Source organism: Megalopta genalis, chromosome 9 (assembly GCF_051020955.1).
Source record: "Megalopta genalis isolate 19385.01 chromosome 9, iyMegGena1_principal, whole genome shotgun sequence".
NCBI lineage: Eukaryota > Metazoa > Arthropoda > Insecta > Hymenoptera > Halictidae > Megalopta > Megalopta genalis.
Window position 1 is genome coordinate 19,918,517 of NC_135021.1, and position 116,010 is coordinate 20,034,526.

Here is a 116,010-nt window from a genome sequence, read left to right on the forward strand (position 1 = left end):
GAGTGCATAAGAGAGTTGTATAATTATTAAGCGGATAACAACCATAATTTTTCAAGAGCCAATCGCGGAAATTACTATTACGTATTGTATATGATACGGTAATAAGTAGTATAGTACTATAATGATTAATATTTTCTTCGATGGAACGGTCAACCGATCTATACGAGACAGGCTTATTAATTTCGAAGTTCTCGAACTCTTATTCCGGCCGCCACTTGACCGCTGTATTATTAAAACGCCGAAGCTGATTAATCTTCTAGTGTAGCAGTGAAATATAGTATACAGCGTTCCATAATCGCAGAGCTCATTTCAGTGGTACACAGAGACCCCTCCTGGGAAATGGTGTGCCGTAAACTCCGCAGACCGTTCTTCTTAATACAAATTGATTTCTCCTTGCTTGAATAAACATGAGAGACGATATTCAGTCGCAGTTAATGAGAAGAAAGACAGCAAGATTCTTTACCAGAAAAAAAGAGGACGGAAAACGTTCAGATTGAAACCAGAAACTATACGAAATATAAACAGAGTGCGATGTAATCAGTCTGCAGGTCGTTAGGCAAAACAAAGATTTCCACTTTTAATTGTGAGAAGCAGGAAATTGTTATGAACAACCGTCGATATTACAGTCTTTTGTAATAGCATCCGTTTTATGTTTTATTTCATATTCTTCAATATGTTTTATATAATTATTTCGTGGCGTTAGTTGCAAGTGGCATTATATTGTAATCTCAAACGTGCCTTTATAGTGTTAACGAAATCTGTTTTATTAATACTAATGATACAATAAATAATTATCAACGCACACATTTCTTGCATTGATTCTAAAGAAATGAAGATTCAATTCCACCTTTAATAATCGTAAAATACAGAATATTTTAACAGAGTTTAGAGAACAGAATTTATGTAACAGAATATTTGATACATAAAATCCTGTGATAAACTTAAATTGCAAAGCTGTCCATTAGATTGGTCACATTGAATTAAAAGTTCAAGTCTTTTTATGATTTAAGTCCTTTTTTCGAGTTAAATATTGAGATAGCGCATCTTCGTTAATGCGAAATTACTGTCAATCAAAAATCTTTTCATACTAATCGTGCTCTTGTATAATCGTACAAGGTAGGTGAACATTGGCTAACGAAAATCCGTTATTCGACGTTGAAAAATGTTTCACCATCTAAAATAATAGCATAAAATAAATTTTCCCATTTCAATACATATTTGTCGAAAGCAAATACTTTTACCCCCAGATGTTTGTTCGTGTCGTTGAAAGAAATAAAATAGAAGCGACGTCACCCTATATGGATATTTGTTTCATTTGTTGAAAAACTAGAGCGCTAAATTCGACTCGCGCAGAGATGTTTTTCCGTCTTGTGTGCATGTATCAGCACTTGTCTACCGAAATGTTCATAAAAGTATTTTGAAATGTTGTCGGATCCCGTTCGCAGCTGGGCGCAGTGTTCCCTCGAGCGATTTACCCTGGCAAATTTACAACGACATAAAAATTGACTAATGCGATATAGGTCCACTGTTTTTCCAACCGTTTCATGCGAGTTTTTTCGTACATTCTCGCCATCGGTACATTGATCCTTCCGCGCCATTTCGCGATTACAAGCGTTCATTCACGCCGAATACACGGCAGGAACATTACTCGTCCGCGCCAAGAGCATATATTACACGGGAAATTCATTACAGGAACGGTTCATTGATCAGCGATGGATCGAATATTGAGAGGCAGTTTTCTCGCGTTCCCGTACACGCCGGCTCTAACGATTCGATGATTATGTCATAAATAATGCATCGAACTATGTGTGTTCGGCATTAGGCGAAACGAAACCTGTTCAATGTTTCAGCAGACAAACGCACCGCGCATCAACCGCACCGACTATTTGCGCGCGTTCCTTGAATAATTGCCGAGTACTCCTTTCTGCGATAACAGCGCAGATCGAAATCCTATACGTTCGAAGCACGCATCGGTGACTAAGCATTGGCAGATTAGGAACACGCGAACCAAAATTTAAAGCGGAAACAGTCAACATCAGGTGCCATTTATTATTTCATATTTTGTCTTAACACTATTTCTACCGAAGTTGTCAAAAGGTGTTCATAATTTTTTAAACGAAAGACCGTTTTATGTTGTACTTGTTTACTTTATTTAGATCCCACCTACGTTCTCAATTTGTCGCATCCGCATGTAAGAACATTTTATAATTCCGAAATGCGAATATTCTTTGTAAATTGTATATTAGTACGTATGATCGGAAATTTGTTTGCCAGGGGTTATATGCCTCCCATTGCAAATGTCAGCTTTAAAATTTTGATTTATGTCTTCGAACGAAGCAGGTTCTAAAAATGTTGTTTCAATCCGTTGCTTTTACGATTATACGTAGCAAAATCGAAACGACTGCATCGTAAACAATATTTTTCAATATACCTTGAACACTACGGTAGGTCTTAAAAGTTTGAAGTCTTAGAAGGGGAAATAGATCCACGTATATCTAGTTTTTAATAATAATTTTTAATTTACAGTATAAATTTTATTCGATTCTCGATAAGCGTACGATACCCTACGAGTATCAAATGCTTGGCAGCACAACTCTTGTTTAGGAGTGTACCATCTCCCAGCCAACTTAACGAACGACGAAGACAAGTCTCCGGGTAATAGAGTTTGTAAAACTGAATTGCTTGTTGTCGCAGCTGACACGTTTGAGATATTTAGTATTAAAGTTGTTAATAACAAAGCCAGAAAGATACGCTGGATTTCGGGGATTTTGTAGTCGAGGTTTAACATTAAAATTGTTTTCTCTTTCGATTTTCTACGTAATATTTCGTCGGAACACCTACCCTATTCGTGTCTCGTGACACAACAAATGTATTAGAATTAATGCGTTAGCTCTTCCGCTATTCCCATTTGAAATTTGAAATCCGCCAAATCGACGGGTACCGTAAATCAAGCTGACGCAAATATACGATCGCCATTTTAAATGGAAAATTCGAAAACACTGATACGCGATGACCTAAAAACAAATGATCTCTCGAATCGTCTAAAATCGTTAGCCCCGGACGGCGATAGCCCCTTAAATTCCAAACTGCTGTTCCCAACGAAACTAATTGGAGGATATGGAGCACGCAATAAAATGAAGAACGGTCTTCCGGGTCTCCTCGATTCCTGCAGCATCTCGGCGCAAGTGGATTCTGCGGTTGCGGAGGGTTTAGACGAAAAACATCGGTTTCCAGTTCGGTTGCAGCTCGCGTACACGCGAACGTCTTGCGCGTCGTTTCCATAGACGACGGAAACGCGCGTACCGCTCCGACCAGCTCTAATTCGCACGACCTTGGGCAAATACTACAGAGGTATCGGCTGCCGAATATTATTTGTAACTGGCGCGGCTGGCTGACGTCGGCGTTTTCGGTGCACGTGCGCTTCTGCACGGGCAATGCCCAGCTGGAGTGCCACTGCTGCGGATGATATAATACCGATGATTAATTACACCGTCCGGGAAGTACCGGCAAAAATGGCCGACCGCGGGCGGACACTGAAACGGGGGATTTGCATGGGCGAATACCGTGTTCGTGCGTTTTCGAGGCTTCCACTCGGTTCTATCAACGTCGCCTCCGGATTATTAATAGGAAGATAAGAAATTAATACCGCCTGTTGATGTTACATCGCATGTCGGAAAATTACGCGGGCTCTCGTGCCCGGATGCTCTGCGAGCCATCCGTACGCTTCTTGCAAATAGTAACACGAAAGATTTCAAGGTAATGCTTCACTTTGAATCAGCAATTTCAAGCGGAGAGCAAATTTGACAAAATAATTTTATCGATTCGAACTTTGCTCCACCCTGTATCATTCGTGTACAAATCAATCGAGTAGCGCGAAAGGAAGAAAATCCACTTATTTTGAAAACAAAGTAAACGCGCGCGTTGATCGGTAACTAAATCAACTGTGGATTCTAATTTATTTGCTGGTCATAAATCTGCAAGAAAGAAAAGAAATTTTAATTGTAAGTTTGCAAGAAATTTTAAATTATGTGCATTTAAAAATCTGTTCCGCCTACACGGAATGTATTAACAGTTTGACCGACACATGCATTATACATTGACGATAAAATGCTTTTAAAATGTAATTTTTATGATAATGTCTTGAGAAAATCTTTCGTTGAGATGAACGAGATACGGTAAGCTTAAAAGGGCAATTATTATGATTAATCTTGACCTTACGTGTACTTCGTTATTAGCGGTACAACTACAGTCTCGTTAGTATGTCGAGTTTCAGATTTTAAATTTACTTTAAAGAATACATTTCTGGAAAATTATTCACAAATTGATTTCTTCGGTCATTGTGTGAATAATTATGTTATAGAATAGTTACTTTTAGTTTTTTTTTGTAATTTGCAATCATTTTTCAAATATCGTTGCTTTAAGTTTCGTTCAGTAATTCTTCATATTATCGAGCTTATTTTCACGATTCATTTTCTTCTAAATGCATAAACTGAAATTTTTGGAAATTGCGACATGCGCCGTTTTTCCTTACAACCACGAATATATAATATTATCCCGAATATAGCAACCCCGTTTGATTCTTTAACGTTGACACGGTCCATGTATTCCAAGTAGTATCGGAAGAATGTCACCACTATATGGTACTTTTACGAGTCTATCGGAAAATCGAATCCATTAAAAAGGAATTGGAAGCTTGTGAAATATATTTGATTCTTTTATGAGCACTTTGAAGGCTCGGAGCAAGCCATCGAATTATCGATCAAATTTCGTTTAGTACGGTAGATGTACGGGTTGCGGCTAGTAAATAAATTGTCTCCAGTGAATACGCACAATTAATGACAAATCATTTTTGTCTACACCAGAAAGTAGTCTTAACAAACATACATATATTTTATATATTTTATTTTTATATATTTTTTATACTATATATATATATATATGTATTTATATATTTTATCCTATATTTTACCCTATATTCGAGCTCTTCTTTGTTAACCCTTTGCAGTCGAATGGTGACTCTAAGACAGCATTAAACATTGACATATCAAGTTTGAAAATAATATTTTTGCATAAAATGCGCCAGGTTATGTAAAATGAAAATATTACAGGTCAGAAAAATATTTTTCGATTTCGAGTTAAAATGGCTCCGGCTGCAAAGGGTTAATATCTTAGAAGACACGGTCGAAGCGATTTTTTAATCGTAACCAAACGTACTAGAATTTCTAGTTCAAAGCACACTCGACTAGCAGGTCGTAATTGTTGCTTCAGTTAGATGCAATCCCACCCGAGTTTCTGCGACGGGCAAGAACATTGTCCGCGGACAAATCTTCCTCCATGGTCTCAGTCGCGTCGCGTCGTCGTCTGGGAAACGAGACTTGTGTCTAGAATTAATACCGTGTGCGTTTAAACGCGCGACGTTTATTCAAACAAGATTCTCTCACCGAGCACCATGACACCACGGCGGACGAATTAACAGCGTAACATATTGTTGCGCTGAACTTTCAACTACGGAGAAATTTCCTTCTGCTGTACCAACATAAAATAAGGAGAGATAGACACCTCAAATGCATTTAAAATTCATTGATAATAACGAATGCAAAACTGAATCATAATATGCGAATTTACACCAAGTAATACGTATTAGTAGCGTATTTATTACATTTAAATAGAATCGGATTTTCCGAATAATTGAATTTGGTCGTTCGCAAACACGACCCGATAAATATCAGCTGCTCATTCGTTTTCATTATTTGATGATATGCTATTAGCGCGTGGTATAAAGATCTAATAATAATTTAACACTTCAATATTCATTAGTCCGATTAACTCTTGCTCGTTGTCAGAATTAATTTGATCCAAAACCAGATTTTAAGTTTAAATCGCGTGTCCGATTATATACGTTCATATTTAGAAGCTATTCGCACGTAATTCAACCTGATTATGATGAAATACATTCTCGTAAATTAATGTTAACGTTGGTGAAATGCAATTCACGGTCTACGAATGTTTCTGTATTCTATATCTATATCACGTCCCGTATAAACACTTTAGTACTGTACGACGATGTACATAAATGCACGTGAACTCGATAAAACATCTAGCACTGAAAATTAACTTTCTCTTCTTCTAATATACACTGCAGAGAAAAAAGCAAAAAATTAGCACCTATATTTTAGCAGTCCATTTACAAACGTCGAAAAGCAAATAGTTGTATGTCACAAATTAACGATAGAAAAAATGTAATTGTTGAGGATGCCCTTTAATCGAGGATGCTGTAAATATTATAACATTGTATTAATTTAGTTATTACTTATAAAAGTTCCAGGTGCGTCGTGTTATGAGAAATATTACTAGCTTGTCACGTATATTGCAAGTTACGTCGTTCCTTGTTACGTCATTATGTATATAATAATATTCGTCTTTTGTTCGAGCAATGTATTCATAATAACTTCTTCCTACGTTTTTCTTCCTGTTTCTAACACACAAATCTTCGTAACTTAACAAACGTATGCGCAGTCTAGAAGGTAATAATGTAATATGTCATTTTAATGAAATCATATTCGACTGTATTTTTAAACGTCGAATACAACGGCAGACAAGATTTAAGTGCATGGTAATGGTACTTTGAATAAAGAATGAAGCAAAAATAATTCCGAAAGTTTCACTTTAGAAAATTGAATCTTATCGATAACAGATATTCCTCCAGACATGTTTAGACTGATATTGATCAAATCTCCAGACTAATTGAAAACAATCCACATTCATGATATCAGAAGGTGTTCAAATAATAATAAGTCATTAGTTTCTAGCGGAGTCAATAATTTTGTTCCGAGTTCGATGTAATTTTAGAAAAGTTATTCCGTTTTTAAAGATGTCCACGTACATTTGTCCACGACCGTGTATTATAAAAATATATGTTATATTGTAATACTTTCATCGGTCAGAGTAGAAACCGTTATAAAAAGCGATCTTCCGTTTTAAGGTCGGACAGAGGTCCGTGATCGGATGCATCGCGTCATTCTAAATACAAGCTTGGCTCTCGTTTAAAGGTGCATTATGAGATAAAGTGTCGTAAAGCATGCGCCGATGACTTTCGTATAAAACGATGGTGCGACTATCGAACGGTCGCGGATTCGCGTCTTTTTAGAGTCTAAAGGATCCGGTTAGCTGATCCGAGCGGAAATTGGCCGCATCTGCGGCACACTCGTTACGGTTGCCATTGGATCGGTGTAGGGTCGGCGACTGCTATCGGCAACTTCGAACGTTGCCGCTCTCTAATTGAACCGTGGAAAACTGTATCGGATACCGGTCCCCATTGTTTCCGCGCGGCAGGCGCGAAAGATAATAATTACATCGGTGGAAGAAAAATGTATTTCAACGGCTGGACCCGACACTAAATTTCGAGGAGTACGTGTCCCAACGTGAGATACAAGCATCCCATTCCCTTTTTCGACGTGGTCCGCGTATTCGGACTCATTTTTCATTGGTCCCTTTCACCGCGAACGTGTCCTCCACGAAATCTGTAAGTGTGGGACCAGAACAATCGCACGTATACCTAGATAGTAGTGACATTGGACTGTAAGAAGTATAGTGGGTGTTCGGACATCTTTTAAAACGGTACAATTTGTTACAAATTTGTCCTAAAGAGGAACGTGTGATGAAATTTGTTAGGTTTGTAACTAAATTCCGAGGGTTGCTTGCATATGATAATAGAAACAAACGTTGTATTACAAAATTGTCTTTTCTTCTAATTTATTTGAAATGTATTCTTATATTATTTATATATAACTATTTCAAATCCTTACCAGTGTCAAGTAAAATACCTACATATATTATAGTTAGAATAGGAAGCATACTTCTTATTTTGATTATCACCTATTTTGTTAATTTGCGGCTCGTTTTTATAGCTGTTGACAATCGGTAACTATAAAAGCGAGCCGCAAGGCCGAGGATCGATTAGGGAGAATTTACTGTACAATAATTTGCCGCTTAATACGTGATAAATACGAAATAAAATAAATGCGTGAAATTCATATTTCATGACGATATAATTTTAGGGAAATGTTGCTTGTTCGAACAGTTCGCAATGCAAAAATGGAATAGACAATGCAGAACGTAATTTTAAAAGAGAAATCGGAACAATGAAAGACATGGTGCACGAAATTCGATGTATACCAGTGCGAGCAGGTCATATTAAATCGTATCGTCGATTCTATAGAGTAGACTCAGCTATAACAGGTTCAACGCAGGGAGAGCTAACTAAGGGCAGGCTGGATTCGTTGCAGTGCAACTGAACCTGGACTAATTGCATTGGTCAGTTTATGCAATAATTTGTCTCCGTCTACAATTGGCTCAATTGGACATGCGGCGCACCTGGGACCTGTAGGTCTGGTACAATTGAGAATATTGTTCTGGCATCGAATCGAAATCGATCTAAAATTCTTTGCATTTTTCAATACATTTCCTCGTCTAAAAGTAACCGACTGTAAACGGGATACACATTTAGATGAATTTAAATAAGCTAAAACAATTCTTTTCTAACTACGTATTTATATAAAATAAAAATTGAATAAAAATTGTTGGAAACAGTATCCAAATAAGAGTTTCTTACCGATGTTATCAAATTTCACTTACTTTCGTTTGTTGCAAATACATAAATGTCGCAGGCGATACATGTGATATTATTTAATAAAAAATCTATTGTAGAAATAGATCGTTGCAATTTTTGTGAATACGTTACAGAAATTAATGCGATGAAATAATGTTTATTATCGATTGCTCGCAAAACAATGTGGTTGTCAGTAATATTACACTCGATTCTATAATTATTTAAAAGTTAACAATAATTCTAATATTTTCAGTGGTGCTGATAGTTTTTGATGTTTCTCCTTCGATGACTGCATTGATATTTACTGAATATAAAATATAATATGTTGCAGCAATAACTTATATAATAATAACTTCTTCTTATTATCGCTGAACATTTCGTTTAATTGTCGGCAAGGTACAGTTTCCTAATAAAATGTAAAGTGATATACGCATTATAAATTTTGTACATTAATAATTTCATAAGTGTTTCGACGTAATTGCAATTAAATACAGTGTCCGCGAAACTATGAACGAAGAAAGAGCCGCGATTACTATTCAGAACTCTATTCGGAACACTTCGAAAAGCAAATACCATGATCGACCATTCATCTGTTCTCGCCCATGCGATCATAATCGCTTCATTGTTGCCTGAGGAAATCAATCGTGTCGCAATCTCAGATCGCAGCCCTTCGAACAGCAACGTCCAAGCGTGTCTCGAGATCTCGATCGATCGAGGCGTCGTCCTTCGCGCACCAATCTCAATTAAACTCGATCCGAATTAAGCGTCAACTATCGAGCACACCCGATTGGACCGATCTCATTAGAGCGTTGCTTCCGTTTTCTTGCGCGAAGCCAACCGTCACCCAGAATTATACTCGAATTTCAGGGGGCGCGCGCGACCGCTATTGGGTAATTGCACCGGTGTAAATAGTAAGCGAAGCCAATCAATGGACAATCGAACGAATGGTACCAACCGATGCATCGACACACGACGTCACCACCGCAGCTATCTGTCGTCCTACCAATTCCATCACGCTCAACCAACGACTCGCTGCCCCATACGCTGCGTGTATTTCATTCGGTGGTCAACTCGACTAGACGCCTCTGTGTCTCCTCCACCCTCCGAAAAGCCCAGATAATAGTACACACCTTGGTTACCGTGTGATCGGCCCGGTATAACTGCACAGCCGCGCGTGCCTGTGTTATCAATGCAGCATTACCAAGGCTTTCCGCGACACATCCACCTGCGCCCCGTTCGCGCCGCCGTGTGATCGATTCCTTCTAAAAATGGGGTAAAAGTCATTATGATTTGAAAACTTGCTTGTTCGCAGACAGCAAAATGAAACGTACCTTATTTGTTTTGTAAAGGCACGTTTCTATCAAGTAACGATACAACGTTGTTATTGATTTCTACTTTTTTTTTCTGTTACTAATCCACGAGCCTTGTTATTTAGAGGGTCCGATGTTACGCAAAGAATAACTCTGCTGTAATGTAATATTATACATGTAATATTCTTCTTGATAAACTGCTGTACAGATCCTTTATACATAATACATTTCGTCGAAACTTTTCGCGCCGAGACGCCTACAGTTCCCATAACGATTTTGCATTGTGCCATTCTACGGTTTTCGACCAATCTTTCGAGACTGCCATCCGCGTAATTTCACGTTACGAGTAGGGAGGGAGCGTAACGCGAGCCGCGTTCTGTCAGCTACGTGATCGACGACACAATTTCGAGACACGGGACCGGCCGCGACCGAGACGCTCCCGAGACGCTCCCGATCGCCTCCATTTGTCACCCTATTCCGCTTTGAACCTTTCCAAGTCGAACGCGGCCCCTGCCCTCTGTTTCTGTCGTCGTCCTCGACGCTGCCTCGTTACCTGAAATCGTGCGTAATGTAACTATTGACACGGCCGGAAATTTTTCTTAAATTTTTTCAACGCTTCACCCGCAGGTGGTTATTGGACAACTTTCAAAGGTATTTCCTGTTTTTGAACGTTGCTCCTGAAGGCATTCCTTTTATTTCGCGCAGGAAAGTGGAAACTGTTGTTTGCATTCTATTGCACGATGTCGAAAATTTCATTTACGCGGAACGTATAGACGTGTCCCGAGGTGGATGCTGTTAAAGTCGATTTCAAATGTTTCAGCGTATTTTCCTGTGCTATTCTTTTGATATGTTCATTATTTAATTTTGTATAACCTATTTAAAAAATACTTAAACACTTTTCTTAACAGCTGAACATGGCGTCCCCCTTATTTTGCAAAATTATGAAAAAAATACGATATTTATTTATTATTTATACGATATTTATTTCCGTTCTCGCATCCGCCCACCGCCTATTCTTACTTACGGCGCCAGGTTTCTTACGTCTACATTTCTTATTCCCCTTTTGCCCTCATTTTTATTCTCCATTTCCTCGGTAGAAATTCCCTCCCCCTCCCCGCCTACCCTTTCTTTCGCCTTTTATTTTCTCCCTCCTCTCCAATGTATTTCCTAGCCTTTTACCCCCATTTCTTCTTTCGTACCATCTGCTAGCCTGTATCTCTTACCACTTCTTCCCTTCGCCCTTTTCCCTATTTCAACCCCCCTCTTTCCCGGTCGGATTTAAGCATTCTTATCTCGTATTCTAACGCCGCTCCCCTAACCCCGGACTTCGCTTGACTTCAGGGGTTGCTGGCCAACCCCCGTCCAATCGTAAAGTCACGTCAGCGCAACGCAGGTCCACGCTTTATTTAAATACCCGGACGGATTGGTGGGATCGTAATCATGGCCAGACGTTTGATACCGTATCTTCCCGAGGAATGATGAAATGCGTTACTCCGCGACCCGACAGGAATTTTCTCCCCCGCGCTTGTTTATTCTATCATTTATACTTGTCCGATTATACCCACCTTCTTATACTTGACGCTTCAGTCGTCCTTTACACGATGGATCGCGTTACACCGTAACTTTCGTTGCTACGATCGATTAATGAACAGTCCCCGCAGCTTTATACGTTTTTGTAATCTTCGAATTTACATCGAATTCTATTTTCCACGCTGGCGCTTCAAACCGAAGGTAAGAATATTACTCGACTATCTTTTTCTCGTTATTTATACGCGTGGAACGGAACGGAATTCAAACGTGCGTCCTATTATTCAAGAAATATTTCATCATGCTTTATTAAATTTTATTTTCAGTTTCTGACGAAGTAAGATATTATGAATGAAAGTAGATAGAAGTTTTTATTATTTGCAGCGTCTTTTCTTCGGTTACTGGTTTAGGAAATAATTTAACACTCATTCGTCTCTTTCGCGTCCTTCATTTTTGTTTACAAGCTGAAGGAAAATTGAAGCTGACAGAAAGGATGAACTCTCTCGATTCGTCCCACACGATCTTTCACTCACGAATCGATCGTAATCGCCGTATTAATGAATTCAGAACGGTTGAAACCAGGAAAAAGTCGCCATGGGACACGGACTGTTTAATAATTCCGACTCATCATCGGGCGCACTTAAATGAAATATCATTATGCTCCCATCCAGGAGATTAAGCAACGATTTTCGGAGGGACAAAGCCATTAGGGACGCTCGAAAATTGCTATCATCGAAGTAACGAGGAGAAATTTCAGGGGGAAGCCAACGGAAGTCGAGAGCAATTTTAGAGAGGGTTGAGTCGCAGTTCGCGAAAGACAGGGCGAGATGGAGGGAATCTCGATTTAAATGAGATCTTATCCGCGATGCTATCGATCACGTGCCCCTGCAGAATACTTTGGAAATGTTCATGATTTCTTCCGCGCGAATCTGTGTTCGGCAAGGATGCGACGTCGCGGAGCCGGCAAGTTCGCCGCGCAACCGGAAGGCGAACTTTTCCTTCGGCCGATACAACTTTCCCCCGGCGCTTAACTACTTTCATAGTTTGTAAATATGTGGTGGGCGCGCAATTAAATTTCCCACGGCTTTTCTTGTTTCGCCGAGAAATTTTCTGGTCCTCTTCCTCGGCGAGCTTTCAGCGGAAGAAAATCTGACGGCCGGTGATGGAGTTTCCACGGGGAATTTAGAAACTGGTTCGCGGTACAATTGCGGATGAAAAAAGTGCGGGGAAGGTTGATGGCAGGAAATTGGAAGAGACGGTTCATCGATGAAAATCGAAGAAACTCGGCGACGACACGTGACAACGATTTATCATTTATTATCTAATTATATTTGGACCTTTGTGTCTTTCCGATCAATTTTCCATGAGCGCGAATTGGAAATCGATACGTGTCTGTACTTGTATTATAAATAACGTGTCACGTGTTTATTCGTTTTGTACATTGATTAATCACGATGTGCAGTCTGAGTCGAGTAGAGGCATAGACGATTTCTATAAATAGATTCTATGTACATTGGATATTCGCGATTCGATGTAGACGAATTTACCGAATCAGGACAAAATTGATCAAAGACGAATGTGTCTTTTTGTAGCGCTTCATTCGGATATAGCAATGGACACGGCGCAATAAAAGACTAGACTCTTCTTGAACCATCCTGTATAAGACGACCCAACTAACATCGCTGCTTAGCCAGGTAAAAACTTGAAGACTAGAAAATACTAACCGAATGAGTAGCACCGATTACAAGCGTAGGATGCGACCGATAGCTGCATAAAGTTCGGAAAGTACGCGTGTTGCACCTGAAAACTCGAAGTTGTATCAATTGCGGGGTTCCCGGGGAAGCTAACATGCTTATTCGCAGCCGTAATTTCAAACTTTACACATAACATCGATTACCGGGAAGTTGGCAAATAAGACCAAAAAAAAAAGAAAAAAAAGAAAAATAGAAGAAACAAGAAAACGGAGGAAGAACGAAGGAAGCGAACGGCGAAGTCGTGCCCGAGTAACCAGAAGAAGCCTATCGCCTGCGTAAAATACGAAAGTAGGCAAGACATAGAAGGCCATTCGTGCAGGGAAGAAGTTTCCGGGGCTCTGTTGTTTCTTCGGGAAAGTTTCCTCGCTCGCTACTCGCTCGGTTCACAGGGAATGCAAACGAAATGGTAAGTATTTCGAAGCCGGGCGCTCGTGCGCGGCAGATCGATAATGTCGCGGGATAAGATCTCATTTAAATTAAGCCCCGTCCCCTCTTTAAACCCTCGTTCCTCCCGTGGACGGTCGCCGGTCTGTCCTTGGGTCCGTCGCGAAATCGGACCAACCCTCGGAACACGGCACTGTGTTTGCAGGAATGGCCTTATCAGATCTCGACTGCTTAATACTCTATTACCGGGACAAAAGCAACGCGAAACGTCCGACAAGCTTTAAGGAAGTCGACGCTTTCACGTCGACTGCCTTTAATGTTAACTTCGTCGACGTAGCGTGCCGCGTGTCTCCCGCGTTGACAATGGCGAGGCGACTGTCTGCTAACTAGCCGAAATGTAATTGCGAGAAAATGTCCCCCAGAAAGAGGCCGTCGTTCTTTTTATGAATGTGAAATGACTGGCCACCGCTCCCGCCAGACGGAGGCCGAGGAACAAGCGGAATGCTTCCCCATTGTCACGGGATGCTTCCCCCCATTGCTGACGGCAAGATGTTTACTACTATTTCTTCTCCGTCCCATTAGGGCGAGATTCTTCTCGAAGCGATAATTTGCAAGTGAAATGAACGGCTTCCTTGTTAATGATTAAGCGAGCGTCCCGCGGAATTGTCTTCCTTCGAGAAGGTGGCATCCGCTGGTTGGGTCTACTTGTTTCAATGTCCTTTCATATTGTGCTTTAGTTCAATTCCGGAATTCGGAATTGAACTGTTTCATCTATCTATTTAAAGAAAAAAAGATAGGTAGGCCGAAACAAAATGTACGAAACGAGTCTCGTCAAACTTTGAGAAAAAACCGCTTTCCCGCATATTCACTCTTATTGCAACTACGCCGAGTTTTCCTACACAGAGTCATCAAGCTATATAGTCTAACAATGCAGGGACGTTCCAGGACATTCGCGATTAGCTCTTCTAGAGTTTGTACGGGGACCTCACAGGACGGTGGGTAGTTAATCTTAGGTTGCTTTATGGACCGAAAGTTTATCAGTGTCCCTCTGGGACAGTCCTAGGGCCTTCGAGTTTCTAGGTGGCAGTATGCCGGGCACTTCTCTCGAAATCGCATACCGAATTGCAAGGAGCATGAACGGGACACAAAGCAATCGAGAAGTCGAATCGCCACACGCTCCGTAACGGAATGGCTTTCCAATCCGAAAGCAGAGCGGCGCGCAGATTTGCCGCACAATTTTAAGCAGCAAATGAATTCGAAAAGACTGCTCCACGCGATAGAGAATTCCCTCGGAACGACGGAATTCTTTCGAATGCCCTCGCGAAAACTGTTCGGGGCTCCCTTTTCTCCCTTTCTCGCGCGAAATAGTCTCCCTTTCGGGCCGGGACCGTTTCGCTCGCGGCGTGAAATTAAATTTCCCGACCGTTAGACGTTATTAGCGTCCTGTAAAAATCGATGCCGGGACAGAGGAGCCTGCGTGCGAGCACGGCTCGAATAGAGCTCTTTGCTCGTTACTGTAAATTCCCTGCTATCGTAGAGCGAACGGGTTTAATCACGCGACGAGTAAGCCCGATTCACATTTCGAAATAGTTCTGGGATATTTAACGAGCGTCGAAGCGCTTGTGTATGTAAATCGTACGTCAACAGATTTCTGATGGCCGGATCCATTTAATAGCGACGATCCAGGCAGTCCGATTAATTATAATCCGTCGCGTCGTGTAATCCCGGACAACCCTTTTGGAACGATGGTTCACGGAAACCCTTCGCTTTATGACGGTCTTGACGCGACTACTGCATTCGCTTAATGGAGATTCGTTAACGATAAACGACGAACTTTGGCGAATTGACTTTCAGAGCCGCGGAGATACCATATGCTATCGTTGTGAAACGAAATGAATTCGATGATCGTTCGTTCGTAATCGATGAGAATTCATTCATAATCAGCTAGTCATTTCATTCCGATGCATGAATTGCATGCTGACAGGGCTCTTCTAATCGTTCGGTATCTATGCGTTCTGCAGAGATTTTTAAGCGGATGGATCCACTAATGAAAAAAAAAGCTCGATATTGGTTCCAAAATTATATAATATATATATATATATATATATATATACATTAAATATAATAAATAATGTGAAAAATTGCGCTTTTTGCTTTTTTATTTTCATTCAACGCCCGTTTCACAGTTTCCAACCTAACATATAATATCGAACATATTGGTAAAAGATAACAATCGAGGCGAATAAGTTTCGTCTGCTCAGCGTGAAAATAGTTTCTGCATGTTTTTGCCACCGCGCGGAAGGGATTAAACGTAAATCTTCTATTAAATGGACGATGCGGCAATAGAAGGCCGAAAGCTATCTCGAGGAGTTATTCAATAATAGGAGGGACATCGACTAATTCTATCTCTGACGTATGGAACCTCGATTCATCGTTCGATAGCGGAGCGTCGGGATTAACGTAAGCTCGTCGGCGACATCGCGGCGTGCACGCTTTAGCATACTGATAAAGCGCCGCGGAAGCGACTCTGCGACGAGCAACGGGAACGAAAAAGAGGACGCGGAGGCGGCAAAGGCAGCGTCTGCTGCAAATAAACGAGCCACGGACGAAGTTAGACGCGGGAACCTGCCGCTTCGTAAAGTCTGCAACTCCCGTGCCGATCTGCCTCGACTTCCGGTATGCTTTCATCGATAGCCCAACCAGCTGTTTCATTATGCTCCTTTTTGCCCTTCGCCTTCGTTAAACCGGATGTTCATCCTCTTTCGTGAGAATGAGATAGAATTTATCAGTTCATCGATAGAAACTTTTATTCCGGCTACCGTCACGCAAATTAGATCCAACGAAAGCTACATTGTTATTTCTATGCCGGGATTTTTAAATTACGTGCTAGACTTTGTGTAACTGAAACTATGATGTAATCAATGTTTTTATAAATATTTCTTTTTTCTTTTAATATTGAAATCTTCTGCGAGATTCATTGATATATTACGTGTGACAAACCAGTAGAAAATTACAAAATATTCAGCATTTTACATTTAAAAATGTAGATAATAATGCTAATGTCGGGCTGATTTATATATATATACAGGGTGTCCCACAATTATTTTAACAGCCGAAAATGAGGGGTAGCTGAGGTCATTTGAAGTAACTTTTTCCTTTGCGAAAATGCAATCCGCGGCTTTGTTTACGAGTTATTAACGAAAAACACTGGCCAATGAGAGGTGACGGTGCGAGAGAGAGGGTCCGCGAGAGAGACCGCAGCACGAGGCTTTGACAGAAGGTCGGGACGGACTCGAGCCGAGTTCGAAGTATTGAACAAGTCACGAAGCGAGAACTTTCCGGATTCTTTTAACTACATAACAGTGATATTTTTAAGAAAAACGCTGTTCACCTTTACTTTAGAACGTCTGAAGAATATTTACTAATTTTTCGGACCCGAAATAATATGAAGTTTAACCGTGACAGCTGTTTTAATTTTCTGGTGTGCATGACACCTTGTGTGTACCATATGAAATTTTTATGCAAGGTGTACAGTGAAGATTAACGAATGATTTGCAAAGCTGATTTAATAATAAATAAGGGACGTAAAGGATTTGTTTATTAGAGAGATATGAAAAATATTATCAGTAAGAAACTCACCCATTTAGTTGAGGATGCATTTGCTGGCTGAAATTCATGATGTCGAAGGGCACTGACCTTGTACAACGTACAGCTGATCTTTCACTGCACTGTCACTAAACACTGATCACTTAATTAATCACTGATAATCCGAATCACTTGTGGATATTTAAGAAAGATCACTGAGACTCGTTCGCGGATAATCGTTTATTCGACGCGTTCGTTCGGAAGTCGACGTTTCACTGCCAAAAAATCGAGGCCTCGACCGTGGGCCCTTGTCGTTCGTCTTTCGGCCGTCCGAGGAAATAACACCCGATACTATTTTCTTCGAAGCGCAGGGTACCGCCAAATGAAATAAATAAGATATGCCGAGACGTAAACTGTGTCCGACCCGCTGTCACCCTGCGCTCTTAGAACGTAATTAATGGCCGTGCGAAGAAAATGGTATCGAGTGTCATTTCCTCGGACGGCCGAACGAAGAACAACAAGGACCCACAGTCAAGGCCTGAATTTTTCGGCAGTGAAACGTCGACTTCCGAACGAACGCGTCGAATAAACGATTATCCGCGAACGAGTCTCAGTGATCTTTCTTAAATATCCACAAGTGATTCGGATTATCAGTGATTAAATAACTGATCAGTGTTTGGTGACAGTGCAGTGTAAGTGAACTTCGCAAATAACCATACCAGAGGTTCCACCGATAGTATCCCTCGAATGTTGCGGTCATCGACCTGGGATCAGCTGTTCGTTGTACGAGGTCAGTACGTACGAGTCAGCAAATGCATCCTCAACTAAATGGGTGAGTTTCTTATCGATAATATTTTACATATTTCTCTAAAAAACAAATCCTTTACGTACCTTAACGCGATTGTTTATTATTAAATCAGCTTTGCGAATCATTCGTTGAATTCTGTTCGTACACGGAATTATTTAAATTAAAATATCATTTACGAACTTTGTTAATCTTCACTGTACACCTTGCATAAAAATTTCATATGGTACACACAAGGTGTCATGCACACCAGAAAATTAAAACAGCTGTCACGGTTAAACTTCATATTATTTCGGGTCCGAAAAATTAGTAAATATTCTTCAGACGTTCTAAAGTAAAGGTGAACAGCGTTTTTCTTAAAAATATCACTGTTATGTAGTTAAAAAAATCCGGAAAGTTCTCGCTTCGTGACTTGTTCAATACTTCGAACGCGGCTCGAGTCCGTCCCGACCTTCTGTCAAAGTCTCGTGCTGCGGACTCTCTCGCGGACCCTCTCTCTCGCACCGTCACCTCTCATTGGCCAGTGTTTTTCGTTAATAACTCGTAAACAAAGCCGCGGATTGCATTTTCGCAAAGGAAAAAGTTACTTCAAATGACCTCAGCTACCCCTCATTTTCGGCTGTTAAAATAATTGTGGGACACCCTGTATAATATTCGGTCAATGCAATTGTTAGGTTACAGATCTTTACGATAATTAGATAACGTTTTCGGTATCAAAGATAATCACAATTTCATAACGGATAAGTAACCGTCATCTTGCGCCTAGGTACCTTCGAAACGGTGTTATATTCCTACGCAGCTTCCCGCAGGGTCTCTGCTCAAGATGGGCAAAAAACTGTGAGAGAACCGCGTCAGAAGGTAATTCGTTGTATACGTTACAGAGTAGGCGGAATAGAGCTTATTTCTTGTTTGCTCACACGAGCGGGCGCATCAGTTTCCCCATTTTTTCGCGTACCGCTCCGCGAGGTCGTGAAATACGAAAACCGCGAGGCGGCATTAAGCCAAAGCTTGATGACCACGATGGTCCGAGCTCGCATCCTTGACAGCTCAACCACTTTTGGCGCACGGAGCCAGGAAAAAGGGTGGAACTGGATGCGATGCTTGTTACTACGCAATCGTGGCAGCCTCGCTCCTTTGCCCCGGGCACGGCGCAACCGCGTACTTCTGTTCTGTCTTGGTTAATGCTGCCTTTCAATGAGAAACAAGAGAATCGTGCTTAGACAGCCGGGGGATCTACTTCATCGAGGAAGGGAACAGAAAATTCCGCAGCCGGGGAGCAGGAACTGGCCGACTAGTTCGCCCAAGTATCTTTCAGCCGGCTCTTCAAACGACTTTCACCCCCTTGTTTCTTGCGAGAAATGGGAATTTACTCGTGGAACTGCTCGTTTTTTCGAAAAGCCTGCTCTCTCTTGCTTTAGCCGCTGCGCGTTCGCATGTTGAATAAAAGATACGTTTTTCTCTTGTTTGCAACCGGCGCAGCCTGGTATAATCTCGCGAACGACCGCCGGGAAACGGCGATCGCCGACTCGGGTGCCTCTGTTTACAGAAGTGGATCAACGATCGTTATTAGATATAGTCTTATGCGAGTATATAGTTTTTACGTTTGTCAATGTTTAACGTTTCAATTTCGGGAACCATTTAGAAATGATCTGTTAATTTTTATTACCGAAAAACTTGTAACTGATACGAGAAAATCTCGGCCATCGTTATTAGTAGCTGCTAACGGTAAATGAACTGAATATTTCACGACCACTGAAGAGTCTAATGAAGTTTTTGGTTCGATGGAAACGTATTTAGATCGACAACGCGTGTTGCGTAATTGACAATTAATTAGCGCGCGCCTTCTCGTTCGTCCGGTGACAATTGTTCCAGAGCGCGGGTCCCGAATTCGGATGAATTTTGTTGGCGATGATACATATTTCGGTGTCTCTCATTAAAATGTATTACCATTAAAATGCTTTGCTAAATTGGGTACCGGCTCGAAGTTAATCAAAACCGTTTTTATCGCTCGGCCAACAGGAAGCGTCATGAACGAGTTAAATGGGAACCGCGAGAAATTTATTAGGACGTTTCTGGGTTAATGAGCATTCCACTGGCATCCCCGCCGAGATACGCAGCTTTGGGACGTATTATAGGCGTTTCCAAAATCAAATATAGTTGGCTGATGAATTAATACGACATGCGGTAATTTCTCACGCGTGACTTCGTCGTCATCGTGAGCAAGTACCGCTTCGGTTTTACCGTAGCGGTAAACCGTAAAGGCAACGCTATATCGAAAATTATGCTTTCAAAAAATACAGGTACAAGAATATTAGAACCAGGAATGGAAATATAATTTCGTATCTAGTGATTTCATTTTATTTTAGCTATTGCAGTCGTCTCAAACGTAAAAAAGAAAATACAAATATTGCAAGGAACTATAAATTTTGTTCATTTCTACTTGAATAAATGAAATTTAATGCAAAAGAAGATGATCGTTCTATTATTTGAAACTTCTACTATCTGGCCACTTTTTTGTGTCCCTATCGGTTCAAATATGGGAATCTCTACTGTAGCGGGAATAATCAGCGGACTCCTATCGCACGAATCACCTGGTTATACGAAAACTGGCTGTCTCCCATCGAGTTCGTACAAACATCTACCAGACTAAGAATTCACAAAACTGAGGTCACCGGTGCGTAGCAGCGAGCTATAACGTTGATTTCCGCATCGAGTCTTGGAAAATAAAAAATCGCTCGTACACGGACGGTAGAGGGCTGGTCAAAGGGACGATGCATATACCGCGGGCGATCGTCGCGTCGATACCAGTGAGAGTGAATTTTAAAGGGTGCTCTCGACATCGATATTCACAAGGTGACCCCGCTTTGATGCCGGTCTAGTCAACGATCGATAGATAAGTTACAGGCAAACGGAAATTCAACGGAGTATACGTACTATCGGATGGATTGCGCAATGTCGCATTGAAATTCAGCGACGACGCAGACTGAAAACTCGGGCGGGAGCTAGGAGACAGACGGCTTCGGAGACGCGGCCGGAGGGTGCGGTGCGGCGGACGTCGCGACGTACCAATGAAGAAGTTCTTTTTCTCTTCGGCTGGCCAAAGTCCACAGGAGACCTGGCCGTCGGAATCTTTGCGAGAAACGTCGGCTAAGAGGAAAAAGTGGCCGATGCACGGGGTGGAATGCCCGAGGAAAGATATCGCTCTCACACCCCCGCCGGTCCGAGAGACCCTAGCGAGCACTTCTCGGTACAGTTCTGCCGGATATACAGTCGGCGGTCGAAGCTGGCGAGTATAGCAAAGTCGAAAAGGTGGCCGGGAGTTCTATTTCATCGTGGCTTGTGGAGCGTGTCATGCAAAGTTCTATACTCTGGCGAAAGCCCTCGAAGTGTTATCGATAGCACGTCGGATCGCGGCGGGACGTTTCGTAAATAGTTAGACCGGCCCGGTGCCGGTAGTTACGATATTCGGGACACGGGACGGGTAGCATCGATATCCTCGGTTCGTTCATCTGAAAAGGTAAGACAATTTCTCAGCGCCGGTACCCGGGGAAAGCGGAGCGGAGATCTCGGAGCTCCGCCGCGCCAAGATAGATACCGGATCTCCGATTCCCGCTTCCGGAGATAATATTTATCGTTTCAGCCTGCAGCCGGAAGTCCATTGGAAACCTGGCCACTGATCGTTTAATACAGTTAATGCGGCCTGCGCCGGACCTCCAGGCTGTCCCACGGACGTCGCACCCCGCTCGCTACAGCGTAAATACATCGATGGGAATCTTAGCGGTCTATGCCTCGTGCCGGATGTCCACCGATACGGAAGCTGCAAGCCTGGAAGTTAGATTTCCACCGGAGAGAACATACAGTATTGGACAGCTATATCTTCTCTTTCTGTTTGCTGTCCTTTCGATCGAACGAGAGCGCTTTGCTTCATAGACTGTTTACATTTTCTGCCAGGCGTTAAGAAAGCTTGATTAGCTTCGTTTCATCCATGCTGAACAGATTCAGGATTCAATCGGACACACGTTCATATAAACGGTCTGGCATCTCGTCTCTATTATTATTACTTTAATCGCTAGATTGGTATTTATTTTAAAGCAAAACGATAGATTATTTCAATTCCACGCTTTGCAAAAATTGTACGTACTCGTCTAAAATACAGTTCAACGCAGGAATAAATTATAACTAGTTCCGATACCGATACAATTAGACAGAAAGAAAAGATATGAAATTATTAAATGAATAGATCGTAAGGATTAATTATAGTCTGTGTTACATTTTAATTTTAACGATCGGTTGTAAGGTTTTACGATGATCTAGAAAAGTCGATTCGAGTCGCGCAAATATCGATGATATATTCCATCGGACGTGAAAGATAATTTACTTCACAGATTTTAGCTTACAGGTGCATACGAAGTGATCTCCGTCATATGTTAAGCGTCGTGATCGTCTATTCATTTTCAGCGTTTCAATTTTGCTCCATTTGCGCAAAAGATTGCGCTTTAAAGGGGGGGGGGGGGAGAGGGAGCCGGATCGTCGAGGAATGCCGAGCGTTGCTTGAGAAACGGCTCTCGTCGTCTTTTCACGGAACAAATTGCTCGTGTATTAGTGGAAAATGATCTAACTGCTGGCTTCTCGAAAAAGGTAGATTGCGTCGGCTGAGAAATGATCGCGCTTAATCGTGATCACTCAATGGAATTGCTGCGGAATCCCGGCGCGATTTTAAATGAATTTCATTTGTGAAGTATTTGACATTCTCCCGACACACACACACAGGTCATGTTTTTCGTAAGATTTTCCGCCGACGCAAACAGTTCAATCTTAACTTGCATCGCGTGCAAGACTTTAATAATTATTTCTTTACAGTCACGAAAGACGTATTATACAGTTTACCTCGATCATGTTAAATGCATTTTATTCGTGCTAAAAGAAGAAATTATTGGTGACCAGACTGCGGTTCTTTATGCGTTTATGGCATGTACAGATTCTTAAATTGCAAGAGAACGCATGAACAAAAATACATAAAATCCGTAGAAAATATAAACTAAATATTTTGATTTCATGTAGTATCCGTCTTGAAGAAAGATGATTTCAAAAAACCTGAAACAACGGCCGAATTATGATCGGTCAGTCTATGTGCCTACCACATATGATAGTATAATAGAATGCATTTGTGGATTTGCATGTCAAACATTAGCTTGATACATGCAGATTAGTTTTACCGCATCATGCTTATGCCCGAGGCAATTTCAAGTTATAACGTCAACGTACCCAATCATATAATTAATGTACATCTACACAGTAATTTTAGTGAAACTAGGCCTCCCAAAAACCATCTCTGTTTAGACTTACGACAGAAATCAATGTTTTAGGGAAAATAAAAGATTGATATACAGTGGCCGACAAAAGTGTTCGTACACCTTTTAAAACGCAATAATTATTTCAAGACTGAACCAAATGACTCGAATTTTTTCTTAGATGATAGAGAGACTAGTCTACTAGACTATTCGAACCGACTATTAAATTTTGCTATTACTTGGAACGACATAACAGAAAAATTAATTCAACAGAAACTGAATTGAAATACTGAACCGTATTAAATTCGTGACCACTACTGTACGTAAGAAACTTCGATGCGACCCTCCCGCTTCGCTTTTCTTCAAAATAATGATTTGAGAATAAGTCACGGCGACACTTTCCATCTCCGTAGATAGTAACGAAGTCTCGTCGGGGAAGATCGTTTGGGAAACGACCGATAGAGTCGCTTCGATGGAGAGACGAGCGGATTAACGAAAAGAAAATCGATGGTACAGGGGTTATCGGTAATAGGAGGGGTTCGCGAAGAAGCTTCGAAGCGGAGCGAAAGGTAGAAGGAAAAAAGGAGCGAGGCTCGCTGCAAGGATTGGAAGTGAGGTGTAACATCGTGGAACCCCGAGAAGTTAGACCCCCCGGTAGCTGGATCGTGCTGGAAAAGTGTTTAGAGTCGCGAGTTATGCTCGACTGCGCCGGCAAATGAGATCGAGCGAAAACTCTTCGCACACCGTTCGAACCAATCCTCCCGCCGTGCCGGAATGTATCACTTCGGTGTAGACGCGCGTGATTAATGGGTTTCTCATGGAAAAGAATCTCGTTTACGTCGCGGAAAAGTATGGTGGAACCGATGGGAATCGGGTTACAATTGATTCAACCTATTGGAACCTGTTTTCCTTCAGTCAGCGGAAGACTTCCAGGAAACGATGGAACTTCTTCCGAGAATCCGAGACTCGTCAGCTATCGATATTGTGTAATTTCCGGCTTGATGCTATAATCCTCCAGCACCGGCAAAATATTTCCAATCGGTTTATCTCAACCCTTTGCCGTACCATTTCCTTCGCAGTCGCAACGGCTAAATGTTTATCGATTGTATTAATAATAATTGTAATCAATTTTGACTTTCTAGTTTTGGATTCATTAATTAAATATCTTTAATATTCTGGGAATTTTTGGGCGTCGATATTCGGCACTTAACGTGTTAAAAGCACGATAAACAGTTCAATTTGTTTCACGAATATTGATCATGAAAGGAATGCAATATCTATCACTGTCAACTTCCTAATGCTTAAGAAAGTATTTCCTAAAACTAATATACGGAAACGATGATAAATAAGGATTTTAGATCAGTAATAAAAATAAGATGCAAATTTTATTCAGCGATGCCAAACATTTGATTTCGTTTTACTACCCGCATAAAGTCCGCGACCTTCTACTGTCCCGATGCGGGTAGTCGTAAGTTGCAACGACCATCGGCACCTCCAGTCGCTCGGATGCGCTGAAACAGCTATAAACTATGATTGTTACACATCTACACATCGTATGCAAACATATGTTTCTGTTTTTATTTAGTACACAGTGGCCAGAGATCCTGGAATAATACACTATACAGATGAATACATAAAACAGCCAATGGAACAAACAAACATTGTACAACATAAAAATCTTAGAAAACGTTTGAAAAGAAGTTTCCAAGGATCCAGATATCAAACGTTCCGCTGTCAATAAAGCAATCACAGCGTGCAACACCACTTCCGAATCTCTTCAACACCCTTCTTAAACTCCACGCTAGAACGAAAGATGTAGCATAAAAAGCTAGGCGAAAATCCACTCTCACTTTCACCCCCTCTCACCGACTCCCTCTGTCTGATATTACAAAATTTACGAAACGCTCTCCGTTGCATTATTAATCCCTCAATTTCGTAGAGCCTTGGCCGAGTACACAACTCAATTATCAATGTAGTAGCACGCCGAAAAGTTTTTGTCCTGTCATGGATCAAATAAAAGTTCTATGAGCAAAAACGGTTGATAAAGAGGCGCGCCGACCTCGGAAAAAGACTCTCGCGAGGTCGCCGGAGTAAAATAAGCTGAAACGAGGCATGCATCCGTACACAAGAAACAGGGTGAAACAGCAAGGGGATCAAAGTATTGGTGAACATGATAGAGGAGCGTGTCCCGAAGCAGCGGAGAGCTAGGGCCAGCTCGTTGCTCACTCAAGAGACGAAGATGAATGGCATCAGCTTGAATCCCGACAGAATCCATCCACCTCCGACTTACCAGCCTGCAGGAGCCATTTTCTTCTTCTTCCTTCGGTTCTCCTTCCTCCGCTCGTCGCGATTACCTTCTTCCGGGAATTTTCGCCTCGATTTTTGCGAGCCTTATCGAGCGTCCGTCGATGAATTAAGATCGAACGGACAATGTTCTCGCGATCTCGCTTTAATTTCTTAACTTAATAGACCAATGTTGGATCCGTTGCCTAAAGTGTTTAAATTGCGAAGCCGGCCCGAGCAGAAGAGCTTGATCAACGAGAAACAACGAACTCAATAATAGATTGATATCTCTTTCGCGAGGGAGAAGATATTGGATTTTGTAGCGCGCGATAGCACCTGTAATTAAAATCTTCCGCGCGCGCGAGAGAGAGAAAGAGTGAGTGTGTGGGTGTGTGGGTGCGCGCACGCGTGTGTGGTTCGTGAGCGAGCGAGTGAGTGAGAGAGGGGGGGGGGGAGACAGAACGGAAGGCTTTAAAAGACGATGAGCGGACAGTCGTTTGGCACGAGTGCAAGAGAGAGAGGGAGAGAGAGAGAGAGAGAGAGAGAGAGAGAGAGAGAAGAATGCGTAAGCGAAACAAAGTATCGATATTTATAGTTTGAGCAGCGAATTCGGAGCGTTTTGACTTAATCAATTCTCAGAATTATTATGAAATAAAGAAAACATACTTTTATCAGCAAGTAATTAAAATATTCGGACGATATGAAATGATCTTTTACGTGCTACTTGCAACATATTTGCGATCATTCATTCTCGAGTATATGCAAATCCCGGTTAATATGAAACAATAGAAGACGGTATTAAAAAGTCATTTAGGTGTACGCGTTTAATCGTGGAAATGCTGAAACGGGATCTCACTAAATGCGTTCAAGACATTACCACGTAATTATGGTCGTAGCGAGGCGGCAAAAAGAATTTCGCTAGAACGCAACTCCGGAATTTAGTTGGAGAAAAAATTGGAAAGGTGTTCAATTAAGGGGGTCAAGGGGGGCGGGGGAAGGGGAATGCGAATCTCGGAGGCTTTTAATTAGCTGACCCTCCCGGTTTGAATGAAACCTAAGTTGTTCCGTGACAGGATCCGAGATTCAAGTCGAAATTGAATTTCGCCGAAGAATGAGACGAGTTCTTCGGGAAATCGAATCAGGACCAGACCTCCTGACACCTCGTTAGGTGGGGAGAATTCCATCGAATATCAACGACGGAAACGTTCGTCCCCGTTGTTACGTTATCTCTGAACTGTAAAAAGTGACGCGCATTCGCTTTAATATAATTGCGAGATAGACCTCCTATCTATGTATGAACGGTTCAGAAGACAGTCATTGTATATTTTGTGATGAATCTGTTCTATATTCCAAGTTCAATGTGGACTAAGATGTTTATTTATGATTTAAATAGTTGAGATAAATTACAGTGAATTAACGTGTGTTAACGTAAGTTAAACTTATAAAATCATGCTTAAAAATCGTGTTAAATTACTTCTTCATTAGTTCATAATAATAATAATGGATTTACTATTGTATTATATTTTTTAATAGGTACTCCGCTTTTTCCACGAAAAACTTTTCTGTGCGTCTAGTTTTCTCTCGGTTAAATATTTTTTGAAAAAAGAACTCTTATAATCCACTTCTGCAGAATCTAATTGAGATTTCCAGTGGCGTATTCTTTTTGCCATCTGACCTTCCGTTAATAGGAAAAATACGTAAGGTACCCGGTTGTATCCCACATTCCCCTAAGCGTAATAGATTTATAATCTTGACAAGATCTCAAAATATAATTGCTAATTTGAATATCATGCGCTTGTAACGTTAGCCATGGCACCAAGCTTCATTTACCAAAACATATAATACTCGTATTCAGAATCGTCATTGTCACAACTCTGTTTATATTTAAATGGTGAAATTCAATTACAATGTAATTGGATTAGCACAACTCTTCTTATATTTGTCTCTGTATTATATTCTTCTCTCTTTCAGAAAGTAAAATTCTGTATCCGCGCCTTTGAATATTTATTGAAAGCTGAATAAAACATGAATCGAAGCCACCGAATGTCTCTCTTCTCGTAAGAGGATCATGTTTGCTTGATCACTTTATGATCTTATTAGTATCTTTAGTGTATAAAAGCGCTATAATGCCAGTAGAACGTAGCTTCCTTCAATCTTCATAACCAGAAAGGGGAGATATAATGATGACTTAGTGGCAACGAACAAGAAGCGAACTGCCAGCTAATAAAACGATCTCAGAGCCGCTTCCAGTGTTCCATATAATTTCGTTACCAGTTTTAAGTGCGTAACTCTAATAGCTAGATACCATACATATAATCTAATATTGCTAACTCTCTAGAAAGTTAGAAACGTTCCATAGTTTAAAAGCTGCACTAGGTATATCAAAAGTTATGATAATATATTATAGTAAATTTACAATAGTTGTAAACATTTGAATCACTTTCTGTTAAACCTGTTCGAATATTTTTCTTCGTAACAGGTGGAATACTTCGCACCGAATAATTACTGTTATATGAAAGAAAACAAACGGTATTAAAATTGAGCGTCTTTTATTCAATTTTTAAATTTAGTAATAATTTAATAATTATTTATAACATAGCACAAATTTTTATCCAGTTTTCAAATTTAATATGAATTCTATTATAAATAATTACAACCAGTGGATTGAACTTGCAAAGAGGTGAATATAATATACAAAATAGTGCAAAAGCTGAGCATTGCAAGAAAATCAACGGTGATGCCACTCCTTTAAAGTTCGATCGACTCGATAGCAACGTAAGAAACCTGAAAGGACCAAAGTGCGGTTTTTTACCGAGGAGAGCTAACCCTTCGTGAAATCCCTGTCAAAGATGTTTAGGTTCATCTCGGTCCATAACGAAAGCCCAGAAGATCTCTGAAAATGGCGCGAGCCAAGAGAATGTGTTGAGGTAACAGGGCAGAGCGGAATCCTGCATGGTCTACGTCAACATGATCGAGGCGAAACGAGATAGTTCTCGAGGGAAACGCTTTGTCGAATCAGTTTTCGTTGTCTTTTATTACATTGCCCGTCACCGTTGGGTTTGACACGGCAATATGTTTGATCGCTGGCTTTACGAAGGGGGTTCCCGAGTCTCTTTCCGAAAACCATGTAACGGGCAACTATTGTATCATCGAAGAAATTTTGTGTGTCCATTGCTTCATTCTGACTTTTATTGTGATATTCATAAAATGTTTTAATACAATTTTAGATTATGGCAAGGGTTTAATGGAAATATGGATATAAAATAAAAATGTAAATTCTTCGACTTATAAATTTTCTAACGAAAAAACAATTGTGACTTTTCCAATGTATTTTTAGTGATTTTCCATTACAGAATCAGGTAAATTACTTTAATCCTACCATTTTTTGAAAGTTCAATTAGTTTTACATATCAATTCACTTTTAATGTACTATAATCACTTTAATATAATAGTCTAATAGTCTATATAATAGTCTAATAATAGTCTATATATGATAGTTTAATTTGTTGGAACCAGGGATACAATTAATCGATTCTCTACACACACACACACACACACAGTAAGTGAAACCAATAACTCCTATCAGCAGGAGTATACACTGTAACAAATTATTGAATTTTATAGTCTGTATTTCTCGTTGGAATAAAAAAGCCACTACACGTGCTAAATATATAATAGTATGTTCGATCAAAATTTGATTAGAATAATATCCAACTCTGCTGAGGAAATACTCTTAATGAACAGGGTTCGATGTTAAAACAGTGGAAAGCCGTACGTCTCCGATCTTTTTAACACGATTACAATCGCTTCCAATCTGTAGAACAATCGACAAAAGTAGTGTTTAATCTGGAGGTAATTTACAGCGGTTTAAATGAGCCGAGATCGATACCTCGAGGGACACTGCTGCGATGTCCCGACCAGTTTCCTCAGAATCCAATCAAGCTTTAAGGGGTTTCAACGTGACCATTCCGGAGATTGCGCCATGGTAATTTCAATTCGTCGCCCCGAATCCCTGATCGTCGGATTTCCGTACTTAATTGTTAATCATATGACGATCCACTGATACCTTTGCTCGCAGGGATCATGTCAAATATCCTCTCGATCTGCCCGGCTTGTAACCGGCCGAAACTACCATTTATACGTGGTACGAGCAAAACAATAAAGAGAGAAATTGCTTAACAAGCAAAAATCGCCGGAAATAGGTTAGCGACAACGGGTGTATGCGATACAAATCATTTAGCGAGGAAAAAGGGATGGATATTCGCACATTTTACCGCGACATTCGATAGCCTTGTATTATCGATGTTCGTTTCGAGATTGGGGGCGGGATAAGGGGGGGGGGTGGGAGATTTGAGAGTTCGTCGATAAAATCTGCGGAATCCTTGCCAGAAATGAGGTCATTCGAGCGGAATCGAACTTCTGTATCTCGTGATTTCCTTACGCGATTTATTTCCCCGATTTCTCGCGAAAAGGACGGAACATGTTTCACCGATCTCGTATTATCTCCCTCGCGACGCCAAATATCACAACTCCCTCGCGGACCGATAAAAGCGTTACCATCGAGTATTCGGAGATCGTTCGGGAATCGTCCGGGAATCGTTTGGTGTCATAACTCAATCGTTACACCCCGTGCACGGCACTTGTTCCAACCAGCCGATAAAGTTCGAGCTTCCCCACTTCGAGATTACGAATTGAACGATGTTCTACTTGTCCGATACGCAACCTCTAATTTTTCCCACAAATCTTTGAGTTCAGTTTAATTTGTTATGCTTCCAAAAACTTTTTACTTTTACATTTGTATATACATACGCAATGCGCGGCTGAAATTGTTACATTTTACTCGAAATCGATCCGCGTGTACTATTCGTATGTATAATCAGAAAAACGTTTGTCAACTGTTGGAAATTTCAATGTCTCCAAGTACTCGCATTTTCCAGACAATAAGACTGAAAATTAGAACGAAATGCTAGTGTAACTGTGAACGGAGTCCCAGGACAGCCAGTGGATGGGAGAGAACAGCGTCATCAGAAGTTAAGACTGTAGTATGCATCGAGTAGACTCCATGTTTGCTTCCATTCAGCATAGTTACCGTCTCGAAGAGCCATTGTCGGCGAAGGCTGCATATGTACTTCCAACTGCGTTTACATGTTGCCAACCCTTTCACCGAACTTCCTTGAACATTGTTTAGGTGTGCGTCCGTACACATTCAGAAGAAACCCTACACTATGTCGGTAGGTATGCGAGGTTTTTATCAACTTCCAGTATCTTCTTATTCAGTTTAGACGTACCGTTCGAAAAAATATTTGAATAAAGTTGCTGGTAAATAAAAAACATTTCTCAATTTTTGCATGAACACGTAAGACTTAATTATATTATATCATATTATATTTAATATTAATTAATTATTTATATTATTATTAATATTAATTCATAATGAACATCTACGTTTGTATCAATCTATTTAAAGCTGAAGTATCCGATTGATTTTCAAACGGGAAGTGAAATTAGAAGAGACTCGCTCGGAGCTTATCACAGAGAAATGTAAAACAATGTACGTTCAACGAACCTCTTATTCCTCGCTAACGAGTTCCCATCAATCTCGCGAAACACAAGAAAACCGTTGGAAAGATAAATATAAATAAAACCGAGGTTTTTCGTGGACCGACATCATCGATATATCGGAAAGCATCGCAAAATGAACTGCACGGTTGTTTTATCAAAGCTTATCCCCCGAGAGGCTTTATTTTCCCCTGTCATTCTCCGAGAACAGGATAAAGGATGCCCATTAATCAGCGTGTTCTTTGCTGGTACCAACTCCACAATTTTCTATACTTCGTTTGGGGGGATTGTCAAAAATTGACGCGGAACTTCGCGGACTTTATTCGATATTTTCGAACCAGCAAACTCTTCAGAACTGCATCAACAATGGTTCGCTCGCTGAGAATAATTTAACAGATTATCATGACACTGTTAATTATTTTCTATCGTTAGAAATTAATTCGCTCGATATAAGGAGGCGTTGAAGTCGCATGTACGGAGTGATTGAATAAGAAGCGCAAGTACTTTATAATTGATAACCTAACTAATCTTATATATGATAATAATTCATAAATGTGTTCCAAAGTCCGCAATGACATACACGAAAGATCATGCGATAGCGATAGGACTGAGAATCGGTTATACATTCTCGACACACTCCTCTACCTCAACGCCAAAACGGAACCTAATATTCGCGAACTTTGCAGTGTTGAATAACTCCATGGACTATATTTTGAGTAACTGTGCTAAATACAGATAGGTGAAGGTAGAATATCGTTTGCCAAATTTCCTACAAGTGCTACAAACGGCAGATTTATGCAAAAGAGCATTCGTCTTTCTAAAAGATATAGAAATAGATAGATAGGCAGACAAAAGTTACTTAATTTCGAGGGGCACATAATGAGATGTTAATCATTTTGTTATAGGTGTTGGCGCTTTTCAAGACGAATATAATGACCTATAAAAATGACCAATCGCAAAACAAACAAAGCTAAGGAAGCATCAAGTAATGCGTTAACTTTTTCCCTGAGAACAATGTGCGACTCTCATTGTCGGTATCTCATCCCACAATGAAATTCGGCGGAACCGAGGGAGCAAACAACGCGAATAAAGGGACCGCAGGGTAAAAATTGCGCATGCGAGGGGAAATAAAAGACAAGAGTCTGAGGGGGTGCGTTTCCCGGGGAGCAGAGCGTCGCAATTTTCACGAGCGACGCTTTATTAAAACCGCTAAGTCCATTTCAGTGTAATGAAATTAAAAGTAAACATCGCCCGCGATTTATTCCCGGCGCACAGTGTGATATTTCGACAACGTAGAAGGATTTATTCCGACATTGAATGTATTCAAAACATTTCCAAGTTATCCCTAATTTGAAAGTAATATCTCAGTATCTCGGAATAAGTATTATTCTTAATATTGTATTGCATTCGGATAAGATGAATATATACTCCACTCTTTAAAATGTATTTTTAATATTCTTTATTTTAAAAATGCCTACACGTAATATATGTCCCTCTGTATTATTATAATATTATAATATATCGCTATGCAGCGCGGTCACAGTCTCGTCGTTCTACCTGCTCCATTTTCTCGGCCCAGAGCTGGCCGAGTCGGAAAAATTGAGCCGATCGAGCCGGCCCAGCATACACATGTCGTGTCGTGTCCCGCGATTGTCGATGCACAGTCTGGGAAAACGACAGGCATTCTTGCGAAATAACGCGAGGCAACTGCCGCGGATCTATTTCTCATAGGCGGATTCGCAACCCTGACGCGGAGTCACGTGTCGTAACGTACATCTGCATGCATAACGACACGTGTACGTCGATACCCGAGGCGCCGAATACATTAGGTCGTCTGCGACGCCAACGATCCAACTGCTATCGATTACACACGTCAAATCTCTCCTGCATACTGCGAATACTTCGCACCCCGCGAGAATTACTGCTCGCCCAGCCGTGAGTCATTTTAAGAAAGCCGCCCTTCGCTCGCGCATCCCTTCACGGACCACTGGTACGCGAGTTTCGCAAATCCATTGAAATCCTTCCCATCGCCGGGAAACGTCTCGCTGTACGGATGTTTGCAATTTTTCATGGAATTTTTTATCTCGACCTACCTTCACGGACTTCATATCTAGCGGTTTCGAATTTCATGTCGGAAAGATTTCGAATATTTGGTAAAACCGTGCGTTCCGGCACAAAGGAAATCGTCGAATTCAATTTCTGCGAATGCTGTGTATAACAACGACTCTGACTCGTGACCAAGATTTCGCACATAATCTACTAAATACGAATCCGATTAATTCCTTCTCAATCGCAAACAAAATTTAATTCTTCGCTGGAAGGATATGTTCTTTGAGAGAAATTGATAAGAGCGAAGAATCGCTCGTCGGCATAGCCGTGGAAGAAATCGTAGCGCAAGGGGTTAATACGAGTCAGAGATGACCCAGCGTCGATTCCCAAGAGGGAGCCGGATATTCGGCCGTTCCGGAGTTAATGGATTAGAGTCTCGCATTAATTAAGGTAATATGCTTGATATCCCTTGATTCGGATGCGTGCCTTAGCGTCGCGTCGCCTCTAATCAGTACTAAGTGTGACGCCCGGGGAACGTGACAGTGGCAGAAAGAACGACGGTCTTAGCATGGACAAGATGGCGAGCCGTTTCAGGGAGTTACATACCGTCCAAGATTTTTAAATTACCGGATTATCTCGATGGAAAGTAGCTGGCGTAGCAACCATCCAAGGCGCTTAGCGTCGGCTTGCGGCGGGCGGTTCGCGCGGTTTTAAGCTCGATTATGTCGACGCCTCTGACGCTTCCGTTCTTTGTCCTCGTCCTCCTTTTCTTTCATTTTCCGGAGGAGAAGAAGAATTATGCTCGTGGCTCGCCGGATGACTGAAATTCCCTTGCCCCATGGACTGCATTCCGCAGGGCGACATTTTATCCTCGACAAGAATGATCTCGAGTCATGCATACTATTCAAAGTAGAAATTCTTGGTAACTACATATTAAATTACCGTCGGAGAATCGTACCATGCAGCGATCGCGACGCTTGATCGGAAGCGACGAATACGACCGATGAATTCTTTAACGCGTTAACCGGCGAATTAACTACTGTTCGACTCGTTTCACATCGGGGACCATTTTATGCGAAATTCTACACGATCAAATTGAATTTTTACTCGAACAAGCGACAAAATCGTTAGCCGAAACGTTTCGAATCAACAGACACGACTACCAAATCGACGTAATCGCGCTGTTACTTAATTCCCAGCATTCCCGATGCCATTTCAGCAAAAACCGGCCAAAGAATGGTCACTCGCGTAACAATCGGCCGACTGAAACGTCTCTGACAGGCGTGAGACAATGCACGGCCGAGATACGGTTCCGTGCGAGCAAGAAGTCCTGTGTCGATCCGCCGATGGCAAGAAGCGGGAACGCTTTCACGCCGCAGCGGGCGTTATGTCAGCCGATCGTCGTATCGGTTGATCTCGCGGCGACGCTACGCCAGCGTGGAAAGCGTGAAATCGTTCGTGCGGCACGCGTCCCGCCGACAAAATTCATCCGATTTAGCGGACGTTCCTTGTTCCTCCACGAGACAACCGTCGGACCCATTGACACGGGCTTGGCAACTCTTTTCATCGGATGAACGAAAACCTACGTCGAACGGCTCCCGCGGAAAGCAATTTCGTGGCGATAGAAAGTTTCGGCGTAGATACGTGATCGGTACAGACACCTCTGGCAAGTTATTTCTGACGATCGAGTGAGAAATATTTCTATCGATTAATTGCTCTTCGTAAATTAACGTTCGCTCGCACGCTATCGGTTAATCGACGATTTCTTTATAAATATCGAGTTGTTCATATATATAATATATATTATTCCATATAATTTCCATCGAATCCTTCGTATAACTGACAAAATAAACGATGTTAGCCTTCCGTATGCTGCAATCGTAAATTCGTTATTAAACGTACTAAATGTACGTTTATTGCATTTATTTGTTTACAGATTTGTAACGCAACATCTGTTGCCGAACATTATTTTGTAATTTTTACACGATGGTTAAATTCGTCACAATTTGTCGGGAAAGCACTGGATCCCATATTGTATGTTAAAACCTCTGGAATATCATTCCGCTTTGATATCACGTGTTTATGCTTCGTATTTTTCCAAATTTCTGTTTGTCTCATAATTTCCCAATAATCCAAGTGAGTCAATTGTTTAAAACAGTATGACATAGGACGGGGACGTAGGACGATTTTATACGTGTTTTGTGTACAGTTCGGGATCAGTTATTTATAACGATGAATATAATATTTTACCGTTCATTATATGTTACCTCCTGTTTTGAATTTTATATTATCAACGCGTAATTTTGAATGTACAATGCATATTCGCTATATATGCACGTTCAATACAATGAAATATTTCGATGATACGGATTTCTCCGGTTTAATTATCGATAATCGTAACTAAATAAAAATATTTAGTCCCTAACGAATAATATTACACAGAGTGTCCCGCATTTTTCCGTACATACTTCGGCAGTGTGTTCTACAAGTAAAAATGTCATGTAACAAAAAGCTCATAAATGCGTTGTTAAAAAGTTATGAGAAAAATAAAAAATGTGAAAGATACGATACCACTAATGTATACAATTTAAAAAATCAATATCGCTTGCGAAGAGATTAGACAAAACCGCAACCAAGTAAAATCAATGATTCAAGAACTCGTCGTTGAAATGGAGATTCGGTAGTGTTTAAATGATATTTTGTATTTCTGTCATATAGATTCGTAACAAAGCATTTATGGACCTTTTGCGATGTAACATTTCAGTTCTTTTTCTACTTGTAGGACACACCGCCGAAGTATGTACGGATAATGCGGGACACTCTGTATATTGCACCTCGGTTCAGATGTAAACATTTGGCACATTTGGCGAATATCTTCATTATATCGAACTATACGTAGTAATGTATTCCATGGGTAAATTCAATAGTTCATTGTCTCGTGACTCGTGTAACACGAAAGGTAATAATTGTATGTTTCATATTCACACAATTTTTCTTCGGGAACTCAACTTCGATATTATTCTACGTACATGTTGTACTCATGTTCACGCAATTCATGCTGGAAATTGTACCCAATTATTAACCACATCGTAACATTCCGGTTTATCGGATCAAAATGCATTATTAATTCGAATCTTTCAAATTAATTTCATACATTTACCAGATTCGTATCCGCGCGCGTGTTCATCATTTTATTAGTAATATTATCTGTAAAATTAACTATAATTGTTAACGAAAGCTCTCCCAAAGAATTCTGCTTTTCAACGAGATATTTGCCGGTTGTGGCCACGTTAAGGATATACAGACTCTCCAGTAATTATATTAATAGCTGGAAAGGGTATACCTGCTTCGTTGACAAGTTATTAACGAAAAGCAGCGACCAATGAGAGACGAGCTCGCCTGGCGCTAGGCGGTCGAGTCGATCAGCGAAACCGAGCTTCGACCGCTCATCGGGGTCCGTATTACCGGGATAATTTGTCGGTGCTCTATCGAAGTTGCTATTGCAACCGATCACTTCGTTGAAAAGTTCTCAACTGTAAATTGTAGATTCTCAGAAATGATGAAATCATCGTCGGTAGATGTTCTGTTAATTACACGTAAACGTTTGGCGACTGAACTTTTGTCAGTGATTGTACGCCTAAATAATGTGTCGAGCGATCAAGTATATTTTAAACAAACTCCGTTTCCCCTGCCAACGCGAAACTTTAACCGTCGACGAAACTTCCAGGTCGGTCTTGCCGCCGCAAATAAATTCCGGGTAGTTCTTTGGCTGGCCCGATTTCGACAACAACGGCGTCGCAAAGAAGCAAGTTGCAGTCCATTCGAAAACTCGGTGGCCGAGGTCGTTGCGAAATTTCTTGTTTCTCCGGCGTCTACCTCGACATCCCTTCTGCCCGGAAGAAAATTCGCGCCAGAGCCGAGTGGGAGGATGCGGATAAAGCAGTCTCCGAGAAGTTAGCCAACAAACAATCGAGATCGAGATCGGTGAATCAGGATCATCGGCGGCATGTGGCGTGGTCCGATCGTGTTGGCCCTTTTCGCTCATTGCGCTTCTACTTACTCCGCGTTCCGTGAACAGTCGCCTTCCGATGATAACCAAAGCATTCGGTCGAATCGGCGAGCCGTTCGCGAATCGCCATTAGCCGTTGCTACCGAAGTCGAAGACCTTCTCGGCGAAGGAAATGCTCCGAAACGGAAACAGAAAAATATGTCTGGTACGTGAATACATTTATTTTCTCCTATTTATCAGCGATATAATTTTCAACTAGGTAAGGAATACAAATATCTAAATACTATTTCCTTGTGCCGTGTTACATATGCTTCGCTTGAAATATAATAATTTTTTATTTCTGTATTAAGTGAAATACTTAATTGATATTTTATTGCTTTTTGTATTATAAAAATACGAAAGTTCGTAAAGAAAGGAACAGCAATGTTTTATAAAAGTAATAACTACGCGATGATTGATTTTCCGTGTGAAAAGGTTCACTAACTACGAACGAACACATACATATGCGTTCATCGATCCATAATTGCTATAAATATTTAATCGAAGCAAATATTATTTTATTTGTGGAAAGATTTAATATTAACATTCCTTCTATGTATTTATGAGCACGAATTTAGTTATTCGTCATTCGCGATGAAAAATTTTATTTCTATTCGTTATTCATCGATCGAATGAATTTTGCCCAACACTGATTACAAGTTCACACGTCAATGTTTCAAGAAAAATATCATTCGTCGAAATATCATCCGTATAAAACGAATTCGCTAAAAAAATGATGAGATCTCGGAAGTCATGAAAATATGCGCGATACACCGAACGAAGCTTTTCCTATATCTCGCACAGATAAGTGAAACGAACGTGTGTTTTTTCGCCAGACAGCTTATTCCGCTCGAATGCAAATGACCGTGGCCTTTGCGCTCGAAATAGGAGAGAATTTATTCGTAGTTCGTGCAGCTCGGAATTTCGTTAAAATTCTATCGGAGCAAAGTCAAGAGTAAGGGACAAAGTAGAACGGTTCGCCGAAAACGAAGCTCAACATTTCTCTGTCGAGATTGCGCGGGGCTGGCGGTATCGCGGGCAATAACGAGGACGAGTAACATGGTGGTTTTAGGGAAATCAGACGAGGGAGGATACTACAAGACGTACGGTAGCGACGCCGAGGGTGAAAAGGGTTACATGAAGGCAACCTACGGCAAGGGCAATCACGGCTATAAGACTCTCGACACCTTCCACAAGCGGGACGGCGACAAGTACGCATTCGAGAAGCACGCTGCCTTCGGCAAAGCGCGCGCTGACAAGAAAAGTAACCACCACGACCAAGATGCTGGCTACGGTTCACGGAAAGGCGGTGATCACGAGGGCGCTGGTAGGTACTACCGAACTGTACGCTCAATGCGCAATGTACAGCGCGTAACTATCCGGGAACTAGGGTAGAACAACGAAACGAAGCTGGAAAGCGGCGCTGCTTGCTAATTTACGAACCCGAGAACATGAATTTTTAATTGACCAGCCTTAATGATGCTGGGGGTGTAGGATCAACTTTGCTCGATCCTCCGCACTTGCTGCAGCTTGAATTTAACCGTGTTGAACGTATTACACGCTGCATGTTTCGTAAAAGTAATTTCGCGAAAAAGAATTGCGATCAATGAAATTGATAAGGAATAGTGGTTTTAAGAAAATAAGCTGGCTAATTTGCAAACCCGGGAACGTGAATTTTTAAATGTCCAGCCTTAATGATGTTCGAGAGGTGGGATATCGACTTTACACGATAATTTGCGTTCGCTGCTATATTATATCAGCTATGTAAAACGCATCGAATATCACACGTATCGTAATAGTTTCTTTTCAAAAAAATTAATTTCGACGAAGTTCACAGTCACAGTGTGGTTTCGCATTTAATTGTAATTCTTCCGAAAAAGTTCTAAGAGAATATTGACATTATGATCGCGGTGCAGAAGCGCGTCGTTCATTTTTCACAATCCTCCACGAGAAGTTTGTGCCTGAAACTTCTTCTTCCTTCTTTCTCTTCGGACTCAGACTTCCGGTTACATAACACAATTCGGTAAACGCCAATCACAGTCTTTCTTCACGGAATTGCTCGCATCGATCGCCGATAGAATTCTACCGGTTGGTTAACACTATTAAGCAGACGTATCAATCATTCCGCTAATTATTTCGTAGTTAAGTGCGATTAACACGTTTTCCGGGGATATTGTTTCCGGCTTGTTCAGGAATCGTGCTTTAAATTTGTTCAGGTACCATCGTCGATAGTCATTACATTGCCGACGGGGTAGGTCATCACGATGAACACGACGAAGTCGGCGACCACGAAAGTTACAGCCAAGGCGACGGTGCACACTACACGGATCATGGACCAGAATATTCGAGTTACGGTCATGGCGGAAGCCACAGCATCGGAGACGGTGGAGATGGTTCTTACGAAAGTCACAGCTCCTACTCGAAAAGCTATGGTGACGGACACGAGGGCAGCCATCGCTATTAGAGTAAATGTTCCAGTGATTCGACGATTAACGAAAGAATTATTATTTATATGTGGATAGCTTTACCTGGAAAGGTCCTTTTCTCAAAATCTATGTCAAAAGAAACCTTTGTAAGGTATGAAACCCGTTAATCGTATCAAATGTGAGACTGTTTCGATGGTCCTTTGATTCGACAAAAATATACGCATGTCCCAGTTATTGAACACTTAGGCCCAGCGATCGATAGTTATTTGATTGAACTAAGACGTAAAGTTAAAAGCTTACAATTAATTTATACGCTAAGTATACGATGAAAATATCAAATAAACAGATATAATTTTTATCAGAAAGGAAAAAAACATTGTATATCTTCGTTCACAGAAAAGATTGGTATAATTTTAAATCCAAAGAAATACAGAATATTATTAATAATTAGTGATAAGGTTAATAATGATATACGAATAGCGTTAAGAACTTCGATACAATTAAGAATAAACTATTTAATGTAGAATTGCATTTATTTAACCATTTTATGTACATTTTATTGTAACACACACATATGTCTAAATAAAGAAATTTGGTTAATTGTTTTCTATAAAAGTATCTCTGCAATTTCAATAATCCTGAAATAGAAAATTGAAAAGTGTCGCCGTTTTAAGAATACGATATTTCTATTTGCAATGTTATGGGAATATTTTCGATAACGATGATATCGAACGTTTTGTCTTGCGATACAATTAAATCAGCTATTCTTTAGAAACCGTTGTCCTATTCGCAAAAATGTAAACAGAGAACTTCCATGAAATTACCTCGCAGTATAATGCCTTTTGAATAGACCCGGCAATTCCGCGATGGCACGTTTCGTTCGCGTTACCTGCGCCGATTGTTGTTTTGTAATAACACGCGCGCCAATCATTTCAGAAATGCGTCGCGTTTGTTCCGAAACGAATGCCGAGTGTAATTTTAATGCCATTTAAAGGCGGCACGTTGTTGTTACAGAATTTAATACTATTACGCTTGTATCGCATTGATGAATCGATCTAAATTGCAATTAGTCACTCGAACGTATCGGCCGCCGCGGCTCGTTACATTAACAATGTTTGCCCGAAGTCGATTATTGGTAACCAATTTATATTGAACAGGTATTAAGCGATAGCTACACGCATTCCTCTCGAATATCCTCCCGACCATTTCATGAAATAAAGAAACGATACGAATGTTGGATCGTCAAAACTGAATATTACTCGGATCTCGTTGAATTAGATTACGACCGCGGCAAACTGGAAATACCGTTTTCATGGTTATGCCTAGATTCTTATTTTTACCATGTAAACGGCTCTGTGTAGTTTTTAGTTACTCGTTACTGGATTGCGAAACACTTTAACACTAGATTCTCACGTTTTGCGGGACTCTCCCATTGTATCGTGGCAACATAACAGCGAGCTTTGATTTTCTCGCCCAAGGATAGAATGCATCTTCGCCATTGTCGTGGCGTGCGACGTAACAAGTGACCTCTTGACACACAGATGCCTGCGAATTGTGGAACAGATTCAATGTGCGCGAACGCTACGGACAGATTTTCATGGCAGAGTTCGAAAATTCGGTCGGTTCGAGGAAAGAGTCTCCGGGGGAAAGTTCTACATGGGAAACGTGACGGTGGACGAATGCTGTTCTCCGATCCTAGCTGCGGCGAATTAGTCGGGGCCCGCGATGACAGCAGAATCATCCTTTGTCACGCGCGGCGTTTAACAATAATTATCCTGTGCAATTAACGTACCCGATTCCCGGCCCGTGGCCGTTGCGGAACTTTCCTCGTTATAAATAATTGCAAAATCTACCGGTACGAATTCCCGCGCACCGATGCGTCAAGTGTAGCACGCCTGCTGCAACCGAGCTGACGCGATGCTCGCGTGACCGAGCGTACTTTTTAACAAACGCCCGCGACTTTGGCTCGTACTAATCACGTCCTCCGGCCAGCTCGGGACGTCCTATGCGGTTGAAACTGACACCGTTTTCGCCCGCGGCCGACTCCACGGATACATGCGAAATCTTTTTTTAAATACACTGGCTATCTCACGCAACTAGGCCAAGCTATCCTAGCGATTTCGTCGCTGCCATGCTTTCGCTCCTAGCTAGAAATTGATGAGACGTCCGATGTATATTACATACGAATTCAACGTTTCGACAGCAACGCCACTAACTTCACAGATTTTGTAAAATTAAAGAATTTTAAGGTCGTGTGGCATCATTTACCTTCTCAAAACTCTTTTCTTTTTCGTTTTTTCTCGCTATTATTAGCGACAGGACATTTACTAGAATTAGATTTCGATATATACTTGAGTTTCTCTCAAATAGTTCAGGGTATTTTCGACGTGCTTTTCGGATTTAAAAGATATCGATGGTGCTGCGAACGATGAAAGAAAAGGAAAGGGGCCCACTCGTTGGTAAGTACCAAAGATCGAAAATGTTCCAAAAATAACGGTTCCAGGCTCTTACATATCGGTTCTGATTGAAACAGTTCCGAAGAACCGCAAAAGTTTCATAAGTTGTCAGTTGTCGTTTTGCATAAAAATCAGTAGTCAAATCATTAGATACCGACGCAAATGAAGCCATAAAATACGATTTCGCTGATTTCTTCGATAGCTGTTGCTAAGAATGCATAAATCCATCAGAAACGAATCCAACAATAATTATTTTAACACGACACCACTTAACGCCGTGCTCTCATTCCCGTGTTCTGCGTTCCTGCGAAAAGACTGTCCCGGACCGAAATTCGGACATACTCCGGGAATAAACAGTTCTCGAATTCTGCGGAGTTACGAACGGGCTCGCAATCCCGGTTCGAGTGCACTTAATTGGAATCGGCTTGCACGCCCCTGAACAGTCAACTCGAATCGTCGAATGTCAATGTTAGTTACCCTTCTTCCCTTTGGAACAGCTTGTGCCAGCAGCGCCTCTTCAGACCGTGGAGTGGATTTAAATTAGGAAACAATTTCATTAGCGAAGGCAGAGCGAGCCCCATTGTTCATCGAGCCTCGGTCCGGCAATTTTATTCACCGAAAGAGGTCTCGGTAAGGGATGCTTGCTCCGCCAACGGAAAAAGCGATGAATGGGGTGTGAGGAGAGTGCTATAGGGCGCGAGGCGTGGGAGTTGTTGGCGGGGTGGGGTGGGGGGGGGGGGGGTGACGGAGTGCGAGAGGCTGCGGGCAGTCGACGAGGCGTTTGCCTTGAATGCGAAGCAGTTTCCGACGCGGGAACGAACGAGGGTGGCAGCGCCGTCAAGCCATCAAGTTATTGCAAATCCCAGACTGTCGCGATAGGGTGTTATTGCTTGATGTGCTCGGTGAACGACGCGGGATTTACTGGTAATTAAGCAAACCTTCGCGAGAGCTGTTCCAGTAAATGTCGTCGTGGTGATACGCAGGGTGGTCGACTACACGTGTCGTATAATTTCACACACGTCCGTCTCTCACTTTCCAAACTTCGTTGCTTTTTGTAGGAAAAATCAGTAGTTGCGAACACACGTCAAGATCTTCTTAAGCTTAAAAAGTTGACGACTCGCGTCATTTTTCAAAATAGATAAATCACGGGTACGATAGTGAAATATAGAATAAAACGTATTAGTTTTTCTATTCTTTGAATAAAAAAGAATTAACATGTGTTACTCGATAAATATAAAGTTAATTATGCTCGATCTCGAAAGATCATAAAGTTAAATAGAATTCGTGCAACACAGTGGCCTAATTAGAAAATGATTGCGTTGCCCACCCCGTCTACGTAATTCAACGTGGTAATATAATTTGCCGGTGACCGAGGGATCGAATTAGAGGATAGAAGGTAAAGTCCACTCCTCATTGGGTAGTAAAAGAGGAACTCTCGGTCCGAAATGCAGTAGCACTTACTCGAACTGTTTTCAAGGTAACCAGAGGCAGTTAAAGCCTTAATTTAATAGCCGGTGGCCTCTTCTTTTCGAAACGAAGGGGTGGATACTCTTCGCCGGTCATGATCCACCGGCGTTCCTGGATCTGCTCACAAAGCAATCTCTCCATCCGGAGGGTCCAAAGGGAACGCTACCTAATCTAATCTCCGTTACGACGATGCCGAGTCCAAATCGAACTTGGCAGAGCCTCCGGTATCCGGTTTTCTCCCTGTCTAAAGGAGCCCCGATGGAAGCTGGGCAGTAACCAATCTTTATCTTGATTATGCAGCGCCAACGCTGGAGGAGCCAATCTCTAGCCCGAAGAGCCTGCCAAATAAGGTCGTAAAGAGCCCGAATCTATCGATCACCGTTTCAAACTGCGAATTCGGCTTTCCTGATTTGCAATGGAGATTCGAGGACGGCGATGCGACCCGCGGTATAAGTGGCTTCGAAAGAAAAGTCGATTTTGTATCGAGTTCACGGAAACGACCCTCTTACCCCCCGCAGCCGACGCCGACACCGACGCCGGCGTCGACGCCGCAGCAGCTGCCAGCCACTGGTTAGTTCCGGACATTTTACGGGCATCTTTAATCACCGTGGACGAACCACGTCGAAAAAGAGGTCGAAATCAATTCGTTAGTCGGCCCCGGTATCGATTAATTGCCGTCCTCCACAATTAGGGGATTCAATTTCTTGTCACTCTCGCGTGTTAAACTTTTTCGTTCCAACTACGGAAAGTACCGCGCTCAAGATTCGTGGTACGATCTAGAATGGATCCCCAAGTTCTCGGTTCGTGATTTCTGAACCGGAGTGCAGGCTTCCCCCCATTAAGACTTCTCCATTCTGTTTAATCAAATCACTTTTATAGGAATACTTCTGTATATTTTATGGCCGGACCGCGGATTCTCTGTAAATGCACGGCGAAGGTTGAAAGCATTGGCTCGATACGATTTTCACGAAATAAATTCATGTTTTATTATATCAATGTATTTTTCTCATTTTATAATAAAAATGCTGCGACGAATAAAATTGTATTAAAAGCGGTAACGAGAATATTTTTTCTGGAGCGCTTGTGGAACGACGAAAGCATTTGCACTTTCAAATAACAATATTTAACCGAATAATAATAATAATAATAATAACAATTTTGTTGTATGGAAATGTGTTACTGTTACGTATCGATTAAATTTAACAATTTGAAGAAATTTTATAGAAAATTAAATGAAATTTCTATGTATACGATTATCGTGATATATACTTTTATACGCTTCAACATGTTGAGCGCTGCGACGGTCACAGATGGGTGACACTAATTTTTTACCAATTTTGAACATTCATTTGCATTGTATTATATATTTGAGCAAACTGAACTTGACTAGGATATTTCGGATACGAAAGAGTTCTAATGTATCAAGTTCTTCTAACATTTATCGTTGTTACGAATCATTATAAATTCAAGATTTCCACTACGTATAAATTGAGTGATCCATCAAGTAATTAGGCAAGCGGCGCAATATTCACAGGAGAGGACTGCACACTCCTTGATTGAACTCAGCAAACTAATTAGCAGGCTACAGTGTAATTTATCTGACTCGTCCACCTTGAGTCGTTGTTTTGCCCTCTTTTTTCCAACTAGAGGTATAAGCTAATCGCCTGGGTACTCCGCGAGTGGCTTTACCACTTTAAGCTACACTTACAGTCCTCTTGACTTTGGTCTAGTCCCGCTGATGGATTCACGTAATCCATTTCAACTAAGAAATTCCTAGGAGTAAAATTACGTTATTTAGTTTTGGTCTCTGGTTGTAGATACAAATAAATCGAATATTGAACGCGCTAAGGTTCGAACATTTCAAAGCCAAGTGGTCAATTATGCGGAATCCACTTAAATCTTGATGGGATTTAACCGCCGAGATACACGCTGACCGGGAGCTAATATTTTAAAGATATTGAGTCGGTCCGAGATTTTGCAAGGTCGCCCGATAAAACCGTCAGCGGAGCCAGAATAAATGGTCGAACAGTTAGCGAAGCGATAGGGACGAAGAGAAACGGTGATCGCACCGTGATATATGTGGAAGCCGCCGGCATTTGGAAAATTCAATCGATCGTTTTTTGGCTGATCTCATTATAAACAGCGCCACCTGCACGCGTATGCAAAAAAGGAGGACGCGAATTTATGACGCGCGTAATGCGATTAGCGACGACATTAGGCAGTTTATCGATGCGCGCACCGTCCACGAAGACACGACGGAATCGTGCACCGATCGCGATACTGCTCGTTCGTCATGCCGTTAATTAAATTCATTGTACGAACACCTGGTGTGCCGAGCAAGTTCGATCATCGATCGGGTTCACGAGCTTTTGTGGGTGCTTCTATTTATCGCGTATGTTCGTAACGAAGCTTCGCTCGGGCCTTGATTCACTATCGATACCGCAGCTACCTCCTATAAATTATGCAACGCGATCGATTCTATCGTTTAGAAAGTTCCAACGATCAAACTTTTTGAACGACTGACCTGGTCACGCGCCGACAGTCGCGATCCGAACGTTCGTTTTATAGAGAAACTCTGTTGTAGGCAAGAAAGCATTCGCGCTCTTTAGGGACAGTTATTAACCAGTATATATTGTTGCGGCTTGGTGACTGATTAAAAAATTAAAAAATTGGCAGATACTTCTTAGGTGTAATTTTGTATGATTTTCTATAATTTGATTGGCTAAAACGTAGTTGAGCACTGTATATTAAGAGGTAGGCTGGGTTCGTAGTTTAGGAGTTGCTCGAGCACACTGTACACGTTGAGACATCCACTGGACATATAATAGGCAGCGAAATTAACTCTTTGCAGTCTACCAAAGAATAAAAAAGAAATTAATAAATCAAAGTTATCTTAAATTTTTATATATGACACTATATACGTTTTATTCCATAGCATAACAATTTATAACATCGATTGATTCACACAGCGTGCGACGAAGTTAATAGTCGACGAAGTTAATCCCGTCAGCCAAAGTTAATAATGACATTATTATAGCAACATCATGTATAACATCATTAGTGGAAACACTGTCTACGAGAAAATTAATTACATTTCCAGCACTTATTATGTACATCGCATGGCATACAGATACCGCGCTATGACGCAATTGCTTTCATTTATTTCATTATATATGAATAACAAATATTTTGTATATCAAAGATAGTCATTTTGTACGCGTAATTTCATTCGCATAAGCTAATTTTCTACGACAATGTTCTCTTTAATTTACCTAATATTTTATCGTTTCGCCTTGATATTAGCAACAACACTGAAAGTTCGAAAATATAATCGATAATGCAGCGACAATCTCATTCACATCCTGTATACATTTTACAGCTGAGTTTATAACGATGTCACGAATTGAACCGAAGAAGAGTGAAATAAAGATGTACATCTCCTTTCGATAGTTTCAATAAATTGAAAATTGTATAACAAGATTTTCGTGAATGGTTTTAGTGTTTTCATTGCTCTGTATTTCACTCAAACATTTTTGCATAAAGATTCGCAGTCTAGTCACGACTTTCGAATGCCAAACTTGATAGCTTTTATCTTCTCATCATAGTTGAACATATTTATTTACAAATTCTATTTTGCATTGTTACGTTGTCTCTCTACAGCATCGGATGAAACTACGTAATATGCTTCGATCGAAAATTTCGAAATGAAATTAAGAGGCAAGAGGTTCGTTGATAATATTTTACATGGAATATTTTACATCTCCGATCACGATTCCCCTTGAACCGTCATCGCGCGTCACTCGACCGACAAATTGGAGAACCATCGATCCTAATTGTGTCATCGATCTATCAGCCATCGGCCGACGCCGAACTAGCATGCCCACCGAGTGTCCGTATCAAAGAACAGTGGACAATTTCATTAGAATTGCGAGAAAGTGTGAAACGTCCTCCCTCCCCACAGCCGAGTAGTCGAGGAAGGCTTGCGGTCGCGCGAATGAAAGTGGAATCGATGGGAACAGTCGAACCGTGGATATTTAAGTATCCTCCTGTCGGCGTCGGTCACCAGTCAGATGATCGAGATCGAATCGAGATGCTACGGCTCGCGTGTTCCCTGATCTTCTGTCTGCTGGTGCAGCAGTCATGCGACGCGCGAGAGCTGAGCGTGCGCCGTGCTCGCCGGGAAGCAAAACCGGAAGATACCAACGGCTATCAGCTGGTCACAGCGGTGACTTCTGTTTCCGTGACCGACGACGACGTTTCCGATGACCTTGCCGCGGCTGCATCGGGTCATCACGGTCATCACGGTCATCACCACGAGTCCGGCGGCGGCAAGAGTCATCGCTCGGACCACCACGAGGAGCACGGTGCCAAGGGCGAGAAAGGCTACAAGAGCCACCATCGCCACGACAAAGCCGACAAAGGCGAGCACGACAAGCACCACAACTCCGGTCACCACGAGGAACACGGTGGCCATAAAAAGGGCCACCATGACGAGCACGAGAAGTACGGCGAGCACCACGAAGGAGAGAAGGGGCACAAAGGTGGCAAGTTCGGCGAGAAAAAGGGGCACAAGAAAGGCCACAAGACCAAGGGATACCATAACAAGTTCCACAAGGACGAGTACCACAAGGAGCACAAGTTCTACGACGATTACCACAAAGGTGGACACCATAAGAAACACGGAGACTTCCATGGACACCACGAGAAGAAAGAGGGCGAGCACAAGAAGGGTGCGCATCAGCACTCCGGTTATCACGAGGACCATCACGGGAAGAAAGGGCATCACGATAAAGGACATATCGACGAGCAGCGCAAAGGTCATCACGGGAAACATGGGCACGACGATCATTACAGCCATCATGATTCGTTTGGAAAGAAAGGTGATCACCATTCTGGCAAGAAGTTCGGATACAGCAAAGGGCACAAAGGTTGAGGAGGCTAGGTCAAGACCGACGATGGACTGCGAAAGACGGATCTTACCTAGAGCGTTAGATTCTAAACGTTTGATCGATGCGAATGTCTCGAGTCCGATTTCGCGACACGGCTACGTTACGAATCGATGTTGAGCGATTTGCGCAGCCAGATGATTGTTGTTAGCTGGTTAAGAGAAGAATAATAAATGAACATTTTTATAACACGGAACGGTCGTTGCGCCTCTCGATCCTATTTTCTGATGCGTGAAACGGGCCTGCCAACAACGTTTCTTCCGACGCTCCCGCGTCATTATTTATGTAACGCTGCTTTTACTTTGGACATTGTATCTAGCGTGCAGCGTATCCGCAATCTACCACGATACTTGTGTAATGGAACGTTCTTTACGCTGCTCTTCGCGTCTAGCGCCTCAAATATTTCACAGCTGTCAGTCTTAAGTTTTTCCGAAGCGGCGACGGAATAATGTATCGCGAATCCATGTATTATGCCCGTCTCCGTATAAATACATTATTTACACGAACAGACTCGTGCAGCGGGGGCCACCAGAAAGGAACCATACACCGATTTGCTCCGTTTTCACCTTCCTTACCGCGATCCATCGGAGTTTATTCTCGTCTCATGCTTGTCTCATAACATTCATATTACTCAACCCGAGAAGCATTATCTATCAGCTTTTCACTCGAGAATAATGCACCGTTTTCCTCTGCTCGACCTGTTAATCACGAACACGCGAAAAGCCCAGGGAAATATTAATAAGCTTGCACGTGTTTCTCTAATTTTTTCCTCAACGAATGCAGTCGTTGTTTTCGCGTAGGGAAATATTTGTAAAACATGATTCCATGTTACTGGTAAGACCCGCCGCATTTTTTAACGTTGCGGGGATGTCTCCGGGTTAAGCTAAACTCGGTCCCATGGAATACGAATGCTGTTTCCGGTGTTGCTGCCTGCAAAGTGAACACGCTTCCGGCGCAATGGGGACAACGTAGCGGTCGTGTACGTAACGAAAAGTGGCACACGAAAATCTTCGAACGTTGGCTATTAAAACTTTACTCAATAAAAATCTGCATGCCGGGATTAAGTTTTGAAAGTTAGTGCCATTCTTCCGCGCTCTTTCAAACGGAAATACATGTATCGCGATACTTGTGCGATGAATACTGTTAAAATTAATGATTTCATTTTATACAACTTGTGTGTTGTTAATATATTTTCTAATTTTAAATTCTTATATTATATGAACGAGGTACCAAATCAAGAACATAAAAATAGAAAATGCATTAGCAATACATTATATAAAATAAAATTATTCATTTTGACAGAATCCATAATAAAGGTATAGTAATAATTGTATTATATTTACTCTTGCTCTTTTATATTTCTTCTGTCTCTTTAGTGTAATATATTACTATATAAGTGTGTGAAATATTATATTATATTATCTCTGAAATTATATACGAGATGGATCCAATGTTTCCTATTGGCTATTTGTTGCGTCAAATTCGGACAGATAATATTTCAAGTTCGTCCATTATTTTTCGAGAAATATAATACTTGGTAACACAAAATCTGGGCGATAAGTAAATATAATTTTAATCGAATACATCTGTGACTTTTGAAGGCAGTTTTACTTTAAAAGTATTGTAACAATCCTGACACTTAGGTTTTACAATAGTCGCAACGTTACTTGTTGTTTGAAAGTCGAATATCGAGTATTCGGCTAGGTTCGCAAGCCACTGTGTATGATTTCAGTCACTCACCGAGAAAGTCGGTAATACGCCAGTGATAGAGCTTAATCGGTCGCGTTACCGATTCAATTGATTTCCGAATATTAATGCACCGTTCGTCCGAAACACGTATTGCGAGTTAACGCGGTTAAATTTGCAGATAAATAACACATGCTCAATGGATTTTCCCTAGGCCAAGCCGCATGTAATTGCGTTATTCGATTATAATATAAGCTATGCATTTATACGGTACGACCGAATCCGATCCGGTGTCTCTAATTTGTTTACGCCGACTTCACGCCATTCACATTACGAATCCGACGTGTAACAATGTTGTCTGAGTATTAACGAATCTCGCCGATTGATTTGCTTCGTGGATTTAATTTTACGCTTCGATGCCCGGAAGCGCTGTAATGAATTTTAATCGACAAATTTCGGTAATCTCTTCCGGATTTTACACGTTCGACCATTATGCATGTATTAACATACGCATCGACGAAAGTGTTCCAATTGTAGAACGCGACAAAGTATCTTTCGGAGTACATAATTGCAACCATGCAATCTGTGGAAACGACTCCCGTTCAATTCATAGCAAATTTCGTTAATTCGAAACATTCTCATGTATGGATACGCATTCGTAAAATTGCGGAATATCTAAAAATTCCTTCGGAGTTTAACATAATCCAAAATGGAGGAACTTATTGCACGTTTTATATCTACGTAACGATTACCTAATTAGTTCATTTGATCGTGCTGTTTAATTTGGTCGGCTGATATAATTATGACATTAAATGTTCATAACGCTGTAAGAAATTTGTTAAATAGTAATGCATAAACTGTGTAACAGATTATCACACAGATCCATCGTTACGAACTGGACGCTCCATTAGACGAGTCGTCGCAGAATTTCCCTCGGTATACGAGCGGCGTCGGATTTTACCAATTTTTCATGATCCACGTATTAATCGCGTTGGTGTTTGCGCTCGCGTTTCCATCGCGTTTCTTTCTATTTACCTATCCGGCTGTGTCGGCCTGCCACGTATGTTCCCACTCCTTCGAGGGCTTTATTTGCACCTGCAGGGCAGTGCGTTGCGCGTACTGTCACCGACACGTGCTCGAATTTACAGGACGCACGCCACCGGCGTTGCACGGTGTCGCGAGCGAGGAGCGTCTACGTAATGGGGCGGGAGCCGAGAACAACGTGTCCGGCGAAATTGGATAAGCAATCGAGAGAGCCATGGAGGGGAAAAAACATACACAAGCGCGAAACGCTTTGAATCAGCGCGGCGCAAGGATTGTGTCGCCCTGTAATCCGTACAATTTCGCTATTTATGTCTGTGTCTCTCCGTGCGGCATCACAGTGGAATCGCCGGTGGAATTTCATTTGATAGTATCGCGATTTAGAGAACGCGGCAATAATTTCATCGAATTCTCACAAAGACCCCGATTAAAAGCGCACCTTTTTAATCGCTTTCGGAATTGAAGCAATCGCGGATTATTCTCGGATTTTTTTGTCGGTGAATCGCTTTTATATTCGGCCTGGTCAAAGTGATTTACAATTGATCAAATTTTTATTTTAACGCGCGATTTCGTTCCCGGTTCTACCGTGGAACGCGATCGTTTCCGATGGAGAGCGTTCCATCGTTTCTGCGATGATCAATACGATGCGGCGCGTGAAAAATGTATGCTTTTTAATTAAACGATTGTGGAACGCGCGTATGTATACAGCGACAGCAAGAAGACTTATAGAATAATACAGGAACTCGGATACGCAAACAACGTAAGCGTACTCGGAGCACTTAATCCGGTTGGCATACAACATCAAAGGTTTGCTTGCGCAGTCTTATCGCGCAATTTCCACCAAGAGACTGCAAGTACGCGGCTTATTCATTATTTCGTCCTCCTGCGAATATTTTATCGAACATTCCTCGGTTAATACGGGATTATTTTATTATTACATCTATTATTCTTCCTCGATCATTTTTATCCGCCTTCTGCAAGCGGCTTTGCAGAAGGATAAAGGAAAATACTGCATCCCATTTGTCACCATATTTCACCGGCTCTAACCTTTGATACATCCAATATATTAACAGAGAAGTTTATTTCTAAACCTGAATCTAAATAATTACATTTAAAAAATAATTCTTACGATATCTGAATGTTTCGTAATTAGATGAATTTTTAATTCCTTACTAATTCACGGATATTAGTTTTCGTTGTGTATCCGAGTTAGAAAGTGTTTATTCGAACTGTAAGAGTACTGGTCGTAATAATAATATTTCTTAGGCAGCGATATAATGCACAGCCAAACATTGTCTAAGATAAACGATGTTCAAAACTCGCGTCGCAATTTATTTTAAATCGAATTTTTGCGAAACGAATCGCGAACAAGATCAGAAAAAAAAGTAAATCGGAAAGAGAGCCGATAGTAAAATGATACAAAGAAGGAAAATCTACGAATGAATTGCAAAACTTATAGAGGGAGTAAGTATACTTACCGAGTTAAAACATTTATTCACCGATGAGAATGGGGGGACGCCCAGTCTCGCCGGCTAATTTTCAAATTTCATTCTCGGAGTTTCGTGCGCGATACACGAGCGACACCGTCGTAACATATGACCAGTATGCTATATTTTCGTATTCCGAATGCGCCTTTTTGTCTGTCGCAGCCAGAATTTACACGTTTCCTTTCATTTAAATGCTTCCCATTGTCCCTGACTCGCATACCAAGTCCTCGTTACCTTCTACTTGCGCGCCGCGCCGGTGTAAACTCTATTAGCAGCTTCGTTCGCGACTCAATTTCAGTAAAACAAAACCGGTTAGCTAGGTGCTCCTCACGAATTATCCAGTCACGACATCCCCGCAATATCTGGGGAATTAATAAGTCAGACCCGTCCGGACATTTTGGCTGTCTCGTTAATTCTATGCGTCCGTTGAAACGCTCGTTGCCGGACACGGTATTTTGTTTAAAATTCTATTTATACTCTTTCGCCTGCTCGTCTTTATACGTTAGGACTTCGAATCATGAATTAATCGTAACAAGATCGTGTCAAGTTCCAGAATATGTAACGATGCTGTTAATTATGTGTGGATACTCTGATCGTGTTAACTCCCGAAACGAGATTAACCGAATTCACGCCTGAATCTATTTCCGTTTGAATGTAGAAACACAAAATGAGACCATTTCGAAATAGAATCGACTTTAATCTTTAAGAATCTTTATCGACCTTAATCGATACCATCGTTTATTCAATAGCAAGCACACATATAAATTGATTCGAATTAACAGAACGGGGAGAACGATAACGGTTAACGAAGTGTTATTTAATTTAAAAGAAAATCCTTTTCCCCGTAGTAAAGATTTGTGTTGCACGGTAGAATATAAGTTCTTTACATCGTATCTTTGGATCATTGTTGTATTCGTTACGTATTACTATTTTCGTCTGCTTTTACAATGCATTTCAATCCAATCTTACGATTTATTCAGCATAAATTATTTCGTTGTTGTAAATGGTTCGTATCAAAAGACATTGTGTGTTCATATATAGGGTGAATTACATTTAACACTGGTGCGAACATTTCATTAAACAAACTGTGCTCAAGCATGCGACTTGCGACTTGGAGAAGCTAACGTTAACAATAAGTTTATGATTTCAGTGCTGATATCGTTGTAAAAGTTGATACACTTTTCCAGCTGTCAAGAGACCGCTCATGGTACATAACGGTAGAGAACATAAGAATATCGGAAAAAAGAAACGAAATATAAGATAGATAGGCACTGAAAAACTAAAAAAAAAATTAAATAATCATATATCATAGAAAAATTCGTGCACTAAGTTCAGGAAAAGCGAGAACATTGTAATAACAAATTTTTCATAAACCGCACAATTTCATAGGCATTCGATATGCGCAAGTTGCAGGACCGACACTGTATTTATTTAAAAACTCCGATATTCATAGTCACAAACCAATATAATTCCTTCCATCGACACGCATCGAAGATTAAACGCATTTATCAAATTCAACTGAACATCGTTGCTACATATCGGATTCGATGATGTAACATACCCAATAAGGCAAATCAATAAGGTAAATCAATATCTCGAATCAAGAGCCGTATTCTCAGCGTCAATAAATTATCGATATCACGCTATCTCGAAACAGGAGTATCGCGACGAGAATCCCTCAGCCTGCAGCAAGCCGCCCGGCGTGCGTCGAGGACCCCCATTCCAGGGCGAAAGACCCGGTTAATTTTTCTCGTTGTTCGACGTCGCGCCGCCTCGCGGTGCGCCGACGGTCTCTTCGCCGGAGACGAGCACCGGCGCGGTGGCTCGAGTGTTCTCATTAATTTGGCCAAACGACAGTATTATTGTGGGATCGATCGAAGGCCCCGGGGCGGGAGGGGGTGTTGGCAAGGGCCGGATGCTTCTGGCCCCTTTACAAGGGCGACGGTATACGCGTGTGCTTCTTCCAGCACTCGGTCGGCCGGCGTTCCTTCTTTTCTTTTGCCAGTCGCGCGACCACTCCAATTAGATTAATTAAGCCAGCCACACGTACATGCATCACGGAATGGAACAATGGCCGTGGAACGCCCGGTCGAGGGCTGCGGGGAGGAAGACGGAGGAGGAGAAGGAGGAGGAAGGGATGGAAGGTGGCCGCGGCGCGGAATTGTCACACGCCAGAGAATTTCAAGTAGAGGCGCTCGCTTCTACGCAATCTCCGGCCCGAGAATGGGTAACCGTGATCGCGAACGGCTGCAACGTACCGGCACGCCCTAAAAGAAGCGTATAAAGCACCGTTAATCCGTGTCCAGTGCACCGGAATCCAGTCTAGATAGACCCACAAATGGCCACGGCAATTTCATTTGCAGAGGGCGGAATCGTTAATCAAACCCGCGCCGCGCTGAATGCGCCTGAAATCCCCGGCAACTCTTCTCGTTCTCGCCGCGCCACACCACCCATCTCGCGGCCCCAGCTTCCCTGACCCTCCTTTCAGCCCCTGTATCCGTTGCGTCGGTACGCGGCGGGTGCACGCGCGAGCGCGAACGCGAGCGAGCGAGCCTGGGACACGCGCGGCGCGATAAAGCGAAAACGCCGCGAGCGCGAGAAGAAAATGGAAAAATGGTAGAAACGCGTACCTGTGCGCGCTCGCGCATGGGTGTACGTGTTTCGCGATGGTAGAATACGCCCGCGACGAGCCGGTCCCGTTTCAAAGGAGCCGCGAGGAACATAAAAATTTATTATGATGCGTTGAAATGTTAAACAACGGCCCCGCGAACACGTGTACGCCGTTTTATTACTTCGTTCCACCGTTTCTTTCGCCGCCCCGCTAACCGACGCGGTGGGAAAGTTTTTATGGGTTACGTATCACAACGTTTCCCCAGCGTTGGAAATTATTTTTCTTTCATTGCCCGCCTTCGGTGGACTCTGCTTTATGTTTTCGCCGCGCTTGATCTTTGGAAATGTTCGCTGTTTACGACGGGCACGTTCTGCTGGGACTGCCACGAGCGAAAAGTAGATGAATTTACGGGAAAGATACGGTGGACCAAACCAGAAACGGTTGTGCGTTTGAAAGTACGGTGTTCCCTCCGTAATTTCGGATCTGCCGAGTTCCACTTACGGTAAAGATACGGTCGAGACTCCCGTATCCGAACTAATGGAGAGACACAAAAGCGGCCAGATAGTAGGCACTTTAATCACAGTGTTCACAGTCTAGACGCTACGAAACATTTACACATGTTGCCCGTATGAAAATTATCCAGCTTGTTGAAGAAGTTTCAAAGCTTGCGAAGTAATTGAGGAACCTATGAAAACACGATTCAATTCGAACAGGATTTGAAAGAACAGCTTGGTGGTGCATTCTAACAAAGAGGAAGAAACAGAATGAATACGCGTAGAAGCTCTTCGAGAACTTTGATGCTTATCTATGATTATTCTTTCGTCTCTCGCTGCCGTCTTCGCTGTAGGATCAGCGTTGTTGTCTCAGTGTTGTGCTCTCAAAGTCCTGCCAGCTGTTGTAGCCAACATTATCGAGACCGCGAGACCATACCGATTTTCGTGACCAGAGTGATGATCGCCCTCTCCGATCTTCTCGTAATGGCCAGAATGAGAGGCGGCAAAATTCTCCGCCGCCAAAATTGCCAGGAATATCAACAGCCCGAGAACTCCGCGTACGGTAAACATATCGGTTTTCTTTAATTTGCCACTGGTCTGTGGTGTATCTCCACTCCCAATAATCGTGGAAGAGTGTGTCTGGATTTGCAGCGATACCATTCAATTGTTCGCTATAGCATATATTCTACAAACTTCTGCGTAAAATATAAATTGTTTAAAATTTCTGTCCTACAGGGATTAGTAATTTCAAGATATTTACAACATGAAACAATGTTTTAATATTTTTGGAACAGACGATAAACAAAATTTAATTGTTTATGAAAGTATAAGGAAAGTGTATGAAAGTATAATGAACATTTTTCTTCTACCCAAGTTTCATATTTCTTTCTTAAAACATAGGGGTAAGGACAAACTGTACATAAAACCATCAAATTAGGTTAAATCTTTTAATCATCAAGCTGAAAACGTGGAACACGACAAATTCCAATAAATTGTCTAAAATTAATCAACGATAGAATACAAAACAAATACATCAACGAATCAAAACAAAATTTCATATGTCTTTTTTCAACGTCGATGGTGTCCTCCGTGACCACCGCCACCACCGCCTCCATGTCCGCCTCCACCATGTCCTCCGTGACCACCGCCTCCACCGCCTCCATGTCCGCCTCCACCATGTCCTCCGTGACCACCGCCTCCGCCGCCTCCGTGTCCGCCTCCACCATGTCCTCCGTGACCACCGCCTCCACCGCCTCCGTGTCCGCCTCCACCATATCCTCCGTGACCACCACCTCCACCGCCTCCGTGTCCGCCACCACCACCTCCTCCATGTCCGCCTCCACCACCTCCTCCACCGCTGGAGAATCCATGTGACTTTCCTCCATGGTGTTCGTGCTTGTTACCATAATCCTCATGGTGCGAGTGATGCTCGTCGAATCCGTGTTTACCATGGAAACCTTTGTGGTCCTCGTCGAAGTGTCCCTTATCAGAGTGTCCCTTTTTGCCGTGGTGATCGCTATGATGTCCGGAATGATGATGACCACCCTTCTTGTGATGGCCCTCGCTACTCTTATGGTCTCCATGATGATGGCCATGTTTCTCGTGATGCCCACCCTTATGGTAGTCATCGTAGAACTTGTGCTCCTTGTGGTACTCGTCCTTGTGAGCCTTATGATGGTAGCCGTGTGTCTTCTCTCCCTTTTTGTGGCCCTTCTTGTGCCCGAATTTCTCCCCCTTGTGTCCTTCCTCGTGTTCGTGGTGGCTCCCGTGCTCGTCGTGCTCGTCGTGGTGGCCCTTCTTGTGTCCACCATGCTCCTCGTGGTGTCCTCCCTCGTGGTCTTTACCGTAATGACCGTGATCGCCGTGATCGTGGTGATGGTGGCTCTTGTAGCCCTTTTCTCCTTTATCTCCGTGTTCCTCGTGATGGCTGCCGTGATGGTCGTGACCACCGCCGCTTTCGTGACCACCACCACCACCGCCACCACCACCGCCTCCGCCGCCGCCGCCGCCGCCGCCATGATGGCTGGCTGCCACCTCGAGGTCCCTCCTGCTCCTCGGCTCCTTAGCCGAGGTCAGGGAGACGCATGTGTAAGCCACGGCTAGGCCGAGGCAGAGCCACAAACTTCTGGCCATACTGATACTTTGTGGACCAACCAGTGCTACCGACTGATCGCATCGCTTTAACGCAAACCTTATATACCAGCCGTGATACCGGCACTCTATACGTAATCGCTTTCGTTCCTCCGAGCCGCTGAGTTGACACAGGCGATTCATATTTCGTAAACTCCGCCCGCGGTCCGTTTCGTCGCGCAAAGGTGAGACGCGGGCATCCGTCCCACAGTCCAAAGGCGATACATCGATCGCGACGAACACTTTTTTCGCGTAACCCAGCCTAAGCACCCCTTTCTAATCGACCGCGGTGCAGGCAAGCGTTGTTTCGCAGTGGACACACCGCCGACAGACAGGCTGGTTTTTTTGCTGAAAAAAGTCAATCAATTTGCAACCGGTAGAGTACGCCGGCCCGTTACAAAACGACCGGCCTTTGTTTCACTGAAAAATGAACTTCTCACCGTTCACCGAATTTCCTTGCTTTACGCAACCGGCGTCTCACTTTCGTCGATTAAACCTGAATGCGACTTTTGCCGTTTCTTCCGTCGCCGGCGGAACTCGGAATGTCAACGGATCAGGAAAATCTGGACACGATTGTGGTACGACACGGCTACCTTTCACGAGCGTTAGGCAAGGAGGCCAAGCGTGTCGGGAACTTCATAAAAGAAGCACAGGCGATTCGCGTTGCGGTCGATGACACGCGTTCGTGTCAATAAATACGACGCGATCTATTTTCATCGCGAGCCGATCGATAATTCTCTGGTGCAACACGTAGTAAGCAGAAACTTGATTAAAGTATCTGCGCTGTCGTTGAACTAAAAGTCGATACTCGCCCCCGCCGATCCGCGCAAACTTATCCGAATAATTTCATTTTGCAATAATTAACGTATAATCGAGACGTGAAAACTCGCTCGCTACGAGTTCCATCGGTCCGACGTCCTAATCACGGTCCGAAGCTTCGGCCATTGCAAGATTCGAAATCGCGTTACAGCCGGTTACGTAACGACACACAGCGGCAGAAAAACCGAAAAGGTGTGAGATTATAGTTCGCGCGTCGCGTCGGGCAGAACAGATCCCACGAGAGAGACTGCGATTTCGATCGAGTTGCATAACGGTTTCGATCGACGGCGCCGGATCGGCTGGAACCGAGAACCGTCGAATCGTGGGCTAAGCGGGTTAAGGAGACGCTACTTTCGCAACGTCCCGGTAAGGAGCCAGGAAAGAGCCTGCTTCCTTAATGCCGATTTTTCCCCGTTCGATATAAAATCGGAGCGTGGTGACCAGATTAATCATACCGAACGCAGCGTCGGCGCCGAACGTTTCGGTACCCCAACGATCCGATCGCGTCGAACCATGAATTCCCACCTGGTGATGCTGCTGCTCTTCGCCGTGTTCGTCGCCTGTCAGTGCCTGGCGGCGGCTCGGGAGATCGGCCAACAAGACGGCGACATGGTGGCAGCGGCTTCCCATCATCGTTACGAGAAAGGTGGCGGCGAGGAGCACCATTCCGATCATCGTCAGAAGCACGGGGACAAGGGCGACAAAGGGTACAAGTCGTCGCACGAGCACGAGAAAGGTGAGAAGGGCCACCACGACAAAGACGAGCACAAAGGCTACTACGACGAAGAAGAGGGCCACAAGAAGAATCATCATCACGACGACGGCTACTACGCCGAGCATCACAAGGGCGAGAAGGGCGAGAAGGGGCACAAATTCCACGAGGAAGGACATTATGGGAAAGGTCACAGCACCAAGGGACACCACGAGGTACACAAGGTAGACGAATTCAAGAAGGACAAGGAGTTCTTCGACGAACATCACGATTCCGGACACCACGAGGACCACGGCGGCCATCATCACGAGCACGGTCACAAGAAGGGCGGCCACTTCAAGAAGGGTCATCACGACGAAGGCGGACACGAAGATCATTATGGCAAGAAGGGGCACTTCGAGAAGGGAAGTCATCACCATGACGACAAGGGACACAAGAGCTCCGGCGGTCACGATGAGCATCACGAGCATCATTCTAAACATGGGAAGAAAGGCGGACACGACGACCACAAGTCGTGGGGATTCAAAAAGGGTCATTAACAAGTGTTCACGATGATTGTTATGTTTGTTAAGCGTCGTGACATGTTCAGCTTTGTGTTTCATTGAAATAAACATATTTTTGAGATTCATGCCGGTTGGACGATACTAACTTCCGTCTTTGCGCGCGTTACATACTTTAATAAAAATTCATTCCTGTTTGAAATTATCGTGTTGCTTTCCTTACGAAATAAATAATGCGTACCGAAAACTCGCATCCAATTTTTAAAGCGTATTTCATGAATTAATTTCTATTATATGATAATGAAATTTGATATATGAAAATTTGAATCGATTGATTCAAGGACTTGTCTCGAACGTGTTTCAAAGTTTCAAATAGATAACCGAGCGTAAACTATGAAACTGTATCAAACCTTTGTGGAGTTTTTATGATGAAACGGAATGAAAGTTCGATCATTGTATCAGAACTCCAATTTGGCAATATATCCGAGGTATTTGTCAAGCCAGTTAGCAGTGCTTCTTGTGATAGCTCGGTGGCTTCGTGTTTTTGCATTCGACACGCTACAGTACGTTAGCCGACGCAAAAGATTGGATCGTTAACACTTTCTAGGACGGTTACATCATTCGATTTTCTAACAGGACAATAGCCACTAAAATAGTTAAAATATAATATCATAAATGCACCTGCTTGGAAATCATATCTTCTAGGATCAATACAAAGTATGAACTATCTTTGTGTCCATAGTATCGGCGTTTTAAGAAATTTATGACAAGCGTACATTTCGAGATGAAATACGAGCAAGCAAGATTCAAGTAGGTGTTGAGCCCTTAATAGCTGGGAACTCGATAATCATGTTATGTAATGGAAATCGGTACCGTTTGCTCACTCATCGTTTCAGTTATGCAGCTAGTGTTGCATATTGAGAGTAAGTGTGAATTCCTTGATAAATCGTGAACATAAACTGAACTCCCACTCGGTGTCATGTGGATAACGGCAACAGTGCAGTTGTACAGTACAGAGCTCGATCAATATTAGCCGGTCCCTTGTTTGTTGAATTTATATGGCTGTTCATGAATTAACGTGATTATAATAGCGTAATCGTAATGCCGTCGAAACATAGTCACGATTGTGTGACACATTGATATAAGATTAGCAAATACCTTTACAATGGCCCATAAAAGTGTTCGTACACATTTTAAAACATAATAACTTTTTTCAAACTGGACTAAGCGACTCGATTTTGTTATTATTTCGACTGACAAAAGAAAAATAGAAAACTCTCGTTTTTTGACTTTTTTATCCGAGCTTATCCGTATCCTTTTTCTTTTGATATTTTTAGTCTATCATTAATTCGTGCGGCTTGGTTCTCTTCAGTCTTTTCGTATTGTTTCCAATATTGATTGGATCGTTTGCCAGCTGGTTCGAGCGATGTTTTTTTATTACATGAATTAGAATACAATAAATACACAACGATAACGCGCACGATTCGATAAGACTTCAAGTGTTGGAAGCAACAATCGACGTTAGTAGGATCCTTTGTGATACTTGTCTTCCTTGGCTGACTTCGAACCCTCTTCAACAACGTAATCCTGGTGATTCCGGTGATACGACTTCTCCCCTTCCTCGGTCCGGTGACCTTGATCCTGCCTACGATCGTGTCCTTTGTCGTAGTACCCTTCCTTGCCGCTGTCTTCCTGCTCGTGGCCCGAAGAGCGATGGCCACCCTTCTGGAATCCGTGCTCGGCTACTTTGGAATCTTTATCGAATTTCTCGAACTTATCGAAATAACCCTTCTTATGGTCCTCGTCGTAGAAATCAGTCTCCTTCTTGTACTCGTCTTTGTGGTAGACGTTGTGGAATCCTTTAGTCTTGTCGCCCTTCTTGTGATACGAAGAATGTCCGTAATTGCTGCCCTCTCCTCCTTTCACAGCTTCTTCATTGGAGCCATACGCCTCCCCTTCGTCAACGTGTCCCTTCTCTCGTTCTACGTTCTCGCTGTAGTGTCCTGAAACAGTCGATGATATTAATATCAATATATTCATTAGCAGCATTATATATTCATTGGATCGCATTCAGAGAAAGATAATAGCGTTTTAAAAAAAATCAAATTTTCTTTACAATATCGGTTAGTTTTACCTTTAAAAAAGTACAGATTCCAATTAGATCACTTTCTTAATTCAAAGAATAGAGCAGCAAGTAAGAATGAAGGTTGGAATCCACATAAATTATTCTCATATAAAGTAAGATGGCGGAGTGATACCCACCGTAGAAGTGCAAAGGGTTAAGCCAGACTTAAAACATGACTCGTGGTACTTTTATAGTTGCCTTTCTCAAGATACGTGTTGAAACAACCGAACGAAGTTAGGTTATTCTCCCCAGCTTCAAGAAGATTACCTTCGCGATGTTCGCGATCGTGTGCGCCACGTTCACCTTTACCGAACGCACGATGTCTCTTATAAGCTTTATCCCCATCCTCGCCATGCTTAGAGTATTCATCGGCCGCATACTGCTCCCCGCTTTCATCTTCGGAAACGCTTCCACCGTCGCGAGGACTATGCGATCCACCACTTTCATCGCTATGGGATCCATAAAACTCGCCGCGTCCCTCCCCAGAGTCGCCGCCAATATCGGACTCCTCGGACGAATGATCAAAGTCTTCCTGAACGTCTTCGTCGCTGTCGCCGTCCTCGTCCCGGTGATCGTTCAGCTCGTCTTCGTGGCCATCCTCGTCGTGCTCCTCTTCTCTCTGATGCATTTTATCGTCCTCGTTCTCGGTCCGCTCCAGGATCTTCCCCAGGTAATATGGCGCCCGAGGCATCGACTCTACAGGCAGCGGCACGTGGTTGGGCAATCGGTGGTTGGCATAGGTGACAATTTCTTGGCGCGCCCCTTTGTCCAAGGCCGCGTACGGCTGCAGAATCGGCGTTTGTGCAACAGGTGTGCCGACGTAACGCGCGACGGCGTCTGGCGTGCGATAGTAGCTTCCACTTCCGTGATCGGTGTAATGCAGGTAGTAAACCGGAAGACCCTGTTGCTGGTTGTACACGTAACCGCTGGCGGAGCTCTCGAGGTCCTCCGCTCGCATCTTGGCGACTGTCATACGCTGCATCCGGGCCGGCACCGCCTCGATCCGGCCCACCACCGCAAGAAACATGCACGCGAACACCCGGTCGACGAGCATCGTTCGAATCGGCGTAGATCGTCGGACTACGCGATCGGCGTTATTTCTCGCCGGTGAACCGTAATCCGCACTGGTACGTCTATCAATCGTCGGCATTGCTTTATATATCGACACGAGAACGTGATCCGAGGCTGCCACCGTCGAATAAGGGATCGCCGAGTGGAACCGGGCATTCCACGGTCGAGCTCGATAATTCAAGTACACTGTGTGTCATTGACGGAGTCGATTTACTTGCCGGCTGCTCCCGGGAATCGCGACCGATTTGCGTAATGCGTTGCGCCGGCCGTCCGGACTCGTGGACCTAGCCGAGATCGATCGTGATCAAGGCTGTCGCAGGAATCCTTTGGTCGTGTTTGCCGATTACGTCGGAATGGAGAACAGTTGCTGAAAAAAAGGTGAGAGGCGAATTTACAAGCGTTCGAAGAATGCCGAGCGGAAAATTTGACGTTCCGCCGTGGGTTGGCGACAATGACACTTCAAAATTTCTAGCGAAACGTTTAAGCGGATATTCTAATCTATAATAGAAACATCGGTTTTTGTTGTTTTTTAAAGCTTTGCTTTCTTTTCCTAACTTTCCGAAAATAAAATAGAAAAGATCGATTTTTTAAAGGTTTTATAATATTCTAAAATATATTTCCTTACGAGTGGAGGAATGTGGTTTGTACTTGTATTAGAATAACAAGAGAATTCCATTGGAAATGAGAATGGAATTTCGATTCTTCAATCTGCTGCAGTTTAATTATTAAAAACCTACCCCAAAACCGTAGAAATGACGAATATTACTTCACCTTTAGTCGGTATATCGCTTAAAACCATTCAATTTTTGTTGTAATTTTTTTGTTGTAACTCATTGTTCCATGTGCGTTTGATGATTCGTGTGTGTGTGTGTGTGCGCGCGCGCGCGTGTGTGTGTGTGTGTTCTAGTCTCAGAAAGTGACTCGATAGCATGAAGCAATACCGGGCATCGATTCGAATAGCAATTATTTGTGTCCGACCCCGTTGCTGCTCGATCGATTCCGCAAAATCGAACGGAAGCTCTTTCGCGATTTTAAAAAACACGGCTTAGTCGAATCCGCGACTGCAGAAAACACGATGGATCTAATCACATGGGTCTAACACCGCGAAAGAACCATGTTACGTAATAAATCCGGTAGCATGTTGCGAATTTGAACGGTACACGACAGATCGACTCGAACAATTTGTTAAAAAGTCCTGTACAATAAAGGAGATGTAAAATAAAAGGATAGGCGTCATTTGAAGGTTTTTGGACTGATCACTTTCTAATTCCTGTGTGTAATGAGATAATAGTGATAGCATTTCCTCATCTGTACAGGTTGTTCCTAGAATTGTGACTATCGATTATCGATATTTTATCGATATCTTATGCATGCTTCACGATATATCGGTAATATCTGTGTAGATTTTAATTAATGCATAATGTCTGAATTGTTAGTTGGCAAGAAAAATGAAAACGTTTAAAAAAGAAGTAGACGGAGGACAGCTTTGCAACCTCGTTTGTATATGTCGAACGTCGCATACGTTTTAGATTCTATTGAATTTTGTAATTCTCTGCGTGTTACATTGGGCATAGACTCTCGTTATACAATAAATGAATAAATAATCAACTGAAAAAACATTCGGACAGAGTACATTCCAATAAACGGTCCTTGCAGTCGCGTCGATTAAAATTTCCTAATCTCGGGAACCCGAAGGTCGTTAGCGGCGTGCGCAAGATTAATCGCGAAGTCTTGGCGAACCTGGTGAGAACGCTCGGGAATTTCACGGTGAAATCGATCGTTCGGACTTTGTCGAAACTCGTGGTCGGCCGTCCTTCCAGATGCATTCTGCAGTCTTGGGCGAGTGGCGATAGCGTCGGAACGCTCTCGATCGGCCATGGCGACATATAAAAGAGGTGGGCCTAGGGCCGCGTGATTAGAGTAGACTCGAGCGCGTTTCCGCGAGCCGGTCCGCTGGGAGGAACTTTTAGCTAACCATAACTTACCACGCGATGAAAGCTTTGGTCTCGAGGTGAAGCAGACCGTCGTAACGAAGCAATAAATCACGCGGAAAATGATCGTCTCGAGTAGAGGCGGCTATAGTTCGAGGAGGGCTGTGGTTTGCTTGGTCCTGTGCGTATATGTCGCTGCGACGGAGGCGTACACGGTCTACGTGTTTAATCCGCAAGCTTACGATCCAGAAGCGATCGGCGCGAGGCAATCTTACGTAGAAGCCGAGGATCTGTCGCGGGATGGCGACTACCAGTCGAGGCTGATCCCCATCAAGACGCCTCGCGTGGACAAGCAACTGGTAGCTTTGCCCCTGGAGCCGGAGGCCGAAATGCTGCCGGCTCATTACACCGGTGTAAAGCCGCCCGGTGTCGACCACATGGAACTGAAGTACGCGGAGAGCCAGGTCTCGAAGGTCGATCCCACGCATCAATCGTCGAGGAGCTCGAGCCAACGTGGAGGGACTAGGCAGCGATCTGGCAGCGTCCACGAGGTTCAGCGACAGAAAGCGGCTTCCTTCGAGAAGGCGCGGAAAGGCGATCGTCGGAAAGAGCACCGGACGAGCGAATCCGTCGAGAACGGTGGCCAGAAGAAGAGTCGTTCCAAGGAGAACGACAGCTCCGAGCACGATGAAGCAACGGCCGGTGGGAAAGCGGGGAACAGCCATCAGAAAAAGAAGAGCGGCTATTTAAACAGCAAGGCGGGCGGCTATCGCAATCTGTATCACAAGGACGAGTTCAAGAGGGACCACGATTTCTATGATAACGACGACGAAGGCGGACACTTGAAGAAACACGGCCGCTACAAGGAGAAGCATGTTGCGCGCGAGGGCACGTACAAGAACGGAGCGAGCAGGAACGCGGGCGTCGGTGGAGCGGAAACCGGGAAGAAGGGAGCTAAAAAGAACTCCCGGGCCGAGCAGGAATCCGAAGGTCGTGCCGCCGGCCGCGGTTACGATGGATTCTTTAAAAACTTCCAGGGATTCGCGAAACAGATCGGTCAAGCGGACGGCGGAAAGTTTGGCTTCGTCGAGGCGAAAGAGCGATAGGGTAGATGTGTCAGTTACGGTGCCCTTAACACTGAACCTTCCGAGGCAGTGAAAATGAGCGATTTCGTTAACGCGTCAATAATTTTACGTAAATTAAAAGTTATATTTCATTTGAAAATAATTAATACTTTCGATCTGTTCAAGCTAAATTTCGTTGGAATTGAAAATAATCCGAGGCAACGGTAATCGAGGGGCCCGTAGTAACCGACGCATCTATCCTAGAACCGTCCTGCAGAATCCAGTGGTTACGCGTTCGAGTATGTCGTTCCATTGCTCGTTTTAGAATAAATTCTTGATTGCTGTTTTATCGTTTACCCGTTATGCAATGGAATTTATTCGATTTATCGGCGCTGCCCGTGATCGAGCACGCGTTTCCGCGCTATCGTTAATGCGTGTCATGCGACGAGCTTGATTGAAGATAATTATCCGATCTACATTGTACATATTATCGGTGCGATATTTAGCATAATAGTGGCATGTATAATAATTTCGTATTAATGATGCTGATTGTCTCGCATCAGTTTTTTGGATTTCTTACGAACGTATAATACGAGTACGTGGAAAATCAATATTCCGAACAATTAATTTCGAGAGGCGATTATCGTCGTTGATTAATCTGCGATCACCGTTTTATTTGTCTGCTTTCGTTAACTTTTATTGCGCACATCGTTTACTCAGATTTTTATCAAGAAACGTGCAGTAAGAATATTGTAAAAGCTAAGATGCTGCAGTAAATAAAAGGATGAAGCGTAAGAATTGTTCGAAGAAAATGTTCATATTTTCGATGGACCACATTGGCAAAGTACAATTTATTTGCGCGCGATCTGTTTTTATCGATCAATTTTTGGTTCGCTTCGATCATATTCCCGTGCGTGATTTTCTGGAAACTGTTCCCCATCGCAAGCTCGGAATTTTTCATTTCGAGTCGATTCCATCGATTCGAAACGGGACGAGGATCTACAATATACTTTCATATTTCCCGTAGTTCATCGGGACATATCGTTGCGTTCTCGTTCCTCGTTTCTATTTACGCGGCGGGCAATGATTCGCCCATGCACCGACTCGGCTTGTTTCGCGCGTCGGCCGACGGAGGTCGGTTGATCAATGGATATTAATAATGCCGAGCATTGTTGTACCGATAAATTGCAATCTTCCCCCGCATCGGATGAGGTGAGAATAAAAGTTGGTAATCGATGCAAGCACGCTGGGCCGAGCTCTGCCCATCTCGAGGCAATGTAACACCGTTAGTCGTTTACGATGGTACGCAGAAATTCTACATCGATATTCGCTAAAATATTTTACGTCGTTTACTCGGTTGGAGATGGGTTTGAACTTGTTAATGGGAAGAGAAAATTCATTCCTTCTTGTTTTCACAAATACGAGATCTTAGGTACGTTCGTATTATATAATGTTAAATCAGGAAAGACAATTCCAGAAGGTTGCGATGTCGAAGACAAGAATTTTATATGGCCAACGCTTGAGAAACGGCAAGACGAATGAATTTCCTGAGAAAGTCGACCTAACAAAATCTAAACGTTCCATTTAAAAAGGACCAGAGCACGTCGTGGTTCTCCTTGCATCCAACGGCACACGCTTATGATTTACAACTTGCGCGTAAAGACAAAGACGTCGTGGAAGTGTGCGAGCGATCGTACGTGTGCCAGTAGTTGTATGTTGGAGGCGTTGAAACACGCCGCGTGTAATACATAAATCAGCCGGTCTCCTGGCTGCCATATCATTTCGTACGGTGATCGTGAACGAATGGACCAACATTTGAGTTATCGGCCCGGCCGTTCATCCCGCGATCTAGGGTAGGCCACGAGATTCTTCGCGCGCCCACTTTTTCACTTCGATATCATTTTCATCGAGAGAATCAGCAGTTAAGCAGCGAAATGAAATTTCCCTGGCCCCTGGGTCATTAGCGAAACACCGACATATAATGTCGTCGTACAGTTCCAGGGAGACACTCTGGAATAGAGAAAAGTTTAAGGGAAAAAGATTAAAAACGAGCGAGTTATTCTTCTGTAAAATGTAAAAGGACGTTCAGGTTTCATCACATTTACAGAACTTCGGCCATTAGTCGAGCTTCCGACGGTGCCTTCTATTACGACGACACGAGGGGCAATCAAATAATGTAATCGTTCATTGTTATCATTAAGTGTTCCCTCGGGTTCGTAATACCCTCTCGTGGTTAAGTACAGAGTCCTGCTTATGAGATTAATCATAAAATCTTTCTGTATGTTGTACAGCACAGCTGGGCACTATTTGAATTGTTCCAAACAAATAATTATTAATTATTCGGATGAATTCTTTCTAGACGAATGTTTTATTCGAACAACGATTATTAATATATAATATATTTAAAATATTTATTATTTATTATTACAAAAACTACATAACAATTTTTCACTTACAAAACAATTTCTTTTTTAATTTTTGTTTCACGGACCACTCTTAATACGAATCTCGTATTCTGCTCTTAGATACAACGCCAGCGTCAATTCCACGAAGTTTATTTTTCCATAACAATCGGCGAGCAAGTGAATTTAGATGCGAGTTGCTCGTTCGATTACCGTCGATTACTACGTTCACCGTGTACTTTTCTCTTGACCACCCGCTGATCCGATGGAAACGATTCGGGCCACGTAGATAGTCTAGGCATCGATGCTACTAGTACCAGTATGCAAAAGTCAGAGCAGAATGACTATGTCGAGGCTAATAGTATGCAGGAAGTGTATTCTGAAAGGCCTCGAGGGTATGCCGAATTGCCAGAGAATTGGGTATCGACAAACTAATTTTCACATCGCGAGAGGGAGCTTTAAACCGCGGACGATATGTGAAGTGAGTTCATTTGAATACGATCGTTCTGTTCTGAATGAAACGTTCGGATAACCTACGCCAGTTTGCTAACAAATAGATCGCGTCTTTGTACAAAATAAAACGGCTGTATGATTTACAAGAAACAGGAGACGAATTGTTTGTTTCTTCCTCTAATAATTTGAACGAATGGAAAGTAATATGTCGATGGTTTCGAATTTCCTTAATCTTTCTGACGTTTATACTTCGTCTACTGATTTTCCTCGTAAACGTATAAAATTCGCAACCGATTAACGCTCGAACGATGGATCATTCTAACCCTGTGTGATCATTTCTGATATTATTTATCAATTTCGGGTCGGTTCGACAGAATTCGGGCGGGATCGGGCGAGACATCGAAAGTATGATATACGTGTAAGTATACGAATGTTATCTAGAACGTTGCAACTACGAGCGGTTATATATCAGTATTTCGAAAGTATTCAGAGTCCTTTGTACATATCAAACTTTAATGTTCTAAAGTAATGACAAATGAGCCTTGATCTCGAAATTCCGTACGCGGTTTCTTGGATTCTGCTCAGTCATTTCATTTGGTATTTTAATATTAACGACTCTTGTGGCAAATGGAATTACTGTAAGATATTTGAATTAATTATAATTAGACGTTTTTTAATATGCTCTTTGAGGGGACTATGCGTGGAACGTGACGCGATCGTCAATGAACTGTTACTCTTTCGCAAGTCCGGTTTTCACCGATCTTCACAAAAAATCTGCCACCTAACGTAATCCCGTTTTGCTCGAATGGATATACTGTACAGACGAAACGACAGTGTATTTAAATTGCAACAGCAACGATCGGAAACAAGCCTCAACTTCTTTTTCCAGCGTCACAAATAGACTGTGAATTTTATGTATTCGTTTCAAACATTTGTGCCAAAAACTGTACCGAATATCTGACAATAGATCCGCATCCTAATTATGGCCGTTGATCTACAAACAGAGAGGAGATTTATCGAATGAACTCACACAAAACGGTGTTCGTTTCATGATCGCAGGACGGTCCAGCTTTCACGACGCGTTTGGCACTGCCTATCGACTATGACAACGTGGCGGACTTCATGACAGACATATACTACAAAGGTGAACCAACAGTTCGAAACATAGGCTGTGCTCCCGTAACCGCGCCGCCAGTATGGCGCGAGAATATGTACGACCAAGTGAAGATGGGTTTGTCGATCGTAGCTGAAAATAGAGATCATTGCCTGATCGGTGCAGCTCTGAACACAGTTGTGTATCCATGGGAAGCAGCGGCGATAGAGCAGTGCGCAAAATGTGTCGACTCAGGTCCGATCAAGGAAGTCTTGCATTTCTTCGGCTACATAGCCTATCAACCGAGAATTTTCGAACGGTTCTGCGTTTCGAGGATGTTCGAGGTTACCAGCTTAGCAGTGGATGAAGATTACCGAAGCATGGGGGTAGCCAAGAGGCTGATAACGGAAAGTTGGTACTTGGCACGCGATTGTGATTACAAATTGTTTCACATGTGTTGCACCAATAGGTAATGAAACGCGGGTGTTCAATTTCTTAATCTTTTTATTAACATCGATTCATTTGCTTAACTTAATCGGTTAGCTGTTTTTGACGAGCATACTCGTTGTAACATCAAATGCTGTCGTTTCTTCGTGACGGTTATGCTCTTCGAAAACAGCTAACTGGTTAAACAACGGGGCACGTACAAGAGTCGATTAAAATTAACGAAATCTTTTTATACGCAGACATTGTATGCAGATATGTTCAAACTTCGGATGGCAAGAAGTATGGAATATACCTTTCGATCAGTACGTTCGGAATGGTGAAGTGATCTTCAAGAACGTTCAAGAACCGAACAATATTTGTAGAGTATTTATCGATTGGTTGAAGGATTGTAAAACATATTGTCAGCCGTCTAAAAAGTGTACAAAAATATTGCCACCGCCTCCACAGCAATAAATTCTCATCGAATTCACCTCTTCATAATATTTCATTAATAAAAACTTTGTGACCATTACACTGCTGAAAACGAACGTTTGCATAAAGCCTATATATTACACTGTGTATCTTCATATTTAATTTGTTATACTTGCTGTACCATAAATTCAATGACAAATTTAGAATGAAACATCTATTTTAGTATTTTTCTATACCGAATAATATTATATAGCGTGCGCGTAATTACGATAAATATCTAGCTGCTCGCCTGTATTTGTAAAAAATGCAATAACCTGCAACACACCGACAGATATACATATTTTACGTTTGATAGCGACTGCATTGGACGGACGTTCCGTCAATATCTTCCCGAATTGTTATCGCTCCGTTGTCAATTTACTTGAGCAGTAAGCGAGTACTTGAAATAAATTTCGTTGTCATTGGCAATCGTTCTTTTGTCAGCGATGAAACGGGAGTTCATCAACCCGCGGTATCCAGCTTGCGGAAGTTCGACGATCGAAGAGAATAAATCGCGACAACACTGAAATTATATTCAAATATCTGATTCCCGAGCTCGGCTCGACTCGATCGCGGGCGACGAAGTTCCGCTTCTCTCGGATCCGCGCGGAATTAGAGATGTCACCGGAGAGTTTTGTAATCGAAGCGAATTTGACTGTTAAGTTCCATATGGGGCGAATGAAGTTTCGAAGCGCCGCCGTGCGGAACGTCAATTAAGCGGACGCCGCGCCGCGCCGTCAAGTCACCGGTAGGAAAATAATTGTCACCGGGTTCCGATGATTCCTCCTCCATCCCTGGTTCACGGTGAAACGAGAATCCGACGATGAAATAAAATCGATCCGCGCGACACATAAATCGCGTCGACGCGAATTTTTACCGTGGACAGGGGGTCGAAAGTGGCCAGCAAATTGCCGGCCGAATTGATCTATTGCCGGCCGAGTTGACTCATTTGTAAAACAATTTCAGATGAACGGCTGATCGTCCATTACCGGCCTGTTATTGCCAGAATTGGGCAGCGATGGCTGCAAACACGGCCGCCCGATATAATTTGACCATCTGCTCGCGGTCGTTTTATGGGAGTGCCCTTGATTCGCGAAAAAAAAACCCTCGTGTCGGCTCGTGCTATGGCGACTCCGAAACGTGACAATGAAAATGGATTATTTGTCACGAAATAAAAATATTTTCTTGTTGAACCCTTGGGTGATCGAAAAGTATATCTCATTCCTATTTATCGCGTACCCCGTTCTATCTTGTTAAGCACCCACCGTATAGCAGGCTTCCCGACAGACGTTAAGCCAATATAGATCCGAGGTCTTTATTCTTCGCGGTCTTTTAAACGTATGCTCCTCGCATTGACTTTCTCAGACGTCTAGGGAATTAAACACAAGCTTGTCCAAGGGAGACGAATAATAGTCGCGTTACAAACGATAAGGTACGACGGAGAGTGTTTTGCTTTCATTTAAATAAAAAACGAATGACGACGTCGAAATGAAATGAAATCAAAGTGCCCTTTAAAAACTTGCATTTACAGTTCAATAGAAATTCATTCTTGTGTGCTTTCATGCTTTCGTGCTTTCATTCTCTGTACAAAATAAGAAAGATTTTTAATCATTTCAATACCATCAATTTGTGATTGTGATTTGTTTTCAAAGTGAAAACAATTTTCTATATGATTTCTGTATTTTGCAATCGATGCAGATAATTATTATATTGCGTAAACGTCTAGACGCCGACAATAATGATAAGCTTGCATTTATTTCAATTTCGTGTAATTTTTATCAGAACGTATGCTTCGATTAAGAAGTTCGTTAAAAATAAGCGTTAAAGAAGAAATCAGGAAAAATAATTTCTTCTGTCCGCGGTAGTTCTAGTATTAAATCTAAATGTTCCCAGACATAGTAATCTGCATCAACTTCCACGAACCAATTATTGTCGTAAAACCGATTTAAACGATCAGGTAATGTCGGTCTTAGCAGCGTCTTTCCTCACGTTTCACGACCACGAAACCGAGTCTCGACGTCCGAAGCTGCTAAGCAGAAAATGGAGGTCCGTTGACGGCAAGAACACGGCCACGACGCGACTCCTTAATAAGGGAAAGGAGATGCTTGCTTGCCCCTTTGTTCCCACTTTGGACAACAGATTTTCCTTACTTTCAGCGCGGCAGTTCGTCCGTCTGAAATTTCGAAGCGCTCGATTGTCGGATGAAACAAGAAAGGAATTAAATCGAGCGCCGCGCCGAGCCACGGCGAAACGAGTTTCTTTCGTCGCAAGCGGGAGGGCGACTCTTCCGAAGACTCTACGTGGCTGAATTAAATCGACACTGGAATCCGACACGCTCCTCTTTCGCTCGCTAGAAACCACAATTCCGCGCCGAGACTCCCCGAACCCCGACTTCTCGCTTCGAATTCTTCCGCAGCAATTACATAAAATTCGTACGTTTAAATTTCCACGAAATTCGTACGCTTAAATATACACAAAATCCGCACGGTTAAATTTACGCGAAATCCGTACGGTTAATTTCACATAACCCAACCCTACCCTATTCCCACCATAGCGGACAAAGATAGAGAGTGGCTACAGCGAAAAGAACGGAGACAGACTCGCATCAACAGGATGCTGCGATTGGGCGAAAAGACAATGCAAGAAAGACAAGTAAAAAATGATTATTCGAAATAATTAATTTCTGTTATTTGTAAATAAATATAGTATCGATCTATTTATTCGTTATTTATTATATATATATATATATATATATATCGTTATTCTTTTGTATTTCAAACATGATAAAAGAAAAAGTTCTTGAAATAATATGCGATAACAAAATTTTAAAAATGACTGTAAATATTGTGGCTATTATAACTGTGTGTTTGCTAATGACCCTCGGATTGATGCAACTTTAAAAATAAAAAAAAAATCTTGTCGGTCGTGTCCATCGAATATTGTTGCGAAAGGAAATCGATCCGGTTCGAGTCAGTTTCTGAAAGAGAAATGTGTCCCGTACGTTTTTTACATGCTGTCTCCCGAAACAATGTGTTGACCGTGCACCACTGTAATACCGAACAGACGCCGGAAAACGCCAATTCTTTCACATTGAAATTGTGGTCGCGTGCAACAAGATTTCCCCGTCAATCTTCCGCGTCATTGTTAACCGCTCGAGGTAACGGCCGCCCATTGTATCGTGCCGTTTCCTTTATACTTTATACCGTCCATTGTTCCTGCACCCGAGTCCAGACGCGGGAACGGTGTAATTAAATTTTACGCCATCTTAGGAACCCGTCGGCGACGTCTCGGATGAAGCGTCGCGGTACCTGTTGACGACTAGCATACCTGTCTAGTTTCTCATTAAGAACACCACATTTGAAGTACATACCTCGTAATTGTGATACGTTGACGACTGCCAACCCCATAGGATGGAGGTGCCATATATGTGTAATTTTATATTTAAAACAGATTCATTAAAAAGTATATCCTAAAACGAAAAGTATTCTGTGCAAAATAAAAATAAATGACTGACAAATCAAAATGTCTAAATCAGACTTACTACAAATCAGGCAGATCTGGTCTGAATAATTTTTAATAATGCTCGTGTTCTCACAAATTATGGTAAACATTTTGCAAATATTTTCCTTCCATGGGCATCCCATTCTCCTACGGAACAGAGTCGTCTGGTAACCATGGCTAAGCTCGGATATCGATTCTAAAATATTGTCCGTTGGAGAACGAAAGCGTAGACCTTTTATACCGTCGAATCTGGTCTAAAAACGACGGTGTGGATATCTCGGTACGTGTTTCCAATATCTAGTTTCATAGAAACGTTGTATAAACCGTCGTTACGATTCGTACGAGGGCTACTATTTTCCTCGACGAAAGATCCTTTGAACTCGCGCATCACTCTCGCAAGAGTTAGGAGTTGCGAAAGGGGAGATTATAACAAAAGTCGACAACAGTCTGTGTACGTAACGAATAAGAGAATACGGTCTTCCGTTTCTTGGGTTCCGTGCCGGAGCAACGCGTGCCCGCCATTGCGCGACCACACATCCACGATTCTAATCATCTCCATGGAAAATGCGTTTCCCCTCGCTTCGAGGCAAGCATGATTCTCAACGTCTCATTCTTAGTCGATACACATAGTTCGCGCGTAAGCGCATGCATTAAATGCGTTTCCGGTGTACGTCGAATCAAAATCATATCGAGTTTGGGACGTGGTCGCATGGCTGTGGAGCCAAGGCGTTGTAGCAGTGGGGGGGGGGGGGGGACACAGGTTTCTAAGCAAGGAGAGAGGTCGGGGGGCCGAATGGGGCGACGGCGAATCCCCCGACCGAGACGATGTCGGTCCCCTAACTCACCCCGAAGTTTCTCAACTGTAATTCCGACTCGATAGTTGCCACGGTATTACGGAACTGCGCGCGCCTCCCTAACTCCATTAATCATTACGGCTTTGAGATCGGCACGAGATCGTTTTTGAGAAGAGGACCGAACGAACAGTCGCCACGACTCGAATCCTAATCCATCTTAGATGGTATACTTACACCGGAACGTCGGTCCTCCTTCCAGGTTGGAAAATAGAGGAACGTTCGACCGGTCGTGCGACAGCGACAGACATTCCCTCATCACCGATTTTAGACCGTATTGTAGCTACCCGGAGTGCGCGGACGGGTCGAACGGGGTCGTAGAGCATTTTCATGGCGTTCGCGGTATTTAAAATTCTATCTCGTGCCCCGGGCGACGCATTACGTGAATAGCGACCGATTTTATGACAAATGAGCGGACTTTGCGGCTCATAACCGAACAGACAGCCTCTATCGTTGCGAAATGGTGGCCCTGAATGGAGAGATCCGTGGTAGATCGTGGTTTGTAACGTTGAATAATCGCGGATGATCACTGAGGCATTCGGAACGTTTCAAAGATTTCTGGAAAAGTGGACGGATTGTGCTAAATTTGATCGAACGCTTTATATTGCTAACAGGATTTTCAATCGATTACGATGCTTTGCCAACAGTCCCACTGTATGATAAACCAAAAAGGAATTGTTGGATTATGTCACTGGAGATGGATTTTTGGTAGAGGAAATCGTCGTAACACAAAATAATGTGCACGCTTTTCAAAGAGATTGCTAACTATTTAAGACACGAACCTAGAAATATACTATCACTATTTTTACCGAAAGTCTCGAAAGACAGAGCATTCGATAATTTCTATTTCACATTATTTTTACGAAAGAGACTAAAGAATATTCTGCTTCTATGTTTCCTACCGAATGATTTCTCATGAAATCGAAAAGAGCGGAGAGGATAAAACAAGAGAGGCGGAATAAGTTGTATATGCGTGAAGAATGGAAGAATACGTGTCGATGAAACATTTATTGTAAACCAAATTCATTCCTTGACCTTGACCTTGACCTGGAATTAACGGTAAGTAACAACGTATTCTAGATTTTCGAAAATTATGAAAACATCGCCCGTGGACAATGTTTTAATATCGATATTGTGTTACAATTTATATAACGCTTAATTAATGCTTCTGTGTTTCGCGCGTATGTTAATTTATGTTAAATTCCGAAACGTAATCGGAGATTACATACATAATTCTTGTTTTTAGATTCTCTGCCAGTTTCAAACGATTTATAATAGAAATTGTACGTTGACGAGTGCACTGCCCGGCCTTTGTTAACGCGTTCGCATTATTAACCAGCGAATTAATATTAATACACGAGCACTGCAAACTCCATTGTGGAAACGTGACATTTAAATGACGTACAAGTGATTTACTCCGATTATGAATTATTAAACGGTATTACGGAATCCGGTGTCCCGTGTATTGAATTGTTGATGCAAAAATGAGTAATGTCGTAACACCGGCGACTATACATGTGTACTCGTTTTTTTCTTATCGATATAAGCATTTAAAGGTTGGACAGGTTCTAGACTTCACCTGGAAAGTTAACTAAATATTTTTCGACGGTACCGCATGTCGGTGTGCACAATCTCCATCTGTTGAACGAACGAAACCTGTTTAGAACAATCGTGTCGCAACTGAACGTGAAAACTAGGAAAGTTCATCTCGCGTAATCACGTACAAGGCGTCTAAGATCTCGGTAGTGTCAGGATACCTTGTCCCGAGATCGAGAAACTTCGACGGCCGTGTTACAACTGCCGGCATGGGGATCGTCGTGCCGTTCGAGGGTAGCTATCCGCCTTCCTCGAGCACCGAAGAACACGGACGCTTGACGTTTGTCTGGGTTCCGTGCACTTGGACACGCCGTGAACGAGCTTAATCTGCATAATTCTAACTGCTACGTAGCGGGTCGTCGTGTATTTCGAGGAAACACGCGCGTCTACCGCCCGTAATTCCACTAATATCGGGAATTGTTTGCCGAATTGAAATAGTTCGGGCAGAGAGACTTCCCACCCCCGCCGTCATCGTCGCAAGCTATCGTCATGACCATGCGTGTAGGCGTCACCCTACTTCCATCCCCTAGGAAATTGTTTCACTTGGAACCATAGCCGTTCTCGTCCCAGTGTTAAAGGATCCACCGAATGGAATTCTCACGCATTAATCCGGATTCACTATTATTATCCCCGAAACGGTCTTATCAAAGTTAACATTCCTTCCGCGGTTGTTGCCCGCTTCTAGCGACCACGGAGTATCGTAATTAATTAGTCGGATTCCGGGTCGCAAAACACTTCGATGCCACAAGATTTTACACCACCGTAACGGAAAATTGCATCGCAGCTATAAACGCAAAGTTTACTACAAATATAATAGAAAGAGTATGATTCTACAGCAATTAGTAGGATAGGGACATTACTCTACGTATTTTGCTGTCCCGATAACCATCGGATTTTCGAAAATTGAAAAGAATTACAGTGAACGCAGCGTCGATTAACGATAAAAAGGATAGAACCTCGGATCCGACTGTGTGCGTTCTACGTGGCAATTTGATCTGTGCGAACGATTAACAACTTCACCGGTAAACGTTTCAGTTATTTCTGCACACATTGCACTCGATCGATGCGTCCGTGGATTTTCGCTACGCGTGCATGTAAGTAAAAAAAAATGCATTTGCGACGATATCATCGCGCCGGTCGTTTATAACTGCGAGGAAACATCGGATGTTTAGCTTGATATGTCAAGATACGCGTTTATATTTGCACAATTTCTCCATGCTATTATAAGTCTCTGTCTGAAATATTGCACGGGGGAAAATGACACATGTGGACTATGAATTATTGACCTACTGTTTTTAGTTTCGACGGTGCCTCTCCGCGCCACTGCATCGTTAATAAACATTACGGAAGGGTGAATTACTCGGTTGACATAGTTTTGACATGGAAAATGTGAACAGAATTATAAATACCACATGATACAGCTGCTGCCGCCAAACTTCCATATTCGATTAACAACTGAAAGACACGCACACACACACACACACACACACACACACACACACAAGTGAAAGGTTACTATCTAATTAAAAACAAAAAAAGATGCGAAATTCCCTTCGAAAATCATATTCCATATTTTATATTTTAATTTATTTTAAAACGTGTATCTATTTTTAATAAAAGTGTTTGAAATCGAAAATTATGATTACAAAAAAAGAATGGGTCTCGCATTAGACGTCATTACCCTAAATGTCAACGTAATCGATCCTGTATTCGTTAATAAATCGACAAAAACAGAGTTTCCATTTCACGACTGGATGGCTGACGTGAAAATTAATTATTTCGCGACTAACAGCAACGGATTTGAACTCACAGTGATGGTAACGAGCGCGGATCGGATAGGAAACAATGACCGACGCACGCGGTCCGACGGTCGAAAAATAAAATCAATCGGATCCCCGGCGTCGAAATGTTTGGACGCATTATCGTCACCGGTTTATGGCCTCGATCTTCGTCGGTGTGAACGAAATTTCAAGCTGATCGATCGGTTTCAGGCAGAAGTCGAGTCGAGTTAAGCCCGTTCGACGCTTGCGACGTGCCTTCTGCAGGCTCGAATGACAATTCCTCCCCGCCGTTACTCTTCGACATGGCGATTCGAACGCGGGAAATAACACGGCGTTCACGAGCCACGCGTTAGCCGGGAATTCCTTCCAATTTCGTTCTCGTTAAAATGTCTACATCGGCCGTCGTGTCTCCAGGTGCGGCAGACAACACTGACCGACGAAAGAATTGGATTTCGCTGTCTCACGGCTCATGCTCCGCTACCCCGTTCCACTCCTATCTCATTCCACCGCTCTTTTTCTTACGTCCGACGGACATTCTTCTTCCTCTTTTGTCGTTTTCTCGTTTTTACGACGCGTCCATTGCTGAACGTAAAACGCGCCTACGCTCCCTACCCCTCCGTCACTCGCCATTCGTTTTTCATACTCTCCTTTTAACCGTTTTATACGTCTCCTATAACGCGTGAACTGCTTCTCGAATGTTGCCGATAATTTATCGATGAATTATTCGGCATTTATCGGATATCTCTGTTTCGTCCATCTCGGACCGATTTCTTTCAGAATTCGACATGGACGTTCTTGAATTATGAAGAAGGATCGTTTTGCGTTATAATAAGGAATAGATCGGAAAGCATTTTGCTCTTTGAAATAAGACCGATTTTTATAAAACAATATAAATAAGGTTTTCAAAATGGTATCGTAGAAATCAATAAAACCAATATAAACACGGGACCAAATATCATTCCTGGCTATAATATGCGAGAGATTTCGACAGCTACCGTCTGACTTTTCAGCATATACTAAGAACAACAGTTGTGACAACATTTTCATAGGAAATAATCATTGATAGAAAATTCATTTGTATTCGTATATTTTAAGCAAATTTAAAACAATGCAATTATTGGAAAGAAATAACTTGTACGTGTTGTTATTATTGATAGAATTTTTCTCTTACAAATAACCATTGTAGACGACGTAATCATTGTATGACGAAATTTGTTTTTCGTTACTGTTCTGGATTGGCCACGCGAACCGGTGAACAATCATGGCGGTTCGCAGCCGATTTCGGCGCGACAATTAAAAATCGCGATTAGCGGTGATGCTCGACCGGCTGCGGTGCGTCGAAGCGGGACAGGGCCTGCCATCTCTGAGTGGGCACATCACTCAATTACGGCAATCTCTTTGAGTGATGCGCGAGTGACAGCTATCTTTCTCGCACCTCGTCTAACCGTAACGGTTATAAGCTCGCTTCAACGCGTACCTTGGTGATACTTTGTTTTATTAATTCACGTTATATATCTCTTAGTTACTATCTTTTATTGAATTTATTTTTAACTTGAATTATTTTTAACTCAATGTTAGTTAGAAAAAGTGTCCGTGTTCGTTACGGATAATCATTTTAATCGATGAAAACAGTTTTTGTATATGATATACTCGATATACGGTGACTCGCATTAATATTCGGACATCATATTGTTAGAAGAATTATTGTTCCTTTTTATTGTTTAAGATAGTATTATCGAGAATCAATCGTTTTCTCATATAATAAAGCACTTGTTAAAGTAAGTAGAAACATAATGTTTGTTTATTTATTTCACATGGTTTTTCGTATAATAAGCGATAAACAAGATTGTGAGAAAATTCAACGTCGCAAAAATATGTCGGACAGCGAATGAATTGCATTAATTTTATATAAAATGAAAATCTTTTTAATCATGCTATCATAATATTAATATCTCTTGTCGGCTGACCCTTTTGTTTTATTACTTCGTGTAATCGCTTGGGTATGTTACGGATGACTTTATTTAAATAATCCGGCGAAATAAATCTGTAGCATATAGGATTGACGCATTTATCGGGAAAAAAATTGAAAGAAGCAAATTCTATAGATCCGACAAAATGATGCAATTCGATGATCGATCAAATCGATGATCAGAACTTCGAGCGTCGGTATGTCGCAAGTAAAAAAACATGTGACCTGCGACGTTCTTCCTTTCGGTCGCTGAATTCACGTCGACGAAGAGAAGAACGCGCCGGAAAATCCGGAGGGCGGCTAATATCCGTCCGCGTAAACAATACGATTTACGAGGGCCGAGGAGGTCGCGAGATTCGTGGCATAGCGTCGTAACAGGTGCCGGGACAACGTAGTCGACGTGGCCCCGCAGATATGTACCCGTCACAATTGTATAGGCAACGCATGCATTCCCCGAACGGACGCAGGTATGCATTCCGTGCAATAGCAAAGGGCTCCCCTAATTGTTGCCCGCAATGTTCGTAGAATACGCGTGTTCGGTGGGTTTGTTTCGCTTGTGTGCACTCGACGCGGCTGGTTTCCACAGAGAACCAGGAGCCAGCAGCACGTGGAGACGCGCCCACACCCGCTCCCACACCCGGACATCGTCGATGTACACAGTCCTCTGTATATATTACCATGACTGTACGTTCCTTGGCGCGAATATACGTGTTAATGGATCCTTGCACGGTGAGTTAGGTTCATCTGCCAAATGGACGTGCACGGTGCCAGCTACGGAGCCCTAATTACCGGGATGCCCGGAAGGCATTCGCCGGCCGCGACAACGATACGATTTTCCAAACTAACCGTGACCCGAATTTCCCCAATTGTCGCGTTACAACTCGATCGGTTTCCCCGGTCGGTCGTTCGACGCAGTCGCACGCCACTAACGAAGTCCAATCGGTGATCGAACGCGCCGCGCCACGACGATACGCTTCGCGTTGCTCCCTTTGAACTTCGAACCATTGGGCTAGGATTGTAAGCAAGTTTGCGAGACGCTGATCCGTCTTCTATCAGATACCGATTAACCGCTCGCGAACCGATCGGACGCTTTCCGAAGACGGAGTCCCCGTTTTCTTAGAAGGGACTTTGGCTATTCGGAGCTGTGTAAAGAACGACCTGTACCAGCGAACTAAAAGATGACGAGGGGCAAGGGGAATCAAATTGAAGCGCGAATTAAAAGACTCTCTCTCTCTCCTGTTTTCTGCTAATATATTATATATAATTTTCCGATACTAGATATCTACCAACTACTTGCTACATTCGGATCGCGTAAGTTGATATCGCGTATATAAAAAACTACCATATAAATAGTGTTATAATTTATTGCAGAAAAAAGGGACTCGCGTAAAAAAGTGCCGCGAAAATTGAGGGACGGGGGTATGTGGATACATGGACTGTTAAAAGCTGCAGGCTGACGCGTACACACACCCACCCGCCTTTCTTTGCAATTTTAAGCGTGCGACGTGATACATTTCTTCATCCTGTTGGCCCAGAAACACTCTTGTCACCCGTTTAACCCGACAGCCACGAGAATTCACGTTTTTGCTTGTCGCGCATTCGAATCGAAATACCGCAGTTTATGACGGCCCGGCGACGGTAAAGAAGGCAGACCGGAATACGACGACGCGTATTCGCACGCCTCGAACCGAAAATAAAACCGTGGAACGTGTGACCTTAAACGGATTTAAAATCTACAGCTACATTCAGCCTCGAGGAAAAAATTACGAGCGGATCAACCGTTTCTCACCACGAATTCGGCTTGTTACCGATGCGCGAACGGAAAATTTTCTTCCCTCGCGATTTCCTCGGAACTTTTTACTGAAATAATGAGTTCCGAGCACTCTCGATAAGATCTTGACGAAGAGAAACGGAGGAGTAAAGATGTCTGCGAACCTTTCGCAATAAAATTTGATTCTAGAAGTTTCACAGGACCGCCGGATCACCACCTCGACATGAGAAATAAAATCGAAATAAGTTGTGTTCACTCTCTACGTCCCGAATTTTTTAGTCATAGCCAAAATTGTACATCGCGTGTCAGAAAATTGTTCGTCTAGTAAAAAGTTTAAGGATCGTTTGAAAAAATGAATTTGACAGGTATACAGTTACTCGCATAATTGTTCGTACACCTCTTAAAACGCAATAACTTTTTCCATACTATGACTCGACGACTAATTATAGACTAAAGTTATATTTCGATCTTCTATTATTTCTAATATCGAAGTATACAAATATCGTGTTTTGTTAAGTTTTTGTTTAAATATCATGAAAAATGTAAAAGTTACTCCGCGAGTCTATAATCATCCATACCACTATACAATCGCACTTTATCAGAAATTCCACGTTCATTCTCCACTGTATAATCTAGTACTAATTAACGACAAATTATCATGGTGTACGTATAATGGAAAAACAGTTTCGTGAAAAATTCATTTCTCGCAAAAGTGTTTTCGAAACACCTGAAACAAGGCGCAGTTGTGAAAGCACGAAAATTATTCAAACATTGTCTGACGTGGACAACGGGCGGTAATCAATAGCTTACCGAGCCACGGTGAACAATTCAATAACTTTTCTACTTCCATCGGCTATTACGTCCGCTCCGCGTAAACTTCGCTTACATAAAAATCCCCGTTGCAAACTTCATCGTCGCTTACACGCTACGTTAAGTCGTCCGGCATGAACGATTTATTTCTCTGCCTGGGAAAATCTGATCAGACTTATCTGTACAATTTTACGCGCAATTAATATTTATACCGTGACACTTTTCTCCACCAGCTACTTAGCATGCCCCTTGCAGACCAATAAAATTGATCCACGTGAAACGATATCGGCGAGTCGAAAGTTTTTCTTTTGTACAGTTTTATAAAATTCGGAAAATCTCGAATCGAAGCTGCAAAAATTCTGTTGAATTTCATTCCAAACCGTTTATGAAAGAAATACAATTTTATTGAAAATCGATTTGAATTTTTCTACGGAAATGCGAATATTTGTCGGGAAAGTATTTATCGTTTCCTTGCTCGCCATTTTATTACTTAACATTTCGAATAATGCATAACAATTTCTCGAATAGGCTTCAGAGATTTGAATACTTTTTAAAACGGAACGACTTCCCGAAAATTTGATTCAATGACTCGATCGAATACTTTCGTGTACTACTTTATCTCTCACTGACCGAACGACACCTTCTGTGTTATAAATGAAATAAAATTATTGCTAATTGTTATCAATTTCCACAGCACCTTGTATATAATAAATGCCCCGAATGCACAAAGAACCGCAGTTCAATTATGACAAAACTGGTTTCATCGAAATAAAATTTCACCCGATGATCGATTTATCAAGCTTGCGCATAGCTTCTATTGCACGAACGACTGTAGAGGATTGCTGCAGTTGCATAAACCTTAGCTTCCGGTAAGCAAACGAATGGGCAAACGTGTGCTCGGATTCCGATAGTCTAACGTTAACTCTGGTTATTTGGACGAAAAGTAATAGATAGTTTGCGAACTCGGTGGTCTCCTATTACCTGAACGATCCACTTAACCGAGCTAATTCGCTAGCCGATTTGGTCGTATAAACGGTTCCTCTCTATATACCGGTAGTCCATTTAAGCAAACAACGAATCATTCCGCGTGGCTGAAACTGCGACGGTCAATTCGATGACTGACAGGTGACCGAATCCCATTCGAAACAGCTCCGAGATGGAAGACATTCGGCATAATCGCGGCGACGCCGATCCATAAGTAGCTGGGTAAGTCCATTTCAACTTTTCCAATTACTTTGATATCTGCTATCGTCGATGGAGTTCTTGCGAACCTCTCGGTGGCTAGTAACGAGCCCTACCAGCTGAGAGGACGTCTCATAAACAAGCCTTTGTGCGACCCATCCGAAAATTGAAATCGGCCAACGCGGGAAAATTGGATATGCGACGACGGTTCGAGCAGCGGCTCGATACGCCGGAACGTGCCGTCTCCCGTGATTATCGTCGATTTTCTCGACGACTTTACTCGTCGGTGAGCGTCCAACGAGACGAGCTGGGTCTCGTTTATTCGTATTCAACCGCCAGCTGTAAAGATAAGACCGCGGATAAGAAGGTCGAAAACGCACTTGAACCGAATTAAACCACCGATGCGCTGTTCGATAGCTTATCAAGAAGAAACGTTTTGTATGAAGTTTCAACTCTCTCCTCGGATCAGAAGGATAGTTATAGAAGCAAATCGGATTTGCGCTTTCTAGTCCATTTACGTATTTAGTCGCAGCTACTGGAATATGTTAGACAAGTTTTTTTTTTTAACGATTCCTACGTTGTAAGAGGTTTACTTCCTGGTGAAAATCCTTCATATTTCAAAACCAAAAGAAGCGACGATATAACAGTGTTAGGCATTATTTGAATACCTTTGTATTCGAATAGAAGTAACAAGTAAATTAGTCGTTTGGTGAACCTTTATTCATTATTTATTATTTGTCATTTCTTATTTGCATTCGACCATGGACAATTGCGATAAACGATGAGCTCGTGCAATTTACAATAAATAATGTCTAATAAATAATGTATGCAGAATTTGCAATTTAACTGTACTGGATGGTTACTTTCTTAACATTGTAAATACAGATGCTTTTTCTGATAAGAAGAAAATTATACTCCATTATATTAAAAATGTGAATCTAAAGAAATTTATATTAAACGTTATCGGAATCCCAGTTCTAATTTCAAGTCTCGTCTTAATGGATGACATAGACTAGATGATATCGAAGAATGTACAAAACGAGCCTCCCTCTTATGCAGACCTTCGATCTTCAAATACTTTAAGCGTCCTCTAGGTTTAACATCGATTTGATCCCACTCTTTTAGAATGTGTCTGCAAAAATTCGTTCCTGCATAAAGATCCACATTCCAGCTATCCATATCTGCATACAATACGACGCGACAAAGTACCATGAAGCACGAATGCGTATAAGAAAAATAGAAAATTACGGTAGTGGAATATTGCCGAGACGAAACGATGAGTTTCCTCGTGTTCCTCGTGTTCCTCGATTACCCGGTGGAAACGTAATCTCCGGAAGCTTTAGATAAAACACCATTATAATCATTCAAGCACAATGTCCCCAAAGAACACAGCGATCCCATTTGTCTCGACGCTATCAGTGGGAGGTTAAGAACTAACGCGGCCTATAAAACGGGTCTAGACTCGGCGGCGGCAGTGCCAGGTTGGACCAACTGCCATAAACACCGGTAACGTTCCTTTCTGAAGACCGAAGCGCCATTCAAACCCGCTGAGTTTCGCGTATTCTAGATGGCCGTTGATAGGACGATCTTTAGCGCGGCAACCTAACCAAAGTAGGCGTTATCGTTCGTTTCGATTCGCTCGTAATAATTGCCACCGGGGCACTTCTGCATCGTTGTCAACGAGGCTTGGCGTTTATTATATTTGTCCCCGACGTTACCCGACCATGCGCGACGCCGCACACGGTGATAACATAATTCACCGTGCGGAGGGTTACCGAAAATCCGTGCGAGTCGCATACGCTGACGCTCTGTTTACACTAAGCCCACCATCGGTATAACAATCGCGGGTTTGTTAAATTCCGGCTCGCAGGATGGTGGCTTCTCGCCGCTCGCGATCGTCGCTCTCCGCAAAATTTTCGTTGTTAACAGAATTCATGCCGTCGCGCGCGCGCGCGCGCGCGATAGTTTGGCTCCACTTTGTGGCGAATTATTGTTCGAGATAATGGTCTCTTAATTCGTAATACCACTTGGCTCTTCTGATAGCAGTCCTCGACTATACAGGGTGTCCACCGTAACGGTTACCATGATTTTTCAGGCATTTAGGCCAATCTGACAAAAAAATGTATCGGATAAGAGTTATTCGGTACACTGATAGGAATAAAGAGAGAGAGAGAGTGCATTAATAAAAATTGTGAAAAATTTTTTTTTTATTCGAAACATTTTTTTGTCAGGTTGGCCTAAATGCCTGAAAAATCGTGGCGACCGAAATGTATGTATACATATACAGTGCGAAGAAGAACGTTGTCTACAGGGATTCTTCTGGATTCTTTTGTGTAATGTTCCCTAAATCGATGAATCGGTAATACTTGATCATTTTTGTAAATATATTATTGATACTTCGTTGAATTTTAAATGTTAGTATTTTACTGGGAAAAGAAAATCGAAAACGATAGAGTTCGGAGATGGAAGCCAAAAATAAACTCTTCTTATTTGTTAATAGTGATTTCTGATTGTTGATGATGCGAATAGATCTAAGTAGGCGCACGTTTTGAAGGTATGCAACGACAGAGGCCGAGGATGAGTCAAGGGTGAAATTATGACTTGCAGAAGATTTTGGAATGTTCAATAAGAAGATAATGCGATGACGTTGATATCCAATGATATCTATTGATCGCAGCACAACAATAATAGTAATAATAATAATAGTAATAATAATAATAAGAAATCTAATTAGAATTAAAGTAATGGAGTAGGATGTAACACGCCCCCTCCCCTTTGAAAAGAAAGATATACATATACTCTAATTGCGTGTGCATCTTTTCGACACTTACTAGCGACATCTCAGTTGCATTTATCAAATTGGCTTTCTGTTAAGGTCGTGTACAAGGTGCGATCTTTTGTTATTGTAAAAAATACTAAGTCTTTGGATTTACATTTCATTCATATTTTATTACATTATTATTACATTATTTATTACATTACATTACATTACATTAACATACTTTCTCACTTGCTAAATCTCGTGGTAACGGTACTGGTATAAATTTACATGTATAGACTTACATGTTAGTTAACAATGCAATATCATAATATATTTTGGATTTAAATTCCGCTGTCTATATCTGTATCTGCGATGGCATTTACTTTTTCGATATCTGTGTTTATATCTACATTTTCCTTCGTATGTACGTTTATTTCTACGACTACTGGTACAGTCAAACATAGAATTGTGTAGTATGTTTTAGAAGTGTAGTCGCGGGAAGTTTATCATCCGGTAAATAAGAATGACGATGATGCATGATAATTGAACTGTTGGTGAATTGGTCTATACGTTGAAACAGTAGCTGAAGCGTAGTGCTGCTTCACTGGCTACACTTTTGTAGCAAGAACTATTATAGCAAGATTGACTACATTTTCCACAATATCGACAGCGTTGTACATTGGGCGAATCCTTGGGCGAATCCTTGGGTGAATCCTTGGGCGAATCCTTGGGCGAATCCATAGGGGACCCCATAGGGGACCCAATAGGGGACCCAATAGGCGATCCCATAGACGACTCCATAGAGAAATCCACAGTTGGATCCATAGAAAAACACAAAGATGAATCCACACAGAAATCCATTGACGAATTCTTAGGCGAATCCATATATTGGGCATATGTGGTCTCCAACTTTATTTCCCAATTCGGTACTCACTCGGCCCCCTTCGTTTACACTACAACAAGGATCAGAGTTGTCATCGTACTCGTCGATTTTTCGCTCGCCATTTTGTGCAGTGAAAATAAGAAGCAAATGGTTCGCCGAATTCTTTCAAATATACTTACGAAATGAGAAGAATAAAGAAGATAAGAATTTCTATGCCACGGAGAAGCAGCTGCGCGCGGTTGTACGCGATCACCCGATGGCTGATTCGACGTAGCTCGATGACCAGGCGACAATGCTCGTACCGACCGGTGTCCTCCAGGAGGTTGTTCGTCCTCGTCGAGTTTTCCGTTCCACACGTTACAACGTTATATTGCCACGCCACGACACAACGGGAAATTAGATAGATCCGAGTAGACGCACTTTTTGAATAAATCTGAACTGTTACTCGTTTCAAACGTATCCGAACTGACGCACGTTTTGAAATGAACCTAGGCTGAGGGAAAGATGGTGTATATATATTGGTTCTTATTTGAGTGGTGGGGGTTTAGGAAATGTAATGGATTAATATGAAGTGGCGGACAAAGGTTCAGGTATCCATCGTGATGGAACAAATACCTGGGGTTTTCGTCGACAAGCTTTACAACACGGACGCGACGAACAATTATTTTTGAGATTAAGGGCGAACATTTGACGCTCAAGTTTCGTTTTCGTCTTCCTTAATAACTGTGAAGTGTCATAAACTCGGTAATTACGGACAGTTATCCCAAACCGAAAGGCGACGATACCTGAGGCTGCCGAGGGTTTACTCGGAGTAATTTCCACAACATTGTCAGAAGCGGCGGAGACTACGGCTATTCAATTAACCATTCTATTCTATCGCGGGGGAACAATTCATAGAGTTTTCGCCAGCAATGTGTTCACGACATTAAAAGGCTCCGTGACAAAAGGCTACTTTTCAGATTAGGATAACTTTCACATTCGACGACCATCGAATATCGAGCCATCCGTTTCGTCTTTCTCAATAGCCGTAGCGTATCATAAACTAGGGTCATAAAACAGTCCGAAGAGTCTCCCGTAATCGTACCAACATTCGAGGCTAGCGACGGTTGACCTGGAGGAAGTTCGCAACGTTGCGATGCAATGTAAAAATTTTCCAAGAGGATTGTAAAAAACGGAAATTAAATAGAAATAAATTGTTTCCTCTAATAATCTCGATAAGTTAAAAATAGCGTAACGGTATTATTAAAGTCCTTTTATACGTTCGCAATTTCGTACTTTAGTTTATTCGCTTTTGCCATAGGTGCATAAAATCCGCGGTCTACTCGTTACATATAATTGACGGTATCGAAGTCGTCCGAGACATTCTCGGAACATTGAAAAATGGTATTGGCCATCCGTGGAACGATCGTAACAACGTATCCAACTTCTTCGGATACAGGAGCACTAATAGGCCCATCGAAACATTGCAATCTGTTTTCGAAACGTTTCGCGAATGGCTGACGGTGAACAGGAACTCTTGGCTCCATTATACCGTACAAACGTCCCTTACCCCGAAAAGACAATACCGCCGCGACTTTGTTTTATACTGTTCTAACAGCGCCGCGGAGATTATATGGGCTGTAACTGCAATTTGCAGATCGATAGATTTTAACGCACTTGGCAGACCTCTCGTAGAATTGGAATGTTTCCAGCGGGGGAACGCGTTCCAGGGACGTTAGTACGCTACGTAATTGGTATTCTTGACGCAGAAATTCATTTACGGAGTCAACGAGCGTGAAAGGGAGTACGAAAGATATTTTTAATAAAGGAACGGGCTCGTTACTTTCTTTCGTCCGTGATATTTAAATCCCTTATTCAACGGACGTAATATCCCTTTCTTGTTAACGGGTGTTGTTGATTGGCAAATAATTACTATGCAAGCTTTACAGAGATACGAGAAAAAAATCTTTACTCGCTTATTTTTATTATTGGAGCTCGGAAATGATCGTACAAAAGCTACATAACCGTTCTACGTGTACATAGTCTCGGGCCCATTTGAAACGATGATTATTATTTGAAATATTGTTTGAAATTACATGTTATTTCATATCACAATTACTTCCATACCTCTGCGAGCACTTTTGAAATAACATTATTTGAAATTTTATCTTAAGTAACATGTTATTTTATTCGATTATTATTTGAAATGATTGTTCGAGAGAATTGTGCAATTCTTCTTGGAAATTGAATCCGATTTGTAATCTCTGCGTCCGGTTTATATCGTCGTTCTCTTTGACAATTCTGCAAGATAAAAAATTATGTAAATATTATGGTTGTCCGATAATAAGAAACATTTTTTCGTTGAATCGAAAAACATAAACGAAAAAAATACGGTTTGTTCAAATATACTGCAACAAAAGTGAGTTTTGCAAAGTAGCGAGAAAATAATGTCGCCCCTATGAAACGCGGACGCAGCACTCAACGTGTTAAGGATGAACTTTTTGGGGAAAGAGTTTTGCTAAAAGCAAATTGATGTAAAGATTTCTTAAAACGAAACATTTTCTAGCATATTATTTTCATTTCCTTCGTAAAAGTCATGAAATAATTAATTATTTGAAAATGCTATTATTTCAAACAGATCGATATTACTTTCATTTTCAAGCAACAGCATTGTAGATAACGAAATGTTCGAAATGTTTCGAAATGTTCGAATAAATAACCAAAGCAATGTTGCTTTTTAACAAGATTCTCCAATTCCGTTCCATGAACAAATTTTCCGCGGCAAGGAAGCAATTTGCTCCGCTCTACGTTCGCCCCTTCGCTACAAAATATATTTTTAATCCATGAATACTTCTTCGACCGCGTGCGTCAGAGAAAAAAGATTGCGAGCGTTCACCTCGCGAGTTTACGGGCATATTGCACCGACAATTACATCTACGATCACGCCACGGTGAATTCGGATTGGATATAATAAACGGAAAGTAGTTTTCGCCGGCGTAAATGAAAATACGGAGCCACGGAGATTAAGAACGGACGAAAAGAGGCGAGCTCGGGCGAAAATCGCGAGGGTGGGATTTGCAAAGGAAACGCCGGTGGTATTTTCATTAAAACACTCGCATAACGAGAATGTATATGTGTATATAAGTAGGCACCGACAAATACGCTTAGGTGGCAGCGGCCGCGAGTAGACCGTTACTTCTTCCGCGGCGGACTCCCTAAACCCAACGAGTCGTAAATATTTGCCGTTACATTAGCGTGGCAAAGGCAAATCCGGTATCAACTGTAATTATATCCGTCAGACGGGCGAGTCGGTATTAGGCGGGCTGAGAGCGGGCCCGAGTGGAAAAATCGTGGAAAACGGCGCGGTGCGGCGGCCCTGTGAAGCGGTAAGTAAATTCGTCATTAGCCCTCTCGTTCAACCACTTCGAACTTCCTTGCCGCGCTGTACCGTGAAATTGAAGATTTCGCGAGTCTGGTTCCGACCACTTCCGGCTTATCGCGAGCACGCGATACCCGCTACCTTGTTTCTCCTTCATCGTGCATTGGTTGGTGAACGCTTCCGTGAACAAATGGAACTTTCAATTGTAATTCGCGAACATTTATAGAGGATTCGTATCTATGACAATTATAGAATATGTTCGGCGGGTACGTATTGGCATGGACGATTGCCATGTCAAATCGGTCTCCCCTAGAAACGATAGAATTCGCATGAACGAGCAGTCCATTTTTTTATTTTTCAAATTCGATGCTGCAAAGAAAAACATGCCATTTAACCTTATCGGTCGGGCTTTCTTATAGTATAGTAGGCTATCGCGACTCGCGACGCGAGGTGTGGCGTAGCATACAAAAACATTTTCGTGTCGGTGTACGTCAACCAGCGAGACGGATAAAACGAAGGAGAAGCGAAGAAACGGGAGCTTTCCCGTACTCTTTTTGGCGTAGTACCCTCTTTCATTTTGTGTGTCTCGCCTTTTCCTGGAATCTACTCTCCGGAATTGAAGACACATAACGCCGTGTGTACTTATACGTTCTGATGGATAATCCTGCTTACTGGCGTTGCAGTTGTCCAGGACTCCGGCGGCGCATCGCGACTGCTACACCTGCCCTGAGAAGCATCTGTCCCGAGAACGAATTAAAATAAATCTCCGGGAGATAAGGGCCGACTCCTGGCTACGTGGGCCGGGTTAAAAATCTTCCGATCTGCCCGCCGCTCTGTAAAGGATATTTTATAGTCGCTGAAGTCACAGATTTATGGCCCGCCCCGTGAAAACCGTCCACGTTGCATCTTGTAACGTGAAGCGAATTTTAGGGAACTTTATGATCGATGTGACGCCGAATACGTAGTTTTGGAGCCTCTGGAAGATCGGTATTAATATTTTCAGAGAAAAGAAACAATGCTTTAGCTCGTATTTAACGTTTTACGGACATACGTCGACGTAGCGATGGCATCGTGGCTCTATGTCTTATTTCAGAAGTTGCTAATGTGTAATTTGATTACGTGCACAATTTATAGAATTATAACGTTTGATTACGTACACAATTTATAGAATTTTTGCAATCTTTAATATGTTGTAACTCGTAACCGATTTCGATAAACATTTTTTACGTGCATACAAATTACCGAGATCTACGGAAGACATTTTTTAAATCTTTGTTATAGGCTCAGATATAAAAAAGTTAAAAAGCGAGAGACCCACTGTAGGTCTTTATTTTATCATCGTAACCTCTATTCGATTACATTGATCTTCGCAACCGCAATCTGATCGAACAGCAACCTACTACCGGAACTACCGAAACAAACTATTTCGTTAGCAAGTAACGCAGGAAGTCTGAAAACGCGACCATGTTACAGCTTACTTCGAGCACAACTTGTCCGCTTGAAAATCGAAGTACATAGAAACATTCGTAAACTGAAATCCTTCGTCGTTCCCAGCCGAGTCATCCTCGTTACCACAGTGTTCCTCTACAACGGTGTAACGATCGCAAGTAAAAACTTGTGGATTGATTGGAATGTTCGCCGCCTGTCCTTCGGTGAATAGTCACTGAACGTGCAATCAGGAAACCTTTCACATGGATTGATAGCGGAGCACTCGATCCTCGCCTTCGTGTTGTATGCAAATCTGTTCATGATTATTTCAATTCACAGCCACCGAATTCTTGCTGGTCGCTGACAAATCGGTACCGGATACGGAGATTGTAATATTGTCGGTTGTTCTTTAAGGACCTACGATGAACGATCGAAACGATCCATGCATTCGACGAACCCATTCGTGGAATCGGTCGATCCGTCGACTATTGACTTCAGAACGACGCGACGCATTGCAGGCGTTGAATAACTGTTAACATCGTTCAAATACTAGGATACCAACGAGAAGAAATTGCTGAAATTCAGAGTCCAAAAGTATCCAGCAAGCAAACCGTGACTCGAATGTTTCATAAGTTGGAAAGTATAGCAAAGATTTCTTATTATCAGTATATATTTTTGAGGTCATCGCCATTTTTGATCCGCAGAAGAACTTTGTTAACACAACTGAGAAACGATTTTCGCGAAGATCCCCCAATTGCCTAAAATATTTCGAGCAAAGCGATAGCGAGACGAACGAAGTCTCGGTCGAGCGACAGGTCGATTATCCAGCTCATAACAGGAACACCGATGTTTACCTATGGAAATTGTAAATTACGCCTTCGCTCGGTGTACGATACAGATCGGCCGAAGAAGATGGTAATGCGGCCAGTAAATTTCCATCGCACAAGGTAAACGTAGCTACCAACGGGAACTGAGATCCGTATGGGTTTCTAACTGGACGTTCATTTCAATTTGGCGGCATGTTCAGCGAACACGCCTACGCAAATGGATCGTTTCCTTTATAGTATCACGTGATTGATTCCGCAATTTTAAGCGGGTTTAGCGAAATCCCTTTCCCCATTGCCAATACAGTCAGCCTATACGTTCTCGTACCGATATACTGGCGAATCTAACAATAATCCACGGTGATTGTCACATGAACGCCTATAAACGTCTTTCGACGATATGGCTCGACGCTTATGGAATTAACTTAGCTGTGTTCTGTACGGATTATATTCAGGTTCCGGTTTCATTGATCCAGAAGCGAATCTTAATTGAGCTCTATTTTGAGATCGACCAATGAATCTCAATAGTATAAATTCGGTTGCTCTTTCCTAATATCGCGCGACACGTGTCTATAAGTAAAAAATAATTGAACGCGTATTACTCGTAAAATAGGATCATAAATACAAGTGGTGTGCAATATTCATTTATCTGCACGTGGAGAAGGTCGGAGCTTGGTACAACTCACAGCGTCGCTGACTGCGTCACACGAATCTGACGATTAAAATTGTTAATCTTATGTAAGAAAATTAAATTGATTTTGCGCACGTTATTATTTGAAATTATAACGTAGGGAATTTAGAATAATATTCGGCGAATTTACAATATTGTTGTACGATTGATTTTTCACGTTTAACACTATATTACTACATCTAATTAGACTGTGTCTTTCAAATCGTTTTTCCAGCTAACGTTTCACGATTCTGCTATTTTACGCTGTTTTTCATAGCTCGGCTTCATAATTAGTTCGTCGGACGGTATTAACGAATCTACGAAATTTGCAATGGTTTGTTACAGACATCGGCAGACCTCCTCTAAGAATAATCGTTGAAATAATTGCTTTTGAAAGTTCTGTTATTAACTTTTTGAAACAGTTTCTCTCCTGGGGAAAACTGCAGCTCGGTCAGTAGAGAGTTGAAGTACAATTTTCCCCGTCTATTCGGAAAGAAAACTGAAATGTCCTGGATATCCGACAGCTGAGAAATATTCTGTTCTATCTAAAAAATTCCTTCGCCAGAATTCTCAGGTTTTAATCGAACAAATACCGTTACGAAGTGTAAACTTTTCTGGACCAAAATCAAAATGTACAGCAAAGATTTGGTACGATGAACTTGTGATCCGAGTTCATGAACCGAGTTCGAATCGCTTTATTATTTTGTTACCTTTCCAATATTTATTCATTTCTTGTTACTACCGAGAAGAGGTATTTTTCGTCGCTCGAAGTATTCGTTATTCTCATAAGTGTGTCGAAAAAGATCAGCGATACAGGGATGACTAGCGAAGCATTGTATATGATTTTTCCACAATGATTATTTTCATTTCTTTTATTTGTTCGTTTTATTTCGCCTTGGCTTCCACATACTCGAAACCTTCAAATTCGTGAAATTGAATTCAGATCTGAATCGGAGGATTGCAGGATTTATTCAAATCATCCGAAATGCTTTCTTTCGGATCCAATAGTGGAATGCTAGAACGATCTGCAGCCGATGAGTAACGAAACCATTTCCGAAATTCAAACCTGCATTATTCCCCGATAAGCACTATATTCATATTTTATATAGACTCGACAATGGGACCTCTGTACGGCAGCCTCGTTCAATGTTTGATCATCGATCAGTCTACGCTCGTACGCCGCGATATTCCTGGTTAAATATGAAAAACCCGTCCTGCTCGTTTATTCAGGGGGCGATTCGACCGAGGGATGAAACGATGGCCGACCGCAGCGTGAAATGAGCGCTTCTGTTTTCGCTTAAAAATACATTCTCGACGATTTGATCGTGTAACATAATTAATCTCGAAACAGAAAAATATTTCGAGAGCAACTGTACATTCTCTTCCAAAATATTTGCACTGCGGAAATGATATTTCTGTTGAATTCGCGCGCTGACGATTTTCGAAAATCCAGAACAATTTAGAATTTTTCCGAGCGATATTTTTTTAAGGAACTTCCGCGGTACTTTCTGTTGATTTTATTCAAGAATATCTACCGCAAAATCATGAATATTGAAACATTTGCTTTTCAAGCTGGATGCTTCGAGAAATAACTTGCTTTATTTTTCAACCGATCAAATCTTTATCGTTGCCGCTGACAATTGAGAATAATAATATGTCATTGCGATTATATTTTAGGATACCAGCTCTAATGCGATATTAATGACAGTTAGTCTAGCTGAAATAATTGACCCCCGTTTTCATTATGCAAGCATTGAGCGGAACTGTTTGGTGCATGCCATTTATAGTAACACACTTTCGCTTCTTTAATTCCATAACTAGACAAGCGGATTTCACATCTATATTTCTTACTAAAATAAATACAAAACTATAAGGATATTACATCTTTATTTCATTTTTGATTTTACATAAAGATTCAAAACTATCCGCAACAATATTTTGATGTCGATGTCGTGAGCTTATCTCAGCATTAGCTATTGCTAAATAGTAGACCTTTATGCAAATTATCATTTTCATACCTGATCCTGTGAGACATACCTGTGTGAGACAGAAACGACTCCGGCATAGGTAGGTGGTGATTCGCTAGTCCGATGGTTAATATTAGATTAAACACTTGATACAATGTATACTTAATATCGTGCATATTTTGCATATTTCTCGCGCACAAACACCCGCAGTCTAGTAATTATAAACTGCGCTGTACGTCAGAGCTTTATTGCACATGACACCGAATCTCTTGTACATTTAATTACGCGGACCGCGCTGAGAAGGTAATTACGAGGGATTCCCATATAATAATGCCGTATTTCGGTAATAAAGAGAGCCAGAAGAACGAAAAGTTAATATCACAAATTCCAAGCAAGCATTTCTCTTTGCCGATCCAAGTGTTCCGCGGCCTGTTCAAGTACTTCGAGCACCCTTTGTTAAGGATTACAAACGTTTTGTCCATGGTGAAATCCTCTTTCCTAAATTAACTTCTTCGGTTGGTCGGACGAGCTGTGTTCTTGCCGAGAGAGAGTCCATTATCGCCGCGAGATCCGTCCCCTCTGTCCGGGGACTCCCTTTCTTTACGCCGCGCCGGTTTTGGCGACAAACTCGTCGTAAATTCGCCGGATAATTCTTCCACTCTGGCATTAACCTATATAATGCTCGATTTATTGTAGCTTATAACCGCCCGGTTTTCGGTGTACCCGTGTCGCCGGCTACCATGAATCGCCGTTAACAATAAGCGTCCTTTAAGAATCTGTTTGCTTGCCAAGCGCGAGTTCTCGCTGTCGCGCTGGGATTCTTGAAACATGGCCGGCTAAGCTGGAAGATGGGACTGCGTGCGATCGTTCGCCATGTAATGGAACCCATTATACCCGACAATCGGACATTTATTATTAACTGCGGGCTGTGCCCTCCGTTTCTCAGCGACGAGCATTGTGCTCTAGAAGCTTATAAATTCAATCTCCAGACCGTGTCTTTGACATTCGGTGCGCGCCTGAACGGTAGCATACACTTGCAATTCAGGAGGCGAGTAACGTTACACCGTACAGTAAAAAGCAAAAAAGAGAACTTTTGAGAACTGTGCCTTGTCTGAAATACTTCTTCTTCATTTTGCTATTACTTGGAACGACGTCGTATAAGGACCTTAGCAAGCGTTTGAACAGCGTCGCCGTTTGTTTCGCAATGCGACCGGTTGCAATTTATTCGTGCGAACTCGTCCCCCATTCCTTGCCGTTCGCGATGAAACTTTAAACTCGTTTAAAAGCGACCTCCCGGGCGACGTAACACCGTGAATTAAATCGCGCAAAATCGTCACGAATTCCCAGCCGCGTATAAATCTCGTCCAGCCAAATAACAGGAAACATTAACGAAAATTTATCTACTCACTTACGCTCCGCGTAACTCATCAACGATTTAAGGGGTCGTTACCGCGCACCCCCGATGGAAATAAACTAAATGTACCTTAAACAAATGAATGTTCGCGATAAAACGGACGCGACGGCCGAAAAAAAACGCGGAAGGTACGAAAATCTCGTGTTTTTTCTTAATTCGATCGACGCTACCCTTTATTCAACTTGTTTCCGGGACAGCGCTGTTAACGCGCGCCCATAGTTCGAAGAAAAACGAGTCGGGACAATGTATTTTTTGCTGCAACGGCCATTTAACGGTAGTATTAGCAGGTGTTCCATTTATACCGTCCGTGCTTCGAAAAACAGACCATTCGCTTCGCGTACCCCTCGTGAAATTTTAAATTCCCCTCGTCCGCAGTTAATTCCGCCTGTTTTTTCGTGTCGTGTTCTCGTTGGACATCAAGAACCTCGATGGGGAGTGAATAATTTGCTCTCGAGTCGACGTTAATAATTCGTGCGGGTGCTGATGTTGTAAATGCTGACTGTTACAAGAAGATGCTGAATATTGAAGGTACAGTTATTAACTGGTTGTTACAAGATTGATTGCTCGGTTCAATTCGATAAACCCTTTATTGTAAGAGGATTTTAACTTTATTGTAAGAGAGGTTTGTTTTTTTAACATGTGCATTAATTTGAAATAGATTATTTATCGAATAAGTCTGTGTGCGCGCGTGTGTGTGTGTGTGTGTGTGTGTGAAAACTTAGCTTAAAATAACGAATACAATATACGATATATGTACGTATAATAAAAATGGTTAGCCGGAAGACGCTAACCACGTTTCATGGCGGTTATTGCATGACACTAAAATTCTCATATCAATGAAACGCTCCCCAGTTTCACGGTTCGCTATTTGGTGAAAGCCGGGGTACATACGTATCTATCAGCCGTAAATAGAATCAACGATGGTGTTCAGGTTTCAAGTATAGCACATACGTTTGTATTTCACGCTGCATCCCGCCCCCCCCCCTCCCCATTTAGGGACGATATAAAACGCAATTTTCAGGCCGCGGCCAGACGAACGCAATAATTTCTCGCTAAACGCCACGCTAAATTTCATTAATACACGATGGTACTCCGCTGAAATAGACCACGGTATAAATGCACCTGCACCACGTAGACGCGTTCGGTGTCGTTCATTCGCGCTGAACGTATCGCGAACGTTTGGTTTGTTAGTCGTGGGTTTTGCGATAGTACGACGTTAGATACGTCGCCTCGTCAATTAATTACCATTCATGAAATTCTGGAACAAGTGTACTTGTAGAGAAAAAGAAAAGTAAAATTTAACCCTTTGCACTCGAGTCGCGACTCCGAAGTGCCATTAAATATTGTTACGTCGCGTCTCAAAATAATTTTATTAATCAAATTTGTTTATATTTAAAGAACTGTTGAAAGCGTAGCTGTTGCAATATTCAATTTCATACGCATAAAATGCACTAGATAATATAAAATGGAAAAGCCGTGGGTCGGAAGAACTATTTTAAATTTTGCGTTAATTCGGCTTCGAGCGCAAAGGGTTCATATGTATCATGGAAATTTGCAGACATTTAATCAAAAAGTCAATGTATCTATTGAATTCATTATAATATTTAAATGGCCATGGACCTCTCTCAAATATGAATAAATTGAGGAAACTGAATAAAGTAAATTCTCTCCCTAATTGACGCTCAGATTGTACAGAAAAATGAACAATTTGGGAACAAGAGATGCGATCATTCGAGCCTTCCGGCTCGTTATTATAGTTACCGATTGAGAACAATTATAAATTGCGACAATTATAGAGAATTTACTGTATTTTGGAGTCACATCTCCAACGTAATACAATTTTATATACTTATTTATAAAATAGTACAAAATTCATTACGAATTATTAATCTGAAATAATTATTTATAAATTCTTTTTCAATTTTCAAACAGAATTTTATTACAAATGATTTTATTCTAAATAAATGAATAAAACCTGCAGAAGAGTGTTAATTTGTGGAGCACAGAAATCTGAATATTGCCTATAAAAGTTTTCGATAGGATGATTCGAAAGGATTTTTCTTTTTTCCTTCGCCGTTTGTGCCCTCGTAAAATTCTTGAACAACCCTGATTGGTTAACACCACGCGTTGGGTCCTTCCAATCAGCGTTGTTCGCGTTTTGCCCTTTTTACCGCCTGTCCCTTACGCTCTTTGCGTATTTTCGGGACGGCGTGGTAATCGGAGGGGATAACGAGCTGTACGCGACAACGTGTGGAACTTTTCCTCCGGGTCACCCGCGTCGGACCACATGGCCCTTGGGTCGCTGGGTCCGGTTCGAGTACCCTTCGGAAACTCTCCTAATTTATGACGGTCTCTGTTAGCTATTAAGGTCTATTGCGAACATGCGCTGTCAAGGTTTGGGACTTATCATCTGAAAAATAGCTTCTTCGAAGGAGAGTCATAAATTACGCTGGTCGTTTGCACGACGGTTGAAGTTTCCTTTGTGCGCACGACTGGTCGCTACAAAGTTATAATTTGGAATGCAAGAGATCTGTAATCGTCATTTCATTCTTCATAAGTTTTCTTTTCTTTTTTGTCATGTAATCCTAAGGAAACATTCATGAAAATTTCCGCATACTTTTTACGCAGAAAATTCCATTTATTGCGTGTGTCTATTACAAAGACAATGGCATAACGCGAATCGAGTTTGGGTAATTGGAAGCCATCGTGCTCGTTCCTTTTATCGACCTTGTTTCAAAATAGAATTTCGCCGATGTTCGGCCGGTGGAACAGGGACAAAAAGATTTCGCGAGGTCCATCCCTTTCACTGGCCAACCTGTTCCCTCTGAAATTGTTCGGAAATTAAACTCTCGGGCTGTTTTCGCGTCAGCAGGTGTGAAAATTCCTGGCATGACAGGGTGGAAGGCGCGTTCCCGCGCGATACACTCGTGCCAAATACGGGGGAATATCGGCGCATTTGAGACACTGACAAATCGGTAACACGCGCCTCCCCCGTGGACGCCGGTCTCGCCGTTTAATTCCGTCGGCGAGTAATTTGGAAACGATGTCCGCCCAGCGAAAAGGTCTCCTTTTTCAAAGTCCGCTGTATTCGGCATTCGACGATTTGTCCACGTTCGGACGCACGTGCACACAACCCAAGGTTCCATCGAATAGGCCTTCGATAGATTAATTTAAATGCTGCTCGGTGGAAAGATGCGACGAACGTTCTCGAAGTTCCCTTACTAGGGGATTTTACGAAAGCGCCCCTCTCTCTGACAATTAGTCGAATGGGTGCTTCGAGCAAGGATCTGTGCTGCACTTATAGCGTTTTATATAATGTGATTTAGGGCGTCACCCTTAATTGCCTCGCATGGCTCGTTTTTATAGTTATTGACAATCGGTAACTATAGAAACGGGCCGCAAGGCTCGAATAATCGTATCTCCTCTTTCGAAATTCTCCCTTTTTATGTACAATCTGAACGTCGATCAAGGAGAATTTACCGTAGTTTGTTGCGTCTCCGATTATAATTATTTTACACGACTCATATTCTGTACAACATATTTATTATTACCTCTTCAAATCAGTGTATCGATTTCGATTACCCAGAGCTGGATAGAACAAACATACTAGTTTCAATTCGCGATCTTACCATGCTTTTTAACAATCGCTTGGCGCGGACCCCTGGGAACACGGATATTCTCCAAGCCTAATCTCATTCAGCGAAAGCAATAATTCGATAGAAAATTTCCACGAATCCAAGAATCCCAATCGTCAGTTATAACATAACATTGCATTCAACTGAAAGCAGAGGACTGGACACCGAGATAAGTACTTTCGAGCGGCAACAGTAAACTCTTCCTGCAACAATGCCGCCCCAGCCTCCCTAGAAACAGCAGTATATTTTACAGCCTCGCAATCTCTCCAATAAATAACTTTTTTTTTATCGTCGTTCAGTTTTTAACCGTTCCAGATTTTACGCGAAACCTGGCATCCCCGCTTTACAGCTCTTTCTCCCCGGTTTCTCTCGGCTCTCGGTTTCTTTTCCGAAGATTACGGATATGAAAACCTTGATGGACTGATTAGGCAGGTATAGTACTCTCGGGCGTGGCGTAGCAAGACCGTTCCGTGCCAATTACTCTGCTCGCAGGGCGGCTAGGCCTCTTACGGACGCATTAAAAGTCTCCTCCCATTCGCGTCGCAACATCTCCACAAGGCAATCCCCTTTTTCACGAACGATAACGCCGTGCAATCTCGCCCGACACTTTGTCATGCGGGATTCGAGCGCCCAGGGAAATATGATGATCCTCGGACACCGCCGGGATAAATCTCCTCTGGGCAACAAGGATTTTACGAGCCGTCCAACAGGAGCCGACCCTTTTTTCGTCGTCGCTAACCGGCCGTCGAGCAAGTTTCAATTCTCTGCTCGCTTCCCCTTCCGCCGCCCTCTGCCAACTGTTCAACCATATCCCCTATCTTGAAGCCGATGCGCGCCGAACACTTCTGACGAGAACATTCCTGTCATACCAACCCTCGTGCACCACGGTAACCGCGACCGAGAACTAGTTAATCAGCGGAGAAGCTTCCCCGGTAGTTTCGATCCAACAAAAAACTCGGTCGTCGGAAGATCGCCGCGATCCAACTTCGCTCTGCATCGCTGGTGAACCGAATTTTAATTAACAATCGCGAGAACCACTTTCGAACACACCTCGAACATCATTAGAGACAGACCTCTACGCGACGATCACTGTGTTTCATACGCTCAGCGATGATCCTGATTCGTGATACATGTTTTACATATCTTACTGTTGTAGCTTTAGGATGTAAGCCGTGTCCTTCTGGGAGAATTATCCTAACCTCTCGAAAGCACTGCAGCTGGCTTCGTCTTAAGGAAATTTAAGACACCGCCGATACCGGTGTGTGCTTGGTGGTGCACCACTTAACCCTTTGCAGTCGAAGCTATTTTAATTCGAAATCCAAAACATATTTTCTGATCTACAGTATTTATTTGACCATAAATGCATAAAATCCGAAGTCTAATAATAACATAAGGTTTACGTGGCATCGGTAATTATTACTTCGGGTTTCCTCGTCCACTGTAGCTGTCGCGTCAACATAATTAAAACCTGCATTTCTGAGCAGTCCGTACCGATAAGTCTGTGCCACTTAAAAACAGTACAATAAGAACCATTGCAGAATTTTAAATTAGTTAGTTACACACTTCCGTGCCTAAAAAGAAAAACGCAAGAAAATCGATATTTTCCAGCGGATACAAGAGACGATACCCCCCTTAAATAAGGACTTTTTCGATTTTTGTCCACACACGGGCGACCGCGTTGCAACGTCTGGCCGGTTCGCGGGCTTGGAATCGTGTGTTTACAGAGAAGCCGCGTAGGAGCGAAGAGACACGTTAATCGATACCGGCGTTGCATTAACGACCAGAGGCTGGAATATTTGTCGATATGCTGCAATTGGCGTTTGCGAATAACCGGCAACGGAGTGGCCGGGTTCGAGAACAACGGCCGCGGAATGGAAACAGAACGGAAATAATAAAAGACAAAGGGGCAGAGAGGAGGCAAATCTAGTGGGACTACTCGTCGGTACTATATTCCCGCAATTATTCTCCGGCGGTTGGCGGAAAGGAACAGAAAACGCTGGATAAGGGAGAAAATAAGGGCGGAGGAAGGAGGAAGCGTACTGCAGGAGAATTCGAAGAGGAATATCCCCACTCCCTGGAGGGACGGCCGGCTGAATTGGGGTGGCGCGGTGGCGCGGCGGTGCAGCTCACTGTGAGCACTTTTGTTAATTAAATGCCGCGTTGTTCGGGTCAAACTGGTTCTTTTAATCGAGTTATCGTTTAAACAGCGCTCGGCCCGACAAAGAGTCCGTAAAGCGGGTCGTGTTTAAAAAGCAGTCCCGTTGTAAACATATCAAACTGCCGCCGGCCCCTCTTAATTAGAGTCGCTCTTTCTCTACCGTGTTCTGCAGGAGTCGTCTAATACCGCGTTTCACGTTTTGTTATATATGTACGAAAGATGTGCCAGTAAAACGACCGAAGGTTCGAAGAACCATTTTTCGGCACAATCTGAGCGTCGATTACGGAGAATTTACTGTATATATGTCACCCAGAGAGATATGCATTCTCGTGATATATTTTCGCTCTCCATTTTAATACTTCGATTTACCGAACATTCTAACGGCAGAAATTGCAAAAGTTCTAGGAGATTAAATAAAGAAAAAGAGAAAAGATAAAGAAACTTTATGTTTCACGTCCGAAGTTTAGGAAGACCGGCGACGATGTAAATCACAACAGTTGCGCGACAAGTTTGAAGGACCGAATCTCACCGAGCTAGCAAAATCGTTAAAATTCCTTGCGTCTGCAAATATTTTTCATTCGTCGAGTGTATCCCAGTTCAGAAAGTTTCCCCGATCTGTGAAACGTGAAGCTGTAACGAGCACTCGTTTCATGCGACGTTGAAGCGCAAATGTGGCCCTTATTGCTCTTGGACCTCCGTTCGGTAGCAGATCTATAATAAAATGAAACAGAAAAAGAAACGAAAGGGGAGCACTGTGTGAGCCGGGCTTAAAATTTCTTGACAGTTCGTGCGAGAAAGAACGGGTGTCGCCGAGTAGGCAGCGATGAAAGGGAGCCCCGGATGAAATCAAGAAATGCACTTGCACATCGATTTGTTTGCTCTACCTCTAACCGCCCACCGGATTCGAGCCATCCTTCTGTCGTTCCTCTCGATGCGCCCGATTCCATTCAACCTTTTCTCTTTGCTACTTCAAGTGGAATCCGACTGACGTAAGAATCCTACTTAAACCTCCGTTCTCGCCTTCCTCTAAGACCTCTCTCCCTGCCCTGTTGTCACCCCCTCAGCCCCCTGTCTGTTTCTCTGTACCTAGCAACCCGTTGTTGGCGCTTTACTTCCCTCCTTGTACCGAACTTTCCTGGCCTCCACTTTTCGACAGCTGGCGAAGACTGACAGGAAATGGCGACTTACGAAACACACGCCGCTCCACGAAAACAATCCTGCTTTTCATCGCAGTGAACAATAACGGGGCTCGTTAACGGCAAACACCGTCTTATCGGTGGAAAATTGTGAAACATTTCGTCCAAGTCTTTCTCATTGCCTGGGCTCTCCAAATCATGGGTCGTGATGTAAGTTTGCTTGCGTTCAACACGTTTTACTATTAAACGAGTAAAGTAAAAGTATCTAATATGAGAAACACCGCGCAATAGTGGCCTCGACTAGAAACAGTCGCACAAACGATACAAGAAAGTATAGATAGATCGTGTAGAAGTGAATGTAAAAATTCTGCCCATATTTTATAACATCGTTCTCCACATAAATTCACTCGGACAAATACTGTTTTGTAACAATCAGTTGTAAAAAAATACAAATTGATGGTACAGTCGGCATCCGCGTTTCACATCCAATGTCCCAATTTTGGAACGGGCCTATTAAATGACTTTGTATATGAAACTTCGTTGTTTTCTTCATCTTCTTCTTCTTCTTCCGCGGTTTCTTCGACGATGTATCGACAATGGAGATCCTTAGCAACCCAAATGAATCAGGAAACTGTCACTGTAATGGAAACAATCGCGAAAATATGATCAGAAATTCTGACTGAGTTTTGTGTTCGATTAATTGAATCTATGCCATGTGTGTGCAGATGCAATGTAGTCCTCAAATTCAAGGGTTATCCAAAATCTTATTAGACTGTGTTTTCTTATCAAAATCTTATTAGACAGACATTGAAACATCGCTGTTTTTCATGAAAAGTGATTATATAACATAAGCGATGTACGTTTCTTAACTTATGTCGCGCAGTTTTTGTCTTATTTCTTCGATCGAATTTAATTGCGGCTCTTGTACAAGTATATTTGAGAAAAAACTCATTGATCATTGAAAAGCCCACAAAAGTGTTCATACAACTTTTAAAACGCAATAACTCTTTTTCAAAAGTTTCTAGTAGACTAGTACCTCTATCGTCTAAAAAGATTCGAGTCAAGTCACTTTTGTGGGCCACTGTCTTTAGAATGACAAATCGGTCGAACTAGAGGTTTCCAAGAAGATCATTGTATAATATAAAGTTGAAAAACGTGAGAAACGCGTTCAAAGTTTTGCAAACGATTTTCAGACAAATCGTCGGGTATTTATGGCACTTGCTGTAATCTGCTATCCCGAGGCCATAAAAAGGACTTTCCTCTCCATGAAACAGATCATAAAGTGCCTTCTTTTCTGCTCACTGGGAAATTTTTGCGGCTTTACCAGTATCAGTCTTTATGCGCTTATAGACTCTATCGTCGTTTCCCAACCGACAAATATTCCTCTCTCTCTCTCTCTCTCTCTCTCTCTCTCTATTTCTAATTATTGTTTGCATTATCAGCATCGTTTCCATACCACGGATCAATGATTCGTGTAAAATTACAAAATATTTGTAACAATAGGTTGATTCTTTATTCGAGAGCAAACAGCAAGAATAATCAAACGTTATGTGCACTTTAACGAAATAAAACGAGTGGACTGCGAATTTCATGCTTTTATGTTAAAAATTCGCAGGCTAAATGCAAAACAGCGAAGGCAGCAGAAGAATTTAAGAATATTGTTACACATTACTTCCACTTTATATGGGTTATTACAAGAAGGAATACATTTGTATTTATCTCTTTCTTTACAATTAATGCAGAAAAATTTTGTTCTGCATAAACACTCGTATTCGAATTATGAGAATAATATACTTGTGTACTGAAAGACAAGGACCCTTTAACATATGTTATCTGGACAAGTTATAGAATTTGTCTCGATTGAAAACTTTCAGAATACGTGAACATTTTTACAATATAGCTGCGATAGAAAGGTGATCAAATATCGAGCATATTTTGCTTATTTCTTATGAAAATACTCTATGTGATATTGGTGCATTAACTTCGTTCATGCCACTTTCCCATTCTTAATGTTAACGCGACATTAAAAATCGTTTAGGAATTTAGGAAGATATCGCAGCATTTAAATTCAGCGCAGACATGTTATTGGATACACGAAATTGTCCGTTTTTGTGTACAATCCGAGCGTCGATTAGGGAGAATCGACTCTGTTGACAAGTTGAAAAGATTTTTGAGTAACAGACTCGCGAGTCATGCAAGGAGGGTAATACAGATGAATAAGTAATTAACAATTAGTAACAATCTCACAGATCGTCCATATAACAGTTATGGATTAAAAGCTCTCCTTCGACGAATAACCTTGTTATTCGAAAGGAACACGTTCTACAGTTTTCAGCCTATTTTTAGATGGAATCACGGGCCGTTCTGTTACTAGCGGAAACGGAACAACCATGCGCATCCAATAAAAAGCGAATGGGAGGCGTGGATATACAGCGTACCGAGAATTCCTCGGCGTACGTTATACGGCGGTACCGTATTTCGTGCAAAAGCTTCTTGAGAAAATTACATCGCGCGGGTTCTTAAACCGGCTCGGATAGGATTTCACTTACCAAACCTTCGCAAATATTCGCACGGCATCCTAGCCGGCGCTGCAACTGACAGAAGGATGAGACGAATCCCGGTCCAGATTTTCGAATCCAGACCACGTAGCCCGTGCCGGTGGCATCTCGTGATTTTGCAATCTTCCGGCGGTTTTTTTTTTATGTCCGAGCAGCCGTTCCCCGGAACAAACCCATCTTCGGCCGAAAAATCTTGTCGGATGAAAAGTGTAAAAGGGTCGTTCCTCTCGAGACCCATTTTCGTCCGACAGGGAAAACGAAGGGGATCAAAACGGACCGGGCCGGGGATGAAAGGAAAAAGCGACCGAGGACGACGAATGGGTCTGGGTTACAACCGTAGCCGGAGACTAATGTCACCGGGGATCCACCCCCGTTCCCGCGACGATTACATAATTAATCCTGTTATAATTGAAGCGTTCAGAATCCCGCGGCTATTAATTAAATGTCCCCATCGAAATGATCGCCGACAGAGCCGTTACCTCGAAACTACGTCTCCTTGGCTCGGTGTCGCGTCGCAAAGGGATTTCGTGGTCGGCCCCAACGAGAGGACTGCTACAGGAGACAACTGGATGGCCTATGAGCTCCATCGTTCATGGAGAGTTATGCTTCTGTGTTACGGACTCCATTCTACGAGGAATTCCTATTCAATTTGACGCATTCTCGCGTCGATTGTCTCGTCCTTCGACGTATCCTCCTTTTTGTCCTTTTCTCTTTCAGATTTTTCAGTTGGGATTTTAGAAGTCGGCCCATTCTTGCGAAAAAACGTGCATAACCGAGCTTTTGTCAAAACGACAAACGACACTTTTGGACCTTGCGATACTAAGTTGTTGATCTACGTGCAAATATTAACACGCAGTTTGAAATTTCATTGTTTGAAATTTCACCTACTACTTTTTCTAATAAATGCACAAAATCCGCGGTCTAGCGATCATCCTCCGATTGGTCGTCAGAGAACGCTTCTCTAATCGACGCTGCAATTCAAACAGAATCGTCCGAGGCAAATCTTCATCGCATCGTGGAACACACGAACAGTCCTTCGATAACCCGGGGCTATTTTCTTCGACCGATAGACATCGATCGGGCAGAGAATTGTCTACGGACGCTGACTGATTTCGTTTTAAGTGTACCTCTTATAGGAGATATCGTTAGAGAGAAAAAGAGAGCAAAAGCAGGTGGATGGGCCGCTGGTCGAACGTAGTAGGAAGCCGACCGTGATACAGGCGGATGTGATCCTCGTCAGGAGATCGAATCAGGCGACGTGGTAACCGTTCAGCTCGCATTCAAATAAACATCTACCGATAAAAGGGTCACTTTTGTACCTTCAATTCAAGTCATCATTTTCCTAATTTCGAAATTGTTTAAGAGTTACAAGCCCGCAAAGTTTCTAGTTTCGCTGATTTGAACGAAAACTGCCTTCGAGTTCGAATCTATATGTACGTCCACTGTGGGCTCTCTCCCCCCGTTCAATTCCAAATTTTTAATTCGCGTACACTTTGAAACTTGTAATTAGGGTAGGGCGACGAAGGTCGCGTGATCCGCTCGGCATCGAATGACCCATAACGATTCCGTAGCGAATCAATGGTGCAATGGAACGAAAGAAAGGAGGGGCAGGCGATGAGGAGAGAGAGAGAGAGAGAGAGAGAGAGAGAGGAAAAATCGAAGGAACGAAGCGAGAAATAGGGGAACGAAAAACGGCCGCGGAATCAAAAGTAAATGTTTACATTGTTAATTACTTCGGCTGTAGTTCAAACGGGGAGAACAATTATTCGACTGCCGATTGAAATTCTGTGGTCTTAGCCGAAAGGTAATTAACTTTTAATTGAGAAAGTTCGACGGGGTCGTGGCCCCGTACTCACTCTTCTCTCCTCGTCCCTCTCCGGATCGCTTCTTGTCTGTTCCGCAACATTCGCCATCCCGTCCCTCGATCCCCTTTTCCTGCCACGATCGTCTCCCGTAACTCCTTTTTCTTCTTCGCTTCTTGCCACGACAGGTTGCTCCTCCTGCCACTCAGCTTGTCTAAACGTCTCGATCGTGACGCCCAGAAATCTACAGTTATCGGGAGGGCATTTAAGCGTCCGTAGCCTTTTCTTTCATCGTGTGACCCGTGTTGCCAGGCTCCCTCGTCCACACCTCCGCCAGCCCCCTTCATTATTCAGACGATGCTCGACTGCCGCAGAAACAAACGGTCTCTCTCCCTCTCCCTCTCTCCCTCTCTCTCTCTCTCTCTCTCTTTTCTATCTATTCCTGTTCGTTCCTATTTCCCCACCTCGTCCCGCAGTACCACCATCGGCGAGGTCAGAAACGGGAGGCTTAATTTATTTAAAACTCAGGATTCTTCCAACGAAAGCGGAACTTTCCGGAGGAGGGAAGTTTATTTCCCACAGGACGCATACTCGTGTATCGCGTGGCTTATAACGCTATAGAGTTTGATAAACTGCGAGACGCGGCTGTAAGACCGTATTAACGCGGGAATATACAAGCCGGGTGGATGATTTAGAATCACTTACGACGAGTTCCAGTTTATGGAAACGGGGGCCCGGCGGAACGGAGTCGGGAAATTTGATTTTTCGATGACTGTTCCGCTCTTTGCGAGTCACTGTACATGTGTTACAAGCGACCCAGGAAATAAGTAAATACAAAGGACACGCAGAAATTACAAGATTTCAATCAACAGATTTCCAGCCGGAGGCATTGATTAAGATTACATATACTGTGCCAATTATGCATACACAACACATTGTCCCCAATGCTGTCACCGCTAATTATTATAAACACAATCAAATTCATTATTTTTACTCGTTCACATCGAATGCTATCTGTTATAAAATAAAAGAATATGTAGAGAGAGAAAGTTCGATCTTCTTGCTCGAAGGAATGTCCCTCTGAAAGCACTATGGCTCGCGTCGTGGTCAATATGTCCGCGATGAAAAGTGTCAGGCGTCGGTGCGGCTACGTCGTATGCACGCTGAAGTAATCACAATCAAAACAGGGGGTCGCAACAGGGGCGGCTCAATTAACGGAATACGTGGTTTCCGACCGGACGCACGAAACCACGAATCGAAAGGGAACGACTCCTTCCGAGTGGAATGGCGTACAGGAAGGGGTGGTGAGCGGTGGAGGTGCTCGATTGTGGGCGAGGTCGTTGTTTTGCAACTTGCCGGTGACCCATCGGACGTTCCGCGAAATTGCAGCCAGCATTGCGGAATGAGAGGACGCAGGCGGCGGCGGTGGCCGGTGTGCATAAATTACGAGGAGCCCGTTCGGTTCGGCAATAAATCATAGCCGCGGTCCTGGCCGACAGAGAATTCAGTTGGGACGTCATTGCGTATGGAACAATTTAAGATGCCTGTGTAGGTACGGGCCGATACATATTTTAAGCTCTCACAATTGCACGTCGACGCGCCCGGTGATTTATGGGCGTCGTGACGAGGAGAAAAATTCGACGCGGTCGGTAACGCAAACCTTGTAACGAATTTAATTAAAAAACCAAAAAAGAGGAAAAGAGAACGGCAAAAAGAAGAAGTATTGTCAATGCACCGGCGCGCCGGGAACTGGTCGGCGAACTCTATTCGGGCTGCCTCCGGCGGCACGAAGTTCGTCGATGTTGACCACGCGATTAATGAAGTTTCCCATGGCGATCTTCCGATTGCTGAAACGCTCCTATGCGACAAATGTCGCGGGAATTTGAATACCACTAGAGTCGTTTGATGTTATTGAATCTGTACAGAAATATATATTGCCTCTATTTTCTTTCTTTCTTTAGAGCTTTCTTTTTCAGCAAGCTGAAAATTATATACATTCCTACATTCTTTGTTTATTCTTACCTTTTTGTGAAATAATTTCAATTTGCGTAGATCTTTTTCATTCGTTCCAACTAATTTGAATTTTCTAGAATAATTGTATAGACATTCGCTAATAAATTATATGTCTCCAACATCTCAACAACGAAAATACAAGTCATTCCGTCTACTTCGAAAAGGTGTCCGAATATTAATGCGAGTCACTGGACGCATTTTTATTATAAATACGTAATCTGCTGTACAGAAATAGAATAGGCTCATTAAATACATCACAGGTACACTGTGAGTGGCTCCAGAACTGTTTTTTCCTTCCTCTCAATATTTGAGGATTCGATATTTGTGTCATGGGAAGATTTTTTGGTCATCGTCCAGTAGACCAGTCCCGCTATCATCTAAAAGAAATTCAAGTCACTTAATCCAGCTTTAAAAAAGTTATTGCATTTTAAAAGGTGTATGCTCAGTTTTGTGAATAACTGCATATTGTTGCACAACATTCTCTACAATACATGATAGTAATGTAGCGAAAGACACGAGTATGGACATGCTCCGTGAATAGATTTACCGTGTAACGACTCGAACACAATTGTAATGGCACGTTACTATTTCATGCGGTAAATATTTTGCTGCAAACACGCATTCGGTTTGCGAGCCCACCAAAGCTTGAACTCACGAGAGCCAACCTTTTTCGCGAGGATTTCAAGTTATTCGCGCGTCGCGCATTACACATCTGCGGCCCCCAGCTTTGCCGGAACGAAGTTCCATAACTGTAATAAAAGCCTATAAATTCAACAGTTAAATTCCGGGGAAAACAATGCGGCGCTCCGGCGCGTAGGATATCTCGGTAACAAAGATATTTGTCACGATAGAGTAGCGTAAGAAGGCACTTAAGGTGGTCTAGGGAGCCTGCATTATTCATTCGGAGCGCGCCCACGGCCGGCCGGAGTCAAATCAGCTTATAAAGTCACTCCGGCTACAAATTAGATCCCTAAACTGACAAATTATCTTCTCATCGTTCGCCATTTATTTTCCTGGTGGCGGTTGCACACCCGGCCAGGTAATAGATGATCTTCGGGGGCTGTTACGAGATAGCCTCGTCATCGTTCGATCCACCTCGGTCAGCCCCGCCCGATGAAAAACATCACGAAGAATCGGGACAACCTCCTGGCCCCGCCGCCACCCCGGCGAGCGACTTCTTTCATAAAACGCCTGGGACACGAAGAAGTTCTCGTAACCTCGCCCCGGGCGTCTACGTTTCACGATCGCAGCCCCAAGGAAAACTGAAGAGGAATTCAATCTGGTCCATGTGACTAATGAACGCATAAAACGCTCTACTCCGTCCCACCTCTGTCGCGTCCCATCGCCCCTCGGTCGCCACTGTTTCCCTTCGCGCGAAAGAAGAAATTGGGACGAAGGGGCCAGGGCTAAGACGGCTGCAGAGAGAAAAGTCAGCCGGCTGCTTCGGAGGCTAATTCGTTTCTGGGAGCGGAGCAACGTCAGAATTGAAGTCTTCGTTTCTCCGCGAGATTCCATCCGGCTCCCGACCTCTTAATCCGACCCTCTATTTTTGGTACCGGCGTCCTTTCGCTCGCTGAATATTTCCGCGGAAGTTTGTCCATTTGATCTGTTCTTGGAATTCGAAAGACGGACGGCATCCCCAATGTCTTCGGAATTACGGCACGCGCGATGAGACATCTTCGGGCTGACGGGGAGAGGGTATGGCATCTCCGATCAGGTGTGGCGTGGTGATAGCCGGTTTAACACACGTTGATCGCGCGTCGGTCGTATTACAATACAATGTGGCTTTTTATGTACAGCAAGTAAAACGAAAGTATCCGAACACTGGTATAACTTTGATTTCTACGCTATATGATATATTATATATAATAAATAAATATACTCTGGAGTATTATTATTATTACTAATGTGGATCTTTTTCCTTCGATATTTATTTAAATATATGGCGGAGAAAGTCAAAGTTGTACCAGTGTTCATGTACTTTCATTACTTACCCCGTACATGTGAAGGGTGTTTCATTTATATCATTCGCGTTGATATCTTGAAGTTAACCTGAATTTTTAATTTGGACAGTGACTAATTTCATGGTTTGTGTATCTACATAATCAAAATTCATTTTTTTCAGTTATTAATTATTACAATCTGGTGTACACTGGTTCATAAATTTATGCTATCTTGTTGTTGTGTTTTTTTTTTCGTGAATAGCCTATTTCGATTTTGTACACACTTTTTATTGTCATCGTTACAGTAGCTAACATGTTAAAAGTTATCGTAATTTAGCATCGTTGCACATATGTGCCGTGCAGCTTTCGCAAGTAGTGAACTTGTTAAAGATTACCGTCCACAGTCGGCAACGCACCACGCGGATGGTGTGCACTTTTAGCGACGTTATCGATACGGAAATTTAACCTCTCGCAATGTGATTTACCTCACAGCTGCGTATGTCAAGCTCATTTTTACACGCAAGGGTAAACTGCAATGTGACCAAGCTTTATTTCACTCTATCTACATCACGGTAGCTAATGAGAGCAACATGAATCTGCGTTGGCTAATTTATAAAGCTCGTGTTACTGTTTTATGAGAATATTTAATATAATTTTTGTTTCGTTAAAATTAGTAGCGAGGTAGCAAAATTTTCTGATTTTCTGGATAAATATTTATTTTTTTTCTGGATAACAGTACAATTATTTGAAGTTGTCCAAACGCAGTGATCATTATTTCTTTGATTTTTTGAAATAAGAATAAAGTTCAGAATCATAGTTCTTCAACATCTCGATATATATTACTGAAATATTATTGATTTTCTCAGTTCCCATGGTAAATATAATATTATTGATTTATTAAAATCGTATTGTAAATATTATTGATTCTCTTTAAAATCATATAGTACTACACATATAACTTAGGTAAAGAAATCTATCAAAGAATTCCTTATGGAAATATCGTTCTATTTTCAAGGACTTAAAAAAAAAATGCGGAAACCCGTTTATTTTCACCAGTTTGGTAGTTCTAGCGTTAATAACCCTTTTGTTCAAGTACCCCATTATAAGCAGCCACGGTTCAGTACACGACCCAACTATATTATAACAGGACTACCTAGGAACACACATTTATATTCAAAACACCAAATTCCAGCTTTGCACAAGTTGAAAACTATCCTGCATCATTTTTAGCGGACTCGCGGTATAAAGTTCGACACGTACCGGAGTTAACTTGGGAACCGTGCGTGGAAACTGCAAATGGCGTCTGGCCCTGAAGGGTTCGAATAAAAGTCCGAGGCAAGTGTTGCCGAGTTTCGAAGCTTCGGGTGCCGTCTGTGTGAAGTCTAGTTCGGAGAAAATACAATTTAAGGGTCAGTTGAGGGGAAAGACGGATCTCCGTACTTTTTCGATGCGCTACCTAAACTCATTAACTGAAAGTTCGCAGAGGTAGGGCGGAACGGGGTCAAAGTTGTTTAATTCGTTCAGAATAAATACATTTTAGCGCTACACAGAACTTCTACTCGACTCGCTGGACGCAACTGCAGTCTTTTATTCGCAGATGCATGTAAAAACTTACTCTAAAGAATATTCATGTAAAGTGAGCCTTACTTTTAAGATGCTTTTACATTCGTAACCTCGTTTCTACGTTAAACTGTACCGACGATAGTTCGCGAACTGTAAGTACATCTGAATTTAAAAGTAATTACAAAAATCATAATTCATATTTCGTCATTCATTTCGTACGTACGAGAAAATTCAGGGAGAATTAAAACAGATCTCCAAAAATATGGGTTGAAGTTAATACAACAGCACAGAAAATTCGTTCGTGTGAAATCGAGAAAGTCGAAATTATTCTTTAGAGAACTGTATCGATAAATGTCTATCTAATCGATTAAAATACAGTCGATGCTTGCACAAGTAACAATTATTCAATGAGAACATACTCATTTGCAGTTCTAGCGTCGTTTTTATTAATCGTCGTTCGTTCAATATACAACACATTAATACGAATTAAGTTCTGTATATAGTTTGTTTAGGATATGTTTAGTCTGTTTCTATAATGTATACTGGATACAGTTTACCCTACACGAAATTTCGCTCATTCAGGATATTCTGCGCGTAAAAAGAAAGACAGCAAGATAAATCTTCCGATGTTATTGCAGTCGAACCTACAAGATCAAGAGTTTCTTCCTCTTTGACGTAAATCGGTCCAAAGCATACTCCCTAAGGGCAATCCAGAAAGCTCTCAGTCAATCAACATAATTTGCTGCCGAGGCAAATATTTTTCTGATGCCAATAACGGTTCCGTAACCACACGTGTTCCGCAAAAACTGGCAAACGTAAATTTCCTTCGGCATTTGGATGTATTTGTACACGTTTATTTCCCGCTAGAGTGTACCAAGACAAACTGGAGTCAATCCACTAATAATTCTTAATACGTTTCATTGTTATGCAGAAATCATTGATATTTATATTATAAAAATTCAAGTCATTTAGTCCAGTTTCAAAGAAGTTATTGCGTTTTAAAAGGTGTGCGAATACTTTTGTGGGCCACTGTATTTAAATATAAATGGAGTTCTACCGTAACTGTAAAAGGAACATGAAAAAATAGTCGTTACGGCTACCAGTAGCAATAGTTCCAGTGTTAATGGAAATTAGTCGAGCACAATCCTGTTCTCTCGTACTTTTTCAGGAGCCAGAAATAATGCGGTACGCATCGTCGACCCAGTAATAAAGGGGGAGGTAGCTTGACAAGGGTGGTTCTAACGGCAGGAAAACCTTTCACAGTGATTACTGGGAATTGTATTGGGCTCCCTTGCATATTAGCAGCAATTTCGCAGTCGCGAGAACATGAAACGATTTAACCTTGCCGCGGGGCCACGCGTAATGTAACTTCAAAGAGGCGCGACCGAAGTGCGCGTTTTGTTACCGGTGTTAGTTTCGGAT

General features: G+C 42.3%; 6 protein-coding genes and 3 long non-coding RNA genes across 11 annotated transcripts; 5 read left to right on the plus strand and 4 right to left on the minus strand.

The window, feature by feature from the left end:
* The first annotated feature begins 19,527 nt into the window (after positions 1–19,527).
* LOC117224564 (uncharacterized) lies at positions 19,528–49,006 on the plus strand. The gene is made up of 6 exons (XM_076524577.1): positions 19,528–21,490; positions 21,614–21,832; positions 36,883–37,369; positions 38,276–38,530; positions 39,420–39,664; positions 47,319–49,006. Exons 3-6 carry the CDS (start codon positions 37,162–37,164, stop codon positions 48,483–48,485), a joined length of 1,875 nt encoding a protein of 624 aa, XP_076380692.1. The 5' UTR covers positions 19,528–21,490; positions 21,614–21,832; positions 36,883–37,161; the 3' UTR covers positions 48,486–49,006.
* Positions 42,901–44,610, plus strand: LOC143259995 (uncharacterized). 2 transcript variants are annotated; one of them, XR_013034066.1, is made up of 3 exons: positions 42,901–43,481; positions 43,563–43,776; positions 43,853–44,610. It is a non-coding gene; the product is annotated as an uncharacterized LOC143259995 (long non-coding RNA). The 2 variants fall into 2 exon arrangements; XR_013034065.1 differs by having other exon boundaries at positions 43,563–44,610.
* Positions 49,007–56,885: 7,879 nt separating the features above from the next.
* On the minus strand, positions 56,886–57,989 carry LOC117224689 (uncharacterized). Its single transcript, XM_076524578.1, has one exon. The coding sequence runs from the start codon at positions 57,948–57,950 to the stop codon at positions 56,886–56,888; it is 1,065 nt and encodes a 354-aa protein (XP_076380693.1). The 5' UTR covers positions 57,951–57,989.
* A 683-nt stretch (positions 57,990–58,672) lies between these two features.
* LOC117224608 (uncharacterized) lies at positions 58,673–60,180 on the plus strand. The gene has a single exon (XM_033477667.2). The coding sequence runs from the start codon at positions 59,280–59,282 to the stop codon at positions 60,015–60,017; it is 738 nt and encodes a 245-aa protein (XP_033333558.1). The 5' UTR covers positions 58,673–59,279; the 3' UTR covers positions 60,018–60,180.
* A 1,216-nt stretch (positions 60,181–61,396) lies between these two features.
* Positions 61,397–63,247, minus strand: LOC117224607 (uncharacterized). Its single transcript, XM_033477666.2, has 2 exons — positions 62,371–63,247; positions 61,397–61,981 (listed from the first exon to the last, which is right to left on the minus strand). The coding sequence occupies exons 1-2, from the start codon at positions 63,155–63,157 to the stop codon at positions 61,500–61,502; spliced, it is 1,269 nt and encodes a 422-aa protein (XP_033333557.2). The 5' UTR covers positions 63,158–63,247; the 3' UTR covers positions 61,397–61,499.
* A 1,092-nt stretch (positions 63,248–64,339) lies between these two features.
* LOC117224551 (uncharacterized) lies at positions 64,340–66,967 on the plus strand. Its single transcript, XM_033477558.2, has one exon. The coding sequence runs from the start codon at positions 65,228–65,230 to the stop codon at positions 66,209–66,211; it is 984 nt and encodes a 327-aa protein (XP_033333449.2). The 5' UTR covers positions 64,340–65,227; the 3' UTR covers positions 66,212–66,967.
* A 1,944-nt stretch (positions 66,968–68,911) lies between these two features.
* Positions 68,912–71,087, plus strand: LOC117224688 (arylalkylamine N-acetyltransferase 1). The gene is made up of 3 exons (XM_033477791.2): positions 68,912–69,052; positions 70,084–70,586; positions 70,804–71,087. The coding sequence occupies exons 1-3, from the start codon at positions 68,912–68,914 to the stop codon at positions 71,015–71,017; spliced, it is 858 nt and encodes a 285-aa protein (XP_033333682.2). The 3' UTR covers positions 71,018–71,087.
* A 16,316-nt stretch (positions 71,088–87,403) lies between these two features.
* Positions 87,404–96,039, minus strand: LOC117224557 (uncharacterized). Of its 2 annotated transcripts, XR_013034116.1 has the most exons (3): positions 92,150–95,997; positions 88,299–90,399; positions 87,404–88,189 (listed from the first exon to the last, which is right to left on the minus strand). It is a non-coding gene; the product is annotated as an uncharacterized LOC117224557 (long non-coding RNA). The 2 variants fall into 2 exon arrangements; XR_004491258.2 differs by having other exon boundaries at positions 88,299–96,039.
* A 13,919-nt stretch (positions 96,040–109,958) lies between these two features.
* Positions 109,959–115,495, minus strand: LOC143260015 (uncharacterized). Its single transcript, XR_013034119.1, has 2 exons — positions 111,092–115,495; positions 109,959–110,986 (listed from the first exon to the last, which is right to left on the minus strand). It is a non-coding gene; the product is annotated as an uncharacterized LOC143260015 (long non-coding RNA).
* Positions 115,496–116,010: the final 515 nt, after the last annotated feature.

What these genes read in the sequence shown, in the direction of transcription:
- LOC117224564 (XM_076524577.1), top strand. Translation starts at nt 37,162, where the DNA reads ATGTGGCGTGGTCCGATCGTGTTGGCCCTTTTCGCTCATTGCGCTTCT. An exon ending in GAAACAGAAAAATATGTCTG is followed by an intron (nt 37,370 to 38,275) that starts GTACGTGAATAC and finishes TGGTGGTTTTAG; the next exon opens with GGAAATCAGACGAGGGAGGA. An exon ending in ACGAGGGCAGCCATCGCTAT is followed by an intron (nt 39,665 to 47,318) that starts TAGAGTAAATGT and finishes TTACATCTCCGA; the next exon opens with TCACGATTCCCCTTGAACCG.
- LOC117224689 (XM_076524578.1), bottom strand. Translation starts at nt 57,950, where the DNA reads ATGGCCAGAAGTTTGTGGCTCTGCCTCGGCCTAGCCGTGGCTTACACA.
- LOC117224608 (XM_033477667.2), top strand. Translation starts at nt 59,280, where the DNA reads ATGAATTCCCACCTGGTGATGCTGCTGCTCTTCGCCGTGTTCGTCGCC.
- LOC117224607 (XM_033477666.2), bottom strand. Translation starts at nt 63,157, where the DNA reads ATGCTCGTCGACCGGGTGTTCGCGTGCATGTTTCTTGCGGTGGTGGGC. An exon ending in CGATCGCGAACATCGCGAAG is followed by an intron (nt 61,982 to 62,370) that starts GTAATCTTCTTG and finishes CGACTGTTTCAG; the next exon opens with GACACTACAGCGAGAACGTA.
- LOC117224551 (XM_033477558.2), top strand. Translation starts at nt 65,228, where the DNA reads ATGATCGTCTCGAGTAGAGGCGGCTATAGTTCGAGGAGGGCTGTGGTT.
- LOC117224688 (XM_033477791.2), top strand. Translation starts at nt 68,912, where the DNA reads ATGACTATGTCGAGGCTAATAGTATGCAGGAAGTGTATTCTGAAAGGC. An exon ending in AACCGCGGACGATATGTGAA is followed by an intron (nt 69,053 to 70,083) that starts GTGAGTTCATTT and finishes TCATGATCGCAG; the next exon opens with GACGGTCCAGCTTTCACGAC. An exon ending in CACATGTGTTGCACCAATAG is followed by an intron (nt 70,587 to 70,803) that starts GTAATGAAACGC and finishes TTTTATACGCAG; the next exon opens with ACATTGTATGCAGATATGTT.